Raw genomic sequence first — 144,179 nt, forward strand, 5'->3', positions numbered from 1 at the left:
GGAATGACTGGCAGGAACAATAATTAAACGAATTTCCATTTAACTATGCAGTTTTCCTTTTCGACTTCAAAAAAATAACCCCCTTACTAACATGCTTGTGTGTGGTGTGGATAGTAGCTTCTTCTTGAGTTTCATTTCTTGTTCTGTGGTAGGAGCACAAAAAACAATGTGAACCAACTTTCTTTACATCATCAATTGAAAAAGTCCTTATATCATCAGGTGAATAATACTGTTTTCAAACATGTTTCCCTATGTTAACAAGGACTGGAAAAGTGAAAGTGCTTGTGCAGTTAAAATATGTTGACAGCTCAATTTTTATCTAAAAACAGAATTTCTTCCACATTTTTTGGATTCGAATGATTGCTCCTTTTGGAAATGACCGTTTTATGTTCAGAAAAAAACTGTATTCAAGGTACAGATGATGCTGGGGTGCACAAAAGCCCTATAGCAAGTTTATAAAGGCTTGGAAAACCCAATTCCTGTCTCTTCCAATAAAGAGTTTAAACCACATTTTTTATTTATTTTCCAAAACCGCTACTAGCAGCATGGCTTCCTTTGTCATCGATTATGTCTCTCACCATAAATAGTACAAGCCTTACAACAGGTTTCACTAAACACTTGCTGGATTTCTCAACATACACACTGAAATATTGGTACACCAAAGAGTTTCATGACTAAGACAAGGTGTGGTGTGCCGATTCTTCCCAGGAGGAGAGAAAAGCTCCCCAGAGTAATAAAGACAAGACAGTAACATTAGAATTGATATTCAATCAGATGACCCTTATAAAGACACTCAAAACTCAAAAAAAGAGGACAAACATTATCACCCCCTCCTCAGGGATCGTCAACATACAGTTGAAGGAGCAGCAATTTGATCATAAAAAACACACTAGACTAAAAATATGAAAAGGCATTACACAGGGCTGTACAATATATCGTAAATTTCACATCGTAATATCACTGTATCTGATATGCATTTCGCATGGGAATATCATTATCACAAAACTCACAATAATTAATGTTTTCCTAATAGCATGCAGCCCTAGGATTAAATGTGTACAAAATCTCCCTCAGCTCATAGTGCTATACATATATTTCACATACAAACTACTTTAGTGTTTTTATCAGTTTATTGTTGTGTTATTTATCTTATTTGTCTCTAAACTGTGCAAAAGAATTCCACACTGAGTCTACAAATTGTAAAATACAGATCTAACCTTAAATTAAGTAATGCCAAAAAACCTGAATACGTATAAATTACATTAAATAAGTTGTAATGAATATACAGTTTTAAACATTTTCTTTCAGTTTATTTTCTATTCTATGTCCACTAACCATGTTTTTTACTGGGAAATATCTTATACTTAAGGAAAATAAAGACTCCAAAAGCAGCATGTGTGCAAAACAGCATTTAAAATGTGCAGCTCATTGGTCAGAAGTCCAACCGCTGGGGCTACACTTTTTAGCAAACGCTGCAAACAAAACTTTTGGTCAGTGATGTGTGTTTTGTACCAGGCCAAAGGTTACAAAAGTTAACATTCAGACAAACATTCGGTATTGAACTACAAGAAAAGGCTTAAAGCAAACCCAGACTTTATTTGAAAATAAGCATTCCAACTGTAAACAAACCCAACATGAAGGTAGCTTAGTGTTCATATTTTTTACTACTGTATACATTCTGTGAAAAGTAAGTATCACACTTTTGGATAAAGGTTAAAATAAAACAGATGATACCTGTCTTTGCACAAAGTGAACAAAGACGGCATGTGTTTATCTGAGTTGAAGCGTCCATATGTAAAAACTTCTGTGTATTCATGGATTATGTAAAGGTAGTGTACTGTCAGTTTCAGATCCAGTGTTACTTTACAAAGAAATTCAAGGCTGTTTTTGTCCATCTGTATGCAAGATACAGCTGCCTGTAACTTAGTAACTTCACGTGCAGAATGAGTTTCTTGTAATCTGGTCCCACACCACGTCTCCTTAGCTGATTACAAATGCTTCCCCCTGCCTTCAGATATGACGTGCTCAGGAACGGCACGGGTGTACCACTCCGACCATGCACCGTCGTACACAAACACCTCTGGGTGTCCACACTCGTGGGCCGCTAAAGCCAGGTGGCATGCCGTCACGCCGGAGCCACACGACACGCAGATGGGACGGCTGAGGTCCACTCCAGCACGGATGAAGAGCTCCTGGAGCCTCTCCTTAGGCAGGAAGTGTCCAGACTCGGACAGAAAGGAGTGAAAGGGAATGCTCATGGAACCAGGGATGTGGCCGGGCTCCGTGTCTGTCAATCAGAAAAGAAACTTATAGAACTGAAATTTTTATTGATTTGACATAATTAAGTTCATTCATAATATAAACAACAATATGGACAAAAGGTAAAAAATAAAAAAATAAAAAACTGAAGCTTGAGTTTCTGTTACTGAAAGAACCAAGACAAGTAGCAATTTATCACATTTAAGAAGACAGTGGAGAAAAACTGTTTTATATTTTGGGTAAACCCTTAACCTCAGCTTGTTTTTACGTCAGCTAGTGTGCAATGTTCCCTTATGTACTTTCTTTAAAAACAATGAACACTGATAAAACTACTTAGAGATGAAAAAATTGAACCAAAACACCTAAGCTGCAGGTCTGAAAATCAAAACAAGATTAAAGGTTCTAAAATCATACTCAATCAAAAGCCTTTGTTTTGCTAACATATTTGGGTAAATGGATATTAAATAGCAATGTTTCTGGTAATAGAGCCAACCAACCAAGAAAATGTAAAATGCAATTATAAAAGGAAATTTCTAGTGAGGATTAAATTAGGACACCCCCGTATTTATTCCCAAACTGGTTGAAATCAGATAAATGAGACAGATGCATTATATCCAGTATACACATTTAGAACATTGTGTTCAGCATTTTGAAAGAGATCCAAAGAGCTGCGTAAGGTCTTCAGAAACAAGACTGTAGCGGTTTTTGAGTCTAGTAAGGGATTTAAAGAGGTTTCATAGGAATTTGAAATCAGCCCTTCCAGTTTAGGACTGGCTGTCCGGCATTGCACAAAGCAAGAGGGGGCGATGCCCCCTCAGAATCAATTCTCAATTACGCAAGCACAAACACACTTCCATAACCCATTGCCTACACATTTTGTACTCATAAAATCTGTGATTTCAAAGCCTTGTCCAGCTGTTGACTGACGTTTGTTGGGTTTAATGAAGAGAGAAAGAGAGGGAGATATACAGGTCCTTCTCAAAATATTAGCATATTGTGATAAAGTTCATTATTTTCCATGATGTCATGATGAAAATTTAACATTCATATATTTTAGATTCATTGCACACTAACTGAAATATTTCAGGTCTTTTATTGTCTTAATACGGATGATTTTGGCATACAGCTCATGAAAACCCAAAATTCCTATCTCACAAAATTAGCATATCATTAAAAGGGTCTCTAAATGAGCTATGAACCTAATCATCTGAATCAACGAGTTAACTCTAAACACCTGCAAAAGATTCCTGAGGCCTTTAAAACTCCCAGCCTGGTTCATCACTCAAAACCCCAATCATGGGTAAGACTGCCGACCTGACTGCTGTCCAGAAGGCCACTATTGACACCCTCAAGCAAGAGGATAAGACACAGAAAGAAATTTCTGAACGAATAGGCTGTTCCCAGAGTGCTGTATCAAGGCACCTCAGTGGGAAGTCTGTGGGAAGTAAAAAGTGTGGCAGAAAACGCTGCACAACGAGAAGAGGTGACCGGACCCTGAGGAAGATTGTGGAGAAGGGCCGATTCCAGACCTTGGGGGACCTGCGGAAGCAGTGGACTGAGTCTGGAGTAGAAACATCCAGAGCCACCGTGCACAGGCGTGTGCAGGAAATGGGCTACAGGTGCCGCATTCCCCAGGTCAAGCCACTTTTGAACCAGAAACAGCGGCAGAAGCGCATGACCTAGGCGACAGAGAAGCAGCACTGGACTGTTGCTCAGTGGTCCAAAGTACTTTTTTCGGATGAAAGCAAATTCTGCATGTCATTCGGAAATCAAGGAGCCAGAGTCTGGAGGAAGACTGGGGAGAAGGAAATGCCAAAATGCCAGAAGTCCAGTGTCAAGTACCCACAGTCAGTGATGGTCTGGGGTACCGTGTCAGCTGCTGGTGTTGGTCCACTGTGTTTTATCAAGGGCAGGGTCAATGCAGCTAGCTATCAGGAGATTTTGGAGCACTTCATGCTTCCATCTGCTGAAACGCTTTATGGAGATGAAGATTTCATTTTTCAGCACGACCTGGCACCTGCTCACAGTGCCAAAACCACTGGTAAATGGTTTACTGACCATGGTATCACTGTGCTCAATTGGCCTGCCAACTCTCCTGACCTGAACCCCATAGAGAATCTGTGGGATATTGTGAAGATAACGTTGAGAGACTCAAGACCCAACACTCTGGATGAGCTAAAGGCCGCTATCGAAGCATCCTGGGCCTCCATAAGACCTCAGCAGTGCCACAGGCTGATTGCCTCCATGCCACGCCGCATTGAAGCAGTCATTTCTGCAAAAGGATTCCCAATCAAGTATTGAGTGCATAACTGTACATGATTATTTGAAGGTTGATGTTTTTTGTATTAAAAACACTTTTCTTTTATTGGTCGGATGAAATATGCTAATTTTGTGAGATAGGAATTTTGGGTTTTCATGAGCTGTATGCCACAATCATCCGTATTAAGACAATAAAAGACCTGAAATATTTCAGTTAGTGTGCAATGAATCTAAAATATATGAATGTTAAATTTTCATCATGACATTATGGAAAATAATGAACTTTATCACAATATGCTAATATTTTGAGAAGGACCTGTACAACCAAACAGACAAATTAGAGCATTTCACTACTTTCACTTAATTATTTTGATGTTAAAGTCTGAAGAAGAAAATAAAAAGTATGGCCACAACCATTTTCTGAATGTCTAGTAAGTCTTACAAGAATTTTTATTTGATAATAATTTATTTTTTAATTACAGCATGCTGGCCACATCTCTGTTCTGTGTAGGAAAAAGTCATTTTACACAAGAAGCTCTTTTTATGCAAGCATTTCTACTTCAACAGTTTAATCTTTTTGCTAGTCACCTTTACAGGCTAATATCTGTTGAAGGCTAAATATAAGGCTCTATGATATAGAGTAGCAAACAAAAAAGACCAATAAACAGGACAGACATTTGGAATTATGCTTATGACTCAAAATGAGATTAGAGAAGTAGGTTGCTTGTGCTTCCTACTGTTGATGTGAAGTGCTTGCGTTTAAATCAGAAAAAAACTTTACAAGCTTAACTTCTATTGTTGGTGTGTAAGGAAGTAACCTTGGTTTTCTAAAGCCCCCTTCAGATCTTCTTTTCATTCTGTTATATACATGTGTTCTTTACCCCTTATTAACCTCTGAAGCCCCAAGGGGCTTTGTGAGGTTTGTGCTGGAAATAACACGCCCAAATCTAATTTAAGTTTTTTCTCAGAAAATGCAAACCCTATTTGAATAATCATTATGTTAATATTTATTTTTCTCAAATGCGAGTGATAATTCTGGGCTTCCTTTGTTGCTGGTTGAGTAAATCCTTTGATGGGTTATGACAAAACATATTTTTTAGAATCAAATCTGCTTCCAGAAACATACTCCATTCTGGGGAGTTTGTTTACTTTCTGATTCAAAGGCATGTAGTTTTAACTGTGTTTGGTATAGAAATATAACTATCTATCTATCTATCTATCTATATATATATATATATATATATATATATATATATATATATATATATACACACACACATATACACTGCTCAAAAAAAATAAAGGGAACACTTAAACAACCCAATATAACTCCAAGTAGATCAAACTTCTGTTAAATCAAACTGTCCACTTAGGAAGCAACACTGATTGACAATCAATTTCACATGTTGTTGTGCAAATGGAATAGACAACAGGGGGAAATCTTTGGCGATTAGCAAGACTCACTCAATAAAGGAGTGGTTCTGCAGGTGGGGACCACAGACCACTTCTCAATACCTATGCTTTCTGGCTGATGTTTTGTCACTTTTGAATGTTGGTGGTTCTTTCACACTCGTGGTAGCATGAGACGGACTCTACAACCCACACAAGTGGCTCAGGTAGTGCAGCTCATCCACGATGAAACATCAATGCGAGCTGTGGCAAGAAGGTTTGCTGTGTCTGTCAGCGTAGAGTCCAGAGCCTGGAGGCGCTACCAGGAGACAGGCCAGTACACCAGGAGATGTGGCGGAGGCCGTAGGAGGGCAACAACCCAGCAGCAGGACCGCTACCTCCGCCTTTGTGCAAGGAGGAAAAGGAGCACTGCCAGAGCCCTGCAAAATGACCTCCAGCAGGGCACAAATGTGCTTGTGTCTGCACAAACGGTTAGAAACCGACTCCATGAGGGTGGTATGAGGTATGAGGGCCCAACGTCCACAAATGGGGGTTGTGCTCACAGCCCAACACCATGCAGGACGCTTGGCATTTGCCAGAGAACACCAGGATTGGCAAATTCACCACTGGCGCCCTGTGCTCTTCATAGATAAAAGCAGGTTCACACTGAGCACGTGACAGACGTGACAGAGTCTGGAGACACCGTGGAGAGCGATCTGCTGCCTGCAACATCCTTCAGCATGACTGGTTTGGCAGTGGGTCAGTAATGGTGTGGGGTGGCATTTCTTTGGAGGGTCGCATGGCCCTCCATGTGGTTGCCAGAGGTAGCCTGACTGCCATTAGGTACCGAGATGAGATCCTCAGACCCCTTGTGAGACCATATGCTGGTGCGCTTGGCCCTGGGTTCCTCCTAATGCAGGACAATGCTAGACCTCATGTGGCTGGAGTGTGTCAGCAATTCCTGCAAGATGAAGACATTGAAGCTATGGACTGGCCCGCCCGTTCCCCAGACCTGAATCCAATTGAGCACATCTGGGACATCATGTCTCGCTCCATCCACCAACGTCACATTGCACCACAGACTGTCCAGGAGTTGGCGGATGCTTTAGTCCAGGTCTGGGAGGAGATCTGTCAGGAGACCATCAGCCGTATCATCAGGAGCATGCCCAGGCGTTGAAGGGAGGTCATACAGACACATGGAGGCCACACACAATACTGAGCCTCATTTTGACTTGTTTTAAGGACATTACATAAAAGTTGGATCAGCCTGTAGTGTGTTTTTCCACTTTAATTCTGTGTGTGACTCCAAATCCAGGCCTCCATTGGTCAATAAATTTGATTTCCATTGATGATTTTGTGTGATTTTGTTGTCAGCACATTCAATTTTGTATAGAACAAAGTATTCAATGATAATATTTCATTCATTCAGATCTAGGAGGTATTATTTGAACGTTCCTTTTATTTTTTTGAGCAGTGTATATACAGGGGTTGGACAATGAAACTGAAACACCTGTCATTTTAGTGTGGAGGTTTCATGGCTAAATTGGACCAGCCTGGTAGCCAGTCTTCATTGATTGCACATTGCACCAGTAAGGGCAGAGTGGGAAGGTTCAATTAGCAGGGTAAGAGCACAGTTTTGCTCAAAATATTGAAATGCACACAACATTATGGGTAACATACCAGAGTTCAAAAGTGGACAAATTGTTGGTGCACGTCTTGTTGGCGCATCTGTGACCAAGACAGCAAGTCTTTGTGATGTATCAAGAGCCACGGTATCCAGGGTAATGTCAGCATACCACCAAGAAGGACGAACCACATCCAACAGGATTAACTGTGGACGCAAGAGGAAGCTGTCTTAAAGGGATGTTCGGGTGCTAACCCGGATTGTATCCAAAAAACATAAAACCACAGCTGCCCAAATCACGGTAGAATTAAATGTGCGCCTCAACTCTCCTGTTTCCACCAGAACTGTCCGTCGGGAGCTCCACAGGGTCAATATACACAGCGGGCTGCTATAGCCAAACCTTTGGTCACTCATGCCAATGCCAAACGTCGGTTTCAATGGTGCAAAGAGCGCAAATCCGTGGACAATGTGAAACATGTATTGTTCTCTGATGAGTCCACCTTTACTATTTTCCCCACATCCAGGAGAGTTACGGTGTGGAGAAGCCCCAAAGAAGCGTACCACCCAGACTGTTGCATGCCCAGAGTGAAGCATGGGGGTGGATCAGTGATGGTTTGGGCTGCCATATCATGGCATTCCCTTGGCCCAATACTTGTGCTAGATGGGCACGTCACTGCCAAGGACTACCGAACCATTCTTGAGGACCATGTGCATCCAATGGTTCAAACATTGTATCCTGAAGGCGGTGCCGTGTATCAGGATGACAATGCACCAATACACACAGCAAGACTGGTGAAAGATTGGTTTGATGAACATGAAAGTGAAGTTGAACATCTCCCATGGCCTGCACAGTCACCAGATCTAAATATTATTGAGCCACTTTGAGGTGTTTTGGAGGAGCAAGTCAGTATCACGTAGTGACCTGGCCACTATCCTGCAAGAAGAATGGCTTAAAATCCCTCTGACCACTCTGCAGGACTTGTATATGTCATTCCCAAGACGAAATGACGCTGTATTGGCAGCAAAAGGAGGCCCTACACCATACTAATAAATCATTGTGGTCTAAAACCAGGTGTTTCAGTTTCATTGTCCAACCCCTGTATATATATATATATATATATATATATATATATATATATATATATATATATACACATATATACATACATATATATACACATATATTACACATATATACATACATATATATATATACACATATATACATACATATATATATATATGTATATATATATATATATATATATATATACACATATACATATATAGAAATGTCAGAATCTTGGTTTAAAACTGATAGAAACTATCAGTTTTAAACCAAGATTCTGACATTTCTATGTTTACCTAAGGGAACAAACGATAATGAAAGGGGAAGTTGAATTCTTCCCCCAGTTGGGACTTAGGTTAAAGGTCCTGACAAGGGATGGGGGTGGGGTCTGTGTGTGTGTGTACCAACGAACGTATATACTGCATATCAGTTTATTTCGCCTATTGGTAATTTTATTTTATTTTTTTTATGAATTATCACAATCATTTTAATTTCCCACGATTAAGCCATCAGTTTAAGATATTCAAATATTCATAGTCTCAGTGACTTGTCACCTCACACCTGAAGACGTCAAGTACGTCCGCCTCAGTATATTTGTTTGCTGGAAACCTCAGGAGAAACTGTCACACATGTGCCCTGGCAAGTTTTGCTATTTCAGAAGGCTGCCCAATACATTTTTGCCTCTAGTTATGGTTAATTCTTCCACAGAGATTTCATTTATATGAAGAAATCACTCAAACCTTGAATTTCAGCAGGAAAGAAAAAGGAAATGTGTAGATTTCAGTTTCTTTACCATGACCCATCACAAATTTGTGTTTGTCCATCGCCTTGCAATAGTATTCATACTCCTTGAACCTATTCAGGTTTGTGAAGTTACAAATGAACTTTCAGTGTACTTTATTTTAAAAGACCAAGACAAAGCAACACATGGTTTTGAACTGGAAGGAAAATAATGCAGTTTTCCAAATATTTTGCATAAAAAAACATCTGAAAAGTGGTGGTGAGAATTTTAATTTGACTCATCTAAGTCAACAAAACCGCCTTTTGCTGTAATTATAGCTGCAAGTCTTTTAGGGTATGCCTCTTATCAGCGTTATATCTATAGAGAAGGACATTTCCTGCTTGTTCCCTGCCTAATAGCTCAAACTCCGCCAGATTTTAATAGAGAACACCTGTGAAGAGCAATTTCCAAATCTTCCCACAGATTTTCAATTGCATGTAGGTCTTTGACTGGGTAATTTGAACACATGCACATTCTTTGATCTAACCCAGGGTTGAACAAACTTTTTGTCACATGGGCCAAAGTCATTTGCCAGAAGTAAAAAATTTGTATTCAGTTGTATTTAGTTTGTATAAAGTTGTACTGTATCCTTTAGCAGCTCAACAACAAACTAAACATGCAATACTTTAATAAATCAAAAGTAGACATATTTTTTTGTAGAAAAGGGTGTGTGTAAATCTGAATATCAAACAGGGTTTTGCACATTTGCCCTATTAAAAGAGAGGTATCCAGCTTGCAATTTGAATGAAGGCCAAATATTCAGTTTAAGTCTAATCTGACCTGCCTTCTGAGTGCCTTCTTTCACATGTTTGCTCTGTTCCTTAAATGGCTAGTAGCCAACAGAAACAGGCTTGCTGGCTTGATTTAATGAACTGTGTACTTTTGAAGGCAGTTGGTTGCACAGAATTTTATTTAGGGGTAACAGAGTACAAGTTGGGTGAACAGATAAGCACACCACATTTTTCAGACTTTAATATGTAAAAAAAAAAAAAAAGTAATTTCCACTTCAGTGTGCTGCTTTCAGTTGGTCAATCAAATGAAATCCAAGATAAAATAAATTGAAGGTTGTGGTTGTAATGCAACAAAATATGTATAAATTCCAGTGGTGTGAATATTTTTTTCACGGTACTGAAGCTGTGTCTTAATCAGAAATTCCAAACTTTCTCCAGCTTCCTCATACCAAGAATTTAGCTCACACTTTGAGCTTTTTCTCCCAAGAAATAACCCTTGATCTGAACTTTTCTTTTTTAGAGAAATACACAAAGTAAAAGAGTCTAATTTGAATTGTAACATTAACTGGTGGTTATTGACAGAATGTGGTTTTATGACAGCAGCATCTAAAAAGTGGATAGTGCAGCTGCAAATCTGGATGAAAGGTTATTTGGTGAAGCACACAACTGTATTCACACCAGGAAAGTCCTTTGGTCCGCTTGGTTGTTCCGGACCAAAAGCAAACTTTATTTTTTGTCCCATCACAAGCCAGTAGCGTTGCTAAGCAACACACAGCTTATCAGGTATGATTACCTTACAACACACACCTTTGCTACCGGCTACGGTGGCTTTTTATGTCCAAAGAGACGTACGCTTTTTGTAGTTGGTTCGGATCGGGGCCGGTTTGTATTCAGACTATAATCGAACCGCACCAGATTCCGTTTGGAAACGGACCGAGACCACCTCAGAAAGTGGGTCTCGGTTCGGTTGTTTGGTCCGGATCAGGGTTCGCTTGAGTGTATTCACACCTGCACAAAAGGTCCGGACCAAGGGGGGAAACGAACTCTGGTCCGTTTAAAGCGGACCAAAAGTGGCAAGTGTGAATACAGCCTTACTCACCTGCTTGTCCTAAATAGGCCAAGGTGACTATGGAGGACACAGTCACCTTGGCACTTATCAGCTTGTTTGCTCTCTCAAAGTTGAGAGCAACTTGGAAGACAATCCTACTTACTGTCTCTGGGTTCGGGGTCCAGTCCTCTGAATCTTCCTGAGGGCCTGGCATCCACCACCAGGAACTCTTTAGTGTCCAGGTTTTCCAGGAGATCCTCATAGGTTTTAATCCAGGAGCGCTTCAGCGAGGCCTTAAAGTCGGTGGGAGAGGGTCTGACATAGTTGTTACTCACTGGTCGACCCTCCAGTTCCCAGTTCCTGAACCCCCCGTTGAGCAGAGACACCGCGCTATGCCCGAACACCCGGAACATCCACCAAACGCGGGGCGCTGAGAACGCCCCGAACTCACTGCGGTCGTATACGACGACGTGCGTGTCGTTTTCTATTCCCAAATTCCCAACGTAATCAGCGAAAACTTTCTCCGACGGCAACATGTGGTCCAGAGGGGAGGTTTTATCGCAGCACTGGTCTATGTCGAAGAACGCCGAGCCTGGGATGTGCCTCATCTTGAACTCGCTTTTAGCGTTTCTCCGCAGTTTGGGCAAATACCAAGAACTATCCAAGATGCGCATTTTCCCCCGGGTCGTCAATGCGTCCGAAAGCCATTTAGTTCTGACCAGAGCTCTAGCTTGAAACGCCATGGTCGGTCCCGAAGAGGAGAATCAGTCACAAGTGTCCTGTCTGGACTTGTGTGTAAACAGCAGCGGGAGCAAAGGTAAAAGTGGTGGAGAATAAGAGCGCGCATCAACCTTCAGCCCACGGCTAGAAGCGGCGGGTACGATATATTTTGAGAGGGGGTGTACTGTTATATGCATATAACAACCGGTTGTTATATGCATATAACAGTACAGTACAGGGGGGTTTACAGTTTCCTAAATATAGCGCTTAGAAGCAGTCATCTCTAAATTAAATCCGGCTTGGTGGGTCCCAGTTTTAGCAAACCTGCATTGCTTTACAAACTATATTTCCCTGCTTCGTTTTAGCTTTCTCTGAATACTATTTGTGCAACAAGTTGTTTAAACTTTAATAAAAGCGCGTTGTTATTATTATTTCGGATTATTTCGCGACAATTATAAAGCATTCCTACTTGATGACTAAAAAAACTTTTTTGTTGCTCCCCAGTCGCGTCTGTCTTCTTCTTCTAGTATTATTATTATTATCATAAGTATTTTTAGTATTATTACTTTTATTATTTGTTAGCATGGTTGGATTGTTATTGTTTGGTAGGAACTAACTAAGTGCACGTCAACTGTTATCCGGGGACCGGCTTTCAGTGAACACACAAATGAGGGACCTGACGGACTCACATGTCTTTTTGTAGCTCTAAAGCATGTATCTTTAGATGTAATTTGACGACAGTGAAACATATCAGGGATTCATAAGCCGGCATGTCTGTGTCGTTGATCAGAAGAGGTCTGGAGCTGCTGAACGATGACATTAAAGGTTAGTTTAGCCTGTTAGCTTGTTAGTCTGCTTACATTAGCAGTGGAGATCACTGACGCTAACTTGATGCTAAGAGCTTGTTTTTAAATTTCATATGCCCTGAGTAAAATGTGGTATTAAATAATATTTTTTTGTTTCTCTGAACCATTTTTTATGGGGAACCCAAATAACATGTTTTAGAAATCAGTCAAAAACAATTAAACCTTTCTGAAGGGTGTGTAAAATTATTGCGTAGCCTATCTATGACAAAAGCATATTAAGGAACTGTGGGCATACAATGGTTTGTTGTAGCTTGTATTACTAAATGAAACTAATACACAGGAAAACAAACTTTAATAAAATTGAAGACATGTTTTGAGGAGCTTGCACCCTAAACTAACTTTCTCATGCTTTCTTTCAGACGGCAGTAGAGTGAAGAACAAGAAGCAGACCCCCAGTTCGGCCGCAGTAATGGAACTGGTCAGCACCAAGCGGCAGGGGGTCACCAGACAGGTCAAAAGGCTGCAGGGTCGCCTTGGGCCTGGAAAAAGCAAGGCCACAGTCAAAGACAAGCGGATAAGATCTGCAGTTGGTCAGACATGTTTTTATACTTTTCTTATTAATGGCCATTTGTGTCCAGAACCAGGATTACTTGTAATAGGATACACAACCTTCCAGATGTTTCAAATATTGTGGAGAATAGAAGTAGGAAGCAATGTCTTGGCTACTCACATTCTATTTGATACATGAATCATTTTATTGTGGAAATTATCATAGCTTGGTTTTGCCATAGTGAAAAATGTAACACTGCTTTTGTGGTTTATATTGATTTTCTTGTTTGTCATATATTTGCAGATGATTTTAGGAAAAACCAGCCTAAGAGCCAGATGAGTGCCAATCTGAAGTACTTTTTGGAAACCACCTGCAAAGCAACATCTTCTGACACAATAAAGGTAATGAAGAGTTGTACCTCGCATATCAATGTTTTGGCTTCTTAATTCATGACTAATAACTACAGAAACAAAAATTACCCTAGAAATCCTAAAATACCTGATTAAATTATCACAGTGATCTTTCAGGCCCTTAAAAATTATGTTTATGGTCAAAGTAAGCCACATGCTGATGTTTTCTTTGTTTTTTCTTATGAGTTTCAACTCAGTTTATTTATATTGTGCCAATTAAAACCAAAGTCTTTTAAGGACACTTACAAGAAAAACAGTTTAATTCATTTCCAATTGTACAGAAATACACAGTAAGTCCGACCCATACCAATATAGTACTGTCATATAAACAACTTAGATTCACTGATTCATTGTGCAATCTGATCCTAAATTTACAGGACAGTCAAATTTTTTTTAGAAGGTCAATATGGCAAAATGTGTCAATGTAAGGAAGCCCAGCTAATTGCACTGAGTCATGGACTTGGGTCTGTCCTCCTGAGCAATCTGGAGTCGACAGTAACAACTCCTATTAACAGGAAAGAACCTCAAGCAGAACCAAGTTTAATTTGAGCAGCCATCTGCCGTGACCAACTGGGGGTTTGGGAAGTCAGAAGGCAAACTTTAGAAAACGGCAAAACACTCGTCTAGGAATGCCTTCTATGGGAAAGAACATCTGAGTACACAGAAGGGATGTCAGTAGTCATTCAGTTTGTGGTCCTGTCTACGAGAAAAGAAAATAGTTATACAGAGAAACGCGCTACTAGAATAATTATGGAATGGAAAACAATAAATGGTACACATACAACATTAGTGCTTTTAGTGGCTCCGTAGAAGACATACACGAAGTTAAAGACTCAGTTATTTGGGCATTTATTTCATAAGCATCAGCAACTATTGTTGGCCCCTTCCTGGAAGATGTAGGAACAAAAGGCCAGGAGTAGTGCCTGTAGGAAAAGTAGATTTTTTTTTTTTACCTGCAATAGTTGCAAATACTACATTAATGTGTAGATGCAGAATAGTAGGAGAAAGTAGCAGTCAAGAAAAGTATGTCCTCCAGCAGCCTAAGCCTATTGCAGCATAACTACAGAGAGAGCTGAGGAAAAACCTAAGCCAGTCTAAATATAAGCTTTATCAAAAAGCAAAGTTTTACACCATTACAGAAATACTCTGCCTTGCGGACACGAATTAAGAGCTGCTTCCAGATGGGGTTCAGCCTGATAAAAGATCTAGGTTTCATTTTAAGAAACCACAGTAAACCTGTAGTCTGAATCAGTCACCATCAGTCTGAATTGGAATATAATAGAGAGAAACTAAAGTTGAAGAAATATAATCTCTACATTTCATTCTCATTAAAACTCTGCACTGCAGCGCTTTGGGTAAGTTTAAGAGTTATTTGGACTTCCTAATAATAGAGAATTGCAATAGTCCAGTCCTGTATCGCTTTAGGACATGAGGTTTCTAGTTTTGTCTCTATTTGGCAGATGAAAGGTGTCCAAGACATCAGACATCATTAATTGGAATTTATTATCATGATAATAAAACATTTTTATCATGATCATTATCAGCGATAGATGATACGATAAATGTCCACTACTAATTTAAAGGACATGTCCTGGTCCAAGATGCAACCAGGGTTCCCAGCATTAGTTCTGGTTGCTAAATAACACTTTTCACAGTAAACGACTGACTGAGCAGTTTGGTCTCCAGGTGTCCTAAAATACAGAATACATTGAATATTCCTTCACAAAAATAAACAAGCCATAATATTTGTTGACAGCACATAAATAATTTATTTTCTTTTTTTGCTTTGACCCAGATTGTGAGCTACAATAAAGGAAGGCAGTCAAGACATCACCCGGAAAAACCCGTCGAAAAGGCCAAGGAGGCTCCGTCCTTATTCACCGAGGAGGAGTTCCAGCAGTTCCAGAAGGAGTACTTTGGCAAGACTGTGGAGGACAAGAAATGACACCAACTCTGGAAAAAAGGAGTATCCAACCACAGTGGATGGACCCAGGCTGTGTTTTGTGAATTAAAAAGGGGTTTTCAGTCAGACTGTGTACTGGAAGTCAGATCCACTACCACTGCACAAGAGAATCCTTCTGTTAAGAATATAGGATAAACTTTTACAAAGTGAGATGTACAGTTTTATAACATCATATTATAAAACTTATTGGGAAAACTTGGATATGTGTTGACAATGTAACGTGTTAAATATAAATATGAATTCTTGTTTCTCTTAAAAATGTTAAACAATAAAAATCATGCTTGAGTTCAAATGTAAATGGCATGATATGGTTCAGCTTGAAGTATATCTACTACGCTAGCGCTACACTTAAGTTCTTCAGTTTGGTTACATTAAAGTCAATATAGTTTGCTATGAGAGTTAAAGTTAAAATGTTGTGCTCACATGGATCAACGATGCATAAAATACCTCACTGTTACATTTGTAACTGCTCATTAACAGAAATATCTATCTTTGAGTTACACTTTGATCTTTTCTGCCCAACACTATGGTCCTCAATACAAATGCTGTGTTTGAGTATATCTTGAGACGTTTGTTGTTCTTAGATATACTTGTGTTTGTAAAATCTGTCTGATCAACACAAAACACAACAATCTATTCTCAGAAAACTTAAGTTTGTCAGGTGTGGAGATATTTGGTAACAATGAACCATTAAAAACAAATGTTGAATATCTTGTTCAACAGGACTTATGGTTTATCTGGTACTTTCGCTTTTAACGGTTCTCCGTGGCACGTTTTAGAAAGTTTCAGCATAAATTATTTTAATGTCAAGCCATATTTCTTAGGCTTTTAATAGAAGCACATCATGAAAGCATGAAGTTGTTCAGTATAGAAAGCTACTTAATGCAAAAGTGAATACAGTTTGTGGTTTTGAGTAACTTTCTTAACTGAGATATCAACTTTTAACTAATCAGACAGATCAAATGCTTATACAAAAGGTTAATAAATGAAGGCTAAATGAAAATGGACATTCAAAATATTAGCAGACCTAAAAAGGACAACATTTTCAACGCTTTCCCATTTTGACAGTGCAAACATTGTCATAATTTTAAATGTCATTATTTGAGATCTGTGGCAGTTAGATTTAACATATAGATGTTATATCTCAAAAGAAAAATATTGTGCAATAATTAAAAAATGGTTTTAAATGAAGTCTAGACTAGGATTTGATTTAGTTTGTGACTCAGATTATTTGTGTTCAGATTAAATCTTGAATAAAAATAGCTGTTTTGTTTCCTTTATCTTCCACAAACAAATAATCCAAACTGTGCAGCAGCATTTATTTTGTGTACACTTCTGAAGTTCTTTTGCTTTCAGAAAATTGAAACCTGTGCGGCTACCTTTAAAGGAACAATTTGTGTTCTTGCTGCGTTCAACTGCTCGAAACAGTCAAATATATAAGGGGAAAAATAACCTCTTCTTCATATTAAAAACTTACTGCTGTTTGGATGGAGAGTGTAGATTCTCATGATTTTTAGGTTTTCTTCAGAGAATAGTAGTATTTCTAAATAATTAAAAATGTTATATTTGACTGGAAAGATTACATTTGATGCAGAACAATGCATCTTTTGTTCTGCATCAAAAGATTTTTACTACTGGTACAGAGTTTCACATAGCACATCATTTTTGCAACTTTCTGTTTACTTGCCTAGTCGTTCTCCAGCCATGACAACAGTACCAAAACCCACTAAGCAGTTTTACAGTTTTCTGCTCCTCCTGTTTCATGAAATGTAATCAAATTGATTAGCAGTGCTGCAGCTATCAAGGTATTTAAAATGAATCCAGTGTGGATTGGTAAAGTACACTTCGTAACTATATTTTTGTTTTTGGTCTTGTCTTTATCCTTAGATTTTGTTTTTATGGTGACTGAATATGTCTAGCAAATGGACAGTTCTTATTTCAGTGGCATACTCACACTGAAAATTGTTTAAAAAAATAAAACACTGATTCGGTTTTGGTTGGGCAATTCCATGTTAAGAACCAAATCACCAGTGACTAAATCAGTAGCAATTCATATAAACCAAATCCTGCAGAAGAATTGTCAGATATATTTTTAAAGTTGATCTGAGGTGTTCTTCACAATGGGAAAAGCAGGAGAACATACCATTCATGAAAGAATGGAAATGTCCATAGTCAGATAAGTTTTTAAAATGTTGGAGAAAAAACAACAGAACTGCGACAGAAGAGGCTAGACCAGGACCAAAGTTTACAATGCCACCACAAGCACTGAGGAGAATATTAAGGGAAATATAAGAATGTTCAGCTCTGGCTAATATTTTACCCTCTGCAAATAAATATTTTTTTCAACAGCCTTTCTAGGAGTGCCAATAAATGTAGAGGGTGTGGTATCTGTTTAGAAGGGTGGAGTGAATGGTTCACTGTCGAGTAAATAACCTACATGCTCCCATGAAATTTAATCAGCTTTTACAGCATGACAATAAATTATCAAATTACAGAATAACTTTATTTATGGACACAAACACACTTCATTTAGGTCACCCAGCTCAGCTTTCAAGGCAACGTGTGAAGAACTGTTATTGTTAGACTTACATTATGTATGATCTAACTTTAAAGGATTGCATGAAGCTATGCTTACATGTGCCTTTAAGGCCCAATAACTTTTTAGAGAGGTGTTTGGTTTATCCAGTCATGCCCTTTAACTAAAACTGTAAAGCCTTATACTTGAAATGTAGTTAATGGATGCCAGTTACGCCACATTCAGTTCAAACACAGAACAAGAAGACACTGCAGACTTCATCATGGCACAGGTGAGAAAATGTATTTTTTCAAGAATTTTAGGTTGTCTAACTGTAAGAGTGAATGAATGTGCTAAAATATTTTACTTTATAAGTACAGGTTTTTTGCAAATGCATAATAGTGTCAAAATTATACACACATCTGGTGCGGACAGTTTCAAATTAGTTTTTAAATATTTTGAATAAGGATGGCAACTAAAAAGCAGGTTGTATCTGTTATTTTCAGATACACATCCTCTCAGAAACCATTCGGCTAGAAAATCTAATTTTGCTTTAAAACTAAACTGTTAAAGAATTCCTGCAAAAATAAAGTTGGTAAAATGTCTGAAAAATACACATAAGGTCTGATCCAACACACCTACTTTGCATTGAAAGAAAAAGAACATTACAAAACGTGATACTGAAAATAATTGTGTTCTTTACCAAAATGTTCAAAACACAAATTTTTAAAGTCTGACTTAAAGTCAAGAAAGCTTTTAATGTCACTTTGCTATCTTTAATTACACATCAGATGGACATCTAACTTTTTTTTTTTAAAGTTGTTGCATGAAGCGTTATCAATTAGCTAATAAACCATATATAACTTAATAACCTGAAAAAAATCCACCGTCTGAACTTCTTTTTAAAACCTACATTGGATTTGTTTCTATAAAATAAAATAATAAGGAATATTGGTACAGAAATAATTATTGTTTAACTGACATAACATTCTGAGAAGTTGTCCTTTTGAAGTAAAAGTGAAAGTATTAAATTCAGACCAAGTAAATCTTGTTGGACAGGCCATACAAGACGTTTTTTATTGTTCATTGGTCATCAAACACCTGCACACTTAATAAGCCTGAATGGGTTTTGTGAATATAGATTGCAGTGGTTTTTTTTTTTTGGTTTTTTTTTCTGGTCAATCAGGTTTCAGGTTTGTCTTTAACACAGTAATCTACTAACCAAAATATACCAAGCAAATCGAGATACTACTTTTTCAGGCACCTATATAATTGCATTTGATGACCTCAAATAAATAAATACGTTTCCAATAGTCCAATAGTCTTTGCAAATAACTTCACCACCCAAATAATTTATTTGTAAAACTTTGTGAATGGTTAAAATCAGTGTCATGAGTTACCGAATGGCCAATAGGATGCTCACATTAATTAACCATTTCTAAATATGACTAATCTGGAAGCCTTAACATAAGTAATTACAGACTTGTATCAAATTTTAAACGAACAAAGACGACATGTGGGGTTTATCAAGGGCCCAGTATTAGACATTTATGAAGAGTCTGATTCCCTTATGTATTGTTACAATATTACCTACCTTATGTATGATGATGACAGACAATATTATATTCACTACATGACCACAGATAATCATAGTCACTAAGTGTGTCCTTACAGCCTAGACCTATGAGTCGATGGGTCAGAATTTCCTCACGCCTAATGCAGAAAAGACGTTTTTAGGCCTCACAAGCACAAAGTTAGAGACAAGCACTCAACTAAACTCAATAATATTAAAAAACCCCTGGATTCATACTTACATTTACCACAGCTACATGCAGCCTGTTACTGAATCAGGCTATGACCAGCTTAAAAAATGCCGGGACCAATGGTTTTGTGACAAAACCAAACGATGGTGCATATTTTTTATTTTTGGGAGGTTAGATTATTGTAATTGTCTCTTTACTGGGCTCTCATTTGATTAAAAATCTATTATGTAAGATTGACCAGAAGAGTCAATTATGCAACACCAGCATATCCAAAATGCTGCTCCCAGAGTCCCGACCAACACCAGGAAAATGAATCGCATCACACCAGTCTGTAAATCACTGTGCTGGGCCCCTATTTGTAAGAGAAAATATTTAAAATATTGTTATTGGTCTTAAAGGCACTGAATGGTCTTGGGTAAAAATAAATCTCTGCCTGATGGGGGTGAACCATCTAGGCACCTCAGCTTAAGAGACCCATTTGCTTAGTGTTCCCTGGACCAGAACTAAACAAGTGGAGGCAGCATGCCCTCAGCTTTAGACCAAACTCCTTGAAAGTTGTGCAGAAACTGTGGGCCAACTAATATATCAGGAATTATGCTTATTGTAGCTAAAGGCAATAGATTAGTTGATTTCTATCATGTTATACATATTTCGTTGTTCTTATTTTGCATTTTAATGTTCCCTTTTATGTCTATAATTCTTTAAATGTATTTTGTGTCTTCAATGTATTTTTCTATACCTTTATTTATTTTCCCATAAAGTACTTTGGCTTACCTTGTATATGACTGGGACTGTACAAATAAACATGTCCTGCCTTACTATTTGCAGCCAAAGCCTCCTGTTCCTCTTCCAAGGAAAAAGATTAACCTTCCAGTGCACTCTGTGAATGATGTGCAGCTGAGATATGGCTCCACTCCTCCTCAGTCTCCTACTAAATCTTCTCAGGTTTGTGCTACACAAATGACATTAAACCTTTAAATTCATACTCATATGTAAAAGTATGATTCATTACTAAACTTTTGGCAATCAGTATATTGTTTAAATTCTACCATTGATATGGTGTCTTTTGTTATTGTTTGTCATCAACCCTCAGAGCGGTTCGGGGGGCTCCACTACACCTCCGGTGTCCCCACGGACGTTTGTCGGAAGACAAAATTCTGAACCAAATGAAATCATCATTGTCAGAGAGCAAGTCAATGTATCAGTTTTTTTATGAAATATTTTATTATTTGAGTTGTTGGTAAAGAATTCCCTTTTTGATATTGTCAGTGTTTTGTTTTTAATTATTTTTCTGCAAACAGTTGATGAAAGTGATTATTTGATAATTAATTTCGAAGAAATTCTTCTGACAATATTTAGTTAAGGGTATACAGAGAGAAGGACATGCATGAACTAAGCTCTTGCATCTTATACTGCTCTATATTTACTCTCACTCACTTAAAACTGTGCACATATATTTATATTATATTGTAGATATGTTTGTACTGTTTAACTTGTACTGTATTGCACCGACTACGCCAAAACAAATTCCTTGTATGTCCAAAAACGTACTTGGCAATAAAGCTTTTCTGATTCTGATTCTGATTCTGATTCTTAATAAACAAAGTAGCTGATCACACACACAAACCGTTATAGAGGATAAAAGAGAAGGAACAAACTTAACAATAAAACTGACTGTTGCCTTTTTTTAAGTTGAATTTGGAGTGCATTAACCCCCAACCTCCTCGACTGCCAGCTAAGCCACCAAAAAAGCAGCTTACGGAAGAAGCTGAGACCCTGGTAATCACTAAAATCTCTTATTGCCCAATAATAGTTTTAGATGCAATTAGAACATCTGAGTGATGGTAAAAAAATGCTTTTCTCCCACCACGATGATGCATCTCCAGCTGATGAGGAGATGAAACGTGAGTCAGTAATTTCCGATGTGATGTTGTTTCATAGAATCTAGTGTTTGCTAAATTGCAGTTTTGTTCACACAGCATGGAAAGAACTATATAGAGATCTCCAACTTAGAGGATCCTCAGAGATAAGGCAAGTATATTATTTAGATTTTTTAATAAACACACAAATATAAATATTACTGATAACGGAAGCTGTACCGTCATCTTGGTTTAGTTTGGGACCTTTCAAAGGGAGATTCTGTGTAGTTTTTAATCTAACTGCCCCAAAATGTTTTCCCCCTCAAACATTTAAATATATATTTTAATATATGTTTTTTAACCCATTTTTACTGTTTTGTTACACTTAAATGTTTCAGACCTAACAGTTTTTATGTCAAAGATAACCTGAGAAAACATAAAAAGCATTTTTCAAATGAGGACTCTGTCCAAATTAACCTTGCATTATGTAAAAAAGTAGATTGTTTCATAAACATATCCTAAGTATATGAAATACTTCTTTAAAGTTCCATTGTTATAGATTAAAGTAAAGGAACTCCTGGAAATAAATGATAAACTCGGAGTAAAGTGTTTTTCTAAAATTTTAGAATCATCAATGCTAAGGCTGAAAACCTCTACAAAGCCATTAATATGTATATGCGACTGATATCTGAACATGGAGGGGATCTCAAGTCGCTCATCAATGAGCTGAACTGCATTTCTGAGAACCTGGACAAGGTAAGTTGATTTTTTTATAATGACAAAAAGGTTAAAAAATTAGTTTATATAAAAAAGACTATTTATATAAAATGTATTAATATTTTTGAAAGTGAATTGGATTGTGTTTGAAATGACAAAGTTTAAAACATGACCTGGATTCCTTTAAGGTTTCAAAGAAAACAAAGATTGCTGGAATAACTGGAGGTGCATCAACAGCAGCAGGAGGGGTGGCAGCAGCTGCTGGGGTGATTCTGGCCCCTTTCACAGGAGGAGCCTCTCTGGCCCTTACCGTTGTTGGTGCCGGTGTGGCTGCAGCCGGCGGTGTCACCAGTGCATCAGCAGCCATTGCAAACAAGGTAATCTGCAAACTAAGCTTTAGACAAAGATTAAGTCTTTGTTTCTGATTTGTGTGTATTGAAATAATTTTCTCTTCTGTCCTACATCTTCCTTAATTAAAAAAAGAATGTTTTCTGTTGCACAACTACTTTATTTGTTAGTATCTCTTACATCTGACAAATATGCGACAACTGAAAAAAGTGTTGACAGTTGAAAATAAAAATAAAAAATGCATACACTTACATAGTTGCCTGTGTATTACAGGTGTATTTGACAAAAATATATTTTATCCTCATCCCACCTCTCTATTTTGATGACAGTGCTTGTCTTTTTTAAACTGAGACCTAGAGTGACCAGGAATTAAATTAAGTATCGCTGTGTAATATTTTGACCATGGCATTCATTATTCAATATCATCATTGCAAATAAAAGATATAAACACAGACATCAAACAACCAGCCATCATTAGTTTAAACCGTTTGTATAATAATTTATATAATCTATTTTCCCAGGCCAACTTAAATCAAGACAAGAAGAAAATTGACAAAACCTTAAATGACTTTCATTTCCGGTATGATGAAATTCTAACCTACCTGAGGCTTGTTAATGAAGGCATGGACGTCCTGAAACAACATGGTGTAGCTTCTCTCAATCAAACCATGATGGATTCAAAGAAGGCAGCCTGTGCAGTGCAGCTGGCTACAGGGGAGGCAAATGCCATGGCCTCAGAGAAGAGCAGCAATGCTTCTGGAATGTTGAAAGGCTTTGCAATCGGCATGGATTTCTACTTCACTGAAGACAAAGACGGACAGAAGCTGAAGAAAGGTCTCGAGTCAAAGCTCGCCAAAAAGATCCACAAACTAGCAGAAGACCTTGATGCTGGACTGGAAGAGCTCATGAAAATAAATGCTATGTTCAGTAGACACATTTAATAACAATCAGTCTCTTCCTATTGGGGTATGTGCCCGTGGTTTCAGTAGAGGTTGAGGGTCAACATTAGGGTGTAAATAATTACACAGCTTTAAAATGTGTCATCAAGTTAGATTTAATGATTGTGAAACGGAGTCTTTATTTACATTCCTTTGAGACATTTTGTTGATTTTGCTTTTCCTGTTTTTTTTATTCATCTTCTTTTTAATAAAGTACTGAAGACAAGGTTCAACCATAACATTGGACTGAGTCCTGCTTAATATCTGTGTGTGAAAGATGCCTTCATCCACTAAAACTGCTGAATTCTTTAGATTTGCCAAGCATATGCTTATTTCTCGCTGATGACATCTCTGAATCAATGCATCATTGTTTTTGTCATCCTAATTATGGGTTATGGTCAGAAGACGTGTTGTCTGAATGCTTATAAATTCAAAGTATACATTACAAAGTACAGTACCTTTTGTGTTAATTATTGTTTTTCAATTCAATTCAGTTTTATTTATATAGCGCCAATTCACAACACAAGTCGTCTCAAGGCACTTCACAAAGGGTTTGGAATGGTACCTATAAGTAGCTGAATGAAAACGTTTTGGACTGGACCTGATGCTAATTCAACATGCACCATCATGTAAAAGAGACATAACTGTGGTTCAAATTAAATACATGTATTAACAGTACTTCATTATTAATATTGATAAACAACATAGACATGATCAATCTCTGTTTGGTATTTAGTGTCGGTATTTATCAGAAATACAACCAACTTATAACAAAATAATTTTTGATAAACTCATCAGCACCCCCTTTGACAATTTATATAAAGAAATTTAACGGACGCGCTTTTTGCGTAAGTTGATCAGAATGTCAGGGAACATTTAAATTAACATTCCATGATTTTGGCTTTCCACTTGCACAGAAGTTTGTATCTTTAAATCTAACCTTGCTTGTGCACTTTAGGCTGAGCAGGTTCATCCAGTATCCAATATTTTTCAAAGGTTTTTTTTTTTTTCTCTGGCCCAACCCCTTTACCTTTATGCAGTGTTAACTGCGTATGTCTAAAATGTATTACCAGTTGAGCCACATGTTACATACTCATTTTGCTTTCGGTCTTGTAAGATTCATTGGTAAGAAACAACTTTAAGTTGACCATTCTGAAAGCAGAGTGAACACAGAACAACAAGATATTACAAGCTACATGATGTCCCAGGTAAGGAAACAAGTTATAAAGAATTTTAATTTATTGCTATATTTGCTAGTACATAATATTGCATCATCAAAATGATGGACATAAAACTATTCTGTATATTCTGTATAATGTTTAAATTTCATTTGTTTTAAGTAACGAGAATTAACAGACCTTTTCATTTAACTTTTAGTTTTATTGTAGCTTATCTCATAAATGTTAAAATTATAATAATCTCAAGTCTCAGAGAGCAAATCTTTGCACTGAGATCGGAGCAACCTTTATATTTTGTAGCATTTTAAATGTCCAGAACAATGACCGTTCCTGTTTATTACTGCACTAAGGGGTTAAATATCACATTTTCATTATACTAATTGCATATTTAGAAAACACCCAACAGCATGAAGCATTTAATAAATCTGATTAGTTATTGGAACATGTATGAAGTCCTTCAAATCAAAACCATCTATTTCATTCACTTTTGCAACCAGCTGCATTCCATAATGAACAATTGTTGCATTTTCTGTGTAAAAACCTAAAATAGAATATTGCTCAAAAACGATTTATGTTATTATGACATTCTTTTCTTACTGTATAAAACCTGGATGAGCCAGCTTAACTGCAAATTGTTGTTGAGCAAAACTATTTATTATGGTTGGCAGTTTTTAAATGAGGTTCTGTTGAGGTGGTATGAGCAGTAATCATTTTATCACCAAAAGACAACTCCAGTCTGGGAAATTTACATACAAACATACAAAGGACAGCTTTTTATAGGTCCTGTTCCTTCCTGTGAGTTGTTCACATTTTTGTACTCGTACTCGTACTCGTCGTCTTCCACTTATCCGGGACCGGGTCGCGGGGTCAGCAGACTCAGCAGAGACGCCCAGACGTACCTCTCTCCAGACACCTCCTCCAGTTCCTCCAGGGGGAGCCCAAGGCGTTCCCAGGCCAGCCGAGAGACATAGTCCCTCCAACGTGTCCTGGGCTGTCCCCTGGGCCTCCTCCCGGTGGGACGTGCCTGGAACACCTCCCGAGGAAGGCGTCCAGGAGGCATCCGGTATAGATGCCCGAGCCATCTCAACTGGCTCCTCTTGATGTGGAGAAGCAGCGGCTCTACTCCAAGCCCCTCCCGGATGGCCGAGTTCCTCACCCTATCTCTAAGGGAGTGCCCGGCCACCCTACGGAGGAAGCTCATTTCAGCCGCTTGTATCCGGGATCTCGTTCTTTCGGTCATGACCCAAAGTTCATGGCCATAGGTGAGGGTAGGAACGTAGACCGACCGGCACAGCGCCCCCATTACTGTGGCAGCCGCTCCGATCCGTCTGTTGATCTCCTGCTTCATTCTTCCCTCACTCGTGAACAAGACCCCGAGATACTTAAATTCCTCCACTTGAGGCAGGAACTCCCCTCCAACCTGAAGAGGACAAGCCACCCTTTTCCGGTCGAGTACCATGGCCTCGGACTTGGAGGAGCTGATCCTCATCCCAGCCACTTCACACTCGGCTGCAAACCGCCACAGCGCATGCTGTAGATCTTGGCTAGAGGGGGCCAGCAGGACCACGTTATCTGCAAAAAGAAGAGACGAAATCCACTGGTCCTTAAACCAGACCCCCTCCGGCCCTTGGCTGCGTCTAGAAATCCTGTCCATAAAAGTTATGAACAGGACCGGTGACAAAGGGCAGCCCTGCCGGAGTCCAACATGCACCGGGAACAGGTCCGACTTAGTGCCGGCAATGTGGACCAAACTCCTGCTCCGCTCGTACAGGGACCAGATGGCCCCTAATAAAGGGCCCCCAATTCCATACTCCTGGAGCACCCCCCACAGGGCATCACGAGGGACACAGTCGAATGCCTTCTCCAGGTCCACAAAACACATGTGAACCAGTTGGGCAAACTCCCATGAACCCTCGAGCACCCTGTAGAGGGTATAGAGCTGGTCCAGTGTTCCACGGCCGGGACGAAAACCACACTGCTCCTCCTGAAGCCGAGGTTCGACTATCGGTCGGACTCTCCTCTCCAATACCCTGGCGTAGGCCTTACCAGGGAGGCTGAGGAGTGTGATCCCCCTGTAGTTGGAACACACCCTCCGGTCACCCTTCTTATGAAGGGGGACCACCACCCCAGTCTGCCAGTCCAGAGGCACTGTCCCCGACCGCCACGCAATGTTGAAGAGGCGTGTCAACCATGACAGCCCTACAACATCCAGAGACTTGAGGTACTCAGGGCGGATCTCATCCACCCCCGAAGCCTTGCCACCACGGAGCTTTTTAACCACTTCGGTGACTTCAGCCTGGGTGATGAGTCCAACCCCGAGTCCCCAGCCTCTGTTTCCACCACGGAATGCGTGATGGCAGGATTGAGGAGATCCTCGAAGTACTCCTTCCACCGCCCGATAATGTCCTCAGTCGAGGTCAGCAGTCTCCCGCCCCCACTATAAACAGTGTTGGCGAAGCACTGCTTCCCCCTCCTGAGGCGCCGGACGGTATGCCAGAATCGCTTCAAGGCCAACCGGTTGTCCTTCTCCATGGCCTCACCGCACTCCTCCCAGGCCCGAGTTTTTGCCTCTGCCACAGCCCAGGCCGCAGCACGCTTGGCCTCACGGTACCTGTCAGCCGCCTCAGGAGTCCCACAAGCCAACCACAGCCGATAGGACTCCTTCTTCAGCTTGACAGCATCCCTTACTGCCGGTGTCCACCACCAGGTTCTGGGATTGCCGCCGCGACAGGCACCGCAGATCTTACGGCCGCAGCTACGGGCAGCAGCATCGACAATAGATGCGGAGAACATGGTCCACTCGGACTCTATGTCTCCAACATCCCCCGGGATCTGGTCGAAGCTCTCCCGGAGGTGGGAGTTGAATACATCCCTGGCCGAGGGCTCCGCCAGGCGTTCCCAGCAGACCCTCACTATGCGCTTGGGCCTGCCAAGTCTGTCCGGCTTTCTCCTCCTCCAGCGGATCCAACTCACCACCAGGTGGTGATCAGTGGACAGCTCAGCCCCTCTCTTCACCCGAGTGTCCAAAACATGCGGCCGAAGGTCTGATGATACAATAACAAAGTCGATCATCGACCTCCTGCCTAGGATGTCCTGGTGCCAAATGCACTGATGGACTAATGTTTGAACATGGTGTTCGTTATGGACTAGCACAGAAGTCCAATAACAAAACACCACTCGGATTCAGATCGGGGAGGCCATTCCTCCCGATCACGCCTCTCCAGGTGTCACTGTCGTTCCCCATGTGGGCGTTGAAGTCCCCCAGCAGAATAATGAAGTCCCCGGGAGGGCCACTATCCAGCACCCCTGACAGGGACGCCAAGAAGGCCGGATACTCTGCACTACCACTCGGCCCGTAGGCTGAAATGATAGTCAGAGACCTCTCCCCAACCCGAAGGCGCAGGGATACGACCCTCTCATCCACTGGGGTAAACCCCAACACGAGACGGCTGAGCTGGGGGGCAACAAGCAAACCCACACCAGCCCGCCGCCTCTCCCCGTGGGCCACTCCAGAGTAGAAGAGAGTCCAACCCCTCTCAAGCGAGGTGACATTCCACGTCCCTAGAGCCGCTGAGGTCTCCACCTTTGTCCGCCACCCAATCCTCTTTGCACCGGTCCCTCACGGTTCCCCCTGCAAGTGGTGGGCCCACTGGGGGATGGCCTCGCGTCTCTCGTTCGGGCTTGGCCTGGCCGGGTCCCGCGAGGACCAACCCGGTCACCAGGCGCTCTCCGACGAGTCCCGACCCCAGGCCTGGCTCCAGGGTGGGACCCCGGCTCCGCCGTACCGGGCGACGTCACGTGCCTCGATATTTTGTTCTTCATGAGGGATTCTTGAACCACTCTTTGTCTGACCCATCACCTAGAGCCTGTTTGCCATGGGAGACCCTACCAGGGGCATTTAGGCCCCAGACAACATAGCCTCTAGGATCATTTGAGCACCCAAACCCCTCCACCACGTTAAGGTGGCGGTTCAAGGAGGGACACATTTTTGTAATACTTTTTAAATTAAGCCACGCTTGGGTATTGCTTTAATTCTGCACTTAACACGTTCTTTACTTCACATACAAAAATACAAAAACATTTTAGTGTTGTTCAGACAAAAAGATGTTTAACAATGACCACACCCTACAGAAAAACATAATGTGTTGAGCTTATCTTCCAGAGGAGTCTGAAATGAAAGGCCCTTCCCAAATCAATAAGATAGCATTCACTTGGATATTTTTTATATTTTATTAGATGGTTACTCTGGCCAGATACACTTTGCAAATTCCGTTTTTCACTATGCATTTCCTTGTTGGACCAGAATCTTCTGTAGTTTTTGTGTGTAAATATTAATTACACACAAGTTAAAACAGTCTGATGCAAATATGTTTATGGTTTAAAGGTAAAATAAAACATGTATGTAACCACTACAGCATTTTTAGCTTAAAGCGTATTATTGTTTTGGCACTGCTCTGACATGCCATTAGCTGAAAAAACATCTTTTTCATCACTGTGAATACACCCAGAGAGTTATCATCTAAAGATAAGATACTGAATGACCCAACAGTTAAGAAATCTGAACAATCCTTTTAAATTCATACTTTGGAGACTTGATGGACCTTCAGATTAATATATTTTGCCTAGAACAGGTCCGTGTCCAGATTTGAGCTTAGCACAATGAGTACTATAAAAAAAAATTCCCAAACATTTTGCAGTTACCATTTTTCTGTAAGTCTCAAATGCCAATCATGGTGTTTGAGTTCAGATAGAAGCAAGTTATTTCACTTAGTAGTTTACTTAGGCTAAGAGTTCTTAAATAGTAGTTGTCACACTTTTTCTTCGAAATTTGCATAGCACAAATATCAAAATACATTTAGCCACCTACATAACTCTTTCTGAAAAGTCATAGCTGAAAATAATTTATAGAATGTGACCATCAAGTGCACAAATAAGTGGCGTTTGTTTATTTTTTGCAGCCAAGGCGTCCTGTTGCTGCTCCAAGGAGTAGGCCTAACCTTCAATCTAATGCTTTGGATGAAAAGCTGATAAAATGTGTCTCTACTCCTCAGTCTCCTACTAAATCTTCACAGGTTTGGGATGTACTAAAGTATAATAATACAAATGAATTTTGCAAATAAAAAGATTTAATGCACAAATTTAAGAAATCTATCAAAAGATTTTAGTCTCCATTTAGTTTGATTAAAATTACGTTTTTTGATGTGGACTGTGGTTCCCGTTTCTCTTTTAAACTCAGAAATATGTAGAGGATGCTACTCCACCACCAGTTTTACCAAAGACATGGTCAAGACAAAATTCTGGACAAAATGACACATCCAATAACAGAAAGGAGCTGGAGGTACTAATTGTTCAGTTAAACATTTAATTTGTGTAGTATTTGACACACTGTGATGATTTTCCTCTTGAGGTAGACTAGATAGGATTGTGTGGAAATAACATTATTTGTTTACACTCTATGCCATTTGTCAGCACAAGATCAAGTGTATGTTAACAGGAGTGTGTAGTTCTGTAAACATTTTGGATAATACAAAATTAGTCTAAACTAGCGTTCAAGGTTACATGTAGGTTTTTAGTTTTAGTGTCTAAATGAATATAAAAATTCTCCACTATAATGACTTCATTAGTATTTAGCACTAAACCAGATTAGAGCTCTGAGAAGTCAGTAAGTGCATGGTAGATGATAGGAAATAACCAACAGATGACGTTTGTGCATTACAGTTTGGATATATATAAAATATGAATATGTGATTTTCAAAAAAAGCTGTCTCCATTTTGTTTCAATTAAAATTCTGTTTACTGATGTGGTGAATGTGGTGACTGTTTTTCTTTTAAACTCAGAGATATTTAGGGGATTCTACTCCACCACCAGCTTTACCAAAGACATGGTCAGGACAAAATTCTGAACAAAATGAAACCTTCAATGACAGAAGGGAGCGGGAGGTACTAATTGTTCAGTTAAACATTTACTTTTTGTACTATTTGACACACTGTGATGATTGTTCTTCTTAGGGGCAGACTAGACAGGATTGTAAGGAAATACTATTATTTGTTTACACTCTATGCCATATGAGAGACTGAACTGTAAGTAATAATGGTCCAAGGGCTGACATGTTTTAAATATTGCAGCTACTCCTCCTCCCCATGGAGTATTTTCAGGAATGTGAGAAGGAGTTGACTTATTCATATTAGCATAATCATCTTGCTGCATCCAGGTTTCAGTAAAACAACAAAACAAATAACATAGAATATTTTGACAAATCAAACCATTAAAAATTAAATGACTTTTGCAAAATTGAACTTAAATATAAATGTGTCATTATCAATCTTCTCTCCATTTGGTTTTGGTTAAAAGTATGTTTATTGTTGTGGTGACTGTGGTGAATGTTTTTCTTTACAACTCAGATATATTTAGAGGATTCTACTACACCACAGGTTTTACCAAAGGCATAATCAAGGGAAAATTCTGGACAAAATACCTCCAATGACAGAAAGGAGCAGACGTTACTCATTTTTCAGTTAAACATTTACTTTTTGTAGGATTTGACATACTGTGAGGATTTTCCTCTCGAGGCAGACTAGACAGGATTGTGGGGAATTATTTGTTTACACTCTATGCCATTTGTCAGTATAAGATCAAGTGTATGTTAACAGGAGTGTGTATGTCTGTAAATATTTTGGATAATACAAAACTAGTCTAAAATAGCTTTAAAAGTTGCATTTAGTTTTTTAGTTTCAGTGTCTAAATGAATATTAAACTTTTACACTATAATGACTTCATCATTATTTAGCACTAAACCAGATTACAACTCTGAGAAGTCAGTAAGTACATGGTAGATGATAGCAGTCTACCAACAGATGATGTGTTTGTGCATTGCAGTTTGGATAAATATAAAATATAAATATTTGATTTTCAAAAATAGCTGTCTCCATTTTGTTTCAGTTAAAATTGTGTTTACTGATGTGGTGACTGTGGTGACTGTTTTTCTTTTAAACTCAGATATATTTAGAGGATTCTACTCCACCACCAGTTTTACCAAAGACATGGTCAAGACAAAATTCTGAACAAAATGAAACCTTCAATGACAGAAGGGAGCGGGAGGTACTCATTTTTCAGTTAAACTTTTACTTTTGTAGTATTTGACACTCGGTGATGATTTTATTCTCAGTGGCAGATTAGACAGGCTTGTGTGGAAATAATATGATATGTTTAAACTCTATGCCATATGTCAGCTAAAGAGTGTTTAGGTCTGTAAACATTTTGGGTAATACCAAATTGTCTAAAAGAGCTTTAAAAGTTACATTTAATTTGTCTAAAATATCTTTAAAAGTTACATTTAGGTGTTTAGTTTCAGTGCCTACATGAATAACAACATTCTCCACTCTAATGACTTTAACAGTTTTTAGCACTAAACCAGATTACAACTCTGAGAAGTCAGTAAGTGCATAGTAGACGATACCAAACTACCAACAGAAGAGGTGTTTGTGCTTTGCAGTATGTATAAGTACACATATGTCATTTTCAGAATTTAGCTATCTCTCTTTGGTTTCGATTAAAATTCTGTTTATTAATGTGGTGACTGTGGCTTTTGTTTTTCTTTTAAATTCAGAGATATTTAGGGGATTCTAGTCCACCGCCACTTTCTCGAAGAACATGGTCAAGACAAAATTCTGGACGAACTGAAGCCACTGATGACAAAGAGAAGGAGAAGGTAATATATTTTTCTCTCAGGGTCAGAAACGTCGGTGAGCTTAAACTGTATGGTATATACAAGGGGGTGAGACAGAAATGGTTACAAAGATGTAGTTGTTTGTTCATACTTGTGTATGCCATTTGTCAGTGCAAGATCAAGTTTATGTTGACAGCAGTGGGTAAAGTTGTAAACATTTCAGGTAAAGACGAATAACTCTAAAGTAGAATTGAAGGAAACATTTAGGTTTTCAGTTTTGGTGTCTATATACATGTTGAAATCCCTCAATATAATGGCTATTAGTATTTAGCAATAAATCAGATTAGACAATCTGAGAATTAAACTCAGAATTCACAACAATAGCCTGGTGGGAGATATAAAACTACAAACAATAGAGGTTTTCATGCTTTACAATTTGAGAGCAATTTTATTAGAAATGTAAATAATAAATTTCCTAGAACTAAATAATAAATCTGCTTTAAAGAGGGTTTCTCCTCCTCCTCATTGGCTAGCACTTTGAAAAATGTAAAAATTTAGATAGGAGTTGACTGATTAATAGTTAACATGTACTTCATAATCCCACTGCCACACCCCATGGTTAATGTAGAACAAATACATTAATCTAATTTAAAAAAAATCAAGTAATGCAAATTAAATGCATTTTGCAAATTCAAATTTATATGTAAAAATGTAAATAATTATTTAAGATTTAGCAATCTGTGTTTGGTTTTAATTAAGTATTACTTTACAGATATGGTGATTGGTTTCTTGTTTGTTATTTAAATTCAGAAATGTTTAGGGGATTCTTCTACACCCTTGAGGATGTGGTCAAGACAGAATACTGGAGAAAATAAAACTGTTTCAGAAAGACAAAAGAAAAACACAAACATTTTGCTGTTAAATGCTAAATTTTTTGTTTATTAGTAAAGTGTGTTTCATTTCAGATTCTGTTTACATCTGTTTTCTAATGTAAAGAAAGTTGGGGTTTCTCAACTTTTGTTAAACCTTTGGTAAACTTAGTCTATCATTTTCCAGCAAACTTTCATAGAAATTCCAATGTCAACATTTACTGTTACAGAGCAGAATTCTTGCATTAACTCGCAGTGTGTCAACTTTGTAAATTCTGGTTGTATATGTCTTGAAAAAGTGCAGAAGCTGAGCACACACATATTTTGTTATGGGGGTCAAAGAAACATAATGCAAAGAACTGACTCAATTGTTTGTCAACCGTAGTAACTGTCAATATTTTTTCCTGTAAGGTTGTTAAAGACAGTGATCTACACCGTCCTCCTTTGCCAACTAGGACACCAAAACGGCAACCAAAACCGAAAACTGTAACACAGGTGAGTGCTTACAACTTATTGCAGATTTTATCTCAATAGATCCTCAAGCTGCAGCATTGAAGTGTGTTATAAACAGTCTGTCTGTTACTAGGAAGGCTCATCTGTTTCCTACGAGAAAATGACACGTAAGTGACATGACTGAAATAATTTACCTTCTGATACCCTGTGATTACATTTAATCATTTTGTTGAAGGTGAAAGCCATTTTACCCGTTCGCCATTTCAAAGTTTTGCCAAATTTGTATTTTCGTATCTGACTTTCAGGTATGAAGCCAAGGGACATTTTGTACTGCCTAATTTTCTATAATCTGCTCATAGTCTATAGGAAAATGCTTTTATGCGATTCCAATAAGTAAAATGTATCAACTGGTGATCAATCATAGTTCCTTTGGGTAAGCAAGGGATTATAATGAATCTTACTTAATATTAACTGACTGGCCCAAACAGGAATCTCACAACTGATAACAATAAGGCAAAATATAAAACGTTCATAAAATAACTTACAAATAACTTAATCTATGCATGATATTTTGCATGTCTTTTTATTTAATGTAACTAATCAAAATAACTTTAAAAGGATTAAGAGAAATAAACTAATAGTTAAGTCCAGAAGTTACATTTGTTGGTTTAAGGAAACAAAACAGAAGAAGGTATCAATAAAATGGATCAATATGAATATTTGAATTTGGCAAAGGGACAAACTAACCTGGAGCCTTTTGTTGCTAAACTGTAGTTTTATTAATTTGCAGCATGGAGTAAAGTTTCATGGGATCCCCAACTTAAAGGATTATCAGAACCAAAGTAAGTAGACTATAACATCTTGTCTTTTTTTATATACAGGACTTTTTTAAATATAGAACAGAATATAATAGAGCTGCACAGTGGAGCAGTTGGAGCAACAATGCCCTAGATTTGAATGCTGGCCTGGGGTCTTTCTTCATGGAGTTTTGGATGTTCTCTTCGTGCATGTATAGGTTCTCTCCAGGTTTCTTACAGCTTCCTCCCATAGTCAAAACACATGAATGTTAGATTAACCATTGGGCTACTCTAAATTGCCCTTGGGTATGAGTGTGCATGTTTGTGTCAAAAAGTATTTCATAGTGTTCTTATCTTATTGTACTGTTTAGCTAAAGGATGTGCTAGAACTGATTGATTTTTGAGTCTGACGTTGCAATTTCAAATGTTCCAAGTTGAAAAATTAAACAGGAATGTCCCCTTACTTTAGAGTTTCAAGCGTAAAAGTCAAACATTTCTCACCAACTCTGACCTTTAAATCCAATATGGCTGCTGCATGTTTAGAACATAGCTACTGTAATAAAATGTTCCACCTCGTTGAATCTTTCCCACAGACATTGCTGTACAATCTCTGTTAGTGAACATGTTCTATATATTTTGACAGTGTTCTGCCAGTTCAGATAACACAGTTTAAAACTAAATTATGTACATAGATTTCCACATAGACATTTTGAATTAAGTTCACAAATTCAACTTGAATTAGTCCTGATCAAATCATCATATTTTTAATTAAACAATCTTTGAAAAATGTACAGTGAGGGGAACAAGTATTTGATACACTGCCAATTCTGCAGGTTTTCCCACTTGCAATGCATGTAGAATTTTTTAATTTTTATCATAGGTACTCTTCAACTGCGAGTGATGGAATCAAAAACAAAAATCCAGAAAATCACATTGTGTGATTTTTAAGTAATTATTTGCATTTTATTGCATAACATAAGTATTTGATCACCTAACAACCAGTAAGAATTCCAGCTCTCACTGGCTTGTTAGTTCTTCTTTAAGAAGCCCTCCTATTCTCCACTTATTACCTGTATTAACTGCACCTGTTTGGAGTCATTATCTGTATTAAAGACCCCTGTCCACACACTCAATCAAACTCCAACCTCTCTACAATGGCCAAGACCAGAGAGCTGTGTAAGGATATCAGGGATAAAATAGACCTGCACAAGGCTGGGATGGGCTACAGGAAAATAGCCAAGCAGCTTGGTGAGAATGCAACAACTGTTGGCACAATAATAAGAAAATGGAAGAAGTATAAGATGACGGTCAATCGCCCTCGGTCTGGGGCTCCCTGCAAGATCTCACCTCGTGGGGGCATCAATGATCATGAGGAAGGTGAGAGATCAGCCCAGAACTACACAACAGGACCTAGTCAATGACCTGAAGAGAGCTGAGACCACAGTCTCAAAGAAGACCATAAGGAACACACTACGCCGCCATGGCTTTAAATCCTGCAGCGCACGCAAGGTCCCCCTGCTCAAGCCACAGCATGTCCAGGTCTGTCTGAAGTTTGCCAATGACCATCTGGATGATCCAGAGGAGGAAACTGAGAAGGTCGTGTGGTATAATGAGACAAAAATCGAGCTTTTTGGTCTAATCTCCACTCGCCATGTTTGGAGGAAGAAGAAGAATGAGTACAACCCCAAGAACACCATCCCTACCATGAAGCATGGAGGTTAAAACATAATTCTTTGGAGGTGCTTTTCTGCAAAGGGGACAGGATGACTGCACCATATTGAGGGGAGGATGAATGGGGCCATGTATCGGGAGATCTTCAAGATTCAAGATTCTTTACTGTCATTATGTCACCATAATGAAATTTAACTGAGACCCGGCTCAAAAGATACACATGTAGATTATAGACACTTACAAAATTTAAAAACACTAGCTAAGGAGAACATATGTACATGGAAAGCGGCATGTAGTATTTAGTATTTACATAAAGTGCAGCTTGTGCTGTTGCTGAGAGGGGCTGGTGGTTTGTTTGATTGTCAGTTTAGTGTCTGCCTGCAGGGGGACAATTGCCTTCACTTCTTTGGGAAAGAAGCTGTTTCTGAATGTTTTTGATGTAATGTTCCTAAATCATTTTCCTGACGGAAGTGTAGCAATGTGTCTGGCTTTTTTCTGGACTCGTGCAGCATAAATCGAGTCAGTAGACGACATCACCAATCCCCTGTGCTATCCTCACCACCCTTGGTAATACTTCTTAGCAAACAACCTCCTTCCCTCAGTAAGGGCACTAAAGATGGGTCGTGCCTGGGTCTTCCAGCATGACAATGACCTAAAGCACACAGCCAGGGCAACTATGGAATGGCTCCATAAGAAGCATCTCAAGGTCCTAGAGTGGCCTAGCCAATCTTCAGACCTGAATTTGATTGAAATCCTTTGGAGGGAGCTGAAAGTCCGGAGAAGATCTGTATGGAGGAGTGGTCCAAAATCCCTGCTGCAGTGTATGCGAACCTCGTCAAGAACTACAGGAAACATCTGATATCTGTAATTGCAAACAAAGGTTTCTGTACCAAATACTAAGTTTTGTTTTTCTGATGTATCAAATACATATGTCATGCAATAAAATGCAAAAGAATTACTTAAAAGTCACACAATGTGATTTTCTGGATTTTTGTTTTAGATTCACTTAGTCACTCACAGTTGAAGAGTACTTATGATAAAAATTAAAAACTTCTACATGCTTTGCAAGTGGGAAAACTTGCAAAATCAGCAGTGAATTAAATACTAGTTCTCCCCACTGTATGTAAGAACATAGGTTGGGTTAAAAGTCATTGTATGTTTGATGTCAGTGTACCGGAGTCAAACTCCTTGTTTGTGTGCATGAACTTGGCAAGATAACTGATTCTGACTTTCAGCTTTATATTCTGATATATATGGATATGGCATAAATAATCATCAGCTCTTGTTCCTAGTACATGATTCTTAGCTTGAGTTTGTTTTGATCGTTCTCAAAATAGTCACCACTGCAGTTTTCTCTTGAGCAGATTCAGTTTGGTCAATGTGCTTGAAAAACCCATATATCTAGCTTTTTCTGCACTCAGTAGTTTTGTAGTTGACTTAAAAATAGTTGATCACACCAATGGCGGCAGTTGGTAGCAATGTTGCCTTGCAGCAAGAAGGTCCTGGGTTCGACTCCCGGCCAGGGGTCTTTCTGCATCTCCCTGTGCATGCATGGGTTCTCTCCGGGTACCCCGGCTTCCTCCCACAGTCCAAAAATATGATTGTTAGGTTAGGTCTCTATAAATTGCCGTTAGGTGTGAATGAGTGTGTACGTGGTTGTTTGTCCTGTCTGTGACCAGCGAAAGACCTGTCCAGGGTGTCAGCTATTTTTCCTGGTACATGGTTGTTAGCTTCTGTTTGTTTTGATCGTCCTCAAAATAGTCACCACTGTAGTGGTGACCATTTGGTCACCACCGGGGTGTACCCCTCCTCACCACCCATAGACTAATGGAGATAGGCACCAGCAACCCACTATGGAAGAAGCGGTCGAAAATGTCTGACTGACTGACCACCAATGGCAACCTAAATCCTAACATTGCTACTTTTTGCACAGTTTGAAAACCATAACTTATTAATTCAAAGCTAGATCAAAACACTGTTTCAACCTGTAGCCTACAATGTTGTTCTTCCAGAATTTGCTCAAAAATTGGTGTATAGAAGATAAACCTTTTGCTAAACCCATTTCACTGAACTGAATATGTTCAAATTACTCAAACATCCTTGTAATGTTCAAGGGTCATTAATATAAAAGCTGAGCATCTGTACAAAGCAATCCAGGAATACATCCAGCTAATGGCTGCACATGGTGGGGAGCTTAAGGATCTCATCTCGGAGCTACTATGCATCGCTAACAACTTGGACAAGGTAATGTTACACTGTACAGTTCTATACAATAAAAAAAAGTGAATGTCCAAATATGCAAATCAGAAGCCTACAGAGTGTAGATAACTGCTATCTTTCTGCTTTTAATGAAAGTCTATTTACCTTGGGCAGAGGTGAGTTCATTGTATAATGTGGAAACTATTTTACTATAAGGTTTCAAAGGGAACAAAGATTGCTGGCATCACTGGGGGTGCATCATCAGTGGCGGGAGGGGTTGCAGCAGCCGCCGGCGTGATTCTGGCCCCTTTCACAGCTGGAGCCTCACTGGCACTTACTGTTGTAGGAGCAGGTGTGGCTGCAGCCGGCGGTGTCACTGGTGCATCAGCAGCCATCGCAAACAAGGTAACTTTTAGGTGGTGTCCATAAGACACTTTTGCGCCTAAAGGGTATATTATGCGTATCAACTACTGTCCTTGGTAAAGACATATCAGATATATAACACTTGAACCTTTTAGCACATTTTCACATTTTGTCACTCACTGTGTTTTATTAAGATTTTATGATAGACCAAAACAAAGTAACACATAATTGAACAGTGGAAGGAAAATGATACATGGTCAATACTTTGGGGTGATGTATCTACTATGCAAATCTAGAGACTGAAATTGTTTCCCATTTTCTTTGCAAAATAGCTTGACCTCAGTTAGATTGGATGAAGAATGTGAGCAGCAACTTTCAAGTCTTCTCAGTTGAATGTAGGTTTGGACAGTAACTGAACTATTTTGGCACTGTGATATTAGCAAATACATACAAATTACACTTTTCAGATTTTGTAAAAAAACATTCAAACCTATAGATTATTTTCCTTCTACTTTCAAATATATACATATATTACTTTGTGTTACTCTATCATAGAAAATCTGATAAAAAAACATAAAATGTTTGGAAAGTAACTTCACAATGTGGAAAAATTGAAAGTGTTTGAAAACTTGTACAAGATATTGTAATTGGGTGTGGGTGTATGATGCAAGTGTGTTTGCACCAAATTAACAAAATACTACTTTGGTGTGCATAATGGAAATGCATTGCACCTTGAATACAACAGTCTGAGCAGTCCTTTGCATTACTAATGTTGCAAAGGGGACTCCACATCAACATATTGTTGTGCTTTTGTTTGGGTATACAGAATAAAATCTATACCGGTACTTTTGTTTTCTATCTACCTTTTGTAAAATGTATATATTTATTTTGCCTGCAGCTGACAACTATAAAATAGTATTAGGTATTACATGTACACATAATATTATTATTATCAATATTATTAAATGTTGCTGAACATATTCCAAACACTCATAGAAAGACGCAACTACAAGAAATACAGATAGGAGTTCTGAGTTAATGAAGTTAAGCGAATAAAGTGTCGTTTTTTTTAGATGCACCTAATTATTATTATTAGTACAACAAACCCCAAAACTGCACCACGACCAATAATGCACTAAATGCTTCTGTGTAATAGCTAAACTTGTACAATCTGTTTTTCCAGGCTAATTTAAATCAGGACAATAAGAAAATCAACAAAACCTTACAGGAGTTTAAGGATGTTTATGAAAAACTTCTAACTTGCTTGAAGTTCATCAATGAAGGCATAGACCTGCTGAAGCACCATGGTGTGTCTCTTCTCAAAGACATGATGGACAATAACATGATGGATTCAGAGAAAGCAGCCTCAGCAGTGGAGCTGGCTATAGGGGAGGCAAGTGCCATTTCCTCAGAGAGGAGCATCAGTGCTTCTGGTGTGCTGGACGGCTTTGCAATTGGTATGAATTACTACTTCACCAAAGATGGAAAGAAGGTGAAGAAGGGTCTCGAGTCGAAGCTCGCCAAGAAGCTCCGCACACTAGGGGAAGACCTTGAACTTGGATTGAAAGAGCTCAATGATACAAAGGATGTGTTCAGTCAGCATGTTTAAAAACAATAAATCCTTTCTTATCAGAGCTTATGGTTTTAGAACAGGTTGGGTTTTTTCAAGATTAATGCAAAGTTTTGAAATGTTTTAATCAGCATTAATGTAATGATTATAAACACTAGAAAATAAGTCTGTATTTACTTTGGCTTATTGTATTTTTGATACTTCCTGTGCTTTTTATGAATGAGCTTTCTTAATAAAGTTCTGCACTCAATGAAGGATCAACAATCACAGTAGAATAAGTCCTGCTTATTTGTGTCTGGGTTCAGTATAGTTGTGTTGTCTATATATTACATTAATCAAACTATAAATGTAGGTTAAAGGGCTCCAGGTTAATGTGTGCCCAGTTTCTAGATCTGCCAACAACTGTCCTAAACAGACTCAACCAAACCCAGAGACTGCCGATGAAACAAACAGCAGACAGAACTTTACGCTGTGGAGTGGAAATCAAATTTATCTGAACTTACACCTGAATATTAACAAGTGTGTGTTATGATTTGGGGTTGTTTGGTTTTTGGTTTCGGGTTTTTTCCTTTTATGTTTTTATGTTATGGTTTGCGAGATATAGGACCCCAGAATGCAGACGAGCAGGCAGCGTGATGGTAAGTGCAAAGGTTTAATTAAAAAAAAACTCACTCACAGCAGGAGGCAGGAACAAAACAACAAACGGGCAGGCGAGACAGGCATGGCATGAGCAACAAAACAAGACTTGATATGAGAACAAGACATGATCAGAGAAAAATGTTTCCGCAATGAATGACAGAATAGGTGTGTATATATGGAGTGAAAACCAGGTGGAGCAAGGAGACAGATTAACTTGGAGCAGGTGAACCGAATAAACTTAATTCGCAGCCACGTTTTTGTTCTGTCTGTCAATTAAGTTTATTCGGTTCACCTGCTCCAGGTTAATCTGTCTCCTTCCTCCACCTGGTTTTTACTCCATATATACACACCTGTTCAGTGTGCCTCAACAAATTGAAATATTATTTTAAATTTGTTATTTAAAGGTTAGTTTATTTCAATAATTGGTACTGAAAAAGACACACTGAGTCATATTTCAAACATTTACTTTATGTTAACGGCTTACAGATCATAAAAACACAAGTCGGTTTGTTAAAAGATAATAATATCACATAAAACCAATTAAAAAATTTGATTTTTAATACAGAAATTTTATTTTATGGCAATGGTATGGCCTCAGTCCTACTCCTCAAGGGTGTACGTTTTAAATATATTGCTCCCCTATAGCTGATTTAAATGACCTAATTAGGTCCTCAGAATTACATCAACATTATCACGAGCCTGCTCATGACTCAGGTGTGTTGCACTAGTATGAGATCTAAAACATACAGGACACTGGTCCTTAAGGATTTTGGGCACCACTGACCTAAACAGTCATGGGGAAGACTTTTGACTTATTTCAAGTGTTGCTGGAGTCTTCACCTTACCAGATTGTTGTCCCTCTCCATGCATCTCGAAAGTAGGTGAAGTTTTGCCAGAATCTTTTGAAGACTACTTATTTAGGAGTTGTCCAGCTGACAGCCACTGAACCCACCACAAGGCTAACAAAGCTAGATTCCTGTATCCAAACATATTAATCAAATGTTTAGTAGTAGGAAAACATGAGGAATGTGAAGCAAAGCCATGACTTTACAGGCAGCTTACAAGGTGTTGAGACTGTGCTTCAAGAGCAACCACACACAGATGTATGCAGGTCACAGGCTAAAACTGTCCAGGGACAATGTCAGAAGCCTAATGGTAAACACGAAAATGACTTAATTGCGTTTAAATGGAGGTATATTTGGCAGAAATCGAGGTCCCAAAGTCTGGAGAAGTGCAGTGGCACAAAACCCAAGTTGGTTAAGGTCCAATGTGAATCTCAAGGAAACACTGCAGAACCACGGGCTCATTGCCTCCATGGTATGCTGCATTGATGCAGTAATTCATGCAAAAGAAGCAACTAAGTACAGAGTGCATAAATTGTACAGTCCATGGGCATACATCAGAATCAGAATCAGAATCAGAAAAGCTTTATTGCCAAGTACGTTTTTGGACATACAAGGAATTTGTTTTGGCGTAGTCGGTGCAATACAGTACAAGTTAAACAGTACAAACATATCTACAATATAATATAAATATAAGTGCACAGTTTTAAGTGAGTGAGAGTAAATATAGAGCAGTATAAGATGCAAGAGCAATACAACAGTGCAGGTGATCATTGTGCAAGTAAAGCAGTGCAAGTAAAGCAGGAGTCCAAGCTGAGCGTTAATGTAACGCATAGAGTTACAGGTTACAGGTGTCCTGTCAGCAAAAAAAGGGGGGGTGTGGGGGAAAGGGGGAATGTCAGGGTGGTTTCCGGGCTTTGTTAACCAGGCTGGTGGCAGATGGGAAAAAACTGTTCTTGTGGCGTGAGGTTTTGGTCCGGATGGACCGCAGCCTCCTGCCAGAGGGGAGAGTCTCAAAGAGTCTGTGACCGGGGTGGGAGGGATCAGCCAGAATCTTCCCTGCCCGCTTCAGGGTCCTGGAGGTGTACAGTTCCTGGAGCGACAGTAGACTGCAGCCAATCACCTTCTCAGCAGACCGAATGACACGCTGCAGCCTGCCCTTATCCTTGGCTGTAGCAGCGGCGTACCAGATGGTGATGGAGGAGGTGAGGATGGACTCAATGATGGCTGTGTAGAAGTGCACCATCATAGTCTTTGGCAGGTTGAATTTCTTCAGCTGCCGCAGGAAGAACATCCTCTGCTGGGCTTTCTTGATGAGGGAGCTGATGTTTGGCTCCCACTTGAGATCCTGGGAGATGATGGTTCCCAGGAAGCGGAAAGATTCCACAGTGTCAATTGTGGAGTCACAGAGGGTGATGGGGGCAGGTGGGGCTGGGTTCTGCCTGAAGTTCACAACCATCTCCACTGTCTTTAGAGCGTTGAGCTCAAGGCTGTTCTGGCTGCACCAGTCCAACAGATGGTCCACCTCCCATCTGTATGCAGACTCGTCACCATCAGAGATGAGTCCGATCAGGGTGGTGTCGTCCGCAAACTTCAGAAGCTTGACAGACTGGTGACTGGAGGTGCAGCTGTTGGTGTACAGGGAGAAGAGCAGAGGAGAGAGAACACAGCCTTGGGGGGAACCGGTGCTGATGGTCAGGGAGTCAGAGACGTGCTTCCCCAGCCTCACGCGCTGCTTCCTGTCAGACAGGAAGTCAGTGATCCACCTGCAGGTGGAGTCGGGCACACTCAGCTGGGAGAGCTTCTCCTGGAGCAGAGCTGGGACGATGGTGTTGAAGGCAGAGCTGAAATCCACAAACAGGATCCTGGCATAGGTTCCTGTGGAGTCCAGGTGCCGGAGGATGAAGTGAAGGGCTAGGTTGACTGCATCATCTACAGACCTGTTGGCTCTGTAGGCAAACTGCAGGGGGTCCAGGAGGGGGTCGGTGATGTCTTTTAGGTGTGAGAGCACAAGGCGCTCAAAGGACTTCATCACCACAGAGGTCAGGGCGACGGGTCTGAAGTCATTAAGCCCTGTGGTCCTTGGCTTCTTGGGAACAGGGACGATGGTGGAGGACTTGAAGCAGGCTGGCACATGACATGTCTCCAGTGAGGTGTTAAAAATGTCTGTGAAGACTGGAGACAGCTGATCAGCGCAGTGCTTCAGGCTGGCTGGTGAGACAGAATCCGGACCAGCAGCTTTCCGGGGGTTCTGTCTCCTGAAGAGTTTGTTGACGTCCCTCTCCTGGATGGAAAGAGCCGTTCCCGGCGTGGGTAGGGGGCTGGTGGGGGTTGGAGGTGCCAAGGCCCCTCTTGGGGTTGGGGAGGTGGGGGTGGTGGATTGTGGCTGCAGCTGTTGGGGGGCGTCGTGGGAGATGGTTGCAGGACTGTCCCTTTGTCTTTCAAAGCGGCAGTAGAACTCGTTCAGGTCGTTGGCGAGGCGTCGGTCGTTGATGGAGTGGGGGGCTTTCGGCTTGTAGTTGGTGATTTGCTTGAGCCCTTTCCAGACAGACGCAGAGTCGTTGGCTGAGAACTGGATTTGGAGCTTCTCAGAGTACAGTCGTTTGGCCTCTTTCACTGCCTTGCCAAACTTGTACTTGGCCTCTCTGTATATGTCTTTGTCCCCACTCCTGAAGGCCTCTTCCTTATCCAGTCTTACTTAACCTTCTGAGTTTAGCTGTGAACCAGGGTTTGTCGTTGTTGTAACTCACCCTGGTGCATGATGGTACACAGCTGTCCTCACAGAAGCTGATGTAGGAAGTCACAGCCTCTGTGTACTCGTCCAGACTGTTGGTAGTAGTCCTGAACACATCCCAGTCTGTACAGCCTAAACACGCCTGGAGATTCTCCACAGCCTCACTGCTCCACTTCCTTGACGTCCTCACAACAGGTTTGCAGAGCTTTAGTTTCTGCCTGTATGCAGGAATCAGGTGGACCATGATGTGGTCGGATTGGCCCAGTGCAGCACGTGGGACGGCGTGATAAGCGTCTCTGATGGTGGTGTAACAGTGATCCAGAATGTTGTCCTCTCTGGTCGGACATTTTATAAACTGTCTGTATTTGGGAAGTTCGTGGGTCAGATTACCTTTGTTAAAGTCACCAGCGACGATTACTAAGGAGTCCGGGTTGGTCCGCTCCACACTCAGTATCTGGTCGGCGAGCATGCGCTGTGCGACCTGCACGTTAGCTTGCGGTGGGATGTAAACACCGACCAGGATGAACGAAGCGAACTCACGGGGGGAATAGAAAGGCTTACAGTTTATGATGAAGGATTCCAGGTCTGGAGAACAGTGCTGCTGAATCACTGTCACGTCGTTGCACCAACCACTGTTGAGGTAAAAACAGATTCCTCCACCTTTCGCTTTGCCGGAGAGTTCCGTGTCTCTGTCCGCTCTGTAGAGCTGGAATCCTGCCAGCTGCAGCGCAGAGTCCGGTATTAATCCACACAGCCACGTCTCCGTGAAGCACAAAACTGCCGATGAATAAAAGTCCCTGTTTTTCCCCAACAACAGTTGTAGTTCCTCCATTTTGTTGGGAAGTGAGCGCACGTTAGAGAGAAATATTCCAGGTAACGGTGTTCGTAGTCCACGCTGGCGAAAACGTACCAGCACCCCAGCCCGTTTCCCTCTCTTCCGGCGTTTCACCGCGTGAACAAAGGTGAGCGGAACCTTTGACCAGAATGTCCAAATATTCCAGAGCAGTAGGTAGAAATGTTGGAAATAACTCCTCTGGTGTAGTAGCCCTGATGTTCATGAGTTCTTCTCTGGTGAGAGAGCTCCGGGTACCATCACAGAAGACCGTTTTAAAGCAAAAAACAAAACAAAACAATGCGCACCAACACGCCGAGGCGACCATCTGCGGCGCCATCTTGTTGTTCAGTAGGGAGAGATTTAAGCATTTTTAAAATATCTTAATAATCAGAATCAGAATCAGAATAATATAACCATCTAATTTCAAAGCCATATATATATAATAAGAAACTGAAATTGGGTTTTCACTAGCTGTGAGCTATAATGATCATCACACTGGAGTGCATAAGACCCAAATGCAGGCAGACAAGAGGCAGAGGTGGATGCAAAAATAAAAGATTAAATAATTAAACAGACAAAAAATCTCCACCCAAATGTCCAAAATCCAGAAACATGAAGAATAATCCAGAAGCAGAAACAAAAATCTATGTAAAAAAACAGATACAAATTATGGAAAACAGACAATGGATCAGAGAGTGAAATAACCAGAATGTAATATAGACTAAAGAGAGGTTATCAGTTGAACAAGAGGTGGAAGACTAATAAAAAGAGTGAGAGCAGCTGAGTGGGAAGACCATGTAGCCGATGAAGAGAGAAACTATTAAAAACAATGACAGAACAGAAACTGAACACCAGAAACTACACTAGAAACTAGAAACCAGTATACAAACAGAACACCACTCAATGTGAGAAAAACTCAAAACCCAAAAGTAACAAGAGGCTGGGAAACTTAAAAAGAAGAAAAAGAAAACAGGAAGTAAAGAGAATATAGATCGGGCAGACTAACCAAAATAAGCCGGGAAACTACAAATAAGAACTGAGGAACTAAATATGACCATTCTAAATGCAAGAAAGTTAACTACACAACAGAATAAACACAAAATCAAACATATAACAATGATTAACATGAACAGAAACAAACAATATACACAGTCTGTGTGTAATGAATCTATATAAAATAAGAGCTTTACTTTTAGTTGGATTACTGAAAGAAATCAATGATTACATTCTAATTTGAGATACCACCAATATGAGGAAATACACACACAAAACAAAAAACTGATTAAAATATATTCCGAATTTCAGCATCATTGAGCCATCTTCAGCTAGTGAACATAAACTCTGGCAAGTACCCTTTCAAACTCTGCACTACATCATTCCAGTTATGTCTTCAAAAGGCTAACTCGGCTGTTCCAAGAAAAAAAAATTATCAAAATTCTGCCTTTTTTTTTTTTTTTACAATTTAGGCCCCACAAACAAGCAAAGAAAAACTCTCACTCAGTGCTTCTTCCCACCCTTACAAGAAAGAGAGAATAAAGGATACAAAATGAGATATGTTGTTTACACACTCAAATAATATCTATAATACGCTGAGGAAACATAAGTGCTCCACATGAACATTGCATTTTGTATTTAGCAACATTAGGCTTAGGGTAAAATTAATCGATTAGCTAAAAACAACAAGGATAAATATTCACAAACCGTGTCTTGTTTAATGTTTACATTCTACATTGACCTACATTTGAAATGGGCGTTCTATTTTGAAACTCAACCAGCTGTATATATACGGAACATTAGAGTTGATCTGTGACGCTTTTACGGGTGCGTTTGTTTACAATTACGGGATTATCCGTGTGAGCGGAGATACCTGTGTTTGCTCGCAAAAGCTTGAGCGAAACCAGAAATTCCGCTCTCTCGCGCTGCCATTGTAGTTAAAACAAGCGCATCCGAAGAATCGTAGCGCGGAAGAATACAGGAGGCAGTGCTTCGACCTCTTTATAGCTTGCTGTGGTCGTCTCCACCTGTTCTTCCGATGTATTGCTGTGTGTTGTTAGGATAATCATTAGAAGCTGTAAAGCTCCACAATGGCAGTGTGAAGGCGTGCGGCAGCAACTTTTGCAGCGGCAAAAACTCGGCAGTGCAGCGGCTAAGTGCACTGGCTATTTCTTGCAAAATGGCGTAAGTATTTCGATTTACAATTTCACATTGAGGAGCGTTTGGAATGGGCCGTTTTGTGTCTCCCATTGTTGTCCGGGCTTTGTGGCAACAGACCTTTGAAAACATTATCGATAATATGATAAGGTATTTTAAATAGTGGGAATCTACTGCTTTGGTGTGGTTGGTGTCAAATTTCAGGGAGTTGGTTGTGGTAATCTACCCGTTGGCGGTTTATGGCCACAGTTATAAATCAAACATTGGCCGCATGCCAGCTAACTTAAATTCAGGCTGTGAAAATATTTGTCATTATTTAAGAAACAGCTTTTACTGCGGTAATACAGCCGCGTATATAAACAGTTGTCGTGTTTATACACATTAGACACTGTCAACGTGGCGTGGCCAAAATGGCGCGGACTGTCTTTTCACCATGGCCTTAAACAGATGGCCCCGGTGTGAAAATGGCGGTCATCCTCCAGTCTCATTATCCACCCACATCTGAGCTATGACTCACGCAGGGGGGCGGAGCTGTCGGCCACAGCATGACCAAATTAGGAAGCGTTGGCCCCCCGGTGGAGGGGAGGGCGGGGTGTTTCCCATCAAACATTCTTTGACGCTTCAGGCGAGATTAGCTAGAATTGGCCTCCACCCCCACAGCAGATCTGTGGACAAAATGTTAGATTACACGCTAAGAGTTAGTGTTGTTTGAAACGGAAGTAAATGGCTGCATTTAGGGAAGCTGAAACCGGAAGTTGCTGTAAGCACCAAAACTGGCCAAACCTGAATTGTTGAAAATCATGTGGCACCAGCGTTTCATGTCTTGTAATTGCTTGGGGTCCCTTCACCTTGTGCTCCACCACATGTACTTCACCAGATCTTTATAGAAATGATGTATATCAGTCAGCATTTTCCCTCTTATAAAAGCCATTACTAGCTTCAGTACTCGCTATACATATCAAATATTCACAAATTTACTCAAAGTTTAACTGCCTACATTCTACTTTTAGTGAATGTATTTTTTTTTTTTCAATCTGAAGAATAAGCAGTTTATGATTTGCCATCCCATATTTGTACATTTGATTTTTGGGGAGTTATAAAAGTCTGGGAATGTGACCAAAACATTGTTTTGGGTTAATTTCATTTTGTTATGCAGTAATAAGCACAAATTCGTAGATTTTACAGCACAGGATAAAATGTATTTAAAACAAGATTTGTAAGTAAAACCAGAGTTCTATGCACATTACAATTACATTCTCAATCAAAATGCTTTTATTATAGGGATATATTAAACAAGCCTATTTACTGTAATGTAATCCTTTAACCCCAGGTCTCTCTCAGCAACCACCCTCAGCTTTGCTGCCCTCGACAGCAGTACCGGACCCCTTGACTTGACGTCAGAATCCCGGTTGTTTTCCTTCAACCCTTTGAGGCTACCACTGACCAGCAGCAGCAGCCATGACACTCTCCCAGCAAGACTTGGAGGACATGGAGGCCCTGGACCTAGGTTCGTGTTTGGGTGACAGGTGTTCCTGACCCTTTATTCTAACACCGAATTTTGAATACACACCACATTGACCTAGAACCTGACATTCACAAAAAAGCATCCCATTACCTCGTTTAGTAAAACACTCGAGTTATTTTATTTTGGCTTTTTTGTATATATATATTTTTTTTTATCAGATTTTACACCTTCCTAATTTGAGTTTTTCCCAGTATGCTCATGATAACTGCTTGTCCACAGGGTCCTCGTTTTTGATGGCTGACCCCATGGGGCCCCTTCTGGACCAAGATGAAGAAGAATCTTTTTCTCCTTCCTCCTCTTTTGAGGTGAAGGCATCTGCTTCGCCCTCCCTCTGTTTTTCCTCTTGTGCATCTTCCACATCTCCTTATCAGACAATGTCATTTTCCCCATTCTCCTCCACCTCCCCACCTCCCTCCCCTCCTCTCTCTCATTCCTCCTACCTGGAACCTAAGGCCGAAGCAAACCTGCTGTCCTTCTCCTTGCTGGGTGCCGGTGATCTGCTCTGTGACCACGGAGCAGATGATGGCAGAGGTAAGCAGCCAATAATACTGTGCCTTCTGTAACACTCAAGGACACTGTCAAAGACAATCTAAAAACAAAGGACAATAACCCATCAAAACACCAGTAACCTCACATAAATAATAAAACATTAAAGAGAACATGCAGGTTATTTCAGGCAGATTTTAAACTAAGCAATTGAGTCAATATTGCGAATGTTGGCTGTAAAAATATCTGAAACGCCTGTTGAAGTTTTGCCAGCGGTATTAATGGTGATTTTTGTTGACAGATGATGATTTGGGCGGCATGGATTGGATGTCAGAAAAGATTGATCTGAATGACTTAGACCTGGAATCCCTCATTCGCTCTTACTCATCTGATGAGTCCCCCAGCTCCCCCGAAGACCTCCTGGCCTCACTTGATTCCCACATGGATCTAGATTCCTTTGACACAACCATCTCATCCCTGCACAGCCGTCCAGAACCACCTCTAACAGAGCCAGACATCCCTTCCAACCCCCTGGAAGCCCCTCCTGTGACTAAAGATGAGGAGAATGAGGTTGTTCCTGATCAGGAGATTGTTGTGAAGTCTGAGCCTTCATCTCCACACCCCTCATCATCTCACTCTTCTGCGGCCTACACATTGGAGCTGGGAAGTGAAGTTGATGTTCAGGATGTTGAGAAAATGGTCCCACCCATCACCACTACCGTGATCTCAGATTCCAGTGAAATCCTGCAAACCACCAGTCCAATTTTGGTCTCTCTTCCCACCACTGCTCACTATGTGGTGGTTCTTTCAAACAAAGATGAGCCCCCCATCATCTCTCTCCCTGATTTGTCCATTATCACCTCTCATTCAAGCGACTCTGAAAGTGACTCCGGCATCGAGTCAGCTGCTGGATCACCAACACCTCATCCATCTCCTCCCAGTTCCCCCACTACTGGTTCCTCCAGAACCAAACCCTACTGCAAAAAAGAGCCTCCCTCCCCCAAGATCCCCAAAGTCAAATCGGTGTCTGGTGCACCCAAGGTGGTTGAAAAGAAAATGAAAAAGATGGAGCAGAACAAGACAGCCGCAACTCGCTACAGACAGAAGAAGAGGGTTGAGCAGGAGCAGCTGACCTCAGAATGTGATGAGCTGGAGAAGAGAAACAATGAGCTGAAAGAGAAGGCAGAGTCCATCAACCGAGAGATCCAGTATCTCAAAGACCTGATGGAAGAAGTTCGCAAACACCACCGTGGAAAGACCGTTTCAGTCGCTTAGACAGCATGATGTGGCACACTCTCCCTGATCAAGAGTTGCGGTGTGTTAGTTTCTACTTCTGTGCTCACATGCTATAGCAAAGTAAACAATTTGTTGTATCAAGCATCCATTTTAGGAAATTAAAGGTTGTGTGAAGGTGTTGAAACTGATTCCTGAACAGGGAATGTTTGATAAGGTTATCGAGATTAGTTAGGAGCAGGGGGCTGGGAGGTAGTTAGGTGAAGCATCTGTACATGCTTGTCTCTCAGTCCCATGTTTGATTCCTCTGTCACTCCCAGCACCACCTGAACAAACAGGCAGGGGGTGTTTTTCTTTTGTAGACTAGGCATGCAAAACGGGAATCGAAGTAGCTCACGGTAGAGTTGTAGATTTTGACTAACAACATTTCTGCACATGCTGTCAGTTCAATGCCAGACCCAAGAGTAGTAAAAACAAATTTTTGTCAAGTATGATCTTCCTTCCACTTTGATGTTGCAGAGTTGTTTTTAACCTGTTATAATCTTGTATCATCTTCCTCTTGACAGCTTCAAGTCCAGAAAGGGGCCTAATCATGTTTAAACTATTGGTCAACATGAATTTTTGTAAATAATTTTCTTTTTTTATTTTTTTTTTCCATCACTTGGTTGCTTGTTGTGACTTTAATAGTAGATGAATCTTGCTAATATTGGCTGTAGTTTCCTGACATGGTGCACATGGTTGGCTTGTGAAGCGCATTGCTTTTGGCCTTTTTTTTTGTTTGTTTTCTAATAAAGATCTATCAATACTAATGCAACATGTGATGTGTCTCCTCCTTTCAGTATAATTGGGTATAGGGAATAAGATGTGGATAAGTCTGAGAATTGTCCTGAAACAAAAAACCTACAGATTTGGTGTAATTTAGTAATAATGCCATGCAAAATAAAAGTACAATACATATGTCTTAGTTGATAACATTGCCACACAACATGATGTTGGCCACTGTATGCTTCAAAATTCAGGATATAAAATATTAGGAAATACTGTAGCAGTTTTATGCGTTTAAAGTTTTAGTTTTTTTTTTTGGTTTAAAATAATGTGTAAAGTTTGTGTTAATGGGACCAGGGCAGTAGTGGCTGATGTCTATAAGATATTTTATGTTTGGTTAAATCTTAAATGTATTATGTGTTGGAACCCTTCTATCCTGGGGTTTAAGTAAAATATATCACAAAACGTAATGGCATTTAAGTAATTTCTTTTAACATTGCTTTAAGGCAATAGATCATAAACAGCTGTTTCCTCTTAAATGTTGCCAGATTTGTAAGGAAAATACATTTGTCCACCCATTTAAAAACATCTCATATCCTCTCTGTACAGGCTGGTCTGGTTTGGTGTAGGAAGTATGATGGTATGGGTTAATGTGTTTCTCAAGAAAACAGTGCTCTTCATCTTTGGAGGCAATCTCATCGCAGAGAGATATTGAGATGAGATTCTGTAATTAGTGACAATCCCATATACCCTAGCATGTCAATGCTTGCTCATACAAAGCAGGGTTTCACAGAGGCTACCTCCAGAACGTGGGAGAAGATCGAATGGCCTGCCATCAGTCTTGATTTCAACACTTAGGTGTGCTGTTAGTGCCAGTGACCAACAGAAACGTATTGGCCAATGTGCCAGGCTGTTGTGCAGTGTACAAATCTATTAAGTGCTTGCTGTTTAAATTAGTAAACTGTTAAATTGCCAATATGTCGTGCTACTTCAAACGTAAATCAAACAATCAAGTAAATGACCCATTATACTTTGCTGCTCAACCACAAATGTGTTTTCCTTACAAAAGCAACAACGTATTTCCAGAGATGAAGTTATTGTCAAGAAGCATTGTTACAATAAATAGTCAAACAAAAAATTAATTTTTAACCATTTAAATATGATTGCTCAGACACCAAAGTACTAAACGTGCTAAAAGAATTTTGAAACTCCCAAATATATACTTTGCATCTAATGTAGTTTCAAAAGTTAACTGAATTGCTCTAAATATCACTGTTTGCTTTTACATTTTCCATTGAATTGTAAAGATTGTAATTATCAAGAAGTATTTTATTAAATGCCGTTTGTGCTCAGCCTGTGACCTGTGGAGGAAGGTCCCATGTTTACACCTCGAGCTAAAACTACATGTGTCTGTCAAGAAACGAGAAATAGGAAGGTGAGAAAACAGAAGAGAAACATCTGGGAGACCAAATTGACGTGAAGGACCTTGTAATTCTGAAACCAGACTAATCTCACATGATGGCCTTCACAGGTGGAAGTCAGGAAAGGAGGGGGGACAGGAAACAGTGGAGGTTGTGTTCTGTTTTTTTCGAGGCTTGACTACTACAAGCACACACATCACTCTGTTACTAAAACAGTTGACCAAAGACACAAAGGAGCTACAAAAAACAGTTTTGAATCTTTGACTTTTTTTTTTTTTTACTGGCTGTGATTACAGCATTTCTCTTGTGTAGGGAAAATGAAATAATATTCCAGAGTTTTGAATGCAGCTGATGTCTGTTAAGCAGCTGTTCAAATTTAGTCTTGACACTAAACCCCTTTCAGCATACACTTAAAACATAAACCTCTGGTTGGTGTAGTTTGCAGCAGTGAACAACCTTTCCCTCTTCTGAAGACACCAATAAGCACTACAAACACACAAAAACAGCTGATTCCATATGACATACTGTGGTAAAAACGGGACACTTAAATATTCAGTTCTTTTAAAAGAAATTGACATATGCCTTTTTTATACTTATCTAATAGATTGTGTTACCCTCTTGGAGCTGAAATAACTTTAGTCCGGCACTTCTTGTGGCCAACTACCAGTTTCTATTGGTCAGAGTAACTGGCTGCCCTTACTTCAGCTGTAGGATGTTTGAGGGGTTTCATGCATAATACAGCATGTCTCAGGGCAACCCACAGCATCTCAAATGAGATGGAGATCTGGGCCTTGATTGGACCAGGACTTTCCATTTCTTAATTCTCAATCCGTCTATGTTGTGGATTAGCTGATACGCTTTGAGTCTTTATGCTTAGTTTCTTTTACAGGCTGTCTCACATTTTCATCAACCACCCTCTGACACATGGGCACATTCATGGTCGATTCACTGATGGTGAGCTGCAGACCAATGCTGAACATGAACAGTGTATAAATGTTAATGTTAATAACACCACATCCAATGGGAAGCATAGTCAAGATATCTGTTGGTATTAATTAATTTGTTTTTGCTTTGAGGATGAGTGCCATGTTGTTTTGTGTGAAAAACAAATGCTACGGACATCTCTACCTAATAATGAGCTGTACATACTTGTTAGTTACTAGCCCATCAGAGGTCAGGCTTTGAAAATGTGTCATCTAGACTTTCAAGAAGCTTAGAAGTGCCTAGTTGAGAACACCCATCCTTTAGGTTTCTAAGAAGTATTTGCATTTCAGATTTTACACAGAAACATTTCCTTCCCTGTTAGAGTTTACGGGCAAACAATGCATGTGGTGACTAGAAGGAAAGAAATACAGGTCATTCTTGCTCTTGCGCATTCCTCCACCTTAAAAAAAAAAGCAAAGCAATTGCAGTTGGCCATTTGCCTGCACATTTACATTCATGCACATGTGTTTACTTTAAACAGGATGGAGATTAGAATAGGGATCCCATGTGCAAATTATACACAATCTACATAGCTAGAACAAATTAAAATAGCAATATATGCAGTCATAATAAACTTTTCAATAACATAGAATATTATTGAAAAGTTCATTTAGTTTAGTAAGTGTAGATTCATTATACACAGACTGATGTTTTCAAGCCTTTATTTCTGTTAATCACGATGATTTTCTGCTTACAGCTAATGAAAACACGACATTTAAGATTACACTGTTACATCAGGCCAATAAAAACATTTTAATACAGAAATGTGGGCCTAATAAAAAGTATGTTTAATATCTGCTTAAAGGTTGTTTCTTTCAAAAGGTACTTTTACTCTGACAAGTGAGTCTAATTAGAACGCATATTCGAATCTATTGAATGTGACTGTATTTGTATCCTGAATGTTAGTGCTCCTAATGCCCTCATAATATTATATTAAGGGAAAAGTTGATTCTTCTTCTTTTATTGCTTCATATAGTAGGTAGATTCTTAACTTTTGTGATGGACGATGGTTGAGATGTTAAAAACCATTGTCTCAAAACTGACAGGTGTTTCTAATATTTTGTCTTTTACCCGGGTACACCATGTGCACCATGTTGATCCTTGTGTTGTTTTGGTTCACTGCAGTTCTGCACGGAATAGATGTTCATAGTAAACAGTCAACTGATTTCCCACAGACTCCAACCTTTTACGTCATCAAGGGGCCAGTGTTGTGTCAAGTGTAAATATTGAGTCTGTGAGTTTGGTTTGTGTCATCCTGGGAAAATGTCATATTGGAGACACCTGATTTAGCGGGAGCTAAAAAAAATAATGGCTGAAATTCTTTGGCAGGCATGTTTGGGTCTATCTGAATAGACTTTAACATTATAGCATCGTAACTGTAATTTTCACTGGAGGATTTAAGTATTTATTCATCTAATAATGTTGCAGTGATTGTGCTACATCTTTGGGATAGAACCTTAATATTCTTATCACTGCACCTTGCTTGTACTGGGTTGGATCTCTATTTTACCTTAAGAACTGCCTTACGTCTTTCTACAAGGAAACTTTCTTTAGATATTTTAATCCATATTAACATGCCAGCATCAAACAGTTGTTGCAGATTTGTCAGCTAAACATCCATGATGCAAATCTCCCATTTCACCACATCCCAAAGGTGCTCTACTGGATTAAGATCTGCTGACAGTGGAGGCCATTTGAGTACCCTAAAATCATTCAGACCTCCCTGAACCGCCACCCCCCTCCTTGAACTGCCACCTTAACGTGGTGGAGGAGTTTGAGCGCTCTAATGATCCTAGAGGCTATGTTGTCTAGGGCTTAAATGCCCCTGGTCAGGTCTTCATAAGGACCACAAAATAGAAGAATGTGACGTCGCTCGGTAACGCGGAGCCTGGGTCCCACCCCGGGGGCCAGGCCTGGGGTCGGCACTCATCGGAGAGCGCCTTGTGGCTGGGTTGCTCCTCGTTGGGGGCGCTTTGTTAGGGGCCATCTGGTCTCTGTACAAGCGAAGCAGGGTTTGGTCCGCATTGCCGGCACTAAGTCAGACCTGTTTCCGGTGCATGTTGGACTCCAGCAGGGCTGCCCTTCGTCACCGGTCCTGTTCATAGCTTTTATGGACAGGATTTCTAGGTGCAGCCAATGGGCGGAGGGGGTCTTCTTTTTGCATATGACCTGGTCCTGCTGGCCCCCTCTAGCCAAGACCTACAGCATACGCCGGGGTAGTTTGCAGCCGAGTGTGAAGCGGCTGGAATGAGGATCGGCTCCTCCAAGTCCGAGGCCTTGGTTCTCGACCGGAAAAGGATGGCTTGCCCTCTTCAGGTTGGAGAAGAGTTCCTGCCTCAAGTGGAGAAGTTCAAGTATCTTGGGGTCTTGTTCACGAGTGAGGGGAGAATTAAGCAGGAGATCGTAGATGGACTGGTGCAGCTGCCACAGTAATGGGGGCACCATGCTGGTCCGTTGTGGCGAAGAGAGAGATGAGCCGGTCGGTCTACGCTCCCACCCTCACCTATAGCCATGAATTTTGGGTCATGGTCGAAAGAACGAGATGCCGGATACAAGCGACTGAATGAGCTTCTTCCGTAGGATGAGGAGCTCGGTCATCCAGGAGGGGCTCGGAGTAGAGCCGCTGCCCTTCCACATCAAGAGGAGCCAGTTGAGGTGGCTCGGGCATCTATACCGGATGCCTCCTGGACGCCTTCCTCGGGAGGTGTTCCAGGCACGTCCTACCAGGAGGAGGCCCAGGGTAAGGCCCAGGACACGCTGGAGGGACTATGTCTCTCGGCTGGCTTGGGAACGCCTTGGCCTCCCCCTGGAGGAGGTGTCTGGGGAGAGGGAAGTCTAGGTGTCTCTACTAAGTCTGCTGCCCCCACAACCTGGTCCCGGATAATGCGTAAGACAACGAGACAATGACGAGAAACCATTGTCATGTACGAAAGAACAATTTCTGATTATTTGAGCATTGGGACATGGTACATTATCAGCCTAGAAGTATCGATCAGGAGATGGGTATGCTGTAATCATAAAGGGAAACATTTCTCAGGTATGCTCTGGTGTTTAAGCGATAATCAGATGGTACTATGTTCCACACCATTATACAACAACCACAAGTTTTAACTGTTGATACAATGCAGGATGGATCCCTGCTTTCATGTTTTTATGCCAAATTGTGACCCTTTCATCTGAATGTGACAGCTGTGATTAGGATCCATTTGGACTAGGTTTTCTCAAGCTGCGGCCTCAGGTAACTGTTCTTAGCTGAATGGAGTAACACCTGGTTTGCTCTTCTACTGCTGTAGCCCATCTGATTCAATTCAGTTTCAATTCAATTCAGTTTATTTATATAGCGCCAACAGCTGCACGATTCTACTCTAACCTCTGACATCAAGAGGGCATTTTCGTCCAACTGCCACTAACTGGATATTTTTAGGAGCAGTCTCTATAAATGTGAGATGGTTTTGACGCTCTGGATTTTACATGTCTATTTCTAGTTCATGTTTAGATGCCTAAATTCTTTGAGCTGCTGCCAAGTGACTGGTTGATTAACCTGAACAGGTGTACCTAATAAAGTGGGCATTGTACACTGTGGCTATTTTACTTTCTAGGATTGTCTCCAATTTACCGTTCAGCGTTAAAGCCTGAAGTAAAACCACCACAACTAGTTCTGACTCGTAGCCTTTGCAGCCCATGCTTCAGTGTTAGAAGTGCTGTAGTTCAAGCTGTAGTGACTATCCTCAACTAAGGTTTCACTCCAGAGTTTATGGCATTTGCTCAGCCAGAATGAGAAACCCTGTAAGGCTGAGGGGCTATTCATAGTTTGTCTACTGTAAGGCAGTGTCATTGTTTTCAAAATAGTTCTGACCCACATACAGAGAACACTCCAGAGAAAGTAGAAAAAGTGAAAATAATATTTATTTTGTCGCTAAATATTCTGGAACGGAAACGGACGAAAACACCAACTGTAAGGGAAGAGGGGAAGAGTATTGATGAAACAGGGAACAACGTAACTGAACGAATGATGATAATTGCAGATAGATAAGTGAACGGCTTACTGAGTGAGAGTGGTCAGGTCGCCAGGGGTAGAGGGATTTGGGATCTGAGTTGTCGTGGTTGAGTTTGTTCAGTTGGTTTCTTAGTTGCTTCTTACCGGCAGACGAAGCCAGGAAATATGACGCTCTGGATTTTACATGTCTATTTCTAATTGATCTGAAATGCTTCATGGCTCCACCTATGGTTATGGCTAGTTTGAGAATGCAAGCTAGTAAATCCATTCTTTGGTCATTTTTATGTGCTTTAACACAGTTTACTGTAAATACAGTTGATTTTGTTGTTAAAAAAGCTCACCATACATAATATATGACTTGACATACTTGTTCAATCCTACAGTAGCCAAAGATGGTTTTTTTTAAATATGTTTTTAATGTGATAATGCCAAAACATTTCTGACAATAACTCTTTGATTATAATGGAAATTTGTATTTTAATTTCTGATCACTTTTTTCACAGTCATGTGTACGTGACAGCTTTAGTTCAGATCATATTATAGCACAATAAAGACTTTATTGCACTATTACTATCATTGTTTGTTCTTGCATGAATGGTGCCTTGGGTGAGCCTGTCCTTGTGCTACACCCAACCCAATCAAAAATCTTGGAAATCATTGTGGATTAGTTTTATTGCATCATCTCCTGTGCATTAACACAGCAAAAAGTAGGTTTTTTTTACTCTACGTCTTTGCCCCGTACCAGTAAATGAAGAAGCTGAGAAACAGAAACTTGCGTAAAGGAAAAAGAGTGAAGCTGCTGTTGATAAGGGATTTACCCTTTCATCAGACAACTCTTGCATTATGCAATTTCCTTATAGGTTTTCTTCCCTTTGCTTCTTGATCTGTAGCCTACTTCCTTTTGTCTTTTAGTTTTATCAAAAACCTACCTCGTCTTATGTTGAAACCTTTATAAACCATACATACAGTAACTCACAAAAGTAGTTAAACTCCCTAAACTTGTTTAAACTTTGTGATGTTACAACCACATATTTCAGTGTGTTCTATCACTAATTTTGTGTTCACCCCCTGCGAGTCAGTATGTTTAAGAACCACCTTTTGCTACTGGTACAGTTTTTACCTATTCTTTGGTAAATAGCTTAAGCTCAGTTGTGCTGGATCGAGAACATCTGTTAACAATAGTCTGGACTTTGGGTGGTTCTAACAAAGGAAAATGCTTTCATCTAAACCGTTCCCCTATCACTCTAACTAAATGTTTGGGGTCGTTGTCCTGCTGGAAAGTGAACCTCAGTCTGTATCTCAAGTTTTTTGCAGCCTCTAAAAGATTTTGTATTTATCTATCACCATATCCTTATAAACTCTGACCAGGTTTCCTGGTCCCTGAGGAAAAAAAGCCAGTCCAGAGCATCATGCTGCCATGCCCGTGGTATATTCAGTGTAGTGTGCAGTGTGCTTTTCAATAGACCAATAGTGTTTTCCAATGCCCCTTTTCCACTTATACTAACTCAGAGCTGTTTTCTATGGGTTACATGTAACCGTTACAGTTTTTAGTACGTGTCATGCTTGATAGGGCATGGCTTCCCTCTCTCTCTCCAGTACTTATCCAATGTTTCGTCTTGCCACCCACAGCCTTCTCTGTGTTTTTTCACTCTAAGTCTGACAACAGCCATAAATGGAGCAGCAGTCTAGGCTGTTGTTGTGTTTGTGTCACTGCAAATCACATCACTTTGGACCATGGGGCTGCTTTGCTATTAACGATCCCACCCCTATAAAGATGGTAGTCAATTGTAATGGAAAATGAATAAAACAGTGCTAAACTGACCCGACTCAATAGATTAGGTACTAATGGAAAAAAGGGGCAAAAATGGGCGAGAAAATGTCATCTGACCAGAGCTCCTTTCTCTACATGTTGGATCTGCTCCCTACATAGCTTACAGCAAACTGCAGAGTACTTATCATGGCTTCCTTTCGGATATAAATTTATTTGGCTTTCACAACTGATCCATTCAACGGATTCTCCCATCTTAGCTGTCCATATCTGTGGCTCCTCGATAGTTATTAAGAAAATACAATTCTCCAATGAAATACATTATTTGAAAAAGTTTATGAACAAATTTGGAAGCTACTGAAATGTCACATTACTGGCTACATTTCTAAGTTTCATTAAGACTGACACTCTGTGCTCACTAACAAGGTGAATCATCACCCGGGTCTTCAGCTGACATAGTCCACCGAGGATATCTGAGCAGCTGAGCTTATTACAGAGGTCACGAGCTGCAGATTAGGAAGACAGATTTATCCCTTGAAAGTGGGACAGCACATTTGTCCAAGCTGCCTCACAGTCTCGCTGTGAGGCAGCTGTTATAAGGAAAGAGTGGATCTGAATAAATTCAATAGGGTCATGACTCACAAAGCTGTACTTATTTGGTGAAAAACTTCATTTCACTCTTAAGTAGGTGTAGTTTTTGTTACAGGGCATGGTACAGGGTAAGAATATTTTGGAGGTTCAATGGGAGGTTTTACTTAGTATTAGATTGTGAAAGACAAAACAGGGAAGTTGAGATTTCTGGTAAGCAACATTACAAATAGGAAATGTGTGTATGTGTGTGTGCATGCATGGGTGTGGTGTGTGTTTGTGTGGGTCATGAGTCATTTCAAGCTTAAATTACTCGAGGTGTAATACGTTTTTGGTTGACATCGTGTGGAAAAAAGATGCTGAGTAATTTTAGCTTAGAAGAGTTCATACTGGCTGGGAACTACTCATTACGTGAAATACATAAACAGAAAACATGGCAATGGATTCACTTCAAGGTTGAGACCGTTTGAGCTTTCTTGCGGCTCACAGTCTTTGTTGTTCAAGGGCGCCCCCTTGTGTCAATTGTTTTCTTTGCAAGGGTCAGTTTTCAGGCGCAGCTGATGAACGAGAACTGATGTGGAAAGAGGACGGAGATTTTGAAAATGTAAAAAATCCTTGTGAAGCCATTATCAAAAAGGCACATACATAACATGAGCTCATATTTCACAAAATTATTTCCGTCACTTGTTCACATTTGACTGTTTAAATTAGTTTTAAAGCATGCCGAGGAGATTGTCATTTACACCAATAATAACATTAGCAAATTACTTGCAGATTAAGTTTATTTTATTTTATTTTGCATTAAACAAAATACTGAGAATAATAAGGAAAGACCATACAGGATAATGGGAGGAGGGCCAAGAGGAGGAATAAATCAAATTTAGAAATGAGAAGAAAACAAACATAATAAGAAATAAGAAGACAAGCAACATGAGTGAGCAAATGTGGGATGGGATGGATTAAGGAAATCCGTCCGTTAGGATGTTTAATTTGCTCCGAGTTTAGTTTATCGTTATATTCATTGAAACACAATCATTCAGACAGAAGACTAGACCTTTTATTAGAAATTCAACAATTACTGTACAGATAAATATGCAGAGCAATCTACAAAAAGGAGTCAAATCGATATAAGGTCACCATTCAATGAAGGTACCATTAGTTCGATAATTAAACAAAAGGGAAGAAAAAGTGGGGAGAAGATGGAACTAGCTTTATAACATTCAAAGAAAATTTGGCATAATCAGGAAAAAAGGCCGAGATAGAAAAGATGAAATAACCATATCCAGATTACGCTTTAGTTATACAGGATCTCTTTGTTTTCAAGAAGAAACAGTAAAACACGTTTTATTGTTTTACACCAAATAGGGAGCAGGGAGAAGGGCACTGGTAAGGTATTTACTAGACAATATGTTACTGGACATACAAGACGTTTTGGACAAAGACTCCAGTTTGGACTGTTTTTCTTTTTGTTTGAAATAATTTAAAATCACTACGTTAATAGAGATGGTAAAGTTTTTTAAAATTAAGAATTAATTTTCAATAATTATCGAGTTTATAAACGTTACAATTTAGTACCCCGATCCACACTCCACTCCAGTAGGTGGCGGTAATGCACCCAAATATTGCTTGACGTCCGCCATTAAATCTAGAAGAAGTTGTCCTAGTGAGCCGTATGAACCATGACTCTAGTGAACATCCATTTTTCTGACGTCTTTCTACCGTGATTAACTTGGTTTGGAGCTTCTACCATTTTCTAGCTTTTGTGTTTTTGTACAATCCCTCATTTCCGGCCGATTAAAGAAGTAGAGTTTTATGCTGGTAAGGTTCATTTTTCGCAGGTAAGTGTAAACCCTCATAACTGACTTCATGCACCTGCCTTTAGCTGATGACTGAATAATTATTTTATTATGTAGTTACATGCAGCCGTCTTTAAATGTAGAAATTAATGTTTAAGTGGAAATGATAAACCTGTTCTTTAAACGTGGCTTTCACTAATAAAACATTTTGTAGCAACTGTTGCCTGACAATTTTTCCAAGTTATTCTGAAGCGATTTTACCTCTTGCTTACTTGGAGGATCTCCTAATAGACAGACTTCCTTGATGGAGTCTTCCTCGTCACCAAATGGTCAAGCTGCTCTCACAACATCTCAGTGGGGTTCAGATCCAGAGAGTCTGCGGGCCAATCCAGAATTCTGGCTCACTGTTTAGCCCCGAACAAGTGTGACCCACATGGTAGTAAATCCTATGATAGCCTTCCTCCCTCAAGTTCCCTCCAACCCTGAGAGTAAGTCAGATTTGACCACAGCCAACGCACCCCATACCACCACACCGTCTCTACCATGCTTAACCGGTGGTATTAAGGACGGTTCTTGATCTTTTCATTTGCCTGCATGTCACAAACATTCTGTTTGACCTGACAGCCTAAACTTATTCAATTTTATCAGTGTCCTAAAGATGCCCTTTTGTCAATCTTAGTCTTTACTTTTAGTTAACATGTGTCTTTTTCTAAGCAGTTCTACCATGAAGTCCAGCGTCATGATGTCGCCTCCATGCTGCTGATGTTAAGAATGGTGCATAACAAATACAAATAGTGCCACTGCTAGTTGAGGACCTTCGACCTTTGTCTTAAACCTCACAGTCTCGCCTTGTTGGACAGCTGTACACCAACGCCTCCCGTTCCTTTTCTGGCTTTTGTTAGAGCTTTGTTAGAGAACAACATTTCAAGAGATTGAAAATCTCAGCAGTTTTTCACACCGAATAGCTTTGCCTTCTAAGCACAACAATAAAATAACAGGTCTCTGTAGAAAGTTATTCTTTCTGGCAAGGATGAGCCTTCAAGCAATTAAGCTACACCGATGCTTCAGATACTAAACTAACCTAAATAACATTTTGCTTGGTTATCAGCTGCGCAACACAAGCTTTTTTTTTTTTCTTCTAATAATCCATTAGACGTATTAACAGTCATACCAGAAGATTGATGCAGAGGGTTGCTATTGATAGACGATGCAAAGATGGAGGTCTTTCTTTGAAGATCCCCTAAGTTTTTAATTGCTGGTTTGTGTTGCACGTATTTTAGGAAAACAAATTTGCAAGTAAACACAGACTTTGGATTGGTTGTACACCAACGCCCCTCAGTCACATGTGCTAATGAGGCGATGGGAGAAATTTTCAGACATGTGGTCTTGAGGTTCAGTGACCCTAAGCTGAGTCAAAAGAGGTTTCACAATTACATGTGACCTATCATTTAGCATCTGATCTTTGTTTTTAACTTAGTAAAATGTGGTACTTCACATACATCACAGTTTAGAAGAAAATATTGTATTTTCTATTAATAAATCGTTTCACTGTGTATTAGACGAAAGTGAAACCAGAATATGCAGGAAATCTGTAAAGCAGCAATTTAAAAACCATTTTCCTTTTCTGTTGTTTATTTGTAATATATTTTAATGACATTATTGGATGATAAATTAAAATTCTACTGTCTGTTCTACCTTTGATCGAATAGATCAAAAACAGAAGTTTACTTTATTATCACACTTATGTTATTCTTACATTTTATCTCTTGGCTCTACAGCATGTCCTCCATTTTATCTCGTCATGTAATCTGGCAGTCGGAGGGGCTGGTGGCCTACCTAAACCCCCAGCCCTGGACTCCAGGCTCTGTGATCCTGGAGAGCAGTGATCCAGGCATCCCAGGAGGCAGCATCTTCCACCTCAAAGAGTCAGAGTACTTAACCTGGCTGCTGGGGGCGAGGACCGTAGCTGAGCTGCTGTGTGACAGACTGGGGGTTCAGAGGTGTGCTCTGGTTAGCAGACCCCACAGAGATATGTCTGCTCAGGTGGGAATTTCTCCTCTAAAACCACTGGAAAAATAAACACAGATCTTCAGGTATTTGCCTATAGTCATTGGGCTAGTTTCTGTTACACTGTTGCCCCAAATAAGAGGCTAGAGAAGATGCAAACGTGTTTTGAGTTTTTCTGGCAATATACAGGTCCTTCTAAAAAAATTAGCATATTGTGATAAAGTTCATTATTTTCCATAATGTCATGATGAAAATTTAATATTCATATATTTTAGATTCATTGCACACTAACTGAAATATTTCAGGTCTTTTATTGTCTTAATACGGATGATTTTGGCATACAGCTCATGAAAACCCAAAATTCCTATCTCACAAAATTAGCATATCATTAAAAGGGTCTCTAAACGAGCTATGAACCTAATCATCTGAATCAACGAGTTAACTCTAAACACCTGCAAAAGATTCCTGAGGCCTTTAAAACTCCCAGCCTGGTTCATCACTCAAAACCCCAATCATGGGTAAGACTGCCGACCTGACTGCTGTCCAGAAGGCCACTATTGACACCCTCAAGCAAGAGGGTAAGACACAGAAAGAAATTTCTGAACGAATAGGCTGTTCCCAGAGTGCTGTATCAAGGCACCTCAGTGGGAAGTCTGTGGGAAGGAAAAAGTGTGGCAGAAAACGCTGCACAACGAGAAGAGGTGACCGGACCCTGAAGAAGATTGTGGAGAAGGGCCGATTCCAGACCTTGGGGGACCTGCGGAAGCAGTGGACTGAGTCTGGAGTAGAAACATCCAGAGCCACCATGCACAGGCGTGTGCAGGAAATGGGCTACAGGTGCCGCATTCCCCGGGTCAAGCCACTTTTGAACCAGAAACAGCGGCAGAAGCGCCTGACCTGGGCTACAGAGAAGCAGCACTGGACTGTTGCTCAGTGGTCCAAAGTACTTTTTTCGGATGAAAGCAAATTCTGCATGTCATTCGGAAATCAAGAGGTGCCAGAGTCTGGAGGAAGACTGGGGAGAAGGAAATGCCAAAATGCCAGAAGTCCAGTGTCAAGTACCCACAGTCAGTGATGGTCTGGGGTGCCGTGTCAGCTGCTGGTGTTGGTCCACTGTGTTTTATCAAGGGCAGGGTCAATGCAACTAGCTATCAGGAGATTTTGGAGCACTTCATGCTTCTATCTGCTGAAAAGCTTTATGGAGATGAAGATTTCATTTTTCAGCACGACCTGGCACCTGCTCACAGTGCCAAAACCACTGGTAAATGGTTTACTGACCATGGTATCACTGTGCTCAATTGGCCTGCCAACTCTCCTGACCTGAACCCCATAGAGAATCTGTGGGATATTGTGAAGAGAACGTTGAGAGACTCAAGACCCAACACTCTGGATGAGCTAAAGGCCGCTATCGAAGCATCCTGGGCCTCCATAAGACCTCAGCAGTGCCACAGGCTGATTGCCTCCATGCCACGCCGCATTGAAGCAGTCATTTCTGCCAAAGGATTCCCGACCAAGTATTGAGTGCATAACTGTACATGATTATTTGAAGGTTGACGTTTTTTGTATTAAAAACACTTTTCTTTTATTGGTCGGATGAAATATGCTAATTTTGTGAGATAGGAATTTTGGGTTTTCATGAGCTGTATGCCACAATCATCCGTATTAAGACAATAAAAGACCTGAAATATTTCAGTTAGTGTGCAATGAATCTAAAATATATGAATATTAAATTTTCATCATGACATTATGGAAAATAATGAACTTTATCACAATATGCTAATATTTTGAGAAGGACCTGTAGAGCATAGAGTGTGACACTCTCCCCCTTCACCACTTGTCAATGCACACTGCCGGTTAGCTGGCTGAAAGAAGGCGGCAAAATTTTTCCCTTATTTACAGGACAGCAAAAATAAGCAGTTTAAAAACATTTCACATCATCAAAAACAAACTAAAGGAGCACCAGTCATTACTACTACTAAGGTAACCCTGTTTCAAAGTTATCTGCAAACTACAAGAGGGACGTCTGTGAGGGAGTTCCAGCAATTCCTGTTGCAAATTAAAAGGAAAGTCTTGGTGCAGAAACTAAATGAGTTCTACCCACCACTTAAGATTTGAAACTACAGTTGGAAAACTACAACATGTTTGTTAAGCAGCGGAGTGCAAGCTGGCTACCTGTGGAGACAGCCTGACTAATTAAACCGACACAATTACTTTGTTATACTTGTGTTAGTCTATAAAGAACAGAACAACTAAATTGATTAATATTCAGCTCGACAACAATGTTTACTCAAAGCTCTATATTAAGTCTAGCAGGTGTTTATGCAAATTGTTTTCGGTCTACCCTAAATAGATGATTAAATTGTAAAAAAAGATTATTATAACAGGACTAATCAATATCCTTTATTATGGTATATTATTTCAGCAATAGAGATTCATACTTATGTGGAAATATCCTAAAACCGTGTTATTTTTAGTTATCTTACCGCGTGTACTTACCTGATTTTACCATCTGTAAAGTTTGAGTTGTATTTTGAAATTAGTTTATCAAGCTGGCAAGCATCACTTTAGTTGTACATATTTCAAGTCCCAATATAAAGCATTTTACCAGATTTATGCTTAAGCATTCATCACTAATACAGAAATTAGCATGTTATTGGTTGTAATGTTTTGGTTGATCAAGTTGAATTCACTTTGGTCCCAATAGATCCGTGTTCTGCCACTTCATGGTCTGGATGCAGAGTGGCGCACCCACCTCGCTGGAGAAGAGGAGCACAATGCTCACGATCCGGGTTACTGCACCTCCAAGACTGCGCCTCGATGGAGTGATGCCAGCCTGACTAATATTCAGAACAAAATCAGGACCAAGCTGCCCCTCCCCAACGCCCCACCTGATCACACGTTCCTCGGAGAAGATCCAGCTCACGGCGGCCTTTTCTCGCGTATCGTTCGTGGGGAGGAGCAGCAGTGGCGTGTGTGGGAGGATGAAAGACATGTTGCCTTTCTCACACCGTTCCCCAATTCTCCTGGCTTCACTGTGCTGGTTCCACGGCGACCTCTGACCTCTGATATATTCAGACTGCAGAAAGGAGATTATGAAGCGCTGGTGTTGGCTACCAGGAAGGTGTCAATGCTCCTGGAGGAGGGACTTGGTGCCTGGGGCGTGGGGCTTATTTTTGAAGGCTTTGAAATCGACTACGCTCACACCAAGTTGATACCGCTGCTTCCACCTTCATCCTCAGGGATTGAAACCAATGCTGCCAAACCTCTGACCTCTCAGTACTACCATACTTACCCTGGTTATGTCACTTCACAGGATGGACCTGAGGCTAACTCAGATGATCTGAAGAAGATGCATGCTAAAATTACTAAAGAATAATGCTGCATGCTGTTTATTTTAAGCTAATTCATTTTTACTAAGTAATTAATCAGCCTCAACGGCTTCTTTGCGAAGTATGCTTGTATTCCTTCAGCAAGCATATAAATTACATTAAAATCAAACAAGTAAACTGTTATTGTTCCAATAAAAAGAAAAATATGTTGACATTTCATTCAGAAATTAAATATCTGATTAAAACCTTGTGGATACTAACATCTCAGTTAAGTTATGCATTCATTAAAAATTGTGATCTTACAAATAAGACTCAGATGTAAGTGTATTTCATATAGTTTCATATTTACTGTCTGTATATTTTATTCAACACGAGAGTTGCAAACACAATGCCTACATCTTTTCAGAGAAACTCAACATTCTGAAGTTATTACAGTGAGTAAATCAAAGCAAAATTGTTTATAAATGCTACATATTAATGGGCGGGTTAATTACTTTTAATTATGTATTTAGTTAATCATCTTGCATAAAATATATGACCATGCATTACATCACTCCTAATTGGTCCCACTGGGCATTCCTTGTTATGAAGCTAAATTAATTAGATCCTAAGTGCCCAATAAGTGTTTTATAAATCACACACCGCTTTAGGCTGTCTTTATAATAACACGTTTTAGAGTTCTGATAACAACCAGCAGTAAAACAATTTTCAGCAGCAAACATCAACTACTAAGATACTTAAAACAAACATCTGTGGGAGAAACTGTATTTACAGGGCAGCACGCACTAGCTGTAATATGTTTTTATTTCACTTGACTGCAGAGGGTTTAGTAGAAAGTTGATATTTTTAATTCTATTTATTTGATGTTTCACAACAGTTTTTTGTCAAAGTGAAAGCTTGTAAACAAAAAGGTAAATGCGCTAATAAAAAACACGCTTTCAATTGTTTGGGTTTCATTTAGCTTTAAATAAACTTTATTTCTTTGATTATTAATTAATTTAATGTATGAAATGTAAAGTTAGTTACCCACACGTCAATAGATGAAGATGCAGGGTTAAAAGCTCAAAATGTAGATAGAGAGGAGTCCAGCATGCATGATCTTCACAACATTTATTGACAACAGTTTCAGTCCCAGTTGGATCTTCATCAGATCAAATGTCAATAAATGCTTTGCAGATCGAGCGTACGGGGCTCCTTTCTATCATGTAGCAAACCTATTTTAATCAAACCAGTTATTAATTGTTTATTAATTATTTATAACCTATTATTAATCAAAACATTGTATTCATTTTTCTTGTCTTAGTCTTTTACATTTCTTAAATTGAACAATTGAAAATGTTTTATTGGGTGGTTGATTAACGCAGCATGTCTATTTCTTTAAATGTGCAAAATCTTTATGGAGGAAAAAGAAAAATTACCTTCCAAGTGTTATAATGCAGTTATTCCTCTGGAAACATACATTGTGCATTTTTAATAAGAACCCCTTAAAGGGTAAACAAGTTTAGATCTGACTTATTTTACAAAAGAAACTGTTGCAAAGCAATACATTAAAATGTCCTATATCCTCTACAATTACTGCTATCACAGCTACAGATGCGTTAAACTCTTAGACTAATTAGATTTTTTTATTGCAGCAGCACAATATGAAAATAACATTTTTAGAAAGAAAATTTATAACTTCAGTAATTTTTTTTAGTGGGGAAAAATGTAACCTAAAATAATCAGTTTTAAATGTTTTTTCAAATAAAGTCATTTTGTTGTGAAGATATACTTTTCATTTTGTGTCTAGGAAGCGCGAGACTTTCTGTTTCCTTTGGGCATAAACGTAATGCGACACAGGACACCATTTTAAGATGGGGGGGAAAAAAACAAGAAAGCATGTCGTAAGTAAGACAGATGTTTATTGATCATCATTATTTGGGAAACGATGAGAGCAAGGAAAATTCCAAGCTCAAGCTGGATAATGGCAAACAAGTGTCTTCTTTTACCAAATCTCCTTTACAACAATTTATTTTTACTTTTGTGTGCATCTGTTCCATATGGATGCCAATAAATGTGGAGGGCTTTGTATTTATAGTGGGAAATAAGTTTACACACCGCTCGATTAAACCTTGATGTCATCCGGGGTTTCTGAGGCTTTCTTCTTGCACCACATACCAAACAGTCCTTCCGTCTTTGAGATGAACAGCAGCGGCTCAATGCTGCAGCTTAGATCCATGATGGAGAACACACTGATGCTGATCTGACAACGGTACTCAAAATATGTGTAATAAGACACAAAGGGCATAAAGGCCACAGGTGGCAAGTAGTTGAAGGCAATGATGCCCAGGTTTTTCAGCACCATCTTAAAGGCTCTCTTCTTCACTGGGTGCATCTTTTCCTTTCCTGCCATCGAGTGGCGGAGCACCCAGATGACGGAGATGTTGCAGAAGACCATGACCCCAAATGCGAAGAGGATGACCCCACCGAAGATGCCGCTCACACTCATAATTCCCCAAAGCCCCTTAATTATGCTGTAGGGCATTATAAAAATCCAGATGAAGACACAAATGCAAATGCGGGCGATGGTCTCTTGGTAACTCGAGAAAAACACTGGGTGTGCGACAGCCATGTAGCGGTCCACACAGATACACACCTGGAGGTACACACAAGAAGAAAGAAGAGGTTCCAGGGTTTTGAATTTGTTCAAACTAAGTCATCTGGTATCGACTATTTATTGTAAAGAACCAACATCCCTAAAATGTGGCCATGAGATAAAAAGAGAAATCTTTTTAATATCCTTAATTCTTGAAATGTTTGTTATTTGGATTTTTAGGCTTGGAAAAATAAATCACTTTGTATAGTACAGGCAACCCTAATAAGAAACTTTTCACATTAGAACCACAAACCTTAATGTATTTTTGTGGATTGTGTGTGATGAAATAACAAAAGGTAGAGCAAAATTGTGAAGTGAAAGGAAAATGGAAAGATGGATTTTAGAACTTTTTACAAATAAAAAATAATCGTGGTGTCCATTCACATTCACCCAAATCTTTTGGGGTATGTTCCAACAAACTTTACACATCTCCACACTGAAGGTTGTGCCCGTTGTTATTTGTAAATTAGCCCAGGCTCGGTCAGATTGGACGGAGAACATCAGACCAGACCTGCAAAATATTTAAGTTTTGCAACAGATTCTTATTGGATTTAGGTCGCAACTTTGACTTGGCCATTCTAGCACATGAACATGCTTGGATTTAAACCAGTTCATTTGAGCTCCGGGTTCCTGCTGGATGGTGAACTCCTGCCCAGTCTTGTCGTTTGCAGCCTCTAAAAGGTTTTCTTCCTGGATTGTCCTGTATTTAGCTCTATCCCTCTTTCCATTAATTCTGACCAGCTTTCTTGTCCCTGCTGAAGAAAAACATTCCCACACCATGATGCCTTAATGTGCGGTTTTTTTAAATGTGAATTTTTTAAATGTATGCTGCCATCAGAAGCTTTAAAATAAAATAAGACAACGTTATCAGTACTCACATATTTGAGTACTGCACTGAGTTGGCCAATCATGTTGTAATGTGTAATGTGACATGATGAGAAAAAGTTAATGGCATAGGAACACTTTTGCAAGCTACTGTAAGTGTGAAGACCTACTTCTAAACTGTAGGCTGCTTAACAGTCTGTTACAGTTATATGTGTTTGAATATATTTTTATACTTTAAATCAATAAAGATTCAAATGGTATGAAACAAGTTTAAACTGCTATTATTATCAGTTAATTTCTTTTTGCAAAGAGTGCCTATTTGACCTGGCAATTCAATAAGGTTTTAAAACAAACTTACGAGAAAGAGTGGCGCTAGGTCCTTCACCCCATATGCAAACCTCTGGAAGATCCAGATCTTTTCGTCGCCCAGCTCTAACCTGTTGACCAACTCTATTGGGGTCATCAAGCAGAAGTAGGCATCCAGCACGGCCAGGTTGAAGAAGAAGACGTCGGACGTGGAGGTGTTCTTTTTCTTCGAAGCTATTTGCCAGATGACGAAGATGTTACCTGGAGTCCCAATGACCAGGTTGAACACCTTGACCACAAAGTAGAAGACAAAGGGCTGAGGAGCCACGACACATTCTGGGTAATGATACCACAGCAGCTGAACGCGTTGACCCCCGGTGCTGGTAGAGTTGTCATAAAGGCTGGTGTTTAACATTTTAGGAAAGATGTTTTAAAGCTGGATGGAATTAAATGGAATGCTAGAAAAAAAGGAGTAAACGTTTTCATGTAACATTCATATCTTACAGGTTAAAGCTCGTACTTCATATAGAAATATCAAACATCTTACCTCAACACAGCACCTGTCTTCTTTGCTACTGTCCTACTATCCCAATGATCACTGGGGCAAAGAACTCTACAAGGACCTATGTACAGATTTAGGAATAGGACAGTTTTTAGATCATGTGGTTAATGATCATAACATTAAGCTACATTGTAATTGGCTAATAACACAAACTTAAGTAACTCAGCCATTGTCTTCAGCCATTGGATGGTATGGAGATAGATATGGATGAGGGGCGTGTTTAGGCTGTGATTGAGATGGATAGTTGAGCTGAGGGGCAAAAATGAACAACTTATATACGACAAGCAAAGTTGTACAAGCTCTACTTTTACCCAACATTTTTTCCCTTTTGAAATCAATATATATATTTAAATAAAGTTACAGTCTGTATGGTAGGTATCCTGAATTCCCACTTCCAACAACACAATATCTGCCACCATTTCCTTAAGCCATGCACTGGAGGCTCAGTTTCATTGTTCTCCTGCAGCATGATGATTTTCCCATGGGCGTTTTATCTACAGTAGCACTGCGGCTGAAGCTTAATTTCACTGATGCAACCTTAAACTGTAAACAGCTGATGTAAGGTAGGCAAATGAGAAATCTATTGCAAGATGTTACTGTAGTGCTTTAACTGAAGTAAAGAAGTCAACCATGGACACAAATGTTACTAAAGTAAATGTTCCCAGAAATGTGTTTGTCATCATATGGAGGAGATCAGGCTTAAACATGAGTCAGTTTTTAACGCGGACTTGTCCAACGTATTTACTCTGCAGAGAGGATCATGACAGGGTTGCATTGCCTCCCCACTCCTCTTCAGCCTCTTTCTAGAGCCCCTGGCCCAGTGGATAAGACAGAGGCCTGATTTCAAAGGGGTAACAATGATGTCAGGAGAACAAAAACTGGCTTTATTTGCAGATGATTTGCTTATATTTTTAGCACAACCACATTAAACGCTCCCCAAATTAATGGCATGGCTGGAGGAATACGGATTGCTCTCTGGATAGAAGATTAACGTCAACAAAACCTAGACACTATGTTTGAATTGCTATCCATCTGATAAAATTAAGAATATGTATAAATAGAATTGGGAATCAAATGGTATTTGTACTTGGGAGTAATGTTGACAAAGGACTTGTCTGGATTGGTGGATGCCAACTAAGGCCCCTTAACATCAAGGATAAAAATCGGACTTTCAGCAATGGAGCACCATTCCTTTCTTGAACTTATACTCCAGAGTGGAATCTATAAGAATACATATTTATCTCTTTCAGTGCTTGCCAATAAAAGTACCTAAACAACATTTTGATGAATGGGATAGGATGTGGGCAAAAATCATATGGCACCACAAAAAGGCCAGGATTAAATATAAAAGACAGCAATTATCAAAAGGAAATGGTGGTATGGGTCTTCCTGGTCTCAGGGAATATTACTCAACTTAAATCTCTAGTGTTTAATTTCCCCGACCTACTCAACAGGTTGGAAGGACATAAGAAATCAATATTACAATTATTATTACAATAGGAGATACTTAGTTACCAAAGTTACCAAAACTTCAGAAGACCATAATGTCTACTCATGATTATATTATTGTTTCTTTACTAAACTCCTGGAATGGTAAATGGACTGAACTTATATAGCGCTTTTCCAGTCACACAGACCACTCAAAGCGTTTTACACTAGCACCACATTCACCCAATCGCTCTCACTAACGCTCACACATTCATACACCGATACGCAGATCGGTAGGCAACTTGAGGTTAAGTGCCATGCCCAGGGGCACATCGACATATGACAGGAGGAAGCTGGAATCGAACCCACCTTCTGATTGCAAGACGACTACTCTTCCTACTGAGCCACAGTCGCCTCTGAATGAAACTATTAGGATATGCAAACTAGTTGTTCTCTCAAAAATGTTAAGGTGGTGTGCCTATGACTTGGAGTTTGTGCCAAATACACAAGATCACTGCTTTAAAAGATGGATATTGAAAGGATTTACAACCTATTACTCCTTCATCCACAAGGGGGCATTTTTGAGTCCCTGTGGATCAAACATGGCTTGGATCAAGATGATTTGTACAGATATCTGCAGGTTAGACATCATTTCCATCAAAACTTGAAAGCCGTGTTTGAAGGGGGATATTTAGGCTTTTTAAAGATATTCTTAACTCTAACCAAGTCACACCCACAGAACATTATATCAAGGTTATACCAGGATATCCAGCAATGTAAACATGTCAGCACAGAAACTATTAAGAAAAGGAGGGCATCATGGTTATTTCACTTGAGAGTTGGGTAAGAATGTACCGACTACAGTGGACAATAAGAGGATCCAATTGGAAGAATATAATTAGATACTTTATCACACCAGTTCAAACACGTTGTAGAGGTGGTGACGATACATGTTGGAGAAGGTGTGGGGCCAAGGATGCCACCCATTTTTATTTATGTTTAAAAAACAAGGGTCAGTTTTGATGCCAGGTTTACAGACAGTGGCAAAAAAATCCCAAAAGGAGTCTGGTTTATTATTACCAGCTGTCTGAGGCAGCTGCACTTAACCGAAAACTAACTTTGTTCTACTGTTCAGAACATTTTCCAGGGAATTTTCCCAGAGAAAGATTTTATGTGCATTTCTTTTAATGCAAACTATTTTATTTAAAATGTATTCATTCTTTTTACATTATACATGATCTCCTGTTAACATAATGTTTGCTTTCCATTTTAAAGAAAGATTAAAACCTGCAACCACATGTTAATAGCAGTTAGCGATCTGTCAATGAGAGGCAAAAAGGCTTAAAATCAATTATGCCAACATCAGGAGGAGACAAGAAAAAAACAAGGTCAGCAACAAACATGTTATGTTCTTTTATTAAACCATATATTTATCAAATTCTCAAGTTGAACAAATTCATACCTGCATTTCAAAATTTAAACAGATGGGTAATTTTGCAGCTTTTTCGATTGAGAAAAAAGAGCAAAAGATGATGCAGTTTTTCATGTCTCTCACACAGATTAAATAATGCAAAAGCTTCGGAAGAATTAGATAAGTCGAGCTGTAATAACGGAGTGAACCAACAGAAAAGCAGGAAAAGGAACTCTGTTAAAAACAAGTCAGGGATCTAAAAATGTCAGACATACATTGTTTAGTAGAGTTCAGGCAAAGTGTACCTTTATTTCATTTATTCCCACTTTAATGTGTGGATGAAACACACGAAGACCTGTTTACAAATGTAAAAATACTGTTAGACTTTACCCACCAACATAGAGGCTATTAAAACAATTATTCCAAACTTTCATTTATTTGTGTAGTGATTTTAAAAAAAAAATGGGTGGTAATGATTGAGTCGTCTATAAAAATTAAAAACATACCATAAACTTTGCATGAATCTTAAACCTCTGCTAAGATCTCAGAGAAGAAAAAGAAACCAAAAACTAAATCCTGAGTTTGTTATTTTTGTCCAAATTTGAACAGATTAGTGGGAACAAATTATCGTCCATCATATCTAGTCCCTCTCAGAATAAAGCAATACATATTCTTCTAAATAATGTCTGAATGTGCTGTACAACATGTAAACAAACAAAAGATACTGGCAGTTCTGCTGAATAATATGTTGAAATGAAACATTTGATGCTTTTATGAGAATTTTAAGAATTTAAGAATACATTTTTGTCCAATCCTCTAAAGCAGATACATTATGAATTTATATATTACATATCATTCTCTAGCAGATAAAAACACCTCTCCTTTCAGGTTAATAAGTTCACATAAAATCCTCTGTTTGAGGGAGCAGAAAGAGATTTTTAATGTGTTCAGCGTGGCGTTTTTCAAAGCAGGTTAGCAATAAAGATTTTCAAGTATTTCAAGTAAAGAAGAAAAAAATCAGCACACTAGTCTCCTGGATGAGTGCAACATATAATACAAAGATGCATATTTTACCTTTATTTCTTTTTTGAAAAATGAACCAAATTTATCTTAATAAAAAAGAAAACTGATTAAAACTCACTGCTGCCTTTTTCTTGGTAATTAGTCAAAGCGTGTTTTATCACAAGAGTCACGACAAGTAACAATCTGTTTCAAAAAGTTCAGATCACAGGGTTTTAACACACTGGACCTTATATAAAAACAAGAAATGTTGAAATGTGTTTAGCGTCCAACATGGATGGAACCTGTTTGTCACAAGCTACAAGCTCTTTTATTTTTAAAATCTTATTTATGTGACAATATTTATTTATTTATTCATTCAATCTTGCTCAGAAGAATACCACTAGGACTATGAAGCAAGAAAGTCCTCATAAATACAAATAATTAATAACAAAATATTAAAAGTGATCTAGTGGCATGCTCATGATTGTAAGCATAAAGTTACCAGAACGTCATGCAATTTAAATGTTTTACTAGGTAGATCTCTGCTCAGACATATTCTATCTACAAAGCCAAATGTGCACGGCACAAAAAGCTTTTCTAACATCTGTAACTTTAACATTACTGTGTCAAACTAACAAAAAAGCTGCTGTTATACACATAGCTGTGTCATAGGAGTATCAGTACTCAACACCTTTTCAGTAGCACTTGGTCCTTGATCCAGCGGACCATCAAAAAAACTCTCATGTCTTTAAGCATGTGATGCAGAGGGATTCTTATGTGGAGGCGATCCTTCCATGAACACGGAATCGGTAAAGACACGTATATTCGACGTGACCCCAGTTAGAGAGAACTCGCAGCTCAACACACCGATACAGTGCGTCACTGGGGTTCTGTGTGGGAGAGGAAGAAGTGGACAAGAGGGGATTGGAGGGGATAAATGTTTAGTGCAACATTACATTCCAGACTTAACTAAACAAACTTTTAAAAAAAAATTGATGAAACAGTTAGACCATATCCAGTTAATATGTAAGTAAAACTCAGATTTATTGATCATGTATTTGTATCAAAAATATCCGGTACAGTCCTGTTGATTCGTGTTGGTTCGGTACGCACATGTACCGAACAAATTCAGCTTTGTTTCATACCAGAACACCTGCAGAATGTTTTTGTGCAGAGCTCAATGTGCAACTCAACGTTCTGTAATGCAACTCTAAAAAGTGACACCAAAACGAAACAGAGAGGACTCCCAGCTGTCACTGAACTCTGCTATTTAGGAACATTAACGTTTGTGATGCAGCTACAGTGGAGAAAGAAAAGTGGACCGAACCAACACCATGTCTGTCTGTCTGTCTGCATATACTACTTTATTTATTGCAATAAATTCAACCAAATCTTCAGAAATTGAAAAAAAAAAAAATGTTGTTTAATGCAAAAAGGTTTGAACTTACAGGCAGTTTAAACGTCTGAGTCGACTCTCTGTTTTCATCGTAAGTGAATGTCCCGAGCAGGGTTCCTTCTTCTGTGTCATTTTTCAGCCCCTGAAAGAGAAAGAAACAATCATTACCTTAAAGTTCATAAAAGCTGCTCTATACCTGAGTTATAAGACTGAAGATTAACAACGGACGAGGATTAAATCTTCATAATCAAAATGATCAATAATATGCTGTAGGTGAGGCAAATCTGACATTTTGGAAAGAACAGAAGATCAATGATTTAGAGGTTTGGAGTACAGTTAAGGCTTTTGTAAGATATTGTCAAATTAAAATGATATATAATAAATATACAGTATTTGACTATGGCAGCTCCATCATTTGCCTGAGATCAATATTCCTTCACTTAATTTAGACACATTGGAAGGCATGAATAAATCTTAAGTTAAACCATGAATTAAATAAATTACAAAAATAGTCAGTGTCCTGACAATTCATAGTACGATTAGAATTAGAATAACTAATTAAAAACTGATCCATAGAGGGATTTGTAGAGCACATGTGTAACTGACACTGCAAGGCAACCAGTCCCACCATAGTTTTGGCCTAAGCTGTCAGGACAGGACACAATGAATGTCGAGTGCAGCACTCTATGCTCCCAAAGGCTGCTGTCTTGGCCCACCAAAGCACTCACATAGACTTCAAAGTCCTTTGGTGCGGAGTTGATGTGGCCGGTGGGGGAGTTGTAGCGTGGCAGGTGGTCCAGAGTCACGTGAGTTATGCTGATGGGGTGTGACAGAGAGATGACAAGGGTGCCTTGGACCCCGTGGAATGCCCAACATTTCCCTGGAAGCAGAACCGGGTAACCCTGGGAGGGAAGGAGACAGTGGGCTTGTTAGTAACCATGGGAATGCTTATCTTTGCTTACAAGCAAACAGAATGTTGTACCTGGATAACAGTGCGCGGGCTTTCAGATGGATACCAAAGAGGAAAACCAAAAAGAGTCACGCATGCTGAACGAATGCGATACGTCTCTGAACACCGAGTGCTGACAATGCTGGCACCTACACCGACACACGTGGAATATGGAAAAATAAGATGTATAACTTAGATGAATGTAATGAAAATAAGATACATGTGCCTTCAATCCAAAATTAAAAACAATATATATATTACACACACTAATCAGTGGACATGTATTGTGTGATGATAATTTCTGTTTTTCTTATGTGCAAAAACACCAAACAGTGCAGAGTTGGTAGAATTGTAAAGACAGACACTTGCACTATATATTTAACCTGTCTTCTGACCTTGAGTCTCAAGAGCAAAGTCTGCCATTTTGTCCGCCATGGGACGTCTGCACTCAGTGCAGTCTGCTTTATCTCCAAGCCTAATTGCATCCTGTTCCTGATTAAAAAACAGAGCATACTGTAAGTAACATTTACAGTTATGATTTTTTAATTTCATGATGATTTACAGACTAGTTACCTTGATGCGGTCAGTGAACCACCTCTCCATGGCCTGTTGGAGCTCTGGTGTAAGTTGGTTGTGGACGGGGGCCACGCTGGTCTCAGGACAGGGGGTTGGAGCTGGCATCGGCTGGATGGATGATAGCTCCTGGGACAGCTACAACAGAGGGGGCCACAGTGAGACCGTGAAAAGCACAGGGAAAAGGTCAAACAGAAACAAAGGAAGGATAATTAATGGGACAATTGATTTCTGTGGGTTCAGTCTGTAAGTTAAACATATCTACATCAACCCTGTTACCTTGGCATTTTGCTTCTCCAGAGTTTCGATCTTTAGGCTGAAGCTAGCAGCAGCAGAGTGGCTTTCTGTCTGGTAACCTGCAATCTGTCTCCCGAGCCCTGAAATCTCCTGCTCCAGGTAACGGCGAATGTCTGAGTCTGCTGCCTCCAACTTTGCTTTCATAAAGTCCATGTCCAGCTGATGTTGCTCCTTTAACTGTGGTGAACAAGATATAGGGGGGTTGAACAGATTTATGCTTAGACTGGACAAATAGTGTTACTTAAGATTATTAATATTCAAATCAGGATATTCATTGGTGGATAAGGCTTAGCCTTATTGAAACAAAAGGCATCTTTTTAAAGTGAACTCCAACAATCACAGACTGATTCTGAGTAATCACCCTTCAAGTAAAACCATTAAATGACTAACTAACCACATTTTCCAGAAAACTTAATTCAATTACACTAACCACATCCAACCCTGATAACTGCCTGACTATACATTTTTTAAACAGCACCTGGTAGGTGAAAAGATCTAAATACATAGCATTGATCAAAATAAAAACGAACATCATGCTCCAATCTAAAAAAACAAAAATCGAGAACAAATGAGAAACAGAGTCACTGAAATCTATCAGTCTGGAAGGGATTTCAAAACCACTTAAAAGCATTACAACTCCAGTGAATCATAGTGAAAGCAACTATCCATACATGTAGAAACCATGAAACACTCCCAGAGGTGGCCGGCCTACCTAAACCACTCCAAGAGTGTATTGATGACTGATGCAGGAGGTGAGCATTAGTCGTCAGTAAGAAACATCCATGGGAGAGTCCTAATGCCAGAACCACTGTTGACCAAAAAGAACTCCGAGACCTGTTTCACATTTACCCAAGAAAATTTTGATAATTCCCCAAAACATTTGGGAAAATATTCTGCAGACTGGCTAAAAATAGTGAACCATTTTGGAAGGTGTGTATCCTGACTAACATTTTACTAGCAAAAGAACAGTCAAACATGGTGGTGGTAGTATGATGGTGTGGGCTTCTTTGCTGCTTTAAGACCTGGACAACTTGTCGTAATTTATGTAACTATGAATTCTGCTCTTTGGGTGAAAACCCTGAAGGAGAATGCCCAGCCATCAGTTAGTAACCATAAACTAAAACTCACGTAGATTAATGTCTCAAACACATAATTAAGGTTTTGGAGCAATCCAGTAAAAATCCAGATTAAAATCCAATTCAGACACTGTGGCATGACTTTAACCATGCAACCCATGCTTACAAATCCTCCAATGTAGCTGAAATAAAACAACTCTGCCAACAACAGTGGACCAAAGTTCCTCCACAGCAACATAAAGACTTATTGCAAACACTTGGTTTGGCTCACTCTATTCTCTGAATAAATTAAATCCTAATTTGAAAACGGCTATTTATATTTCCTCGGGCTATCTTTATATGATATTCACATCTCCTATGATTTAATATCTGCAGTTTAACCTCATCACCACTAGATGTCCCTCTAATCTAACCCCGGTTATATAGTTAATGTGAGTATAAACTCAACTGGATTTTTTTCCTTAAGCAGAACTTTCCACAAACAAAAGAAACAGCTCATCAGATGAAAGTAAAACAGAAAACTAAATAGTAGAACATAAGATTTGGCTCTAATTCTCTATACTGATGTTTTCCCGCCAATTTCTTGATGCATAAAAATAAAAATAGTGCTTTTAGCCTAAATGAAAACAAAGTTTCTTCACAGGTTTAAAATCACATAATGACATGTCTCCTCATATTATGACGCCTCAGCGCCAAACTGAGTCAAAGGTTTCCCCACCAGCTACTGTTGCTGTTAAAATGCGTATATAAAATTTTCTCTTATGCTGGAAAAACATTTTTTGTGGCGATTCTGTATTATTACGGTTTCTAAATAACTAGGGAGTGTTTTTTTTGGAGTCAGGTGATGTCTGACAGGAGGGAAACAGAGCTCCACCACCATCGTCTTAGCATACCAAGCTGAACAAGGTTATATGTGGTCAATAGATGTGTAAGTGAAGGTTGTTCTGACTTTTATTTTTCTGGACATTGTGTGTAACGGTTTTCACCGCAGAGAATTCCAGTATATTTGTCATGGCATCTGGAAAAATGCAACAAAAAAATGAAGAACAAACAGGAATATATAAACTAACCTGGGAGAGAAGATTTTCCTGTTTAACCTGAAGCTCCACCTGCAATAAAAAAAAGAAAAACACATTTTAAATTCTGTTTTTGGGTCAGGGAATCTGGCCTTGAAGCCATTCTAAGCACTTTATTTTGTTTACTATTCAATGACATCTGGTAAAAAAAAAAAAAAATATGAATCCTAAAATGTTCTCTAGCGTTGTTTTAAGTGTTTGCTTTGTCTTACCAGAAAATGCTGCATCTTTGCTTCTACAGCAGCAGAAATGACTCCTGGCTCCTGGATGGAAGAAACAATGATGTTTAATAAACTCAAAGGTAAAAACAAGAGGACCCTGCGCTGTGAGCAAACCAAAACCATGTGGCATTTTTTAGGACAATGAGACTGTCAATAAATGTTTACACTTTGTCGTGTTCTCACTACATCCTAAACACTAAACATGACTTACAGCACTGAAAAAAATCAACTCCTTGTGTTTAAAACCCCTCACCTTTTTATAAAGAAGGCTTTTCAGTGCAAAGATCCTCAGGGTTCACAATTTACATTTTAACTTCCCATACTTTTACAGACTCAAATCTTCTGGATTTTTAGTAAATGTTTGTGTGGTTTTTATATATATACAATACAAACATTTATTGTAAAGTTACAGTAAATATTTATCATGACTGGGTCAAGCCTTTGGAGTCCAAAAACCTTTAAAGAAAAGAAAGAAAATATAGAGAACCACACCTTTGAATAAAAATGTTTAAAATTTAAAAATTCTGAAATATTCTCCAAAATGTTTCTGGTCTTTATCTAGTGATTACAATTGTTTTAAGTGGCACATCATTTTTATTTCTTAAAATTATGTTACAACAAACAAACAAAAACTATGACTTGTTCAGAGTTATTAAATGTAGACTGGTAAGTTGCCTAAGGTGGCTTCAGATCAAATCAAGCTGGGTTCATAAATTGTTTTAAAATGACTTTTTTCCTTCATATACATTTAGTCTGGAAAGTGCTATGAAGGAGAATAACTCTATACTATAGTTCCTACATTTCATACTTATCCACACTTGAAAAATATAAACAAATATAGCAACATTGCTGGTTGAAATGTAACAATGGATGCTTTATAATTGTTAGCATGAATTAAAAGTCTCAAAAATAAGTGTAGAAAAATGTTATTTTAGTTGTGCGGTAGACCTTACAAACATCTACAGTGCTGTGAAAATGTCTTTCCTCCCTCATTGATATTATTTAGTTTTTGCTTTTTTGTAAAAATAAAATATTTCAGATCATCACACAAAATTTACTATTAGACCAACATAGCTGAAGTTAATTCAGTATTTAGTTTTCAAATGACGATTTGATTTATTTAGGAAAAAAAGCTATCCAAGCTAACCTCCTTCTATGTGAAAAACTAATTACCCCCTAAACCTAAAAAGAGGCGGCAGTTCAATGTCATGTCATAACATCCTAATGAATTTTAGATGTGGACTTTGACTAGGCTACTCCAAAACGTTTCATTTTTTAATTATTTTTTGGCCATTTAGACGTGGACTAATGTGCTTCAGATCATTGAGCTTTAGCTCGTGGTCACAAAGAGATGGTTGGACATTCCCTACCAGCATTTCTGCAAGAGAGCAGAATTCACGGTTCTCAAAGCAACCCAGACAATCATGCTACCACCACCATGTTTGACTGTGGGCATGAAGCTATTTCTGTGAAATATTATGTAAGTTTTAGTAACAAACTTTTCAGTCCACCCAGTATTTTACCAAAAGTCCATCAAAGGACTTTGAAATGGCCTGTTTTTTTTTTTTCTTGTTGGTCAGCATTGGTTTTCACTTTAAATATGTCCTATGCATGCCATTTTTACCTAGTCTTTCTGTTATTTTTGAAATATGAACTGTAACTGAGGCAACTGAGGTCTGCGGTGCTTTAGAAGTTGTTCTGGTTTTTTTTGAGACAACCAGGATGAATTGTCGATGTTTTCTTGGAGTAATTTTGACTGGCTGGCTACTCCTGGGCTGAAGCAATACTTTTACCTGTATTTACCCAGGTTATCTTTGTCTGGTATCAGAATTTGTTTGAGGATCTGAAACATTTCTTTGTGACAAAATAGGTAAAAGTAGAACAAATCTGTTGGAGGGAGAATACTTTTTTACAGTAAAGTGGAAATCAGATTAACCAGCATAGACACACAGTGAGTTTCACACAAGCTGCAGTCGAGCCGTACCACCACAGGTGTGGGTATGATGTTGGGTTGAGGAGGAACACTGGTGGTGGGGATAACAGGTTGAATCTTGGGTAGTGTTTGTGATGGGGACTTTGTGACGGTCATGCGGGAGATGAAAGAGGTGAACAAAGGAAGGAGCAACCAAATACCTGAAAAAACAGGAGGGACAACGCTTCAGATAAAGCAATTAGAAACACACAAACTATAGCTGGAGCCAAAGGTAAGAGACGTTTAACTTGTGCGTGGCACGATTAGATACACTTAGGTGGAATATGAAACAGGGCTGTTTTGAGTCAAACTCAACTTGTGGCAGACCCTGTCACCTCTGGGGAAAACCCTGCTCTTCCTCAACCTGTACCATTTACACGAAAGAAGCTCTAGCAGAGCATGCACGTTGCGAAAGGGTGCTTCCTACTTTCAGTAAAACTAAATGTAATCACAGATGTAGATCAATAATTACTCAAGTTTAAGAAATCTCCACAAATAAATGTCCTTGAATGATGAGATGTCTGAGGTTGAAACATTAACTGGGCAACAAGCACGCTCCAACCTGTTAAATGTTGACCTTACTTACACAGAAGTATGATGAAAAGCAGGAGAGCCAGACCACAAGCCTTCTTCATCCGATCGCTGACTGAGGCCTTAGCTTTAAGGAAGAGAACAAATGTTCATTTATTGGGATTTTTTATTAGCTAGTGCCAAATCACATGAAGCTATTTTGACATACATATTGGTATATGGAAAGCAGCATATAAAGCAAAACCACGTTAAATGCTGCCAAGTAATAAAAACGCTTCCATTGGTGTCCACTGCAAGAACCATATAAGAAGGCAAACTAAAACAGAGGACAAACCTGAAGATGTGACATCAAGCACTTTTTTGTGGACATCAGCAGCCATCACTGAGGTTGAATCTGTCAGACAAGTGAAGAAAGAATTTCATTAGTATTCACTCGGAGCCCAAACACACAAAAACAAAAAGTACGTCTCACCCATTAGTTTATAAAAGGCATCACTGATCCTGCTTTTGTATCCTGGACTGGGAGCTCCACCACTGCTGCTACTGGATGCTCTGGGTGTACTGGTGGCAGGTAAAGGCTTCCTGTAGGGGCCCTCAGATGACGAGTACCCTGAGCTGTCCACGCCGCTTTGACTCGGCTCCTTGTCTTTGGGTCTGTGGTGTAAAGCCAGCAGACCGGAGCTGCCGGGGCCAGGATGAGGCTTCCTCTCTGGGGTTCTTGAGTGGCATGGCGTGGACATGTGACAATGGGTAGACGATGGAGTCAGAGCCGGCCGAGGGGTCGTCACAGCGGGGATGTAAGGGGCAGTCCTCATGGTGGGCTGACTGGGACTGCGCAAAGGGCTGGTTACTGGAGTCAGACCTGTATAGGAACAGAGAGAAAAGAAAAGATAAATACAGACACAAAACTTATGCTGCGTCATGCAAACGGATTCATACCTTTTCAACTTTTTCACATTTTGTCAAGTTATAACCACACACTGGTGGTCGTAACGTGGTTGTAATCTGGTTTTCAATATTTTATACAAACTAAGTTTGGCATCCATATTTAATCAGCCCATTTATGTTGACATATGGTGGCATTGTAGACCAGTTTTAGGAGGAGACCTTTTTTTCAGCGATTCAATTTGATCCTGAATGTTCGGCTTTAAATTCCTTCTCACAGGGTTGTTTAACGCCCTACATCAAGGACTTTTGTCAGTGCATAGTAATGATTATATTCCTCAATCAAAATGACAGCACATGGGGCGAATAAATGTCAAAAAGTATTTTTTCAAAACCTAAAATAAAAAAAGTCAGGAAGAGGGAGAAGCAAAGAATAAATGAAATACACAAATTAGCGTCTAACTAAGAGTAATTTAAGACTCCTGAATGGTAGATTTGGCCTCATTTAGGATTTAAGGCCAAACATTGAGATGATTAAATTTAAGAGACTTTAATACTTCAGTATTCAGTTCAGTTTCATCCATCTTTGCAGAAACTCCTACCAGCTTCCCCATCTCTGATGAAGAAAAACATTCCCGTAGCATGATGCTGGCGCCACCATGTTTTACATTGTGTTTTGCATGTAGGCCAAAAAAATTTCATTTTGTTCGTATTGTTTGACATGTTTGCTGTGTGTCTTACATTGCTTACAGAAAACAAAAAATAGATTTTTGTACGGCCATTTTACAACAATGGATTACTTACTTCTTGCCACTTTTTCCTAATGGCCACATTTGTGAAGTGAATGACTTATAGCAGCCCTGTCGACAGATTCTCCCACCCGAAACATGACTGTTTCCTCAGTTTTACATGACATTTTGTTCTAATTATTATCATTTTGTGAAATTAGTTTTACTTTTTCTGCAGAGATTTTTGATTTTAAACTGTAAAGCACTTTTATGTTACTTTAACTGTATGAAAGTGCTCTATAAATGAAATCTGAGTGATTGACTGAATGTTCAGAATTGATAGTCTACATGTTGGTGTCATACTGGCCTGGAGTGACTGGAGTCTCAGGAGTGACAGAACTAGCATTGCTGTTGGTGCGGGAGGCAGCCTTACGGGCCCCTGACTTCTTCTTGAAAACCCTAAAGAACAAAAGGGTATTAGAGAACAATCACATGTGTGAGGCAAGGTACCAGTTGGATTTCCAAGCCAGAATCCATGCTTTGCACGGATAAACGAACACGAACAGGAAGTCACTTACTTGACAGGGTTTTCTCTGTAGGAGATGTTGGTCACACTACTTGAATCAGATTCCTCGTCTGAATTGTAGTAACCACCGGACACCAGGCGAGAACTCCTGCGAGCCATGACTGAAACACACAGATATGATAAAATAAAGGATAAAGAAATTATCCTTTATTTTATCATTGGACCAATGTAAATTCTGCAAAGGGAGTGAAATGATCAAATCAGAACAATGTAACAGAGCGGAGATCAGTCATAAGTCATTTTGTTAGGGATTGTGTGATTATGCTTATAAAATTAATGCATAATGTAAAATTAGTTTATGCTGATTGCCCAGTGGACCCAGGAAACTAGTAAGATGTACATAATAATTTGACAAGGCCGAGGTATCGTTGCAGCGATAGTTCTGGTGAAAAGTAATCTGTAGACATTCTAACAGTTTAGATCATTAGTTTCAAAAGGGCTGGTATCCTGCATGTTTCAGTTTTTTCCCTGGTTCAAAGGATGGTTCTGCAGAACCTTAAGACAAGCTGGAGAAAAGACTCAACCATTTGAACCGGCTGTGTTGGAGCAGGGTCACATCTAAAACTGACAAGACACTGGCCCTCAGGTTAATACACAGCAGCACTAAATCAATCAATCAATCAATCTAGGGCTGCAACTAACGATTATTTTACTAATCGATTTTTTTTAAAATTAATTAATCTGTCAACTTTTTTTTGATTAATCGATTAATAATCGGATTGCAAATGGTGCTTAAAAGGGACATTTTTTTTTTTTTTACAGAATTTGAACCAGTTGAAGCTAAAACTATGCTCCTAGAGGAGTTTTGGATAGAACATATTTACAGACAAAGACGATTTTTCATCTTAAATGCAAAATTTATGTATTTTTGGTACAATTTTTCCCTAATTACTGCTCTGAGAGGGTTGTTCTTTCAACAATGGCATGTTTTAGAGTCTGTACATTAACAATTATTTGATTACTAAATTAGTTGACGATTATTTCAATAATTGATTAATCTGATTAATTGTTTCTATCTATCTATCTATCTATCTATCTATCTATCTATCTATCTATCTATCTATCTATCTATCTATCTATCTATCTATCTATCTATCTATCTATCTATCTATCTATCTATCTATCTATCTATCTATCTATCTATCTATCTATCTATCTATCTATCTATCTATCTATCTATCTATCTATCTATCTATCTATCTATCTATCTATCTATCTATCTATCTATCTATCTATCTATCTATCTATCTATCTATCTATCTATCTATCTATCTATCTATCTATCTATCTATCTATCTATCTATCTATCTATCTATCTATCTATCTATCTATCTATCTATCTATGTAGTCCGTCCGTCCGTGAGGGTCAAGCCAATTTCCAGCGGTTATTGGGCAAATAGCGAACTACACCTTGGACAGGTCGCCCAACCATCATAGGGTAACATAAAGACACAAAGGACAAACAACCATGTATGCACACACTCATACCTAGGGTGAACTTAGAGAGGCCAATTTACCTAACATGTTTTTGGACTGTAGGAGGAAGCTGGAGTACCTGGAGCGAACCCACACATGCACAGGCAGAACATGCAAATTCCATGCAGAAAGACTGCAGGGTGGGATTTGAACCCAGGACCTTCTTGCTGCAAGACAACAGTGCTACCAACTGCACAACCATGCAGCTTTTAAACTTGTTTAGGGTAATGATAGAGCTGGAGCCATCTTCAGAGGTCAAAGGTTGAGAGACACCCTGGACAGGTTGCGTGTCTGTCATATTGCCAACACAGAGACAATCATTCACACACCCTCATACCTAAGGGCAACTTATGATTTCTAGTTAATTTAAAATCCCAAACAGGAAAAACATGCAGACTCCATACACAAAGGTCCCAGCTGGGATTAATTGCACTGCTATATTAATTTGCGTAACCATGATAAAAGCAGCTGATACAACAGTTCGAGGAGCAACGTGCTTTGGTAGCACAGCAACAGCGAGAGATGACAAAGGAGCAACTTTAAGCCCATTAGTGGTGGTAGTCATGCCAACGGTTAAGTCTCTGACATGCTTTTGTAGTTAATCTTGAGCACGTGTAATCCAACTAATATGTCCTGCTTTTCAAACACTCACTGGGATTACACAGCAAGAATAAAATACACAGAAATGCAACTCTACAGCCCAGGCAAACAGAAGAATAACACTGTTTCTGTGATATCATGCAAACAACACTGAAAAACACACCCACACACAACTCCTGCATACCTCCAGAGACCCAGCATGCAATCTTAAAGAAAATGTCCTACGGCATATGAGAAAGGAGTAACCTCTCAGCTGCTTTATTACCTGGTGGTCACACTTGCTGGATAGGCTCAAGCAACATTAACTTTCAGCAACTAAAGGCATCCCAAACATTATGTAACAGGCATTTTAAGCTGTGTGATCTGATTGGTTAAAGATGTGTCCTTACAGGGCAGATAAGCAGCATTAGCAGCTCACGAGCTTTACTCCTTGCTGCGCCAACGCTCTGGTAGGTTCAATGTAAAAAAATATACACATCTGATAGTGTTTTTTCTGTTTTTTAAAGCCATTCCTCCTCTGATTTGAAAAATCTTTGTCTTGCTTAAAGAACAATATTAAGGTTTAATTATAACCAGAATTAGCCATTTTTTCCTTCGTACTGCCATGGATAATAACACAGACTACCTGCAAAGATGCAACTTTTTAGTTTCTTCTGTCTACAGAACATTGAAGAAGTATTCACACTTCTTTAACATTTGTTACAACCACAAACTTCTATGTATTTTATTGGGGTTTTATGTGTCAGACCAACACAAAGTTGTGCAGGATTACAGTACTGTGCAAACGTTTTAGGCAGGTGTGAAAAAAATGCTGTAAACAAAGAATGCTTTCAGAAATGGAAGTGTTAATCATTTATTTTCATCAATCAACAAAATGCAATGAATGACCAAAGAGAAATCTAAATCAAATCAATATTTGTTGTGACCACCCTTTGCCTTCAAAACAGCATCAATTCTTCTAGGTCCTCTTGCACACAGTTTTTGAAGGAACTCGGCTGGTAGGTTGTTCCAAACATCTTGGAGAACAAACCACAGATTTTCTGTGGATGTAGGCTTTCTCACATCCTTCTGTCTCTTCATATAATCCCAGACACACTCCATGATGTTGATATCAGGGCTCAGTGGGGGCCAAACCATCACTTCCAGTAAGTCTTGTTCTTCTTTATGCTGAAGATATTGACTCTGGCTGTATGTTTGGGTTCGCTCACTTAGCATTTTGTAAATTGATAAAAATAAACAATCATCATTTATATTTCTGAAAGCATTCTTTGTTTAAAGCATTTTTTCACAACTGCCTACAACTTTTGCACAGTACTGTAAATAGTAGGAGGAAAGGGATATTTGGTTTTCAACATTTTTTACCAAATAAAATCTGGAAAATGCTGCCTGCATATGTATTCAGCTTTCTTTACTCTGAAAACCCTAAATAAAATCCGGTGCAACCAACTGCTAGTCCAACTTCTAGTCCACTTGTGTGAAATTTATTCTCAGTGTAACTACAGCTGTTCTGTGAAGGCCTCAGGGGTTAGTTCAAGAACATTAGGGAACAAACGGCGTCACGAAGGAACACAGCGGACAGGTCAGGGAAAAAGCTTTGGAGAAGGTTAAAGTAGGGTTAGGTAATAAAAAATACCCAAAGCTCTGAACATCTAATCTAGCAAAGAAACCACAGTCCACCTATACTGGTCCATTGCAACTCTGAAGGAGCTGCAGAGGTTCACGGTGAGCTGTGGACCTCTGCAGCAGATATATTGAGATGACCGCTATTAGTTTTCTACTCCACATAGACTGCTTTCGTGTAAGATTGGCATAAAGAAAGCCACTCTTGAGAGAAAAACTTAAGTCTCATTTGAGGTTTTGTCTCAAGCCATAAAGGGCACAGAATAAATATGTGAAAGTTGCTCTGGTCTGATGAGACCAAAATGACAGCTTTGGGCCTACATGCATGATAACACCATACATCACCTTGAACACACACCCTAGGTGAAAAAAAGGTGGGAGCTGCTCATGTTGTGTGGATGCTTTTCTTAAGCACAGCTGATAGTAAGATGGTGGTGCTAAATACAGTTTTGAAGAAAACCTATTAGAAGTTCACTTTCCAGCAACGTAACAGCCCTGAACATACAGACAGCTACAATTGAATGGTCAAGATGTTCATGTGAATGAGTCCAGATTTAAATCCATTTAAGAGACACTCTTCATCCAACTGGCTGAGCTTCAGCTGCTTTGCAAATAAGAACAAAATCTTGAGTCTCTACATGTGTAAAGCTGGTGGAGATATACCCCAAAAATCTTGCAGCTGTAACTAGTGATCATACAAATTAGTGACTCAGTGGGGCTGAAATCAAATGCCTGTCACACTTTTTAGATTTGTATTTGTACAAACCTTGGAAAACCATTAATGCCTTTTCTTCCACATCACAAAAATGTGCTAATTTGAGTTTGTGTATCACATACAATCCTGATAAAATACTTTGAAGTTTGAGGCTATAACATGGCAAAATGAGAAAAAGCTAAAGGTGTATGAATACATATGCATGTTAGCATGCTAAGGACGTCTAAAGTTTCAACCACAGCATCCCAGAGTGGTAGGTGCCATTATAAAAGTAGACTAATAGAACCACAGCCTGACCTCTGCAAACCTTAAGCAGAGTTACTAATAAGCTGAAATATCAAACAAGCTCTAACAGACAGTTGTAATGATCAGTCCATGTTCTCAGTAGGGTATTACCCAGCAATAAGACAGCCGTACTGATAGAGAATCCTCCAACGTTCAGCTCACTTTAAGATTATTGAGATGTCAAACTTTGAACGGAGAAAAAAACTTACATAAAAAAAATTCTTACCCTGGTCAAGGTTAACACTTCTGCTAGACTCCTGAAGTCATTAGTTGGGGCCCGAATCTGCAGCCGAGCGTAACTACAATACTGAATAAAAAGAGCGGCAGCCGATGACAGAAAGGGAAGCTGTGGCAATACCGACCCAACAGACAGGAAGTCTCTATGACAGCACAAAAGCATGCAAAAAAACACTGCATTAGATTTTGATAAATTTGCATAAGTAAGACAAAGAGCTTGTTTACTCAAGACAAAACACAGACACTGACTTACAGGCTCAATATTATTTTCAGTGCATTTATCAGCCGCCGCTGGCTAAAAAAATGTAAACCAGGAAGATGTCCTCAGAAAAAGAGAGGAGGTGCTGTTTATGTAAGCAGACAGTAATAGCATCATCACGCATCACTATGACTTCCAGCTCTCTATGCGGTGGAAACAGGCCCTTTTCTGTTTACAATAAATAACAACAACAGGACAGTTTAGGAGTTATTATTGATCTTTTTTCCCTCTTGTGAAAACCACCAGGCTTTACACGCAAGGGGATTGCTAATTTGCATGCAAGCCTCCAAAATGTATATGTTATCAGATTTTTAACATGGGCAATAGGAGAATGCAATGCTGATATGATGGGCTGCCAAAACTAATGGGTGTGGTTCAAAACTGCCTAAAATGAGATATGAAATGGTGTCAATTCCTTATTTTTTGTTTGAAGTATATTTTAAAAACATAACAGTAATCCTATGAAACATCTGAGATACAAGTGTGACAAATATTTGGACTCCACCGCAACAACAGTCTGAGAGAAGAAACACAGTTTTAGCACTTCCTTTTTCTTAACCCAACAAGAGGCTTTATGTCTAAGTGCAGCAAAGGGAGCCGTTTGTACTGTAATTGTCTCCAATCCTCCCTTTCACCCTAAAAGGCATCTCATGCAGCCTGGCTGAAGCACATTTGCCCTCATGAACATGCCAACTCCCTCCTCGGTGAGCATGACATCCCAGCCTGGCACAAAACTATTTCTCTTCTTTTACTACTTCATCTTACAGAGTCAAATTAAACAAAACAAGCCTGCATTCTTTCTCTAAATGTGGAAAGTTGTATTTGTAATGAAATGGGGAGCCACATCTCTTAAAGAGCCATATAATTGTCTGTGCAGACATGAAAATGTGAACAGGCTAGTGTCAGGAAGATCAAAATGTCCCCCTGGGGGTAAAAAAAAAAAAGAAATTGGATTCAGGTTCTACCAGGGATCATGTGCAGAAGCAGACAAAGGGCAGCGTTCATCCAGAGCAGGAGGTTCTTAAACAATGTGAAGACCATGTGACATTACGACTTTACTGGCATAACAACCCTGAGTGAAATGGTTTGCAAAATAATCCATACCTCTTTTCTAAATTTTGTTGCAATACAACTACAAAAATATATTTGATTGGGATTTTAATTACGATAAGGATTGTACAGCTGTTCTGTGCGAAGGCCTTAGAAACTTGGTTGGAATAATAAAATAAAACAGCATTAAGACCAAGGAACACAGCAGACAGGCCAGGAATAAAGTTTTGGAAATGTTTTAAGCAGGATTACCTTATAAAATAATCTGACAAAATTCTAACACCTCCCAAAGGACTGGCCAGTCCATCATCTGATAACTAACAGATCAATGGTAATTCTGGAGGAGCTGCAGAAATGTACAACCCAGCCGGTAGAATCTGTTAACATAATAAGTATCAGTCTCATATTTCACAAATCTAGCTTTTATGGAAGAGTGGCAAGAAAGTTGTTAGAAGTCGCATTTGCAGTTTGCCACAAATCATTTAGAGGCAGCATCAAACATGTGAAGGAAGGTGTTCTGCTCAGATTGACCAAAATTTAGATTTTTGTTGACAAAAACGATACATATGGTATCAAACTAACACCATCCCAACAGTGAAACATAGTGGTGACAGCATTATGCTGTGGGGATTGCTTTTTTTCAGTAGGAAAAGAGAAGCTAGTTAAAATAATCAAAAGATTAATGGAACTTGTATAGGCATCTAAATAGAGGCAGCTAAAGGACTTGAGACTGGGACAGAGGTTTATTGTTCAACAAGAGAAAGACCAAAAACACTCAATGAAAAGGTTTAGATGAAAGCTTATTAGTTAGAGGTAGAAGGGCCCAGTTACGGTCCAGATCGAAGACCTGAAATTTTACGGCCACAGAGGCTAGAAGAACGGGCAAAATATTTCATCTTTAGATGTGCAAATGAGACACACTGTAATAGTCGTAATAGAAGTGCCTCTTTAAGACTGCTAAGGTTACTGACCACCGGTGACACTAATTTACACCACTACTGTATGGTTGTTTAGGTAGCATCACTTTGAGATTGAATTTAGAATCTATTCTCCCAAACTCAAAGGTAAAGATATACAGTACAGACCAAACATTTGGACACACCTTCTCATTCAAAGACTTGTCTTTATTTTCATGACAATGAATATTGTAGCTTCACACTGAAGGCATCAAAACTATGAATTAACACATGTGGAATTATATACTGAACAAAAAAGTGTGAAACAACTGAAAATATGTCTTATATTCTAGGTTCTTCAAAGTAGCCACCTTTTGCTTTGATTACTGCTTCGCACACTCTTGGCATTCTGTTGATGAGCTTCAAGAGGTAGTCACCTGAAATGGTTTTCCAACAGTCTTGAAGGAGTTCCCAGTATTGCTTAACACTTGTTGGCCCTTTTGCCTTCACTCTGCGGTCCAGTTCAACCCAAACCATCTCGATTGGGTTCAGGTCCGGTGACTGTGGAGGCCAGGTGATCTGGCGCAGCACCCCATCCCTCTCCTTCTTGGTCAAATAGCCCTTACACAGCCTGGAGGTGTGTTTGGGGTCATTGTCCTGTTGAAAAATAAATGATGGTCCAACTAAACGCAAACCGGATGGAATAGCATGCCGCTGCAAGATGCTGTGGTAGCCATGCTGGTTCAGTATGCCTTCAATTTTGAATAAATCCCCAACAGTGTCACCAGCAAAGCATCCCCACACCATCACACCTCCTCCTCCATGCTTCACGGTGAAAACCAGGCATGTAGAGTCCATCCCTTCACCTCTTCTGCGCCGCACAAAGAGACGGTGGTTGGAACCAAAGATCTCAAACTTGGACTCATCAGACCAAAGCACAGATTTCCACTGGTCTAATGTCCATTCCTTGTGTTCTTTAGCCCAAACAAGTCTCTTCTGCTTGTTGCCTGTCCTCAGCAGTGGTTTCCTAGCAGCTATTTTACCATGAAGGCCTGATTCACATAGTCTCCTCTTCACAGTTGTTCTAGAGATGTGTCTGCTTCTAGAACTCTGTGCGGCATTGACCTGTTCTCTAATCTGAGCTGCTGCTAACCTGCGATTTCTGAGGCTGGTGACTCGGATGAACTTATCATCCGCAGCAGAGGTGACTCTTGGTCTTCCTTTCCTGGGGCGGTCCTCATGTGAACCAGTTTCTTTGTAGCACTTGATGGTTTTTGCGACTGCACTTGGGGGCACTTTCAAAGTTTTCCCAATTGTTCGGACTGACTGACCTTCATTTCTTAAAGTAATGATGGCCACTCGTTTTTCTTTACTTAGCTGCTTTTTTCTTGCCATAATACAAATTCTAACAGTCTATTCAGTAGGACTATCAGCTGTGTACTGTATCCACCTCCTGCACAACACAACTGATGGTCCCAACCCCATTTATAAGGCTTGAAATCCCACTTCTTAAACCTGACAGAGCACACCTGTGAAGTAAAAACCATTTCAGGTGACTACCTCTTGAAGCTCATCAACAGAATGCCAAGAGTGTGAAGAGCAGTAATCAAAGCAAAAGGTGGCTACTTTGAAGAACCTAGAATATAAGACATATTTTCAGTTGTTTCACAATTTTTTGTTCAGTATATAATTCCACATGTGTTAATTCATAGTTTTGATGCCTTCAGTGTGAAGCTACAATATTCATAGCCATGAAAATAAAGACAACTCTTTGAATGAGAAGGTGTGTCCAAACCTTTGGTCTGTACTGTACATGTTCTATGTTGGCTTCTTGTATGACAAAATGGCCGCCGTACGACCGGGCTTTGTAAGGTACATTAAGAGTGTTCAATAAAAGGACAAAAACTGTGTAATTCCCAGTACCGCTTTTGTAATAGTCCTATTGATTTTACTGCCACCTCCTCTCAAACACTAAATCCAACCCAAAACACTTATTCGTAAAAAAAAAATTTTGAAACCAATTTGTCTTCCTTCTACTTCGCAATTACAACTATTCTGGTTGGAATATGACAAAATGAAAAAACGTTTAGGATGTGGATACATTTTTCAAGGCACTGTAAACATGAACATATTAGGTACTGAAACTGCTTTCAGAGAAAGTCAAACAGAAGCAAAAATGGTCCAGATTAAAAGTCGAGAGGCAACAGAACAAACAAGCTATCTGAGCCAGACCTTCATTCTCTCATCTCCTCGAACAAGATTTACAGCTAATCAAATGTCTACTGCTTTGGCTCAATGTACGGTGATTCAAAAATAATAAAATAAGCAAAACAAAGCAATTATTAAAAATAACTCACAGCAACACATAAGATCTATAACTCACTGGATCAAATGAGAAGTTAGCTGAGAAGCAGCATTTATTCAGGAGCAGGCAGGGTGGGGCATTTCTACTGGGTCTAACAGCCCAACTACTGACACTGGCAAAACACAAAGAGAAAAAATGGCATGGGAGCACAACATGAAAGGAGAGGAGAAAAAGAGAGTATGAACCAGAGCAAACAGGGACAAAAGCTGTTAGGGGCAAGGATTGATGAAGAAGAGAAAAATAGCAGGTAGCCAAACAGAAATAAAACATGGGTGTATAATGGGATAAAAGAACAAAAAACTGTAAGAATCATGAAAGAGGAATGTGAATGAGAACTTTTTCTGGGAAAGAATCAAAACCACAGAATGGAGAGAATGGAGCTTAATACTGCCAGGCTGAACAACGTCCAGAGAACGTTTAGGTTTAATTTGAATGGAAAAGATAGAAGAACATCAAGAAAATCTCTTGGAAAAATGTGAATACAGTGAGACGGGGCAAACTTAGAAAGGAATGCAGCAAATTGGACTTAATAAGACCCAAACTGGCTGGTAAATATTTGAGGCTTTGGCTAACACTGCTGGGACAATCCCAGTGAAATGTGACTAAGACACACAGAATAAGTGAGTCATCTGTGAGCTCTGGTACCCAAACAGTTACTCTGAAGGTTCTGTAGAAGTGTTGGTCGTTAGTTTAGTAGCAACCTAATAAACACTGTTTGCATCAACGCCATCCAGATGTTTCTTTTGCATTCTCTCCATAGTTTTTTTCGTGTTTTGTCTGTGTCACTTGCAGGTTTCTTTGTCGCTGTTTACTCTCATTCATCATCTAACACATGGAAACACTCTGATCTTAACCATTGTTTTCTTTCTCTATTGTTGCTCTGGTTGAATACTTAAGGTTGTTTTCCTGACTCACAGTTAACCTCGCTCTTAGTCTCAAGACCTTTGCAGCTTATAACAGTCTTCGTCTAGAAATGTCCTGTTTTGAGGTTCATCTATCGTCCCATCAAGTCTGTCCAGCTTTTCTGTCCCTGCTGAAAGCATTCCCACAGCATGATGATACCCCCACCATGTTTTATAGTGGGAATGATGTGTTCAGGATGATTTGCAGTATTTTAGATCAAAAGGTTCAATAGTCTTGTCTTACGTTTTTCCTTACCCTTCATTATGCTGTTTGATCACTTATGTTTTCTAACAAACCTCTGAGATCTTCACAGAAGAGCTGGATTTATGCTGAGATTAAATGACCCCCAGGTGAACTCTATTTAACAATTTAGGGGACTCCTGTGGGCACTTGGTTGCATTGTTTGTTTGTTATTTTTGGGATTTCTGACTTAAGGGGGCTGAATATAAATGCACGCTGCAGTTTGCACTTATTTTTAGTCTATTACTTAAAATCCCACCCAATAAATTATATTGGCTAAATGTCATGTGAAAACATGCAAGGCACTGCATATTTTTATATTACCTCTCATCATCACATCTACAATCTTATTTATGGAACGATCCATCCATTACTTCTGATCACAGATACTAAAATGCCATCCCATTTATCACAGATTCCACCGTGTCATTACTTATTGAACAAAACTAATATGGAAAAGATTAAGAAATATGAATTACATACCCAAAACTTTAGGTTTGTCCAAAATACTACAAATTTAAAGAGCGATTGACAATTTTTTTTTAACCGTCACAATATAGACAATATTATAGATAAAGTTTGCCAAATTTTTAAAACTCATCTTGATAGATCTGTATCCAAATAGGATCATTTTAACATTTTATAAGAAGGGTTAAAAATTTTGTGGCCTTGCATCACAATTTTGTCAACTTTATTCATCTGTTTGTGATGTTTTTGCGTGCCTCTATTTGTAACTGCAATAAATTCATTAAATATATATGAAAACGTGACATCAAATTATTATTATTTTTTTAAATTGATAGTTAAATTCCTTATATGTTAAGATATTACATAGTTATTCCAGTATTTATTTATTATTTCATATTTTCAGTGCCGCAGTCCATCGCGTAATAATTTAAACTGCCAGTATGCCTCGTCAAATGGGCCCTAACCTTCTTCTGATTTACCTGCAGACTAATAACGTGGTCTTGAATACTGTTAGCCTGATTTTCATGGGTAAGGCTGAAAGGTAAAACAACTTCACAGCGTTCTGCAAAGCAGGACTAACAAATATTCAGTACTGAAATAAATATATATTTGTGGTTGAAACATTTGATGAGCTCCCATTTTAATTAAAATATTAGCTAATTTCATAATTAGTTTATTCGTTTTACAAATTATAGAACTATTTTGATAATTGGAGATATATCTGTTTATGTATTCAATGCATTTGCAATTTAATCTAAATTATCAAACAGATAAATATTTATTCAACATCTTATTTGGTGAAATGTGTCAGATTTCAACATGAGATAGTCTTTAGATCTTTTTTATAACAGAAAATACATTTGCCAAACATAATAATGAGGAAACACACATGGGTAATGTGGCATTCTACCCGGGATGACACACCATAGGGGGCGCCATAAGATTGGGGGGGGAGGTTATTAGTGTTTTTTATTGCTTGTTTGCATGTCCAATAGTGTGTGAACAAAATAGGTAGGCTACTGTGAGAAAATAATTACTGTGTTAAATTACAGGGCTATTTCAGTGTGTTTTAAGGAGTCTAAAATGTCTTTTTACCAACTCGGGTTTAAAATCTTGCATATTTATACTGGTTAGACAAAAATACTGCACTTGCACATCCTACACTTAACAGAGATCATTTCAATATGAACTTGAGATTTAATATACTATTTAATCTGAACACACAAACTGGAGCTTTCGGTTATTATTGCTTCAGTTTTTTTTGAATATGTTTTTCTTTTAATAATTACGTCATAAAAAGTGGTTGCTGTTTTTGCTGAGCTGCATGAAGAGATACAGACTGTTAGGCAGTTGCATTATGAGTTTAACAATCTTGATCCTAAAAACAGTTAAATAAAGAAAATATTTAAAGTACCGCACCTTTCTTAGCATATTAATGCACATCAACAGTTAACTAATGCTACTCTGTATCCAAGCACTGAGCACGTTTATAAAGTAGGATAACAAAGTATCCACAAGACGAGGTAGTCCTTGAACGCAGGAGGAGCCCCGCAAATGACAAAAGTAGCATCACGAAGAACAAGGTGATGGACACCGACATATGAAGCGAACGAAGTGTGTGAAACCTAAGCGTGAACCGTATCAATGTTTACTGGGCGTGGATAACTTACCTCGTTGTGTAGTGTGGTCAGCCGCAGATAAACAAAACAAGTCGCTAACAACCAACACAACTGTCAGATTCTAGCTGGTCAGAAAACAAAACTCCTCTTTTTGTAAAGGATCAACTCAATCGCCGAGCTTTGTTGAAGGCGTCATAATCCAGGGCAAGTCTCTGCTACGAAATATCCAAAGCCAACCTTAAACTGTTGAATTACATCAAGTTAAGTATTATTTTCGAACAGCATGACAACCGACTTCAGTAGCGGCGCAAGCACTGACGCTTGTTGAGACGGCTTCGCTTCCCCGCTACGAGTGTTGACAGAAGTCAAGCTAGCAGGCTAAAAACACGCACTTCCGGGACAGATTTTCAAAAATAAAGTTCTTTGCAGGATTCTTATTACATTCGAAATGTACTTCAAAAACGTTAATACGGTTAAAGACTAAAGTGCTATACAATAAAATAATATATATTAGAAGACATTCACAAGAGCTGTAAATATTATAAATGTAGTAGACAACAGCTAAAACAAGTAGGACAAAGAGTAAATAATGACTTTACAGTCACCAACTCACACTGAGTCCACATAAAAGTGAGATTTCAAAGAAGTTTTAAAAACAGCAACGGAGGTGCTGTTATGCTTTCTTGGATGTCGTTATAGTACAACAGTAAACTGTATTCTTTCTAAGAATGTTTTATTCAATGCTGCGCTGTTAATTTAAATCATTCAATAAATTAACAACCATTAAATGTTACTTGTATTTATTTGATCAGATTTATACTTTTAAACAAAACATACATTTCACCGGAAATGTGGACCCCAACCAGCCCCCTTAGTTTATTTATTTATTTACCTACAGCTGTACACGACCATGCCAGTGATGCTGTTCACTTTGGAACTGCTTCCGGTGACGCTTCAGCATTTATGCTATAAATCCTAACCACGTCATGCCCCCTGGTGTCTATAGTTGGTATCTCCGAAAAACGTCCCTTCCCTTATGCCAACTGTAATTTGAAGCAGTTGGCACACGGGGGAAGCATTTAGCTATTCTAGATTATACACAGGCGTCTTAGAGGCTCAGAACCACCATTTAGTTTTCAAATAAAAAAATTAAAGAACTAGAGCTGTTTGAATCTCAAAACTGTTATGGATTGTTGCCAATTAAATAAATGTTGCAGTTATTCCATACTGCAAAATGTTGGAACATATATCATGCATAGGGAAAGTGTAGTTGACCTATTATCAAATGGGGAATCATTCAAGAAAGAGGACAAGATAAAGATGTAGTACTAATGCAATAAAAGCGGCACAATAAGTGAATGCAATCAAAAGTGCATGTAAAAATAAAACAATGCTATCCAGGCATACCAAGGTTTAAACAAGCTACTTAAACTTTTCCATCATTGTGTTCCTATGGGTTGAATTTTATTTGATTAGACAAAAGTTCCAGAATGAATAGAGTTTTTGTTGGCTATATTGAGCATAGAGTAGCACACAACGACCCTCCCGCACTTTTTGCTGCTCACTGACAGTTAGCTGGCTGAAAGAAGGCATTTTTCCTTTACTTTAAAATAAATGACAAATTTTGTTGTATGGAGAATTTTCTGGTGTCAAACGTAAATCAGTTTTATAGATAACCTTTTTGTAACTGTAATAATCAATATGTTATATTAATTGAGCATTAGTAGGAATTATTGTCACCTTGCTGTTTTAACCCCATTTTGGGGTTAATACCATGATACCAAGAAACAGAACAGGTTATCATATCATAACAATTCCTATGATTTTGTTTATTATGTGAAAAAAGCTATCCAAACCAGGCCCCCAATGTGAAAAAGTAAAGTCCCCCTTGTTGAACCACAATTTAACTGTGATTACCCAAATTCAATTCAAATTCAAAAATACTTTATTAATCCCAAAGGGAAATTAAATGTTGTTGTAGCTCATTATGAAGGTTTCAAAGAGCCGTTGTAGATGCTGATGGCTGTGGGCAGGAAGGATCTCCTGTAGCGCTTCGTCTTACAGCACATCTGAAGAAGCCTCTGACTGAAGACACTCTGTTGTTGTAGGACAGTCTCATGAAGAGGATGCTCAGGGTTCTCCATAATGTTCTTCATTTTATGAAGAATCCTTCTTTGCACAATGATCTCCAGAGGTTCTAGAGGAGTCCCCAGAACAGAGCCAGCCTTCTTTATCAGCTTGTTGAGCTTTTTTAAGTCCCTGGCTTTGATGCTGCTTCCCCAGAAGATGATGTCAGAAGAGATCACACTTTCCACAACAGACTTATAGAAGATATTAAACTTATTCAAGAAGTACAGTCTGCTCTGTCTCTTCTTGTAGATGGCTTCACAGTTGCATCTCCACTCCAGTCTGTTGTCCAGGTGAACACCGAGGTATTTATACTCCTCCACCACCTCCACTTCTTCTCCCATGATAGAAATAGTTTTTGACTTATTCCTGTTTCTCTTAAAATCTACAATCATCTCCTTTGTTTTAGTCACGTTCAAAATGAGATGATTGTTTCCACTCCATGCCACAAAGCTGTCCACCACCTTCCTGTACTCAGCTTCTTGTCCATCTCTGATCCACCCCACGGCTGCAGAATCATCCGAGTATTTCTGCAGATGACAGGATTCTGTCTTGTACTGGAAGTCTGAGGAGTACAGAACGAAAACCACCCACTTTTTAAATTCAATTTAACCAGCCACACCCAAGTCTGATTACTACCTAACCTGGGAAATCAAGAAATTCCTTAAATAGAACCTGTCTGACAATGTAAAGTAGGTTAAATCTCATAAATAGGTTAGATCTCAAAAAGCAACACATCATGCCATGCTATTAACCTAAGAAATTTCAGAACAAAAGCAAAATAAAGGCTTATGGGCTCCAGCAAACTACAGTAAGAGGCAATATTTATGAAACTATTTCAAAAGCACATCAACAATTAATTCAGCTGGTTACAAAAGAGCCCAGGACAACATTTAAAGCACTGCAGCCCTCACTTACCTTAGTTAAAGGGGACCTATTATGCAAAATTCACTTTTTGATCATTTGTATACTTCCATTTGGGTCCCCAACGCTTCTACATACAGTCAAAACGCAAAAAGACAACCATTCAGCTGTTTTTCGGCTATAAATGAATGCCTTATTTTTTCTAGAAAATGCACGCTTTCAAAAGCTGTGTAATTGTGACATCACAATTACACTGGCACTTAGCAACGTTACCTGAGTCTCGCCCCTGACTAGCAACTGAAATGGAGCTCCAATAACTTGATTTTCAGTAGAGGATCACTCTTGCCAGGGGCTACCCTCTAAGGCAGATGTTTGTTGTTGACTGCAAAGACCCACATGTGTCCATGCACATTCTCCTGCTGTCGAATAACAAAGAATTATGGTTTCAGTTTATTTTTAAGGGCAATATTCCAGTCACACTGACAAAGACAGTATTAGTTTGCGCGAATGACTTCACCACGGACTGCTTTGAAAAATGAGTACACGTCAGGATTTGCAGAAAGACTTGGACTGAAGAAAAATGTATACTGTTCGTGGCAAATCTACAGATAATAGAAATGTAAGTACTTATTGTTGTGTCTTATAGGTTTCTTAATGCCATTTGGCTTTATCATGCTTGTCATGTAGCATTTAGCAATAGCTAACTGGCCCAACCTTGAGTTGGGGGGCGTGGCCAGATACAGCTAATTTGTATAAAAGTAAAAGAGCCCTAAAACAGCTCATTCTAAAAGGAGCTTAAAATAGGGAGAATTGAGGAGGTGAAATCTGACTATCTGAGAATGATTTTGTGCGAAAAATGTAAGATAGCCCATAGACCTATCCCAAATTTGTAAAAGGAAGTTTAATAGATTACCTTTAAGTACAGTGTTCATGATTCAACATTAAGAAAGAGAGAATGGGCAAATACGGCATCCATCAGAGAGTTCCAAAGCAAAACCACTGCTGACCAAAAAGAACACAAAGGTTTGTCTCACATTTGCTAAAAATCATCTTGATGAGACTTCTGGGGAAACATTTTGTGAATTGACAATACAAAATTGGAACTGTTTGAAAGTAATATGTCACATTACATTGGGCATAAACTAATACAGGGTTTTAGAAACGGTAGTGCTGTGATAATTGGTGGGTCTCCTTTGCTCCTTTAAGACCTGGAAGGTCTATCATAACTGATAGAATCATGAATTCTGCTCTCTTACTAAAAATCCTAAAGGTGAATTTCCAGCCATCAGTTTTTGACCTTAAGATCAAGTCCCTGTGGGTTATTTAGCAGGACAATCACCTGAAGCATCCCAGTATGTCCATCTCTGGACGGCAAAAGACATCATTTTTTGAAATTGTCTAGTCAAAGTCCAAGTTTAAACCCATTTAAGGTTCTCTTTATACTCAATAACTCCCAATTTTAAAATACTGTAAAACTTTTCCAGAGATTTTAAAGACCCTTGCCAGTTATTGCAAATAATTGGTGGCAGTTTTTGCTTCCAAGAATGGCACCACCATTCATTCTGTTTAGGATGAAATTACATTTATTCTACAAAAGTTTTCTACTTTTTCTTTATTTTCCTGTGTGTTCGATAATCCAAAACATTTAAGTCTGTCAAAAAAAAAAGTTAGTGAAAGGGAAATCAAATGGGGCAAGTAACAGCACTGTACATCTATTTAATTTACACATCTGCGTCATTGCATTTTATCTAACCTGTTTGTTTTACCTTTACAAAAGAAGTATGCATAGTAAGTTATTAAATTTCATTCTGTCATGGCTGCTTATGCTATTTCCAAATCTTACATGTTTTACTTTCAAAGATTTGTTTTAAAGTTGCGGATCACGTAAAAACACTTTACCTTTTTGTAACTTCATCACTCCAAGCTGCAGGCAATGTGACCCTTTGAGGTCAAACCTTTTAAAAAATGGAACTTGGCAGCACCACATGTAAGGGACCCAAACACTCATAACAAAACAACAAGTTTTTAAGCAAATCCCGCAGGGTTTCTGTAAAAGGAACCCAAAATAAATCCAATCTGACCTTGTCACTGGGCAGACAGAGTTCAGACTATATAGGGTGTTTGAGTGGGTGGAACATTAGTTTTTATTTCAACAAGTGATTTTAGGGGGAAACTAAATACACAAAGCTTAAAAATTCTGCTCAGATTGTTAAATATTAATAACAAATTTCAGAGGTTCTGGAAATGAACCACAGCTTCACCAACACAATGATCGTGTATACACTGTGCATCATTGTGTTTGTGTGTGTTGGTATTTACGCCATTGTCTCAAAGGGTGAGATTCATCAGCAGTTTCCACTAGCTGGGGTTAAGGAGTGGCAGAGACAGAGAAATGGAATTACACTCAATCATCTTTTCCTCAACAATAAAGCGTCTGGATAAAGTCCACCAGCTCATCACTCCCAAAGTCAGGTCGACTGATTTTCAGACAGAACATTTTAATGCCCTCTTTCTTGTCGTGGTATTTCCCTTCTCTGTTCCCTTCAACACTGACACACACACACACACACACACACACACACACACACACACACACACACACACACACACACACACACTCTTGTTTTGCTATATGTAGTGAGGACCATGTGTTGACTCCCATTGGCTTCCATTGATTTTCAGTCATTTTCAACCCTTTCTATGCCCTAACCCTGACAATAAACCTAAACCTAACCATTACCAGTGCATGCCTAACCCTAACCTGAACCTAAAGTCAATTCATACCTTAGTCCTAAACCTAACCATTAGCAAAATAGGTCGTGAGGACCAGCAAAATGTCCTCACTTTGGTACAATCGGTCCTCAATTTGATGGTGAAATTGGGAAAATGGTTCTCACTGTGATGCCAAGACAGGAACACACACACACACACACACACACACACACACACACACACACACTTGTTTTGCTATATGTAGTGAGGACCATTTGTTGACTCCCATTGACTTCCATTGATTTTCAGTCATTTTCAACCCTTTCTATGCCCTAGCCCTGACAATAACCCTAAACCTAATCATTACCAGTGCATGCCTAACCCTAACCTTAACCTAAACTCAGTTCACACCTTAGTCTTAAGCCTAACCGTTAGCGAAAGAGGTCATGAGGACCAGCAAAATTTCCTCACTTTGGTACAAACGGTCCTCAATTTGATGGTGAAATCAGGAAAATGGTTCTCACTGTGATGCCAAGACAGGAACAGACACACACACTCGTAAAAACTCCCACCCTGCTTATCTACCAAGCTTTTGCTCCAGACACAACCACAGTACGCAAACAAACAGCTGACGCCATGGACCCCCCCCCCCCCCCACACACACACACAAGCTGAAGTCACTTGGCTAGAATGTGATCAAAATAGAGTGAGTGACAGGGAGGGTAAGAGAGAGAGTGAAAACAGACGAGGGGCACACCCTATAGACAGTGATACACACTCAAACTGCCTGAGTCATCGCTAACAATCTCTTATCAAGGTCTCATAGGCAGTAAGTGGTAAAACTTATATAGCACGCTGAGTGCAGTAAGTCTACCACAGTTATTTATTTTCATCTGTAAAATCTTTGTTTAATTCATACACTAACATGTCTTGTCACTTCTCTCCATACTTCTTGAACGTTTTCACATTTTGCTACATTACAACCACAAACATCCATGTATTTTAATGGGATTTTAGAAGATACACAGACACAAAGTGGTGGATAATTGTGAAGTAAAGGGAAAAGGATTCATAGTTTTGAATTTGTCTTTATGCTAAAAATGTGAAAATTGGCATGTATTTGTAATTAACTTCCTTGCTCTGAAACCCCTACATAAAATAACTAAACAATTGCCTTCCGAAGTCAATTAACTATTCTGTATTTTAATCCCAGTAAGGTGTTCTGTGCAGGCGTCAGAGGAATATTTGTGAACAAACAGCATAATGAAGACCAAAAACACATCAGACAGGTCAGGGATAAAGTTGTGGACAAGTATAAAGCAGGGTTAGGTTGTATAACAACATCCCAACATATGGACATCTCACAGAATACTGCATCTGAAAAAGGAAAGAGTATGCTACAACTGAAAAACCTATCAAGACATGGCTGCCCACCTACTATACTTATGGTTGTGAGCATTTATCAAAGAAGCAGCTGAGATGTCTATGGTAATGTAATTGCAACATAAGGTGGTACTATAGAGTTATGGCTCAATGGGATAGAATACAACCATGAACTACACTTTTTAGGTTTGTGTTTGTAAAACAAGATTTCCACTTCACAATTCAATTATGTCCTAATTTGTACTGGTCCATTGCATCAAATCCCAATAGGTTAAGATGTGGAAAAATGCCCAAAAAATTTAAGTGTATGAATACTTTTGCAAGGCAAGTCTGAGTACAGCAGAGATGGCTTAGAAGACACAAATTATTGTTTTTTTTTATTTTATTGTTTTGTTTCACACTATGATCTGAATGATAACATCACTAAATAAGTTTTTTTTATCCTCAGTGAAACTAAGGGTGCATTCACACCAGGAAAGTTGTTTGGTCTGGACTTAAGGCAGACTTTTTTGTTTTGGTGCGGTTTGCTTTCACATTGAACTTTTTGGAAGTGCACTCTAACTTTTAAATAAAGCCAACCATGTGATGATCTTTGCTCCCCTTGACAGAAATGACTTGAGAGGGACAGAGCACAGACCCAGAAATGGAGGAAAACTATCATAGAAGTAGTGTTTGCTGCATTTCTGTTCTGCATATTTGTGCAGTTATTACAGATGCGAAATTATTGTGAGTGTCAAGAGCAGCTCAGTCAATGTAGATTTCGTAAAGTTCTAATTCTAATTTTGGAACGGCGTTGGTGAATGCGTGCTGCACGCTGAAGGAGATGATGTGCTCTGTGTGCCCTGACCCAAAGCATGCTGGCAGCAGCGTTGCAAAGCAAAAGACGACGGATCAGGTTTGTCTTCAGTGCATTCACTATTCACAACATTTGCTACGGTGGCTCGTTAAGCCCAAAAAGACATATGTTTCCTGTAACTGGGTCGGATTGAGCCACTTTGTTTTCACACTAGAAGCGAACCTCACTAGAGTACGTTTGAAAGTGGACCGGGACCACCTGAAAAAGTATGTCCCGGTCAAGTTATTTGGACTGGACCAGGGTTTGTTTGAGTGTATTCACACGTGCACAAAAAGTCCAGACTAAGGAGGGAAATGAACTCTGGTCTGTGGCAGGTGTGAATTTACTCTTAAAAAAACTCTTTTCACAAAAAAAGTCAGAAAATGTTTTCTTAGAAGTGAATCACATTTGAGAAGTCCATAAAGAACCTTAAATATTTAAATACATTCAGAATGCAAGCAGTTTTGTTTCTTCCTCTGGGAATTTATACAGTTGAGCCCATGACAATAGAAACTCAGTCATCCTCAATCATATTACATGAAAGGCACTGAGGCTAATTAATTACAGAAAATACGTCAAGAGTGGTGCAAATGGGAAAAAAAGACATCCTAACGTGCAAAGAATTATGAAGATGTCTGGAAGATATGGACTTTTTTGCTGTATAAAGGATTCAGCAGTGAATTATCAGATGTGTATCGCTCACATGCTCTCTTTCAGCCTGAACTGAACTGGCTTTGCTCCATTTATTTTAGGTCACATTCACTAAATATTTTATCCCACAAGTCTGTTGAGAAGCTTATATTTAGAAAGTCTGGGAATTGAGCCAGACATTTACGGCTACTACCTGCTGACGTATTTCTGAAGAAGGAACTGCAAATCTCAATGTTTAAGCCAGCACAAGCCTTACTTTCTGCTTGAAGGCTTATTGGCAGTTTAAAGTGACTGAAACCTCTGCTTTGCTTGGAATGATTTTAAATATTCAAATACAAATGTTTTATGGTTACCCCAGTAGCACTAATTGTTCTCTAGTTATGCCTCAGACCTGCAGGAAAAATACCTGTCAACACTGTTGGATTGAGCCAACTCTTGTCAATGTGCCGACCAATAAATGGAGTTCCCCCTCTCAAAAACAGCAATGGCAACTTCACACAAGTGTGTGGCCTTTAAGGAGAAGTTGACGGATCATTTCCAGCTGCAAATCTGTTTTCCTGCAATAAAAATGACAAACTATGACTGGTGGAATTTTAGAAATGTGTTTTCATTAGCGATTTTCCTTTGACTCCAACAAGCATTTACAGTTTATTCAAGACAACCCAATATACACACACACTGTTTTTGGTGGTGTTTAAATGTGTTGACTTTGGAGTAGCCACTGTTTTACTGGTGAGCCCCCTGTCAGTCATTTTTGACTTTTAACTTGCCGCTAAGTGGACAGCGACCCTGGTGTTCCAACTGTTTCCAGGTTATGACAGGCTTCAGCCTTGGTGCTTCCTAGGTTTTTGAACAACCTAATCAAGATGATTTAAGGAACAATGATCCTGAACACATCATAACTAATTTTAAAACCCTTAAAGCTGGCTGATATTAGCTTTCTGGACTGACCACAATCTCAATCATTTTGAAAAATTATGTATAATACTTAAAAGCCAAGTCAGGAAATCAACCAATTAAAATGAGCTCCACCATTAATGATGAGAACATCAGTCAAATACAGTAGTAATAGTTTTAATAGGAAAGACCTTACCAGGGACATCTGTCTGAATAACATGCGTTTTGTATTTCATATGAACTAATTCTGGATGCATTTGTCCTTTTTCAATTAATACATGCTATATACATTTAAATAAATAAATTCAAAATAAATATCCTGCTACACATTTGCCAGGTTCTTGCGGATGGCTTCATTGTGGAGTTTCTCTGAAACTTACTTAGTGACATTTAACCACATGTGAATGTATAATTTTGAACTCGTGTGAATTAGAGAAAATTCTAAATATATTTAAAAAGTACAAATAAATCATTAAAATCCCAAAATGAATATGAGTTTTATTGCGACGATGAGTGCATGTAAACGTTTGACTGGAATTATATGTGTAGCTAAACATTTACCTCAGTTATATCTTGTGCTTGACAGCAACAGCCAGTCCTTGCAAACTCCAAACTGTAATGGAGTGATTAGGCATGAAACACTGGCAAAATCTGGATTTATGATTGGTGCTCCACCAAGGCAAAAACCAGTTGACCATTTTACTCATAACTTCAGTTTTATAAAGACATTATAACATTTTAAATTTCATTTTCCCTTCAGACTTCAGCAATGATTATTCAGTTGCTGGGGTTTTCAGAGATGGCTGTGAAGATTACGTGAAAAGCAAAGAAGCAGGGATGAAATGCAATATAGGTCACACTAAGGCCTCAACCTCATGACATCATGCAGAACAGCACGTACTTTAATCTGTTCAGCCATACACAGTTGATCTGTGTGGCCACGCTGGACCCATCGTGACAGCCTTAATCCGCTCGCAGGCTCGCAGAACAGTGACTTCACTGTGGTGATGTCATGAAGGTGAGCTAGAGAGATATGAGAGTGCAGGAGCTGGTGATGCATCGCATGCTCATAGACAAACTTTACATATAGCTGTCGCATGTCACTGTGCTGTGAAAAATAGTAAATGGGCTGCACTTGTATGGTGGTTTATCAAGTCTGAGGACTCCAAAGTGCTTTACACTACAATCCGTTATCCACCCATTCACAGACTGACAGTGGTAGCTACATTCAAGCCACAACTGCCCTGGGGCAGACTGACAGAAGTGGGGCTGTGACCACCAGGTCAAGCAGGTACAAAGTGCCTTACCCCAACCCAATGTCACACAATGAATGAGATGGATGGAGATGGGGTTCAAACCAGCAACCCACCAGTTACAGGACGAACCCCTACCGCCTGAGCCAATATCACTCATTTGAAAAAGAAACCAAAAAAACTCTTATAGGATCAGTATTTCACTTTATAGTCACACAACACCCATCTCTGAGCAGAAAGCCAGAGTTATTGAATGATTAAGATTCATGATGAGGCTGTTCAGATAAAAAATGTTTGTATTATATGTTGTGTTTCTTTGTACATTTCAACTAATGTTTTTATTAACTATTTCTTAAATTTTGTCAAAGCTTATTCTAGTCAAGTGGATTATGAAGGGTTCATTAATTTAGGACAGATAGGTCAACAGTGGTCAAGCTTTAAAACACACAGATGGTAAGGTAAACAAATGTGTATGGATGGATGACTGCAACAGGTGTCCGGATGTTAAACAAGACAAGAGAAACAAATATGATATTACACACCCTTCTAATTTGGTTTTGTGCCTAGACTAACACTATTGGTCTAAAGCTTTAGAGCCCCTTTCTCATTGAATGGTTTTCAATATGTGTATGGCTATTTAAATGGTACGTAGCTTCTCGATGAAGGCATCAAAACTGTGAATGAACACATGGAATTATGTAGTAAACAAAAAAATGTAAAAGAACATTAAAAATGTTTTATATTTTAAATTCCTTCTTCCTCCTTAAAGTAGCCGCCCTGATTACTGAAATGTTAACCTTTGGCCGTCTCTCCGTAAACCTCCGGGAGGTTCTTTCAAGACTCTTTGAAAAACCTTTTCAGATGGTCACCTCATGAAGCTCATGGAGAGAATACCAAGAGAGTAAAGTAGTTATCAAAGCAAGGGGTGGCTATTTTGAATAATCTAAAATATAAAAATGTTTAGAGTTAGTTCACACTTTTTGTTTACTACAAAATTCCATGTGTGTTCATTCACAGTTTTGATGCCTTTGGTGAAAATCTACAATGTAAATAGTCTCATTAAGTGAGAAAGTGTATCTAAAACTTTTTACCGGTAGTGTTTGCTTTCTTATAAAACTGAAACAATTGAGACAGTGACTTTCTCTGTGTCTGTGTGACAGAAGGGCCATGCTGGTTTAAGGTTTAGTCACTTATTGACCAGAAACTCCCTGCAGTCTCTGCTGTGGGAGATTCTTTAATAGTGACATCACAGGTATGGACTGACAGAGAGGTAGAGGATACACACAGAGTTTCGGGAAAACAAGAGAAAGTCACCTTATAAGGAGTCCATTGTTGCTGGTTTTTTCTGTTTAGCAACATCATAACACATCACCTACACTTCCTCTGATTGTCTCAGAGGTTGAGTGGACAGGAAGATGTATCAGTCTTAGCCAGAGCTACTGACTGTAAAAACGATTATCCACACATGCTTGTCATTTTTTAAACTGAGGGAGCAGGGTTGACTTGTGTCACACACCCTGGCATGTGTTTATCTGGAAGTGACACTGACAGGGATAAGACAACGTTTTAGATAATTTAATTACCTTTAAAATTAAGGCAAGCACAATTAGATTTCTAACATCTCTTTTTTTTTGCAGCACTAGTGGCCTTAATTTTTATATTTTTTGACAGTGAGCTGACAGGAAAGAGGTTGAGAGAGGGGGAAGACATGCAGCAAAGGTCTGCGGGCCGGGACTAGAACCTGTGATGGCCTGAGTCGAGGAGGCCTCCAAACATGCAGCAATTTCTAACATCTCTTACTTGCAACATTTTAAGATAAAATTAAAAGCAGCTAAAAAACACAAGTTAGCCAAAACCTTTAAAACAATGATTGTGAAGGTTAATAAAAATGATCATCTTGTTATAATGAAATGATATGAAATAAAACACTATGTCCTGACTTAAATGTAAATATTATCTCGGCAAATACCACCGTCTTAATTATTCTATAACACAGTTTGAAGAATAACTCATAAGTCTGACATGTGGATGTTTCTCCCTTGAAAGCACTAGATGTCTTGTATGTGTCCCCTGGCCTGTCAGGGCTGGTTCATTAGCACAGAAAGGGGCATAAAAAATAATAAGCTGCTTGTGATTTTATTATCTATCGATTTTGTATTTGTAATCACATCAGCTGAAAGCCTAGAGTGTGTTGCTATTTTTAATAGGAAATGTAATAGTAATTTTTTTATTTTGTATTTGATTTAGAACAAACCGTTTCAGATAACTTGAAGCACATTTTTTCTCTTTTGTGTCTTACAATCTTTAGAAAAAAAATCGGACTCAACCAGGAAAAACCAGATCGGTGCAGCTCTAGTTTTGGCTCTTGACCAGACATTAAATATATTTATATAACTTCTTATAACTTCTATACAACTTCTTGTCTAGTTTCAAAGGTGAAATGTTCCAATTCATTTTGGCACACAGTCACTACAAATAATAAACTTTAAAAGATAAAAACAGATATTGATTAAGAATGTGATAAAAAAAATAGTGTTCAGAATAATACACTGACTTAGACACAAAAAAAGTATGCAACCACTTGCTTGTGGACTCATCTGGAAAACTTTGACAATACGGCTTCATGTTTTTCCTGGTGTTTGCCTTATAATCCCACAATTTTATACAGCTGGCTGCAAGGCAGCTGCTGGATTTAGTGACCTGGTTGGGAATCAGAGGTTTTTTTCATGCCCAACTTCATTACTGTCAAAACTGTATTTAAGAGCTTGAAATAATAGAACACAGCCTGACCAATCAGACGTCAGCATATCATTGCTTTGTACATTTATTGTATATAGTTTTCTGTGCACATTAGGTAGGCCTAGTTGTTTGTGAATGTACTGATATATGGAAGTTAATGTATACATATTGTAAAGTGTGTGCGTGTGTTTGCATGTGTATGTTTCTGAACCTCTGAGTACAGTTCAAATTTATATCAACGTTTCCAAAACCCAGCACCCCCACCTGAGTGCCGCAGACACCACAAATGTTCACCTCTCACCTTTCCACCACACCAAAGGGAGTCTCTCTGTGAGCTCGTCTGAAGCTCTGCCCATGGCCTGTCTGAGAAGGAATTATACTTATACCCTTAATTTATCCCAGTAAATTATGTTAGGTAAGCTTGTATATAATAATATTTCAAAATATAATATAATAAGATAATTGATTCAATTGCGCTGTGTATCATTAATATTTAAAAAAATGCATTGTTGTTTACCTTAGCATAATCCTTTTTTTTCATCAAGACCTAGCTTGCAAAGATATAATTGTATATGCAGCAAATTCTGCTGAGCTTGATAAATAAACTCAGTCCTTGCAGTTGAATGTTGTGTTCACTAAAAAGTTTTTTGAAGAGTTTATTATGGGTCATACAGTCTACTGTATGTACAATTGAACATTTTAATGTTTTTCCTCAATAAATATACAGTATTTGTAATGGGGATAAAATCTGTCAGTAAACAATCCTGCTCCCCATCAGTGCCAATTTTTATCAGCTGTCCTTGTAAAAAGGTTTTTCATTACCAAGGTATCACACAAGAAACATCTCTTGGTGAGTAAAAGCAAAGACCTCCCCAGCCTTATTGTTGTAAAACATACTGATGACACTGGTTACAAATGTGTTTCCAGATGTCTAAACATTCCTGTAAGAACCATTGGGAACACATTCTGGAAGTTAGAAAAACTTAATTTCACCATAAACCATGCGAGAACAGGTAATGCTCACATCATTTCTGGCAGAGGAGTCAAAAATAACAAGAAGTGTTGTCCAAGAACCTCAAAGACCTTGAATTAACAGGGAGAGTTTTTCCCATGAAAACAATAAGCAATGGATTTAATTGCTGGGTCCTGTATGAAAACTCACTGAGCAAAACTCCACTGCTGAAGAAAAAGCATGTTGAAACTTGTTTTAGGTTTGCTGCAGGTAGAATTAAAGGGCAAATATAGCCTGATTAGATGAGACCAGAATCAAACCCTTTGGAGATTATTGCACACACCATGTTTGGTGGTGGAGAGGCGCTGCACCAAAATCACCATAACAGTTAAACATGGAGGTGGGAACGTCATGGTTTCAGCACATGTTACTGACAGATTTCACATGATTGAAGAAACAATGAATTTAGAAATGTATTTCGACAAAAAAGCTGAAATGCAATAGTGATTCCAAGAATAGGCAAAAATCTAATATGAGTAATGCATTTTCTCTATGCAAAGACAATTTCAAGTTGTCATTGCCAAGAAAACCTTTGCCACTAAGTATTTCATATATTTCATTAAAATAAAAATAAAAAGAATATGTTCCCACACAAATTAACACATTTTTTGAATGCTATTTTAAAATATAATAAGAGCATTTTTATGGGAAACAACAATTAATTATTTCAAATAGTGCACAATGCTTTCTTGGATCAGAATTTTTTCCTGTAAGGTGAGATCTTTTGCAGCTTTTTTGTAAAAGACTGCAGAGAAAGTGAAATCCTTCTTACCCATTGCATTTCATTTCTTAAAAAACAAGACAAATGATGGTGGAAAATTCCAAACCTAGAATATTATATTTGAAATTAAATGATCTCAATTTGACATATGACTGATTACTCCAAAATAATGCCATTCTTTTACAATACAATGGCTTTTTTTGTGAGCTTGTATATGTCTGGGAGTCTGTGCAGCAAAGCAGTAAAAGATGTTTCATATCAGACTAAACCCCCAAAAACAGAATCCACCCAGAGACACTCATGGAAGCGCATCAATGGAGGCATTCATATATGAAGGGTCGGATGGAGGGAAAGTGTGAGAGTGTTTGAGTTCATGACATCGAGTGTGTGTCTGAGTGTGTGATGGGAAGAAATTTACGAGGACAAATCTGCCAGATGAAGAGTGTGAAGCAAGCACCAGAGACTCATATTTGCTCGGGTCATGACCTGGAGGACTGATTGTTTGATTTTTCCATGTACATGCATGTCATTCAGCTGGTTAAACTACATAGTCATTCCTTCATTTGACACCGTCACTTTTACTTTCATTAAATTTTTAAAAATTTTGTCTCTAAAAGCAAAATAAGGCTAAAAACAAAAGCATGTTGTGTTTTGATTCATCATTACTCACCTTTGCAGTTGCAGAAATGTTCCATTCACGCCTCATACCACCAGGTCTTTTGACTCTTACACCTCCAGAGCTGAATAATCTGTCTGGTATTTTAACACTAAAAATACAATTGACAATTAGGCAGTCAACACTATGGGCTAAATTGTTCACTTTTATACTTGCAGCTGTTGAATTCCCATTCATAAACAGATGGATATTTCAATCTGGCAGGCTAGCTTACTAAATAATGACTTATGAAGGGCAAAACATTGTCAACTGAAGACATTTCTGGCTTCTTCAAGTTTCTTTTCACAGTTAAAAAAAATAAAACAAAGCATGTTAGAGTAATTCATGACAGGAAACCTTTCATAGGATTGATGTGATCATGCAGGGTTTTTATCTCCTCTGTCGTTTTGCATTCCATGCTATCATATTAATGTGAAATATAGAATATATGTATTTATTTTTCATTTAAAGTTAGAAATTAAAGTCCATGTCTCTTTGGAATGACATTTAGATTGATCTGAATTTGACTAGTTGAAGTCCATGGTTGGACTCTTTACTTATTTCAGTTGTGTTTCTGTTGTACTGCAAAATGTTTTATATTTTAATTGCTGTAAGTTCTTCTGTTTTCTTTGCCAAGTCTTTTTTAAAAACAGATTTTATTTTATTTAGAGAGTTTATTCTCCATGACAAATTGATAATGATGATAAACTTAGGGTACAATAACATAAAATATACCCTTAATTTACAAACCCAGTTGTCTACTGGTGCTTGGTATGGATGTGTGTGCATATTGGTGAAATGTGACTTATAGTGTAAAAAGTGCTTTGAGAGGTTGGTAAGACTCGAAAAGAAGCGTTTAAGTGCAGTCTGCTCATTAAGCAATTTGAAACAATTCAACATTTGAAATGCAATGGTTTAATATATCTATTATTAGTAGTATAGGATTTTTATTTGTATGTGTTCCTGTTTTGTTTCCTTTTTTCCCTTGTACATACTTATGTTTGTTTCCTATTTCTATATTTCATCTTGTTCTAGTTTGACAGCACTGTGTTTCATTTTGTGATTATCTCCTCTTTTTACATTTTCACAGATTTTATTTCGATTTTTTTAGAGCCTGTGTTTTGCTTGATTTGCTGATGCTCTACATCATGAACTTAGGATTGATTTGAATCCATCTCTGACACTAATTTATGATGTCAAAAATCTATAATAAATTTTCATTATCCTGGCATTTATCAAATAGAAATCATTTTGTTAATCCCAACTCACTTAAAACAGGATAGGTTTAGCCTGATCTCATGTCAGACAGTAAGAAAATGAAAGTTTATGTGTCTTATAATATAATTATGTAAACATCTGGTTTAAACAATCTCTCTCTCTTATCTCCAGCATCAGCAACAGCAATGAAGCATGTTTTTAGAATGAGCCATTTCCAAAATATCAGCATGAACATTAACGATAACTTGAGCTGTTCTTCCACTGTACCATGAACAACCCTGAATAGCCAAGAACTCTCCCCCCCTCCACTTTTCCTGTCCGGTCTGTCACACCTCTCAAAATCTGTCTCACCTGTGCTCCTTTTCACTTTGTGTTTGTCTATGCTATGTCTTCCACAGCAAACAGTCTGCCATGTGCATGTGACCAGCTGTCCATGTTTTGATTTTTACTTGTTGCTCGGTGTTTAAGCGGTAGCTGAACTGTGGCTGACACTTTATTTTGTGCATGTGCAGCACACTCACACCCATTGGTGCACACAGATTTGTGCAGTCCCTGTTGAAGGATGGATGGAAGTGAAACGGTTCCAGGCACTCATACACACCACTGACATACCGCATAAAAAGCACAATACAATAAATGTCAGGTTGTTTGTGTTATATGCCTGAGCAAGTTCTTTCACCTTCAAATCAAGAGACACAGCAAATTGCAAATGCTTAAGGCACTTCTGTGGAGTGTGTGTAAACGTGTGCACATGTTTGCACGTTTAGAGTGTGTGTATCTGTGTAGAAAGATACCTCATTGTGCAGTTGTACATCAGACAAAGAAAATTAGACTTATCTCGTCTGTTTTTTACTTTGATGTGAAAATTCCATCACAAGAATTTGGAAAACATTCTTTTAATTGTGTTAATAAAGTTTAAAACAGTAAATAATGTATCAACTTCATTCAAATAATATTTGGAAAGATCTGTATTGCACTGAAATGAACTGAACTAAATTGGATTATAAATTAGGCCTACCTTCCTTTTTGTTAAAGTACATTATGGGAATTTTGTACCATTTAAACTCGTATTAAATACAATGAAAAAATAAATAAATTGAATGATAACAGAATATAACTAAATTAGGTTGACTTGAATTATAGCTGAATTGAACTAGACTGAATTAAATTTAGCTAAAAGGTGAACTGGAGTACATTGAACTGAATTAGAGAAAAGTCCTAAAATAAATTATGTAATGATGTTTAAAATGGTTGTTGATGTGGTAAATGTATTTAAATAATGTGTGGACAGTTCTATATTGTATTCTGATTAACTGAACAGACCCAAACTGAGCTGCAATTTGTATAGCTGAATTTGAATTTGACTTTTTATGTGTTCCCCTTTTCGTTGTCCGATGAGCTAAACCTTCCCTCCTACTTCCCTCTTTTTATGGGGATTGCTCAATCCAGCTCTCATTCCAACGGGTCCGGACTAGAGGGTGACACGGGAGTGGATTTTCTCTCCTGTCCCATCCAGCTCCCACAGAAAAATGTCTTGTCCCATCTCAATCCCAGGCCAGCATAAAAAAAAAAAATCCTGTCCCATCCCACCCCTGGTAAATTGACTCCCACTCCCATCCCGCTCCCATTCAGAACGACTCCCACTCCTGTGCCACTCCTGTTTTTGTTTTTTTCATTTAGTCTTTTGGCAATTTCTTTCTTTGAAGGACCAGTTAGGTCCCTGTTTTTAGCTGTAGTAAAGGCCAGTTAAAGTAAAAAGAATAATAATGAAGAAATAATAAAATATCAAACAAGGAAACAGACCATGCCTATCTTAGCTGAATAAACAAAATGTACATAATTGTATTTTACTCATTTATTAAGTGATTGTTTCCTTTGAACAATGACATTACTTTTATGTTTCAAATTGCTGAAACAAAAGAAAAATGCACCTAGCAAGAGAACTGTACTTGTTGAGCAAAAGGGCAAAAAGGCATTACCTTCACAATTAGAAACTGTACCTCAATGGTTCACAGCCCTGGTCCTCTTGGACACCTTCCCTGCAAGTTTTAGATGTTTGTCTGCTCCAGCACACCTGTGTCAGGATGTGACATTTTGGACTTTGTTTTGGGTTTTTGGGCTTTGTTTACTTTAGCTAGGGGTTTCTCGTTTTTGGTTTGTATTCATGTTTGGTTATTGTTTTTGTTTTCCTGACTGTTCTGGTTTCCTTCTCCCTCCCAGTGTGTTCTCCTCTCGCCCTTGTTCCCTTAGAGTGGCTTCCCTACTTATTTAGAATGGTTTCTTGATTATTATTATTATTATAGTTATCTGGTTACTTAGCTTTGCTCTCGTATTATATTCATGTCGCACAGGTCGCACAGCGCATGCTCGCCGACCAGATACTGAGTGTGGAGCGGACCAACCCGGACTCCTTAGTAATCGTCGTTGGCGACTTTAACAAAGGTAATCTCACCCACGAACTCCCCAAATACAGACAGTTTATAAAATGTCCGACCAGAGAGGACAACATTCTGGATCACTGTTACACCACCATCAGAGACGCTTATCATGCCGTCCCACGTGCTGCACTGGGCCAATCCGACCACATCATGGTCCACCTGATTCCTGCATACAGGCAGAAACTAAAGCTCTGCAAACCTGTTGTGAGGACGACAAGGAAGTGGAGCAGTGAGGCTGTGGAGAATCTCCAGGCGTGTTTAGGCTGTACAGACTGGGATGTGTTCAGGACTACTACCAACAGTCTGGACGAGTACACAGAGGCTGTGACTTCCTACATCAGCTTCTGTGAGGACAGCTGTGTACCATCATGCACCAGGGTGAGTTGCAACAACGACAAACCCTGGTTCACAGCTAAACTCAGAAGGTTAAGACTGGATAAGGAAGAGGCCTTCAGGAGTGGGGACAAAGACATATACAGAGAGGCTAAGTACAAGTTTGGCAAGGCAGTGAAAGAGGCCAAACGACTGTACTCTGAGAAGCTCCAAAACCAGTTCTCAGCCAACGACTCTGCGTCTGTCTGGAAAGGGCTCAAGCAAATCACCGACTACAAGCCGAAAGCCCCCCACTCCATCAACGACCGACGCCTCGCCAACGACCTGAACGAGTTCTACTGCCGCTTTGAAAGACAAAGGGACAGTCCTGCAACCATCTCCCACAACGCCCCCCAACAGCTGCAGCCACAATCCACCACCCCCACCTCCCCAACCTCAAGAGGGGCCTTGGCACCTCCAACCCCCACCCTGAAGTTCCCCCCCACCAGCCCCCTACCCACGCCGAGGACGGCTCTTTCCATCCAGGAGAGGGACGTCAACAAACTCTTCAGGAGACAGAACCCCCGGAAAGCTGCTGGTCCGGATTCTGTCTCACCAGCCAGCCTGAAGCACTGCGCTGATCAGCTGTCTCCAGTCTTCACAGACATTTTTAACACCTCACTGGAGACATGTCATGTGCCAGCCTGCTTCAAGTCCTCCACCATCGTCCCTGTTCCCAAGAAGCCAAGGACCACAGGGCTTAATGACTTCAGACCCGTCGCCCTGACCTCTGTGGTGATGAAGTCCTTTGAGCGCCTTGTGCTCTCACACCTAAAAGACATCACCGACCCCCTCCTGGACCCCCTGCAGTTTGCCTACAGAGCCAACAGGTCTGTAGATGATGCAGTCAACCTAGCCCTTCACTTCATCCTCCGGCACCTGGACTCCACAGGAACCTACGCCAGGATCCTGTTTGTGGATTTCAGCTCTGCCTTCAACACCATCGTCCCAGTTCTGCTACAGGAGAAGCTCTCCCAGCTGAGTGTGCCCGACTCCACCTGCAGGTGGATCACTGACTTCCTGTCTGACAGGAAGCAGCGCGTGAGGCTGGGGAAGCACGTCTCTGACTCCCTGACCATCAGCACCGGTTCCCCCCAAGGCTGTGTTCTCTCTCCTCTGCTCTTCTCCCTGTACACCAACAGCTGCACCTCCAGTCACCAGTCTGTCAAGCTTCTGAAGTTTGCGGACGACACCACCCTGATCGGACTCATCTCTGATGGTGATGAGTCTGCGTACAGATGGGAGGTGGACCATCTGTTGGACTGGTGCAGCCAGAACAACCTTGAGCTCAACGCTCTAAAGACAGTGGAGATGGTTGTGAACTTCAGGCAGAACCCAGCCCCACCTGCCCCCATCACCCTCTGTGACTCCACAATTGACACTGTGGAATCTTTCCGCTTCCTGGGAACCATCATCTCCCAGGATCTCAAGTGGGAGCCAAACATCAGCTCCCTCATCAAGAAAGCCCAGCAGAGGATGTTCTTCCTGCGACAGCTGAAGAAATTCAACCTGCCAAAGACTATGATGGTGCACTTCTACACAGCCATCATTGAGTCCATCCTCACCTCCTCCATCACCATCTGGTACGCCGCTGCTACAGCCAAGGATAAGGGCAGGCTGCAGCGTGTCATTCGGTCTGCTGAGAAGGTGATTGGCTGCAGTCTACTGTCGCTCCAGGAACTGTACACCTCCAGGACCCTGAAGCGGGCCGGGAAGATTCTGGCTGATCCCTCCCACCCCGGTCACAGACTCTTTGAGACTCTCCCCTCTGGCAGGAGGCTGCGGTCCATCCGGACCAAAACCTCACGCCACAAGAACAGTTTTTTCCCATCTGCCACCAGCCTGGTTAACAAAGCCCGGAAACCACCTTGACACTCTCCCTTTCCCCCACACCCCCCCTTTTTTTGCTGACAGGACACCTGTAACCTGCAACTCTATGCGTTACATTAACGCTCAGCTTGGACTCCTGCTTTACTTGCACTGCTTTACTTGCACAATGATCACCTGCACTGTTGTATTGCTCTTGCATCTTATACTGCTCTATATTTACTCTCACTCACTTAAAACTGTGCACATATATTTATATTATATTGTAGATATGTTTATACTGTTTAATTTGTACTGTATTGCACCGACTACGCCAAAACAAATTCCTTGTATGTCCAAAAACGTACTTGGCAATAAAGCTTTTCTGATTCTGATTCTGATTCTGGTATTGGTTCCTTTGCACCCTTATTTTATTAGTTTCTGTTCTGTTACTCCTTGTCATCAATTTTCCTCTTCTAGTTATTTCTTACTTGACTTTAGTTCCTTACACTCTTTGTCCCTCTTAGCTTTGCTTATCTTTATTTTCTAGTCCCTCCTTTTATAGGTTAGCTTTAATTATTGTTGACTTTTATTCCAGTCCTCGTTCCCTCTGCTCCATTCTCAGTTTGTTCCTTTAGGGTTGGTTTAGGTTTGTTTACTTTGTAATCAGGGTTTCCTCAAGTTTCTCTGTTACCTTTTAGTTCTTGGTTATTATATGCTTCTTTGATTATTTCATCTTGGTCTATAGTTTGGCTTAGGTCTGTGTTGCTGTTTATTAGTTACTTTGCCCATGCTCGGTCTTCGTATTTGTTTCACCTTCCTTCCTGCCTCCTTGTCACACCTGTTCTTAGTTCCCTTGATTACCTGCCTTTGTCTCCCTCTGTATATTAGTTGTTTTTGTTCCATTGTGCTTGGTTGGTTCCTCATTCACGCTCGCTACCCTTGTCCTTGCCTTGTTCCTGCAGTGTCAATAAGTTGTTTAGGATTCCGGCTCTGTAATGTACCTGCAGTGATTTGTTACGTTCTGGCTCTTCAAATAAAGTTGAGCATTTATTTAAGATGCTGCATCCAAGCCCTTGTCTGCACTTTGGTCCACACCAAAACCGCACCGTGACAACCTGATTCAAATTCTGACATGACCTATACAGGTCATGCCTATACAGGCTTCAACAATGGAGGGTCAAACTGGACAAAATTAATACAATAAAATCATCATTAAATAAATAAATGTTGTGAATGTCCCATAAGTGAAGTAGATGCAACATGAAAGAAATGTAACATTAAATGTGTCATTAAATTAAAGGTACCATTTATTTATTTAATACATCATTAGAAACAACAAATGTACCATTATATCATGAAACGAACAATTATGCAATTAAATGTGCCACTGAATAATTAAGTATAATTTTAAAGACGACATGACGTAATTAGTGGTACACTTAATATTTAATGATGTATTAAAATAAATTATACATTTAATGGTACATAAAATTTTTTTCTACTTCACAATGTATTTATTTAATATCTTCCCTTGATAAAGCCTTTCCCCTCTACTGTGGCAAAGGCTCTTAAATCTTTAGTGCACATGCGAGCAATTTTGTTGGTCAGATGAGACTTGACACATGATGGTACTTTTCATTTGATGAATGAAGAGATGCAGGGCTGATTCAATCTAGAATTTGCCTTACAAGTGTTCCTTAATCACTGGTGTACTTGATTACGACTAAACACGTTTCACAAGCAGTAGACTGCGTGTTAAAACCGCTGCATTCAACTCTCCTGAAGTTCGGTAATATTTGCGACTTTCCTGTCAGCTCTATGAGTTTAATAGATAAGTCCTTACTTCTGACTTTACGTTGCAAATCCAATTTGACCACGTCCAGTTCTCCACCTGCTTTTGCTCCCTCCATTCTGAACGCAGGTGGAAAACATCGATCAGAAGCACTGTTGGCTTGTGGGTCGTGTAGCTCGTTTGACTCGCATTATAGTATATGCTTCTTGGAAAAAAACTACACAATGGCAGCGTCGAGCCAAGTTTTTTTTTTCTTAAAGTTTATAACAAAGTCTCAGTTTTACATTTCCAAAGACAATTGATCCTAGTTTGTTTTTCCTCCTATTGGTTAGCTCCCGCTCCCGTCTGCTCCCATTCATGTTTTATCCTGTACCGTCCCAATCACGTGATCTTTACTAATGCTGTCTCCTGTCCCGCGGGATTCCCTAAAAAATGTCAGCCTCTAGTCCGGACTTCCCTAAACCTGAAAGATCTTACTAAGCAGGTTTACTGAAAGTTCTGTTTAAGCTGGTGTCAGGAAATGACTCGCCTAGCCTGTGACAGCCTTCATACAAAAGTCTCGCCCTTCTTCAACTGGAGGCCTGGACGACTGAGCAGCCCACAGCAGTCATTCACACTTCGCCAGTCACTTTTGTTCACGGTGGCTCATTCCCTAATTACAACTGGCTCTTGGTATATGGGCTAGGTTAATTTTAGTGGCTCGGCACGAGCCCCAAGGGTGCTGTTTGCTTTAGCAGGGGTCAGTAACAGCTTAAATTCGGCAACAAATAATAATTTCAATAATAGAAATGAATCAATCAACTCAACCTGTCTTTCCCTGATGCTGAAACTAGTGAGTTTGGAGAGGCTTTGAAGACGGAGGCTCATCTATGCACCAGATGGAGATGTTTCTTCTGGTAACAACGAGAGATTTCTTGAAGGAAATACGACTTAATCTTCAGTTTTCTTCCTTTAAGTGGCAGGTACTGATGCTCCAGGCTTCGATGGTTAAACAGAAACTTTGTTGTCAAATGTCTCCGAAGACAGTAGTTTCCAGAGGCTGAAGAGTTGAAGGAAACCTCAGAGACATAAATGAGGTTGATTCAGGACTTCCAGAAGCCTGAAACTTAGAACAATCAGCTGTTCACCGATCAAGTTCACTTCTGTTGTCTGGATAAAAAGGCTTTTGCTGAAATCAGATTCTTAATCTTGAGGCACAGTCCTTCCAGGTCACAGGGCTAATCCTCTTTTTAATGCAGTTGATCAGCTGGGCTGTGTCTCTGGTCCTTTTTCATCTGAGCGTCTTTTTTCCGTCCGATCTTGTTCGCTGGTCTTCTGCGAGGAAACAACACGCAGTTCCCTTTTTTGGCATTGCTTTTATAGCGCCGATGCTCTCACTGGTCAGCCCTTTGTTAGGCTTCTCAGTTATTGCGCAACATACTTTCCCAGTACGTTATTGCTGAATACTTTAGTCATGGTCATCGTGACTTTCTGGTGCTGTTTTTTGGCCTTGGAGATGCCAGTAGTAGCCACGCTGCTGGCGGTAGACTCATCCTCCCTTCCTTGCTCTGGTCTTCAAAAGATTCGCAGTCAGCATGCAGCTGGCTCTCGTCACTCCCAGTCATCCTACAGTTCTCTACCTAATCTGCTCAGTCTTAAACTTTTACACAGTATGACACATTCCATTCTCAGCTTTCTGCATTTACTTTAAAACACAGTTTTAAAACCATCACTTCATTCTTTTATTCATACATCATAACTGATCAACATTATATCTTTCATATATAGCTGATTGAGAATTTCAAACCTAATTGTTTTTTACTTTAATTATCAGTTCTTACCCACATTTCAATCATACATCTTTTAACTTGATAATCAAAGATTACTAATTTCATTTAATACTTGTAAAAGAATGGAAAATCATCATACATCATTTCTTTGGATACACTTGTTTATATTTCTGCAAAAGATAAGACAGATAATATGTGGCTCCACACAGGCCCCTCGAGTCTCTCAGTACCAGCAGATGAGAACATGCTTGTTTTCACTCTCTACTGCTTCAACTGTGTATTTTAATAACTATTGCAAGGATCACACAAAAGGATTGTAGGATCTCTGCTCCTCCCCTGCTGGTTGGTTCTGGCAGCTCATTGTCTGCAGCTGCAACGCATTCTCCTAATGAGCTCATGGGCTTCTTAAGGTAGCTGCTGATACAGACCTTAACCTCAGTTATGTGGACTCCTGTCTGTCTGCCTATCCGTCTGCCTGCCTGTCTGCCTGTCGACCTGCCTATCTGCCTACCTGCCTGCCAACATCTAGTAATACTCCCTCCTAAGGACTGCACTGTAAATATTCTCATCACCAGTACTCTCTCTCTCTCTCCTTGGATTCCTGGGTTTACCTCCTCCTCCTCTGGCTTCTGGACAACTCCAGCTCAAGATTCCTTAAACAAAGTCTACAGTAGAAATAAACCTCATTTACCGTCTTATCCTGTGTGCTGAGTATGTTTCATCCTCTGGTTTGGTTCTACTTCGACTATCTAAGCAATTCATGATAGTATGTTCCAGCCATCTAACATGTCGAAGAACAATTCAGATGATGAACAGACTTCCTTAAAGGAACGCCTACAATCTACTGAAACCATGCTTCAACAGCTACTGCAACAACAAAGGACTACGGATTCTCATCTCACAGAACTTGGTGGTATGGTTCATGCTTTAAGCAAAATCATAACCAAACTCTCACCTGCCTCTTCCAATCCTCCAGCTCGTTTAGAGAATCCTCAGCCACAAACAATTCTATCTTCTGGGATCCGAGAGCCTGACTTCCGTCCGTCTGAACTGATGGTAATCCTAATAACTTTGGTGGTTTTTCTCTCCAGTGTGAATTAGCATTTAGTCGTTCCCCCTCCCTTTTCCCTACTGCTGCCTCCAAGATTACTTATATTGTTACCTCGCTAAAGGGATCTGCTCTGCGCTGGGCGCACGCCTATTTGGCATCTAACCCTGTTGAGTCTCTTAGTTATGCCATTTTTTTCAGTCACTTCAAGAGAGTCTTCGATCAACCACTCCAGCAGGAGGCAGCGGCTAAGAAGATACTCACCCTCAAACAGGGAAGGAGAGCGTTGGCTGAGTTCGCCATCGACTTCCGGGTGGCAGCGCAGGAGGTGGGTTGGGATGAAGCGGCACTCAAGGGTATTTTTGTTAATTCCCTTGCAGATCAAGTAAAGGACCAGTTGGTTTTGAGAGATGAACCTGAAAGACTGGATGAATTAATCAACCTATTGATCCGCATTGACAACCGTCTATGAGAGAGACAAACAGAAAGGAACTACAATTCACAGTGGCAGCACTCTCTGGCGCCTCGAACCACTTTCCTCGACGCACCCACTTCCTCTTCAGAGGGATCTGCAGAACCGGAACCGATGCACATTGGTCACACTCGACTCTCCCCAGAGGAACGACAACGTCGCTTTGAGGGTGGTCTTTGCCTATATTGTGGACAAGGAGGACATTTTATCACAAGATGCCCCAAGAAGGGAAAAGAGAGGGCTCGTCAATAGGTCAGGGGACTTTGATGAGCATATGCCATTCTTCCCCTGTCTCTCGTTTGTGTTTTCCTGTCACTATTATTGTTGGCCAAGAGAAGTCCCCTGTTGGCGCCGGATTCTTCTTTGTGGGTAAGAAGGACGGCACATTAAGACCATGTATTGATTATAGAGGATTGAATCAAATCACTATTAAAAATAAATACCCACTACCACTTATTGATTCCATACATGAACAATTACATTCTGCCAAGATCTTCACTAAACTCGACCTGCGCAATGCTTACCATTTGGTCCGGATCCGAGAGGGTGATGAGTGGAAAACAGCTTTCAAAACCCCCGTAGGACATTTTGAGTATTTGGTTATGCCTTTCGGGTTGACTAATGCACCCGCTGTTTTCCAGGCTCTTATTAATGATGTTCTTCGTGACTTTCTCAACCTCTTTGTTTTCGTTTATCTGGATGACATTTTGATTTTTTCCCAGGACATAGAACAACATCACCAGCATGTCAGAACAGTTCTCCAGAGGCTTTTTGAGAATCAACTCTTTGTTAAAGCCGAAAAGCGTGAATTCAGTGTCACATCTGTGTCTTTTTTGGGTTTTATTTTTGAGGCAGGCAGGTACAGAACTGATCCCGAGAAAACCAAGGCAGTGGCAGAGTGGCCTACTCCAACTGATCGCAGACAACTTCAAAGGTTCTTGGGATTTGCACATTTTTATAGGAGGTTTATAAGGAACTACAGTCAGGTTACTGCACCTCTCACTCAACTCACCTCCTCTCTGAAAACGTTCCATTGGACTCCTGAGGCAGAAAGGGCATTTGGGGAATTAAAGACTCTATTTTCTTCAGCACCCATATTGACCCATCCTGATCCATGTGCACAATTTATTGTAGAGGTTGATGCTTCTGACATTGAAGTAGGGGCTATTCTTTCTCAACGGTCTCCTCTGGATGATAAGGTACATCCATGTGCCTATTTTTCTCGTCGCTTGTCTCCAGCAGAGCAAAATTATGACGTGGGCAACCGTGAACTTTTAGCCATCAAGTTGGCGCTTGAGGAATGGCAGCATTGGTTAGAGGATACTGAAGTCCCTTTTCTCATTTGGACTGATCATAAGAACCTCTCCTACATTCAAAATGCCAAGAGACTTAACCCCAGACAAGCCCGTTGGTCTCTGTTTTTTGCTCGTTTTCATTTTTCTATCTCCTACAGACCCGGTTCCAAGAACATTAAGCCTGACGCTCTCTCTCGCCAGTTCTCTCATTCTGACCAACTCAAGACTGAAGCTTCCATCCTACCGGATTCTTGTATTGTGGGCGCCCTCACCTGGGCCATTGAAAAGGACATCAGGGAGGCACAGAGGTCCGAACCTGACCCAGGTACTGGCCCAGTGGGCAAGCTGTTCGTTCCCAACTCTGTCGTCAAAAAAGTTCTGGATTGGGTGCACAACAATAAATTGACTTGTCATCCTGGGGTGACTCGTATGATCACATTTACCAAAAGGTATTTCTGGTGGCCGACTATGAACCTCAACATTAAAGATTTTGTTGCAGCTTGTCCCACATGTGCTCGAAACAAGAACACTAATCAACCCCCTGCTGGTCTTCTTCAACCTCTGCCCACCCCTAGCCACCCCTGGTCCCACATTTCCGTTGATTTCATCACTGGTCTCCCGCCATCTGACGGTAACACAGTCATCCTTACTGTTGTTGACAGATTCTCTAAAACAGCCCATTTTGTTCCTTTACCCAAGCTTCCGTCTGCATTGGAGACTGCCCAACTCCTGGTTCTCCACGTTTTCCACATCCATGGCATACCTTTGGACATTGTTTCTGACCGAGGCCCGCAGTTCATCTCGCAAGTTTGGAAGGAGTTTTGCAAAGCTCTTGGTGCCTCCGTAAGTCTTTCGTCTGGATACCACCCCCAATCTAATGGACAGACAGAAAGATGCAACCAGGAACTTGAAGTCGCCTTGAGGTGCGTAATAAATGACAACCCCTCTTCTTGGTGCAAACATCTCACATGGATCGAATATGCTCACAACACACATACTTCCTCTGCTACTGGTTTGTCCCCCTTTGAGGCTTCACTGGGCTATCTACCCCCGCTGTTTCCCAGTGTTGAATCTGACATCCTGGTCCCCTCTGTTCAGCATTATGTTTCCAGGTGTCGTAGGATCTGGCAACAGACCAGGAGGACCCTCCTACGCACCCTGGAACAAAATAAGAGGTTCGCTAACCGTCACCGTTCTGCTGCACCTGTCTACCGCATCAATCAGAGAGTCTGGCTTTCCACCAGGAATATTAAATTAAAAGATACTTCTAGAAAGTTGGCCCCCCGTTTCATTGGCCCTTTTCTCATCGAGAGGATCATCAACCCATCTGCGGTGAGACTCAAACTACTATCTTCCATGCACATTCACCCTACTTTCCATGTTTCCCAGATCAAGCCAGTCTCGGAAAGTCCCCTGAGTCCTCCCACCAAGCCCCCTCCTCCTGCTCGACTCATTGATGACCACCCTGCATATACGGTCAATCGTATCCTGGATGTTCGGCGTAGGGGGCGTGGTTTTCGATATCTTGTGGATTGGGCAGGATATGGACCTGAAGAGAGAACCTGGGTTCCCCGTTCTCACATCCTGGACCGTGCTCTCATCACGTCCTTTTACAAACGCCATCCTGAAAAGTGTTCTGGATTGCCTGGAGGCAATCGTTGAGGGGAGGGTACTGTAGGATCTCTGCTCCTCCCCTGCTGGTTGGTTCTGGCAGCTCATTGTCTGCAGCTGCAACGCATTCTCCTAATGAGCTCATGGGCTTCTTAAGGTAGCTGCTGATACAGACCTTTGCTGGAACATAACCTCAGTTATGTGGACTCCTGTCTGTCTGCCTATCTGTCTGTCTGCCTGTCAACCTGCCTATCTGCCTACCTGCCTGCCAACATCTGGTAATACTCCCTCCTAAGGACTGCACTGTAAATATTCTCATCACCAGTACTCTCTTTCTCTCTCCTTGGATTCCTGGGTTTACCTCCTCCTCCTCTGGCTTCTGGACAACTCCAGCTTAAGATTCCTTAAACAAAGTCTACAGTAGAAATAAACCTCATTTACCGTCTTATCCTGTGTGCTGAGTCTGTTTCATCCTCTGGTTTTGTTCTATTTTGACTATCTAAGCAATTCATGATAAGGATATTTATAGAAATTTTTATGGATTTACCTGCGAGCAGTTAATGAATGTTGCATGGATCACATGGAAAGATCTCAACTTATTTTGTCACCGTTTAGTTCCTTTAGGGTGATTTGGCATGTGAACTGGCACCAAATAAATGAACTGCACAAAAGTTATTCCAGGACTTTATTTGGAGTTTTGTTGGAATTCTGATGACTGAAATTAAATAGAATTGTAGTTGTTTTTGAATGTAAATAAACTAAATCGATCTGATCTAAAATAAATAGAATTACTGAATACATTTTTAACTGAATCGGAATTCAACTGAATTGAAAAAAAATTAACTGTTACAACTGAATGTACCTGAGTTTAGGCAGACTGAGTGGATTTGAACTGAACTGAATTGAACTGACAGAAATGAACTAAAAAAGGCATTTATTGAATTTAATAAAAAAAATATTGTCTTATATAAATAGAAAAAAAGTGAAATAAAAAAAACCAGTGCCTTTTGGCACTGCCAAGTGAAACTGAGAAAGAAAGTTGCAGCTAGCTTAATTTGACATATTGAAACATAGATTGAATCAATCTTTTGAGGTGGATGATTTTTCACCCATCCTCTTCACTGGAGGTTAAGGGAGGTTGTATTGAGCCCAGTGGGTCTGAGCCTTTTCAGTTCGAGCAGCTGGGTCAAGACACTGACCGATGCCGTCGCTGCCAAGACAGTGGGGGGCAGAAGGGGTCCAGTTTTTGAGTTGTAAAGTGATGCTAGCAGCATCATTGCTAACATGGGCTAACGTTCAAAGCAGTAACAAACTTTCAGAAAGATTCCAAATTTAATTATCTTGCAATGCTTGCAGTTCCAACTCCTGACTCGTTACGCTAAGGGATGTGTGTCTGAGTGAGATGGTTTTATACCCGAACGCAGGGCTGTGACGTAGAGATGTACCAAGCTATACCGTTCAAACCAATAGGAAAATTCAACTGCAGTAGCCACCATTCAACCGAAAGACGGCAGCACTAAGACGGTTTTTGGCCAAATATTGCAGAAAAACTTCACAGTAACATAAAGATAAAATAAAGACCAAATTTATACAGTTTATCTGCAAAAAAGTTGATTTGGGGTTTTGTTACTCTTTTACAATGTTACTCTTTAACAAAATCAAAATCGAAATTTGTAAACTTTACGAAATAAAAAAACAACTTGAACTGAAATCAACTGAACTGAAATGAAATGAAGAGACCTAAAATGAACCAGATTGGATGATAGAATTTATTTGTCCTGAACTGAATGCAAATAGAACTTAAACAACTGAACAAAGGTCAGACTAAAACTGAACTGAACTGAATCAAAATAAAATTGGAATAAATTAAACTGAATTTATCTAAACAGGATTAAAATGGAATCTGAAATTGTAGAATGGATATATACTTACATCTTGGTATGAATTAGGTAATGTGAAAAAAGTATCTAACACACTGGTCAACTCAAAGAAATAATTATTTTATTGTTAGTTAAATGTTGCAAGCATGTTAAATATTCATGTTTGCCTACATACAAAAACCTATAACATATTCCTGGACACCAATGTACAATGCACAAGAAATTAGCTAATTAAGAGTTCATAGCGTTCATGTCAACATTTCCGATCCAATCATAATTGTCTGAGCAGAGAGAGATTTATTGGACTTTTTAAGATATTACACAAAAGTGTTAGAATTAGGATGGCTACTCTGCACAATAAAGCATTTACTTGATGCAAGTCAAGCAATAAAATGTTTAGAATAAATCTGCTTTGTAAGTGAGTCTGTGTGTGGGAGTCTTATAATTTCTTATCCTTGCCCTTTGTGTTAAAGTAAACCCAGATTAAAAGTCTGCACGCTATAATTCAAATCTGTTTCTTCATAGCAGGAAATACAGTTGTAGCTTTTGTGGCCCATTGTAAGGAATATATTGTGCAAAAAGTGACGACTTGAAAAATTACCAAATTAAACATAAAGGGTGACATCATATCGGATTGCTCACTGAGTCAAAAAACAGGTCACTTTAAAGGATGTTCAGGTGTTTTGTGTTGTAAAACCATAGAGACTGACTATGAGATGGAAACATGGATGGATGGTGTAATGTAAGCAGAGATCAGAGACTAGACATGCAGAGTGGAGGATTTCTAGAAGGGTAAACGTGCTGATATTCATCCTCCGGGGGGAAAAATACATTCTAAGCCAAGGAGATTATACTGATGATGATGATTGCGTAATCGGCGTGTGTGTGCAAAGGATCTCGTCTGTTATGGTGAGCAGACTGCACAATTAGTCATTCACTCAGTTATGCCCCCCAGCTGTGACCAGACACACGTAACATCATGCATGCAGCTGCATAGATCTATGTGAAGTTTTACACTTGGCAGCACACACCAGATCATTGATGAAAGAGCTCTGGTGCTTCTTTCTCAGCTGTGGTTAGATGAGGGACATGTTTTCTCCCCTTCTCTCCAGGACTAATTACCTCCTGTCTTTCCTTCTGCCATACATCATGGCCTCTTTCCTTCCCTCAGCTTCCCTTTTGCTTCTTCTCTTTTACTAGTCTCTCCATCATTAAACTGAAAATGTGTTAAAGTCAATGCAAATAGACCCTGAATATAAATGAATAACATACGGATGACTCTGTTCTGTATTAATGTGAGTTATCTTTCAGAAAGGAATACAATATTTTCATTTACTGCACCCAAATAATTAAAAGATTCTTGTTTTTTTCACTTTGGATTTTACTTTGACCTTGCATTTGTCTCTGAAGTCAGAATTAAGATCTGGGTATACCGATGAATAAGCCGTTCTTTATCCACTATAAAACCATGAAGCAATATACTGGTTAACACATGCTGAAAGACCTATTTGCACAACTAACTCAATGAAATGCAAACTGACAAAACAAGCCAGACAGGCTTCATAAAAAAGTGAAACAGTATTAAAATCAGCTGAATTTAGTTAAGTTTCAAAATATTTGTTTTTGTGAATTGAACAAAACTCATTTAGTAAATCTTACAAAATAAATATTTTGATCTGATTTCATCTACTCATCACATTTCATTTACGTTGCCAAGTTTTCTTTGCTCATCTGCTGCAACCTTAAATTTCCTGGCCTGTCTGTGATCAACTTTTTCACTCCGCAAATCCTAACATTTGTTCATTTGTCCTTTGGTACTTATCAACCAGCTGCTCCATTTAGTTTCATCATCTGACCTTCCTCCATCTCTCACCTTTTATTATCATCCTGATTTTCTTTTAATAAATTATTATTTTTAATCCCTTCACCTTAATTTCTATTTTCCTTTTAATCCCGCTCCTCATCATACTCTTTGTTCTGTCTCCACGTCTGGGCTGCAACTCCCCTTCCATAAATATAAAAACATGTCTCATTACCTCAATCAACTTTTCCAGGAATCAAATTGTACTTATGATATCACTTGTTTTATGCATTTTCCACTTCTTCTAACTCTTTAATCTATCCACTTCTCTTTGCCTTCAACATGACCATTTGCTTCTTTGTGATTTTGTTCGTGATGTCAGTGGGATTGTTTCCCTAAATTTCTTCCATTGTCTCAGGCCTGTAAATTCCCCCATCTGTTTTTGTGCGAATAGTCTTTGGCATAATGTACAATAGACCATTAATAACCATCCACTGTATCTGTCTTCATGTACAACATGAGAGGAAAATAGGGGACATTTGCCTTATCCTTCAATGAAATGTGGGATTACATAATAACATCCACAGGAAACTGTTGTTGTCACTTATTTTTTGATGCTCTATTAATTGATCATGACACTAAACATGTTGGTTAAAGTCACCGATAAATGGGAGAATATTTATTTTAATACTGTATAGCCAGAACATGTGGTTTATGTTGTCATTGCATCTGTTTTTATTGTGTCTGTGGCTCGGTTGTGGACATCTTGCCAGCATTTCTGATCTCAGTCAGTTACAACTTTAAAAAAAAATCTGTAAAATTTAACAGAAATATGCAATTTAGAAGAATAAAATGGGCAACTCCACATTTATTCCCAATGAAAATGGCTAAAGAGATACACAGGTGGATCACATCAGGAGCGCATGATGAAAACGTCTTCACTCAGCATTTTAATGGATGTTTGTCTTGTTTAAACCTTACATATTTAGTTTGATGTGCTCACTGTGGTGAGATTTAAAAAGCTGTCTGGGGAAACAGGATTGCAGCAGTTTATGACACTGTGGTGAGATTTAAAAAGCTGTCTGGGGAAACAGGATTGCAGCAGTTTATGAGTTTTGTATAGGAAGTAGAAAATTTAAAATCTGCCATTCCACTGTAAAGAAAATTGTTGACAAGTGGAGGATATTCAATACAATGGCCAACATGTTCATCTGGCAGACCAAGCTAGCAGACCACACAGTGCTAAACAAAGTCTCCAAACACCCCACAATGTCATCACAGACCCTACACTAGGATCTGGCTACTGTTGACAAATACATTTATGGCTGTAAAATTATACAGAGACTGCAATGGTTCAACTTTTATATGGAGGTGGGCAAGCAGGAAACCTTTGCTCTCTAAGAAAAACATAAAGACCAGAGTAAAGTTTACACATAGAACATTGGCAAGGACCAGGACCCTTGGAATAATGTTCTTTGGACAGATGAGTGCAAAACTGAATTATTTAGACAGAACAAGGATTGATATATTTGGCATAAAACAAATACATTGTTCCAGGAAAAGACCCACATACCAACTATGAAGCATGGAGGTGGAAGTGTTATGGTTTGTGAATTATTTGCTACGGTAGGAGCTGTCCAGGGAACCACCAGAGAATCTGCCTTGAATTATCTTGTGAATCAGGGTCTCCGTAAAGTTGAGTAAAGTTCAAGCTACAGCAACTTTGGATGTAGCAACATGAAAATGACCCAAAATATACTGTTAAACTCACAAAGGACTGGCTGAGAATTAAGAATGAGGAGTCCTGGGCCAAGTTAAAGTCCAGGGGCCTCATATACGAAAGAGTGTGCAGCTTACATACCAAAGGTTGGCGGAAGAGAGAAATTCTAAAACTTGCAGCGCACAAAAAAATTCAGACGTAAGAAACTGTGTGTAGACATGTCACATAGCCTTCACACATCCCAATTTGCGATGAATTCTGCGCAGCTGCACGTGGAGCTTGGACCGCACGGTCTCCAGCCATAAACACATATGCAAAGTAGTATAAATAGTCAAAAGGCACCCACAACGTGCCCAAAGAACCATGGTAACGGTGCTTTGACAGTCAAAGAACTGAGCCAGTTCCTTTTGGTAGAAAAACACCAAGAGAGACTTTGTCTATACACACCATGAGGGATTCGTGTAGTCACTTACACCAAACCAACAAATACTTCAATGACATCAGTGGCTAAAACCTGACGGAAAATAAAACGTTTGTTGACTCGAAACTGTTTAGTTCTACAATGTGTGCATCAAATCCACATGGTACTGTCTAGCTGCTGCATGGAGCTCAATTACAGCTCAGTGCGGATCATTGTAATGACGTGAATATGCCTGCCATATTTCTATTAGGAAGACTGTCACCACACACACTATGTACTTTAAATCTTTAAGACCATTCAGGACATCACATAGATAAAGAAAAAAATGACCTAGAAGCCAGCCATGGAGCACAGAGCCTGATTGAGGTTTGTTTCCAGCACAACTATTATAACTGGAATAATTATATTGTTTTTATAGTTTAATGGAATCATGTGTTGAGAAGGCCAATGTGCCATTGCATTAGTGAGACACATTTGCACATCACAAATAGGTGGCACTTATATTGAATGAAAATCCTTTCTATTCATAAAAGCATACTCACTCACAGATGGGGCCCTTTTTGCAGTATGAGTGCGGTCCATAGCTCTGATTACATTCAAATTGGCTCCTCACTGCAAATGAGAGCCACATTTTAGAGGAACTTTCTATATCTGAGCAACATAAGGATGAGGCCGACCCATATGGCTGGCATGGCCCGGCTCAGGGATGACTGTTAAATACACGACCTGTCAGTCAGCTCCCTCTGAAAAGCTCCGGTTAAAACAACCTCAGCGAAGTGAGAACTGGCCCCAGCAACGCACGATTCCTGCTTTCCCTCTCTAACACTGAGGCCAGTTCCATGCAGAACTTTGGTTCCTACCAGTTCCTGCCCTGGGCAACCTAAACCAGCTGATGAGCCATGCATCATCATGTGCTAGCAGATCAGTATGATCTCTGAAAAAAAAGCTCCCTCCGACTTCTTCCATTGGCGATGTCCTTAAGCTGTGCCAAAGCTGCCATCGTTCTACAATTACACGCAACCTTACACAGCAATTTATAGACGTGTGGTTGTCTCCAGCTTGTCCAGCTTAGGAATAATAAACCTGATTTGTGAGGAATTAATCTGCTGATCCGACAGTTTTCTTTTTCAGTGAGAATGAAAGTGCATCAAGGTGATTCAGATGCATTTTATCCTCCTCAGTGCACAGGCCAATGAGAATTTACATCTACAGGTGAAAAGAACAGAGGAAGTTTAGCAGCTAACATCCGAAAAGGGTTGTTTCTATCATTTTCTGATGTGTGTTACGTTATTATATGAGACTAAATGTGATTCAATTTCATCGCTCTGGTTTAAACCATAAAAACTCAAACTCATGAAAAAACATCAAGTTTGATACTCCATGAAATAAATAAAACTGGATGCAGTCATTTTTCAGTGTATTTAGGTGAGTTTTAGTTATCTGTAGTTTGGTAATGTGGATGGAAAAAGTTTGCATAGCTGCTGCATATTTTTATGGCAGGTCAAATGTTTGTGTGGATTTCTGCACACTTTCACGCAAGGTTAATTTTTGTACATGCCAAGTTGTGTGTAAAACATTGCACCGCAAGATTTTAATGCGTAAGCACGCTTCGTACATGAGGCCCCTGATCTTGATCTAATTAAAATCATGTGTGCGGGCTTGAAAAAGGATGTACATGCAAGCTGAATTTGATGAGTGGGGTGAACTTTCCTCAGACTGATATAAGACACTGGTAATTGGGGTAAGAGTTACTATTAGGGTCCATGTCCAACCTTTTTCACAGTTAGAAAAGTTATTTTTTTATATTTTTTGTTTAATTATTAAAACAATGGTTATTTTTGCTTTTATGTGCAATTAAATCCTTCCCTTCCTTTTCCAGAAATAAAATATATTCATTAGACATTGATATGTGAGCATTTCTTTTTGAAAGATTGAAAGATAATGGGGTGTCCTTATTGTTTTAAATGACTGAATGTTGTTATTTTTTGGTTTGCTTGATGCCGATTTGTCTTCTGCTCCTCAGGTACACTCCTGTTTACCAATCATCACACCTGTGTCCATACTTTAGTCATCAGCATACATATGCTCCTGGTATTCAGAGTCTTTGTCAGGTCCTTCGTAATTTCTCGCTGTGCTGTGGCATTTCCAGGAGGGGGCTGTTTGATAAAACCAGGAAAAGGGATTAAGCTGGGAATTTCTACTCACACTTGCTTAAACGATCTTTAATTTGATTTAATAAACACAGTGACACATAGAGATAAAACCAAAATTATTCATACTGCTGGAAGATTAAGGTGTAAAGTAATCCTTTAATTATGACCAACAAATTAAGTTGGAAGTAAAAGTAACATTTTTGAGTGGCCCAGTTGACTTGAATTCAAAAGAGAATCTGTGGAGGGAGTTCAAGATTAGGGTGATGGGAAGGAGGCCTTCCGACCTCAAACATGTGGAGCTTATCACCAATGATCAATTGTGAGAATACCAGGGTGAAGATAATCTTTGACATGCCATTTTCTAATAAACTTTAAATAAAAATAAATGAATTAATTTTTTAAAATTTGTCCTTCTTTTACAATGTTTTATTATGTTTTGAGATAGTTTCTCGTTTAATTTCCTATCAGAAGCAAACTTATTGGTTGAATGAAAGTAAGTTTAATTTTAAATCTCCAAGGGTGCATAAGTGTGTGTGTGTGTGTGTGTGTGTGTGTGTGTGTGTGTGTGTGTTTATGTGTTCGGAGACACACATGTTTATACTTGTGTGCCTGTCCATTAATCTGTAAACACACCCTACAGCTGTTCCATTGAACTCAATGGTATTGTATGAAGATCAGGGCTGCTATTATTATTGGATTTAAAAGACTGACACACACCTGCCTGGTAGGACATTAGAGAGCTGTGTGTATGTGTGTGTGTGTGTGTGTGTGTGTGTGTGCTTTTATGTGCGTGTTGGGGTAGGTGTGTGTGTGTTTATTTGTATGGTACATAAAACCATTTTGAAAGGGATCAAGAAGAAAGAAAATGTGGCTATTTGAGCCTGTTTAGCATTAAGCCACTACTGAACAAGCCTATCAGAGACATGACTGAAACAAAAGGAATAGAGGATTCGTATTAACTGGCCTTATGTGTAATTTATAGACTGATATGGCAATGGGAAGAGACAGGTACCTTCTATAGAATAATGAGGAATAATTATCAATCAACTAGAAAATTTCGGAAGAAATTTAGACGGGGCCTGCCTCTTGGTGCGTGCTTCCGGGACCACAAAGTTTCTCTGGCCGTTATTTAAAAATCATTATGTATGCAATAATCACCTTAAAAAATTACTAGTAACTCTGGAAGACTGAGGCTTTTATTTTGAAATTTTCAGTAAGCCTTTTTTTAAAAGGCCAACACTGGGTGAGCTCCAACATTATTCTGAAGCCCAGTTCTCAAATGATCTATTGTTCAAAATGTAAAGGCTTTTATTTTGTAGAGCATGTTTTGTCTTATTTTGAAAGCCCAGTATAGTTGTCCTTTCAGGTCATGGGTTAGTTCCATTAGTTATATAGATCCTGCTTGCTATTTAAAAATCATTTTCTATGCACTTGTACGCTCACAAAATCCATAGTAACTATGGAAGGTGTGGGCTTTTATTGTGGAAGTTTCAGTAAGCCTGTTTCAAAGGACCAGCATAGTCCCATTCCCATCACTGGGGGAGCTCCAACAGTAGTGTGAAGCCCACTCCTGCAATCATCTATTGTTTAAAGGCTTTTATTTTGTAGAGCATGTTTTGTCTTATTTTGAAAATCAAGCATGGTTGTCCTTTGAGGTCTGGGTTATTTCTATTAGTTATATAGAACATGCTTGCTATTCTAAAACCATTCTATATGTTATTATAAGCTTTAAATAATCATTAGTAAGCATGTTGATGAAATGAAGAAATTGCCCTTTAGGGTTAATCACTGTTGTCTGGGTGTTGGAACAGCAGTACATGCTGTTTAAGTTTCCCACACAACATGGCCGCCATGTAGTTGACTCCTATGAAGCTGGTCAAAGGGTTAGGGGTCAGGTCATGTTTAAGCCATAGAAATGACTGAAAATCAATGAAAGTCAATGCAAAGTCCTCAGAAAGATAGTAATCCATGCATGTGTGTGTGGGTGTATGTGTGTGTGTGAGACACAGAGAGGCAGAAAGAAAGACAGAATCACATCCAGACATCTACAGTAGGAGATACACAGAGCTATAAATAGAACAGTGAGGAATGAATCAGCCAATCAGCAAAGAGCGTCAGTGTAACTTGACACCTGCTGTTTCTCACTCACGCAGCACCTCTCTCTCTGTCTCCCCTGGTCTAGGCTTTATAACATGGAGGCGCATGCTCCCGAACGACTGGCCATAACTCGGAAACCGTAGGGGCGATCGATGTCATTCTTGGACTGTTTTTATCAGAACGGACAGGGGAACATTAATATTCATCCTTTATTTTTGAAAATATAATAATAAAGACATAACACTGGGTGAAAAGAGAGGGAAAATAGAGAAAAAGGCAAAAAATTCCTGAACATGCTCCCGAACAAAGTCTAATATCTCGGAATCCGTACATGGTATTTGAAATTTTTTTAAACTGTGGGCGACAGCTATCCCTCGTTCCCAATCGTGGAGATTTTCATAGCTCTATGTCATTCACAGTATAAAATATGATTATGGAAATAAATGGTGTCACTCATGGATTACAGGTCAAGCTCTCATTGAAAATACATGGGAGAAGGCCTACAGAAATCTACTGACTCTTGGCGATCGAGGGATGTTTGACAGAAAACTATGAGACTTACAACAATTTTGAAGTTATTGTGTGAAAGCAGAGGCCCGGCACTACAATCTGACCGAAAATTGTGACTGTAAAGCGAAATTTGTGGCCGTGAGGGCCAGTTGAAACTCATTTTTCCTGAAAAAATCCCCTCTTTTTACACTCTAGTAACTGCCATCTCCACTGTTAAGAGTGTGATTTTCTCGCAAACTTTGTGTCGCTTGGAGTCTAATTTTAGAGAAACCGTAGCAGTTATCAACAAACCGTTTTCATTTCTGAAGAGCCGGCGGATTTTCCTACAAACTGAAAGTCAAACTGTGTTTTTAGGTGAAAGTATGGCGATACAGCAGAGCCTCAAAAACAGTGAATTTTGAGGATTCCTTCCGCCCCTGACTCCATTCATTCCTATGGGATTTTGGGGCTCGGTTTTTTGTTAATTACGTCGAAACGCCAATAAAAGTAATAGCACACCTCACGGGACCGAGCCGGTCGTTTTGATGTATATATTGTGGGGGTGCACGCAGCGGTTCGGGCCGCATTAATTTTGACGGAAGAAAAATAAATAAAGATATAAAGAGTCCAGTTTAGAGGTGCATAGAAATTTGCAATGCACTGCTCTCCTATGCATTGCTATGGCAAGCCCCAATTATCAATTATGAAACTACATTTTTTTTCTTATTGTTTACAAATTATACGAAATAATTTAAAATATTCAGCGATTTAAAGCAGCATCTTTCTTCCGGACTAACACACACAACCGGCACACTTAATCAGAAAACACTGTGCTATTAACATCAAATGAGTGACACAGTAAATTATAGCAAAAGCAGGAAGTTCCCTAAATCAAATAACATTTACGCAGATAGAGTGTAAACACAATGCTCCACTAATTTTATAATGTGCAATAGAAAGCCCACTATTAAGCCTGCGGCTTGCGTGTGTGTGTGTGTGTGTGTGTGTGTGTGTGTGTGTTTGTGTGTGTGTGTGAGTGTGTGTGTGGGTGTGAGTGTGTGTGTGTGTGTGGTTGTGTGTGTGTGTGTTAGTGTGTGGCCTGGTTAGACTGTAAGTGGAAGTGCATGTCAGAAATATTTTTCTTGTCAGTCAGTTTGTGTGACCAATTCTTTTTCACACACCTCAAATTTCTGTTATTTGTAAACAGTCAAGAATAAATGTAGAAAATCAATTTTTTACCTAATTGTTGTATTTATCAGTACGGTATTGTACAATATGTGACATACAAGCAAAGGCAATTGTTCAATCACCTCTCATCTATTGAATTAAATAAAACTTACTGGATCTGTGGGTATGACAGAGCAGTGTATATGATAGATATTAAAGTCTATAACAAAGCAGACACTAGAGAAGGCTTTTAGGTCACAAAAATGAACAAGAAATGTTTATTTCAAACCTGTGAAGGTTTTCCTTCCAACTTATAGCACATATTTCCTGAGGCCTGATTATTTGATACAAAACATCTGCCTGAACTTGAATTTATTTAATTTCATGTCTGAAATCAAGTCCTAAGGCATTCAGGTAAGCTAGTGCAGAAAATAAATGTCTGGGTTAGGAGGTTACTGCAAAGTAGCTGACAAGCAAGAAACGAAAAAAAAAAAAAAATCAACATAAGGTATTTTTTAACCTATTATGTTTGCCTGTACAGCTGCTCAGGCAACGGAAAACACAGCTGTCATGGCTTGCCTTGTTGGCAAACATTTGGGTCTTTTAAAAGTCAAAAAAACAGAATTCACTTCAAGCAAATCCAACTAATTAAAAGTAGTTTTCTCACAAAAGGGGGCAGTCTAGTAAGAAATAGACTCACATTTATGACAAATGAATATTCATTTAATGAGCCATGAATATGTGTGCAACAATTTGTGCACAAGTTTGGCTGGTTTCAAATGTGTATAAATATCAAGTTATCAGATCATATGTTCCAGATACATTTTTTGCAAGTTTTTTTATTTCTCCAGATTCAGAAGTTTGTATACATTTCCTTTCTTGCCAGCTTCAGCTGTGATCTTAGTTCATAAACATCTTAATCCAATGATGAACCAGATTGTGGAGATTCACATTAAATTTTCCACATGTGTGCCTTTAATTAACTGAAATTTTATTAATTATCCCATCAGACATTTACTTGCATTTAGCAAACAGATTTAATTTTAATAATAACCTAAACTTAATAACAAAAACCTAAAACAGTAAAGTTTTTGAGATGCAAACTTGTATGCGTCTGTCAATAATATCTTTAATACGCAGTTTTTACAAATGAATACTAAAAAAATTAGATATTCATTCAAAGATAACTGGAAAATAGTCTGATTGATGATAAAACACAAAACTGAAGGACCAATAATGTTGAACACTATCTCTTTTAAAACAAAGGGAGTTGCTGAGTCAAGGTTGTATGAGAAGGATTTAAGGTCCAATATTGTCTTACTTAAATCAGTGAAGGAGGTGGGAGAAAACTGATCAAGTTTCGCAGTAATCATTAGTTATTACTACATGGGTGCCACTGGAATGCACTTGAGGTTAAATCAACAAATTTCTCACAGACACTTACCAAGCCATGCTGTGTTTAAAGTACTTGTTGAAAGCTGTTAAGCTGATTGCGCTTTCTTTTCAAAGTGGATGTTATTCTGTTTACAGAGGACAACCCATTGGTAAAAGGCCCACACTGCTCCCTCTAGCCATCACCTTTATTACAACATCCCTAAATAAAATCCATTGAAAGCCAATTGTCTTCAGAACTCACTTAAATGCCAAACAGTCCATTTGTGTTTAAGAGAGCTTAAAGAGAGCCTTTAACAGATAAGCAGCCAAGAATCCCATGGCCACTCTGAAAGAGTTTCAGCTATCCACAGTTCAGGTGGGAGAATCTGGTAACGGGACAGCTATTAGTCATGTGCTGTACATATCTAGCCTTCAAATAAAATTGGTAAGAAGAAAACGACTGATCCCAGATGACAGCCAATGTACAATTTGCAACAAACACAGGCAACATTTGGAAGAAGGCAGTCAGATGAGATGAGATCAAAATTGAACTATTATGTTAAAAAGCTATTTTTAGCTTAGCTAACTCAGCACATGCGCCTGAACACAATATCTCTGTGTTAAAACATAGCAGAGGCAGCATCTTGCTGAGGGCATCTTTCTCTTTAGCAGGGGCAAGAATGTATGTCTGAGCTGATCATAAGACATGGAGCTAAACACAGGGCAATACTTTGAGAAAACCTGGCAGAAGCTGCAAAAGACTTAAAACTGGGGAGAAAGCACCTTCTAGCAGGACAGCAACTCTAAACATACAGACAGCTTCAATGAAGTGGCTTAGATTAAACCACATACATGTTTTAGAATAGCCCAGGCCTAAATCTAGTTGAGAAACTTTGCCAAGACTTGAAAGCTAGAAAACTGAAAGGGGTATGACTACATGGCATTCTAGTGGTAAAATTGAGAGGCTATATGCTATTAAAATACTTATCTTCCACTTCAGAGAGGAAATTCCACATGTATCTTACAAAGTTCCAGATAAGCTCGCTTTTCACCAGCATTTACAGAGCCAAATTACTTACCATGCACAATTAAAAAGTGATTTGTGTGAGAATGTAGCCCGATCTTGTCTTATGTGCATGTATTTAACACTTTACACACACAAGAAGCATTTTGAAGGATAACTGTGATGTCCATAAGACCAAAGGTTTGCAAGTGGAAAAATATTCAATTCAATTCAGTTCAAATCAATCCAATTCAATTCAGTTAATTTATATAGCGCCAATTCACAACATGTAATCTCAAGGCACTTCACAACATTCAGGTACATACATTCCAATTAATCCTAACCATTGAACAGTGCAGTCAGATTCAGTTATTTATTCAAATTGGATAAAAAGTTTTTCTGTCTAAGGAAACCCAGCAGATTGCATCCAGTCAGTGACTTGCAGCATTCACTCCTCCTGGATGAGCATGTAGAGACAGTTGGCGTTGACTTTGCAGCAATCCCTCATACTGAGCATGCATGTAGCGACAGCGGAGAGGAAAAACTCCCTTTTAACAGGAAGAAACCTCCATCAGAACCAGGCTCAGTGTGAGCAGCCATCTGCCACGTCCGACTGGGGGTTTGAGAGAACAGAGCAGAGACACAAAGAGAACAAAGAAGCACTGATCCAGGAGTCCTTTCTATTGGAAGGAAAAGTAAATGTTAATGGATGTAGCTCCTTTAGTCGTTTCACCTAGAAAGAAAGAACAGATCAACTCTGAGCCAGTTTTCAAGGTTAGAGTCTGAAAGAGAGCACATATAATTAGTTACAGTAAAGCTCAGTCAATCGCCATGTCTAGGAGAGAGAAAGGGTTAAACACTAAAAGACAGGGCCATGTGGATCATCGGTAGAAGGTGAGCATTAAGTTGTTGCCAACAGAAGCTTGGACGATGCCCCTCTCTAGAAAGGTGTCACAGGTAGACACAGAGTCAGGCCAGGTGTAGCTTCTAGGAAGAGAAAAGAGGGAGAACAAAGTTAAAAGCTGAAATAACAGCAAATAATGCAGAATTAGAGAGTAGTGTGAGAATGTAGCGAAGAGGATGAAAGTGGTCGTTATGTCCTCCAGCAGCCTAAGCCTATTGCAGCATAACTACAGAGATAGCTCAGTAAAAGTTATTTGTTTACTTTGTAATGTCAATTTGTAATTTTTTACATGTGTTGACATTTGCATGCACACTTTGCAACTACATAAATTTGAGCACAAATTCTGTACACTTCTAAATCTTTTAATACACATTTGGAGCTTAGATGAGTATTTTTGTCCCATACGTTTTTCTCATATGACCTATTCACAACCAAAAGTATTATTATCCAGATAAAACAGTTTATTTTCCGGTATTCACCACCTTTAACAGTCAACATTCAATATGAGACAATGAGCCTGACACTACAGTCATACACAACCTCACACAGAGCCTGAATTTACACCAGTCCCAGTGTGAAAGGGTAGGTTTGTCTTCAGATGTTAGTAGATCTCCTCTGCTGACGCATTTCCTCTATTCCACGTCTCCATACAGATTTTTCTTAGCAAAAACCACAACTGTGCATATTTA

At 39.3% G+C, this 144,179-nt stretch overlaps 7 protein-coding genes across 13 annotated transcripts; 4 read left to right on the forward strand and 3 right to left on the reverse strand.

Moving 5' to 3' along the window:
* Window positions 1-1,576: 1,576 nt before the first annotated feature.
* On the reverse strand, window positions 1,577-12,037 carry LOC124869114 (3-mercaptopyruvate sulfurtransferase-like). The gene is made up of 2 exons (XM_047366854.1): window positions 11,324-12,037; window positions 1,577-2,287 (listed from the first exon to the last, which is right to left on the reverse strand). Exons 1-2 carry the CDS (start codon window positions 11,901-11,903, stop codon window positions 1,989-1,991), a joined length of 879 nt encoding a protein of 292 aa, XP_047222810.1. The 5' UTR covers window positions 11,904-12,037; the 3' UTR covers window positions 1,577-1,988.
* Window positions 12,038-12,115: 78 nt separating this feature from the next.
* On the forward strand, window positions 12,116-16,317 carry rps19bp1 (ribosomal protein S19 binding protein 1). The gene is made up of 4 exons (XM_047366855.1): window positions 12,116-12,705; window positions 13,106-13,276; window positions 13,540-13,637; window positions 15,442-16,317. The coding sequence occupies exons 1-4, from the start codon at window positions 12,651-12,653 to the stop codon at window positions 15,589-15,591; spliced, it is 474 nt and encodes a 157-aa protein (XP_047222811.1). The 5' UTR covers window positions 12,116-12,650; the 3' UTR covers window positions 15,592-16,317.
* An 8,504-nt stretch (window positions 16,318-24,821) lies between these two features.
* On the forward strand, window positions 24,822-40,785 carry LOC124868838 (apolipoprotein L3-like). 2 transcript variants are annotated; one of them, XM_047366461.1, is made up of 11 exons: window positions 24,822-24,957; window positions 29,886-29,999; window positions 30,164-30,265; window positions 31,925-32,026; window positions 32,535-32,636; window positions 33,875-33,958; window positions 34,050-34,083; window positions 34,707-34,758; window positions 38,499-38,628; window positions 38,800-38,988; window positions 40,130-40,785. In XM_047366461.1, the coding sequence occupies exons 1-11, from the start codon at window positions 24,946-24,948 to the stop codon at window positions 40,553-40,555; spliced, it is 1,347 nt and encodes a 448-aa protein (XP_047222417.1). In that variant the 5' UTR covers window positions 24,822-24,945; the 3' UTR covers window positions 40,556-40,785. The 2 variants fall into 2 exon arrangements, with proteins under 2 accessions (XP_047222417.1, XP_047222418.1); XM_047366462.1 differs by lacking the exon at window positions 31,925-32,026.
* A 6,784-nt stretch (window positions 40,786-47,569) lies between these two features.
* On the forward strand, window positions 47,570-51,770 carry atf4a (activating transcription factor 4a). Its single transcript, XM_047366898.1, has 4 exons — window positions 47,570-47,744; window positions 49,048-49,224; window positions 49,462-49,773; window positions 50,030-51,770. The coding sequence occupies exons 2-4, from the start codon at window positions 49,176-49,178 to the stop codon at window positions 51,001-51,003; spliced, it is 1,335 nt and encodes a 444-aa protein (XP_047222854.1). The 5' UTR covers window positions 47,570-47,744; window positions 49,048-49,175; the 3' UTR covers window positions 51,004-51,770.
* A 10,344-nt stretch (window positions 51,771-62,114) lies between these two features.
* LOC124869197 lies at window positions 62,115-67,927 on the forward strand. Of its 2 annotated transcripts, none has more exons than XM_047366970.1 (3): window positions 62,115-62,302; window positions 64,059-64,323; window positions 66,992-67,927. In XM_047366970.1, exons 2-3 carry the CDS (start codon window positions 64,060-64,062, stop codon window positions 67,661-67,663), a joined length of 936 nt encoding a protein of 311 aa, XP_047222926.1. In that variant the 5' UTR covers window positions 62,115-62,302; window position 64,059; the 3' UTR covers window positions 67,664-67,927. The 2 variants fall into 2 exon arrangements, with proteins under 2 accessions (XP_047222926.1, XP_047222924.1); XM_047366968.1 differs by having other exon boundaries at window positions 62,116-62,322.
* Window positions 67,928-68,081: 154 nt separating this feature from the next.
* LOC124869198 (atypical chemokine receptor 3) lies at window positions 68,082-73,570 on the reverse strand. Its single transcript, XM_047366971.1, has 4 exons — window positions 72,107-73,570; window positions 71,930-72,005; window positions 71,435-71,840; window positions 68,082-70,251 (listed from the first exon to the last, which is right to left on the reverse strand). Exons 3-4 carry the CDS (start codon window positions 71,795-71,797, stop codon window positions 69,721-69,723), a joined length of 894 nt encoding a protein of 297 aa, XP_047222927.1. The 5' UTR covers window positions 71,798-71,840; window positions 71,930-72,005; window positions 72,107-73,570; the 3' UTR covers window positions 68,082-69,720.
* A 1,200-nt stretch (window positions 73,571-74,770) lies between these two features.
* On the reverse strand, window positions 74,771-99,173 carry LOC124869170. Of its 5 annotated transcripts, none has more exons than XR_007038509.1 (17): window positions 98,860-99,173; window positions 86,068-86,220; window positions 85,857-85,948; window positions 84,349-84,738; window positions 84,211-84,270; window positions 83,932-84,003; window positions 83,358-83,506; window positions 81,365-81,415; window positions 81,147-81,185; window positions 78,983-79,177; window positions 78,704-78,841; window positions 78,526-78,622; window positions 78,164-78,279; window positions 77,910-78,083; window positions 77,234-77,323; window positions 76,477-76,675; window positions 74,771-75,138 (listed from the first exon to the last, which is right to left on the reverse strand). XR_007038509.1 is itself a non-coding variant. In XM_047366928.1 (17 exons), exons 3-17 carry the CDS (start codon window positions 86,172-86,174, stop codon window positions 76,559-76,561), a joined length of 1,887 nt encoding a protein of 628 aa, XP_047222884.1. In that variant the 5' UTR covers window positions 86,175-86,176; window positions 90,998-91,151; window positions 91,262-91,301; the 3' UTR covers window positions 74,771-76,558. The 5 variants fall into 5 exon arrangements, 4 of the variants coding, with proteins under 4 accessions (XP_047222884.1, XP_047222882.1, XP_047222883.1 ...); XM_047366928.1 differs by lacking the exon at window positions 98,860-99,173 and adding exons at window positions 90,998-91,151; window positions 91,262-91,301 and having other exon boundaries at window positions 74,771-76,675; window positions 86,068-86,176; XM_047366926.1 differs by lacking the exon at window positions 98,860-99,173 and adding exons at window positions 90,998-91,151; window positions 91,262-91,301 and having other exon boundaries at window positions 74,771-76,675.
* Window positions 99,174-144,179: the final 45,006 nt, after the last annotated feature.

The sequence above is a fragment of the Girardinichthys multiradiatus genome, chromosome 5 (assembly GCF_021462225.1).
Source record: "Girardinichthys multiradiatus isolate DD_20200921_A chromosome 5, DD_fGirMul_XY1, whole genome shotgun sequence".
NCBI classification, from domain to species: Eukaryota; Metazoa; Chordata; class Actinopteri; order Cyprinodontiformes; family Goodeidae; genus Girardinichthys; species Girardinichthys multiradiatus.

What these genes read in the sequence shown, in the direction of transcription:
- LOC124869114 (XM_047366854.1), bottom strand. Translation starts at nt 11,903, where the DNA reads ATGGCGTTTCAAGCTAGAGCTCTGGTCAGAACTAAATGGCTTTCGGAC. An exon ending in GGACCCCGAACCCAGAGACA is followed by an intron (nt 2,288 to 11,323) that starts GTAAGTAGGATT and finishes TCTGATTGACAG; the next exon opens with ACACGGAGCCCGGCCACATC.
- rps19bp1 (XM_047366855.1), top strand. Translation starts at nt 12,651, where the DNA reads ATGTCTGTGTCGTTGATCAGAAGAGGTCTGGAGCTGCTGAACGATGAC. An exon ending in GCTGAACGATGACATTAAAG is followed by an intron (nt 12,706 to 13,105) that starts GTTAGTTTAGCC and finishes GCTTTCTTTCAG; the next exon opens with ACGGCAGTAGAGTGAAGAAC. An exon ending in GCGGATAAGATCTGCAGTTG is followed by an intron (nt 13,277 to 13,539) that starts GTCAGACATGTT and finishes ATATATTTGCAG; the next exon opens with ATGATTTTAGGAAAAACCAG.
- LOC124868838 (XM_047366461.1), top strand. An exon ending in TCGCTAACAACTTGGACAAG is followed by an intron (nt 38,629 to 38,799) that starts GTAATGTTACAC and finishes TTTTACTATAAG; the next exon opens with GTTTCAAAGGGAACAAAGAT. An exon ending in CAGCAGCCATCGCAAACAAG is followed by an intron (nt 38,989 to 40,129) that starts GTAACTTTTAGG and finishes CTGTTTTTCCAG; the next exon opens with GCTAATTTAAATCAGGACAA.
- atf4a (XM_047366898.1), top strand. Translation starts at nt 49,176, where the DNA reads ATGACACTCTCCCAGCAAGACTTGGAGGACATGGAGGCCCTGGACCTA. An exon ending in CATGGAGGCCCTGGACCTAG is followed by an intron (nt 49,225 to 49,461) that starts GTTCGTGTTTGG and finishes GCTTGTCCACAG; the next exon opens with GGTCCTCGTTTTTGATGGCT. An exon ending in CGGAGCAGATGATGGCAGAG is followed by an intron (nt 49,774 to 50,029) that starts GTAAGCAGCCAA and finishes TTTTGTTGACAG; the next exon opens with ATGATGATTTGGGCGGCATG.
- LOC124869197 (XM_047366968.1), top strand. Translation starts at nt 62,297, where the DNA reads ATGCTGGTAAGGTTCATTTTTCGCAG. An exon ending in GTAAGGTTCATTTTTCGCAG is followed by an intron (nt 62,323 to 64,058) that starts GTAAGTGTAAAC and finishes TTGGCTCTACAG; the next exon opens with CATGTCCTCCATTTTATCTC. An exon ending in ACAGAGATATGTCTGCTCAG is followed by an intron (nt 64,324 to 66,991) that starts GTGGGAATTTCT and finishes TGGTCCCAATAG; the next exon opens with ATCCGTGTTCTGCCACTTCA.
- LOC124869198 (XM_047366971.1), bottom strand. Translation starts at nt 71,797, where the DNA reads ATGTTAAACACCAGCCTTTATGACAACTCTACCAGCACCGGGGGTCAA. An exon ending in ACCTAGCGCCACTCTTTCTC is followed by an intron (nt 70,252 to 71,434) that starts GTAAGTTTGTTT and finishes GTGTACCTCCAG; the next exon opens with GTGTGTATCTGTGTGGACCG.
- LOC124869170 (XM_047366927.1), bottom strand. Translation starts at nt 86,174, where the DNA reads ATGGCTCGCAGGAGTTCTCGCCTGGTGTCCGGTGGTTACTACAATTCA. An exon ending in GCTTTTCATCATACTTCTGT is followed by an intron (nt 83,507 to 83,931) that starts GTAAGTAAGGTC and finishes CTGTTTTTTCAG; the next exon opens with GTATTTGGTTGCTCCTTCCT. An exon ending in GCCCGCGCACTGTTATCCAG is followed by an intron (nt 78,084 to 78,163) that starts GTACAACATTCT and finishes CTTCCCTCCCAG; the next exon opens with GGTTACCCGGTTCTGCTTCC.